This window comes from Mirounga leonina, unplaced genomic scaffold (genome assembly GCF_011800145.1).
Source record: "Mirounga leonina isolate KUSES-001 unplaced genomic scaffold, KU_Mleo_1.0 Mir_53, whole genome shotgun sequence".
Classification (NCBI taxonomy): domain Eukaryota; kingdom Metazoa; phylum Chordata; class Mammalia; order Carnivora; family Phocidae; genus Mirounga; species Mirounga leonina.
In genome coordinates, this window is record NW_023270807.1 from 9,330,986 (window position 1) to 9,464,448 (window position 133,463).

Here is a 133,463-nt window from a genome sequence, read left to right on the forward strand (position 1 = left end):
AAATTTTACAAACAGGGACACTGCCACACAATTGAATTTATATTATTAGGGAACCCCAAGCCAAGAAACTGACATAAAAATTGGTCCTACGTATATGATACTCCCAGAGCGCCTGGTCCTGAGTTTATGATGCTGCTAGAATGCCTGGCTTTGCAGAGGCAAATGGAAAACCACTTTGAAGGTACATGCTCTCAACAGAGGCCTCTCAAGTTTCTCACAGCTAATGTTAAATGAATATGATCTCAAAATTCATAATTACAAAGTGGACAGGAAACAATCATTTAAATGATTAACATGCACACACACAAAGTAAGATTAGATTCCCAAGATCTTCATAAGTATACCAATCTAATGAACACTACTGAATATGCATATTTAAAAGTATTAAAGATATAAAAAATTTAGAACCATACATAAGTAACAAGACATTATGAAAGAAGAACAGGGGGTGCCTGGGTGGCTCAGTCATTAAGCATATGCCTGCAGCTCAGGTCATGATCCCAGGGTCCTGGGATCGAGCCGCACATTGGGCTCCCTGCTCTGCAGGAAGCCTGCTTCTCTCTCTCCCATTCCCCCTTCTTGTGTCCCCTCTCTCGCTGTGTCTCTCTCTGTCAAATACATAAATAAAATCTTTTTTAAAAATGAAAGAACAGGAATAAATGAATTAAATATAATTTCTAGGAATGACAAAGGAAATCACTGAAAATAAAAACTTAGTAGATTGTTCAATATCAAATTAGACACAGCTGAAGAGAGAGTTTGCACACTAGAAGATATATCCAGAATGCAGCACAGACAGTTAAAGTATGGAGGAATGAAAAAGATTAATAGAGAAAAGAAAAGGAAGTCAAACAGAAATTCCAGAAGGAGAGAATAGAATGGTAATATTTGAAGAAATATTTGAAGGTAATACTTGAAGAAATATGGTTTTAAAGAATTTGTTGACCATATACTCCAATCTGCAAAGGGAATGTCATTTTATACTGAAGAATGTATATTGTATAGACCATGTTCTCTGCCTACAATATGATACAATGAGAAAGCAGTAACAAACGATAAAAATATCACACACATTTGAAAAACTTAAGCTATACTATATGGGTCAAAGAAGAAATCATAATAAAATTAGAAAATATTTAGCAATGAATGATAATGAAATCACTACATACCAAAATTTGTGGAATGCAGTCAAAGCAGTAGATAATGGAAATGTATTGCCTTAACAAATCTATGATTCTAAAGTTGGTCCCCAGGCCAGCAGGATGACACAGGAACTTGATAGAAATGCCATTTTCTATCTCCACCTAAAACCTATTGAATTAGAAATTTTGAAGGTGGGATCTAGAAATCTGTATTTTATCAAGAGCTCCAAGGTGATTTTATTTATTTATTTGACAGAGAGGGAACACAAGCAGAGGGAGCCAGCGAGGGAGAAGCAGGCTCCCCACTGAGCGGGGAGCCCGCTGTGGGGCTTGATCCCAGGATGCTGGGATTATGACTACAGCTGAAGGCAGACGCTTAACGACTGAGCCACCCAGGTGCCCCAAGACCTCCAGGTGATTCTGATGCATGCTTCAGTTTGAGACCACTGCCTTAAATGTATATATTGAAAAAAAGAGAAATATTAATAGCAAACATCCAATTCAAGAATTTAGAAAAAACACTAAACTCAATCTAAAAGTAGTAGAAAAAGGGAAATAATGTTAACAGCAGAAATTTTCTTTATAATGTATTTTAATGGCTTTAATTCTATGTTAGGACTCTTAAAGAGGCATTATCTGTGCTTCCAGGTTGTAACAATCCCAGTTTTCCTCCAGCTTGACTCTGACTAGGTAGAGTAACAGTGCAAGGAAATTGGACAAAAAAGAAAGTAACACATAGGAAAACATTTCAAGATATCGCATTCTAGATACCTATGCAGATATATGCATGCTCTTTTTTCTAGGCAGAATCATAAGAAAGTATTAAAAATTATTTTCTCTGGGGAGGAGGAACTGGGGGTAAGTGGAGTACTTTTCATTTTTCCTTTTAAATATTCCTACATGGGCACCTGGCTGGCCCAGTCGGTGGAGCATGTGATTCTTAATCTCTGGGTTGTGAGTTCAAGCCCCATGTTGGGCATAGAGCTTACTTTAAAAATAAATAGAGAAATAAAATATTCCCAACGGGGTACCTAGGTGGCTCAATCAGTTAAGCATCGCCTTGTCTCAGGTCATGATCTCTGGGTCCTGGGATGGAGCCCCAAGTCCAGCTCCCTGCTTAGCACAGAGCCTGCTTCTCCTTCTGCACACCCCCTGCTCATGTGCTCTCTCTCAAATAAATAAATAAAATCTTTAAAAAATATATTCCTATTAAGTTTGAATTTCTTTTTTTTTTTTTAAGATTTTATTTATTTATTTGACAGAGACACAGCGAGAGAGGGAACACAAGCTGAGGGAGTGGGAGAGGGAGAAGCAGGCTTCCCGCGGAGGAGGGAGCCTGATGTGGGGCTTGATCCCAGGACTCTGGGATCATGACCTGAGCCGGGGGCAGACGCATAACCGACTGAGCCACTCAGGCGCCCCTTAAGTTTGAATTTCTAATCTTACTTTTATTTTCAAAAGTGATAGCAAGACTTATTTGAACTGTGAGATTATGGGTAATTTTTATTTCCTAATAAAAAAAGCAAAAACAAACAAAACACTTGGTTAATATTATTGTTAAAACAATAACAACAAAAATATTTCCCTGGATTGGGTCAGTTTTGTTTGTTTGTTTGTTTGTTTGTTTGTTTTGCCTAATTCACAATTTTCTCAGAATAAATTAGCATGTTTGATAAAATGTGTAAGCAATTTTCTGATAAACTCTAAAGGAACTGAAGATTTGTTCTAAGAAACCCACTCACCCAGCTGTCAGTCAAGACCCTAATTAACTCTAACCAAACGTAATTTTCTTTTGTACCTAATCTATTTTTATAAAATGTCCCTATCAAGAGTAAATCTTTTTAGACTTGGCTTGGTAGGCTACTTTTCCTTTGCAGCAACATTTATAATAAATTTTGATAAGTGGCCATAACTAAATTACCTGGAAATGTTTTCTTTAACAGAATTTAAGTATGTTTTAAACCCTTAAAAAAATCTGGGTAATGTCCACCTCAGTTACGGTCTAAAAGACGAAGGCATGATGAACGACAGGGCCATAGAACTATAGGAATAGAATGTAATTCTTCCATTCTTTCCACGAGTATCTTACTGTCTACCTATGCCAGGCTTTGAAAAGTACTTTAGTGTCTACCACGCGCCGGGCACCATTCTAGGATCTATGGCTACAAACAGGAACAAATGGAGTTGAGGGGAATAAAACTACAGTTCCCACAATGTCTTGCTCTTCTGCTTCTTCCCAGGTGAGCGCTTCTTTTCGCTAGTTTCTTCCCAGGATTCTAGTTGTACAGGAAAGCCCCGCCCGCTTATCTGCCATTTGCCCATGCTGTGGTTAGAAGGTGGACTACAACTCCCATAATGCCTTCGCCCCCCCGCCCCCATAAGGGCTCCACCTGCTTTCCGGCCGTGTGGCGGAGGACTACAGTTCCCAGGCTACTCTGCTTCCTCTTTTGGGTGTTATTGCCCGTTTCCCGGTGCCGGACGCGGTAGAAGCTAGCGAGAGTGCCAGGTCCTGGGTTCTCTGTGTCCTTCTCCGGGGCAGGGACGAGGCAGTGACCTGACTCTTGGGCGCCGAGCCCGGGAGGGAGCGCAGGAGGCCGCTTTCCCTCCTGTCCGGCTTACCTCACCCTACTCTCCTTCTTCCCCACCCGCGGCCGCCTGGACGACTCCGGACTGACTGCCTGGGACACGGGTGGCAGTCTCGGCAGTTGGGGCTGTGGCGAGGCCGCGGCCCTCGGGGCGGCGGTAGCGGCGTCAGCGCTGGGGAGAAGGAGAGAAGATGGCGTCGGAGCTGGAGCCCGAGGTGCAGGCCATCGACCGGAGTTTGCTGGAATGTTCGGCTGAGGAGACCGCGGGGGTGAGTGCCGGGACCCGGGCGGGGACGTTCGGCCCTCGCAGGCCGCTCCCCGGGGGAGGAACTGACTCCTGGAAATCTTGGAGCAGCCCGGCCCAGACTTGGGGCAGCGACCTCGCCGGGCTCTCAGGCCTCGCCTTGTATGTGGGTAACGGGCCGGAGGCCACCGAGCCTGCTCCTCTCCTTCCTGTCTTCTAATAGCCGGCCGAGCCGTTCTGTGCGCCAGCCACCTTTGCCTTCCCTTTCTGCCTAGGAGAACCGACAGCTCTTCCATTATTCCTCTTTTCCCCCCACACTCACATTAGGTCCCCAGCCCTTTTTGCCAGCCCCTTGAAGAGGGGAAAGGAAGACACTTCCTGGTTTGGGGGTATAATCGCCCTACATTTTTTGCCTAATTCCTTTTCCGCAGATTAGGGGAACATTCCCTCCTCCACCGAAACATGCTACCCGAACCGGGTTCCTACTTTGTTCTGGGACTGCCCTAGGCACCAGAGGATGCAAACGACACTGTTTTCCCTTTATCCCCCGTTCAGTTCATTTTTGCACCGGTTTGGTCAGTCGACAGCGTTGATGAATGTGCGGAAAGTGGTGTCTGGGCATGTTTACTGAATGTGAGAAAGCAGTAGTGGAGGCTGGGAGATTAAAAAAATAATTTATCTAGGAGTTGGGGATAATTGGGTGGAAAAGAATTGTTACATAACTTTGAGAGAGCAGCTTTCAACAAATAGAAACCAATAAAGTGAGGTTTGGTCACAGCATAGTGGAAGCAGTTAAACCCCAAACTTAAACCATTCAAACCCAGTATTGTAATGAAAGTATATTATGAATATGCTCGTGTAAGTAGCAGAGTTATAAAATGATTTCTTTAATAAACTTGATGGCATCTTTGCTCAAGAAGGACCGGGAACACCAACAGAGCAAATTGTCCAGAATGATTATGAATGGACCAAAACAACCTAGGCCTCACCTCTAAGGTCTCCAATTTAAAAAGCTTAGTTTATGGGGAGGGAGTGGTCTTTGAACACTTGTCAACAATCTTAATGTTATGAACAAAATTTTAGTGGGGCCCTTTGGGTTTGTTGGTCAGTGAGGAGTTCTTTGTGTGAATTGATGAGGACCCTAAAGTCAGAGTGGAAGCAATGGACAGGAGTAGAGATGAAAAGTTTCCTACGTTGTTGAATGATGACTCTTGGATTTTTTTTTTTTAAACCAACTTGTTTAGTGTAGATCTGTTTTCATTTACTTTCTACTTAATATCGCAACAACCTGGGGATTTTCATCCCGCATCTGCCTTTCATTTATCAAAGAGATTTGAAAAAAGAAAAAGTGTTACAAGTAAACAGTAAAATGGTCAGAATGACAGCTATTCCCAATCTGTCACTCTGTCGATATCCATATTGATATTTTAATCTGTTGTCTGCCTCAAAGTGTTGTTGTTTTTACTCCCACCAAATTCTGTGCATGTTGGCCCAGGCTGTGTGCTTTATTTTTCCAATGCTGAAAGTGCAAGCTATTAAGTGATTGGAGTTTCTCCAACTTGTTGAAGTTCCTGTGGAAACCAGTTATAAACGGTGTTAGAGACCAGTGCAATACTTGTGCAGTGAAATTCTCAGGCAGATGCAGTGGGAGAAGTTAAGGGAAAAGCAAAAAAAATTTATTAATTTGGACTTAATTTGAGTTGGTGAAGATCACAACCTGAGCTACATTTTACTTTTGTTCTGTTTACTTTTAAATGGCTTTCTGAACAATAAGATGAAAAAATATTTAGTCTAAAGACCAACAAAAGTCCTTAAAGAAGATGCAGACTAATATTAAAATACAAGGTTCTGGGACACCTGGGTAGCTGGGTCGTTAAGCATCAGCCTTTGGCTCAGGTCATGATCCCAGGGTCCTGGGATCAAGCCCTACACTGGGCTCCCTGCTCCGCGGGAAGCGTGCTTCTCCCTCCCCACTCCCCCTGCTTGTGTTCCCTATCTCGCTGTGTCTCTGTCAAACAAATAAATAAATAAAATCTTTAAAAAAATAAATAAAATACAAGGTTCTTCCAGCTATATAACCTGGCCTTACTTTGTGAGGGGTTTATTGTTTGTATTTAGTTAAAACCACGTAACACTTAAAACTGTTCTTTCAGCTTAGGCTACAGCACATCTCTTTATCACAAATTAAAATGAATTAATAAAGTTTTGTTAGGTTAAAAGTAAATTTTAGAGTAAACAAAGCAGTTATTGCAGCCTTTAGACGTTTGTTACTGGTAATTTGTGGGATCACATCCATTTAAAATTACTTAGTAAGGTTAATGTCACTTTTCTCACACTTGGTTTACACACTGCTTTTTAAATTTCTATTATGAAGAGGAAGGACTTTTTGTGATCTTATGTATCCTAACAAGCATGCCTCACAAATAAAGCATTTGAGCACTCTCTTTGATAATTGTAAGCTTATCAGTTATCTTAAAGAGGCCCTCTCTTCTCAGTTTTCTCCTTTTCTTGGTGGAATTGATTGCACAGCAGTATGACTTTCCCAGCACTTTTCTAGTCTATCTACATTTTTTGCTCCACAGATTTTATTATAATGTGTTCCAGTGAATGATTGTGATTTAAGAAGTACATATATTGTTTTTATTTATCACAAATTAAAAAATTTGTGAGGACATGCATTTTAATTTCTCTTGGGCGTTCATTATAGAAGTTTTATGTCTGTATTGGATATTTTTTGCTTTTAAGTTTTGACAGTTTTATACATAATTCACATATATAAATTCAATTCAGTGGGTTTTTAGTATATTCACAGTTGTGCAACTGTCAACACAACTTTAGAACATTTTCATCACCCCAAAAAAGAAATCCTATACCTATCAGTAGTCACTCCCTGTTTTCCTCTAAACTCCCAAACTGAACTACTTACCTATTTTCTGCCTCCATCGATTTGCTTATTCTGGAAATTTCATATAGCTGGAATCATAACAATATGTTGTCTTTTTTACATGTTTCTTTCACTTAGCAAATGTTTTCAAGGTTCAACCTTGTAGTATATATCAATACCTCATTCCTTTTTATTGCCAAATGATATTTCATTATATATAATGTATTTTATTTGTCCATTCATCAGTTGATGGACATTTGGGTTGTTCCACTTTTTGGATATTATGAATCATGCTGCTGTGAACATTTGTGTCCATTTTTGTGAGGACATGCATTTTAATTTCTCTTGGGCATATACCCAGGCATGGAATTGCTGGGTTCTATGGTAATTTTATGCTTAATGTCTTGGGGAACCACTAAACTGCTTTTCAGAGTGACTGCATCATTTTACACTTTCACCAGCAGTATGTGAGGGTTCCAGAAAATTTCTGCACATCCTTGCCAATATTACTATTGTCTTTTTGATTATAGTCATTCTATTGACTGTGAAGTGGTATCGCATTGTAGTTTTGATTTGTATTTCCCTTATGACTGTTGATGCTGAACATCTTTTCATGAGCTTATTGACTGTACATCTTTAGAAGTGTCAATTCAGGTCTTTAGCTTATTTTTAAATTAGATTTTTTTCTTTTATTATTGAGTTTATATATTATTTTGATTTGTGAATGCTTTTACTTCATTTCTGGAACTCTTAATATGATTTGTTTAAAATTTTTCTTAATATAGGCTTAAAAACTTCATTTCAGCACTAGTGATTATTGTTTATTTATTTATTTATTTATTTTTAAAAGATTTTATTTATTTATTTGAGAGAGAGAATGAGAGAGAGCATATGAGAGGGGTTAGGGTCAGAGGGAGAAGCAGACTCTCCGCCAAGCAGGGAGCCCGATGTGGGACTCCATCCAGGGACTCCAGGATCATGACCTGAGCCGAAGGCAGTGGCTTAACCAACTGAGCCACCCAGGCGCCCGTGATTATTGTTTATAATTAACTTACATGTTGGTGATTCTTGTTTGATAACAAAATCAAATGTGGTTAAAGGATACAATTTTAATGGGGTAAAAAATAATAATTAGATACTGTAAGAAAAGGCTAACCTCTAGGGATTCTTTCATTTTTATGTTTATCATACCTGCTCTCTATCCCAAGGCTTAAATTTAGCAATCAAAAAAGGAAAGCTCCTGGAAACATTGTCATAACATGTTTACTTTAGTGGAATGAGTTGACAGTTTTCTTTACTTCCCTTATGGAGGACTTCTGATAAGATAGTGCTTATTACTTTGTTGTGCACATTGGTGTGACAGCCACAAGTGTCTGAAATAAAGACAAATTAACATGCAACCAAATCAGAAATCTCAATAGTTTTTCCTGTTGACAAAACAGTTACAGTTAGCTTATGTTAGTGAGAATAGGAAAAGTTACTGATTTTATTCTTTTAAGAAATATGTGAGTCATTATTGTGAAAGGTGGCCAAAAAAATTTTTCCTCCTGCTCAATTTCTCTTCACAATTTTTTCTAATCTGTACTGTTGCCAGTCACTAATTCAATATTTCTGGTATAGAATTCTCATGTAAAGGTACTTCACTTTATATATTGTTTAAATTTAATGAAGTTTAAAATGCCCATTGTAGATCCCAAATCTGTTAGGTGGTTTTAAATTTGAAGCATATGCTTGCTTTTCTTAAACCAGATATTTATATCTTCTTAATAACTTATAATAATATATTACAAACAGTATTTAGGATGAAATTTTACTAATAATATGTAATATATTACCAGCAAATATTATATACAGTAATATGCTATATTATATATAACAATATATAATAAATGTTACAGTAATATAGTATAAATATATAACATAGTAAATATTATATAAAATATTTCATATAAGGTTGCTGATTTTTTTTTTCTTAACCAGAAGCTGATAACTAGTTTCTGAATTTTTTGTTTAAGGAATCTATGAACAGGGGGGTGCCTTACTGGCTCCTTTGGTAGAGCATGCGACTCTTAATCTCCAGGTCATGAGTTCAAGCACCATGTTGGGCATGAAATCTACTTAAAAACAAAAAAAAATCTATGAACAAATTTGACCTATCAGTGCTGTTGGAGCCACAAAACACATAATTTCTTTTAGAAAGCATCACCTTTTATTCTCCCTGGATTAAAATGCTGCAAAAGTGGTGGAGTGGGAGAGGGAGAAGCAGGCTTCCTGCTGAGCAGGGAGCCCGATGCGGGGCTCGATCCCAGGACCCTGGGATCATGACCTGAGCCGAAGGCAGACGCTTAACGACTGAGCCACCCAGGCGCCCCAACCCATCCTTTTATAATGCTGAACTTAGTGTGTGTGTGTAATTTTGATTGCAAATCACTTCTTTAAAGAGAGATAATCCTTAATCCTGTGGGATTATCTCCCAAGAAGTGCTGTTGTTTTAAGAGTAATTTAGTCTCTTTCTCCTTGCATAAAGCAAACAAATAAATTGGTAACATTTGAAGAAGATAGTTTCTCTTCAGGGGTGAAGTTTTTCAGTGTGTGCCCTTGCAAGGGCAAGACCAGCGGGGATGACATTTTTGCACTAATCTTTGTGAAAGATGGGAGTGGGGGCTTTGGACCAGAGTAGTGGGGATGGTGCCTGTGGAGATGGAGACAAAAAAAATAGAGTCAACAGATTAGTAGGAAGCCTGATAGACAAGACATGATCAATTGGATGTTGGGTTGAAGAAGAAGGAAGATTTTCAGGTTTTTCTGGTGTGGATACTTAGGTAGATGCTTGTATCTAAAATAGGGAAAGGAAGTGGAGAAAATAGGTTTTTGAGGAGGGGTAGTGGAGATCATAAGTTCAGTTTTAGACCTTTTGAGTTGGTGTTTGAATCAGGAGAAACTTTCTTGTTTCTCTCTACACTTACCAATACTTGTGGCCACCGAATGTGTGAGTTTTTTCCCCATACCAAGCAATTCTCTAATTCCCTACAGACACCAAGTGGGTGTCCTACAATTCAGTTCAATTCTGACACCATACACCTGGAGTTAGCATCAGATCCCACAGATTAAGGGCTCAGTCCCACGAGACTGACCCCCTCACTACTTAAGATGCCAATCACAAGCAGTGGGTCCTCAGGTTACCTAGAACTTCTGTCTGACTTGGCTACAAATCAAGGGTTCCCATGACCCCCTCTTTGGGTTCAGTAATTTGCTAGGATGGCTCACAGAACTCAGGGAAATGGTTTATTTACTAGATTACTGGTTTATGGTAAAATGATACAACTCAGGAACAGCAGGTGGAAAAGATGCATAGAGCAAGGTATGTGGGAAGGGGTTCAGAGCTTCCATGCTGTATCTTGGTGCACCAGCACTTCTGTGTTCACCATTCCAGAAGCTCTTTGAACCCCAACATAGAAATTTTTATGGAAGCTTCATTATGTAAGCATAATTGAATAAATCATTGGCTGTTAATGATTAGCTTAACTGCCACCCCCTCTCCCCTCCCTGAGGTTGGGGGTGGAGGTTGTTATTTCCAACCTTCTTATCACATGGTTTGTTCCCTTGGCAACCAGGTCTCCATCCCTCGGGGCTTTCCAAAAGTCATCTCATTAACCTCAGCCCTAATTCAGTTGAAAGGAGATTAATTATCACAGGTAGTTGGACATAAAAGTTTGGGACAGAAAAGTGGCTTTTGTTTTTGAGCAGGGAGAGCAAAGGGGAAAGGATTTATAGAGAGGTTGATCAGGGGAAGAAGGCATAATTGATAATAACAAAGTCTCTTGTGGATTCTATTCATAAGAGACTGGTATATCATTTATTAATCAATGAGAAGTGTAAGTAGGTATAGTGTAAGGCTGTTCATGTTCACTGCATGCTCTTCCTATCAGCAAACTGACATGAGACTCCAAATCACAATCAGTATATCATTTGAGCAAAGCGTTAGAAAGGAAGTCAGATGGGCGTAATGGCTCGTGTCTTATATGATGATTTGTTGTGGTCATTTTCTTATAACTGCCTACAGAAGGTTACTTCAAGAGTAATTTTGAGGAGAGGGATCATTTCACTTTAAGTAAAGTAGAATTCTGAAATACTTGGCATTTTATTTTATTTTATTTAAGATTTTATTTATTTATTTGACAGAGAGAGATAGCGAGAGCAGGAATACAAGCCAGGGGGAGTGGGAGAGGGAGAAGCAGGCTTCCCACGGAGCAGGGAGCCCGATGCAGGGCTCAATCCCAGGACCCTGGGATCGTGACCTGAGCCAAAGGCAGATGCTTAACAACTGAGCCACCCACGCGCCCCAATACTTGGCATTTTAATAAAGTTCTGAATGAATTTTACCCTTTTTGGAAAGAAAACATACAGTTATGAGTGATGTGAACAAAATAATTTATATGACTCTCTTATCATTGAATATATAGTAGGTTTATCCAAATTAGCAGTTTGGCATTATTTAAAACTAATTTTTCTTTTTCTTTTTTTTTTTTTTAAAGAAATGGCTGCAAGCAACTGACCTCACTAGAGAAGTGTACCAGCATTTAGCCCACTATGTACCCCAAATCTACTGCAGGGGTCCTAACCCTTTTCCACAGAAGGAGGACATGCTGGCACAGCATGTTTTGTTGGGACCAATGGAATGGTACCTTTGTGGTGAAGATCCTGCATTTGGATTTCCAAAACTTGAACAAGCAAACAAACCGTCTCATCTTTGTGGTCGTGTTTTTAAAGTAGGAGAGCCTACATACTCTTGCAGGTAAGATATTGTAATTTTCTTTCTAAAAGGCTCATTTTTACTTTTTTTTCTGAAACTTTATGTTTCTGTTTTAAAATTATGAAATACATATATATTAAGAAAGTCTACACAACAAATATATATGGTTTATTAAATAATCATGAAACAAATATTCATGTAACTATTTTCCAGGTCAAGAACTAGAACATCGTCAGCATTCCAGAAAACCACAGAATGCTTTCTTCCTTCCCTGTATTTAACCGCTGCCCTGACTCTTATAATAATTACTTCTTTGCTTTTCTTGATAGTTTTCTAGTTAGTGATTTTTTTTTAATGTTGAGAATTGATTATACAAGGACAGAAGATGGAGAGGAAGGTGCCTTGTCTCCTTTAAAACCATCTATTCCTATTTCACAGAACTAGTCATTGTGAACAGTTTCTTATGTATCCTTCCAGAATTTTTTTATGCATATTCAAGCCCATATATATGGCTATCTTATACGTACATGCAAGCATACATACAAAAGGGAGTATGTGTTACATATTCTGGGCTAAATTTTCCTTTCTCTAACAAAATCTTGACTTCTGTCCATATCAGCTGATATAGCTAGATAATATTCCATTGCGTGGATGTACTATTTATAGAGGCATTATGTAACATTTCCATAACACTTTTTCCTATAAGACTTAAATTTAGTAAGTTCAGTTTTGGTTAAGGCCTATAGGTGTCTATGGTAGTCTTTCTTCATAAGCATGGTTAGAATACCAGTGGAGATCTTCTTATATTTTGAAATACTGTTAGATTTAGTTTTTTGTTTGTCTTTATAAAAACTTCTTTGAGTTCTCTATTGATGTTTGAAGGAATAGATTTAGTTTAATGTCACAGTGTACAGACAAGGAAACTGAGATCCACTTGTTCCAATAATGTCTTTTGTAGCAAAAAGGTCCATTTCCAACACATGTATTTGAATGTCATATCTTTTTTTTTTAATAAAGATTTTATTTATTTATTTGACAGAGAGAGACACAGCGAGAGAGGGAACACAAGCAGGGGGAGTGGGAGAGGGAGAAGCAGGCTTCCCACGGAGCAGGGAGCCCGATGCAGGGCTTGATCCCAGGACCCTGTGATCATGACCCGAGCCAAAGGCAGATGCCCAACAGCCAAGCCACCCAGGCGCCCCTGAATGTCATATCTTTTAATCTTCAGTCTGGAATGTTTCTCAGGGTTTTTTGTTATTGTTTTGGTTTGGTTTGGGTTTTTTTTTTTTTTTACTTTCATGATCTTGATACTTTTGAAGATTATAATAAGCCAGTTATTATTATTATTATTTTTAAAGATTTTATTTATTTATTTGACAGAGACACAGTGAGAGACAGAACACAAGCAGGGGGAGTGGGAGAGGGAGAAGCAGGCTTCCCGCCGAGCAGGGAGCCCGATGCGGGGCTCAATCCCGGGACCCTGGGATCTTGACCTGAGCCAAAGGCAAGTGCTTAAGGACTGAGCCACCCAGGCACCCCTAAGCCAGTTATTTTTTTAAATGTCCATTTGGGTTTGTCTGACCCACTTTATGATTGGAGTCAGGTTGCATCTTTCACAGGAATATCACATAAATCACATGTTCTTATTCTCATTTTACACTATCAAGTAGCATGTGATTTTGATTTGTTTGATAACTGGTGATATTAATTTTGATCACTTGATTAAGGGGATGTCTACAAGACTTCTCTACTGTGAATTTACTCTTTTACCCCTTGTAAACAGTAAGTATTTTGTGGGGAGGTACTCTAAGCTATTAAACATCCTGTTTCTTACCAACATTCATTTTATTCATATTTTTATTTCAGTATGTATTCATGGAAGGCCATTATTCTTGCGTTCAAATAGTTCTAGATTTGACCAGTTGAGGCCCTTCAAGCTGTCTTCTTTGTTCTTTTCATGTCCCCATCATTCTTTGAACACTTTCTTGTTCTAACACAAGATGTTTAGGGCACATCTAGGACTTCCTCCTGCCCCAGACCTGAAATCAGTCATTTCTTTAAGGAGCCTGGTTCCTTTTCAGTAGACATTAGTGTTAAGAAATAAGATACTAGGTGTGCTTGTTGCTATTGGTATGTCACTAATCCCAGGCCCTCTCAGTAGATCTGTAATTTATATATTTCTACAGATACATATTGAAAGAAGTATTGAAAATCATGCATTTACAGTAATCTCTCCGGTTTCAGTCCAATGCCATAGGCTTCTCTCTTGTTTTCTCCCTTTGCATATTTGTAACTTCCTTCTCTGGTGAATCTGATTCTCATTATCCTGGAAAAATTTATTTGATGATTTACTTATATACAACCATTCTTCGCTGCAGCTGCCACTGCCTTATCCCATTTGGGCTGCACACCCTATGCTGGGTCATGGTAGCTTTCCCCCACCTCTCGTTAGGGCAGGTCTAAAAGAAGTCTTTAAGACACATGGTCACAGCCTTTGTGTTGAATCAGCTGGTTGTCTGCCTTGACAAGAAGTCCAGAGTCCTCTAGCGCTGTTTGCTGGACTTGAGGTATCTTTGTGGCACTCTTGATTCCATAGCAGCCATTCTCTGAAGAGTGTCACCCTCTGTGTGTGCAGCCCAACCCTCCACCAAGAACTCATCCGTAGGTGACCTCCACATAGACTTCTGTCCTTTCCTGACCCCTCCCGTCCTCATACATTCCCGCTCTGGTGCCCTGACCCAAGGCTTCTAGCTCTTTTACCTGCCCCCAAATTTGATCTAGTCTCAGCTCAGTGGGACCTTCCTGCACTGCTTAGATTCTAGCTCACTGTGCCACAGGTGGGAATTTACCCCCTTGGTGAGAGAGTCTTAGGTATTCATCTAGTTTTATGGCTGTGTAGAGTAGAAGGCTGGTTGAGTACCAGTTACTCTGCTGTAACCAGAAGTGGAAGTCCCAATATTTGTTTTAACAAAGAAAGTTGCTTATGTTTGTTGAGCACCTTCTAGGTGCCACATTTAAGGCCAAGTGCTTAATATGAAATCATGCTTAATCCATCTACAAAGTTCTGAGATAATACCCCGGAGGAGACTGAGGCTCAGAGTGGTTAAGTGACTTACCTGCATTCATAAAAATTGAAACCAGGGCTCTCAGACTCTAAAGTCCATTATCTTTTCATTTTACCTTTCTTTGATTCTCATATATTGATTGGCCTCTTATGAATTTTTCATTCATATTCAGTAAAAGGAGAGGAAAAAATAGGAAAAATGTTCTGTTTTTTTTACAACTAAATCTGTCTAATTCCTAAATTCTGAGAGATGTTCTTTGTTGTTAAAATATTTGCATATGAAGTGAAGACAATGAACTAGGTAGTTTTGTTTTTTAATGTTTTTAGAAAAAAATCAGCAGTCCTTTTTGTGGTCATTCTACTGGTCCCTGAAACTCAGAAATCTGGGAACTACACACTAACACTTGGTTCCTAAGCAGAAAATCAAGTTGCATTGTAGTACTTCTGTACTACAAAGTACCTGCAAAGAATATTAAATAAAAATATTTGGGCTGGCGAAAAAGCTTTTGGTGACAGTATTGTGAACTTGGCCTGAATCCTTATCTCCCTCATTATCCCCAGTTAGACTGTCTATAAGCTACTCTTTCCTCATTGCAGATGTTTGGCAATTTATAATAGCCTCATACATAATAGGTGCTCAGCAAATATTTGTTGAGGAAATGTCTGTTACGTTGTTCAAAGTACAGAAGACAGTTTTAAAGATATTTTGCTATTCCTACTTTAGTTAAATTGCTTGAGTATTCCTATTTTTTGCCCATTTCCATACCTGTCTGCTGGCAATATCATATTTATTGTAAGCCAGCTACTTTGGAAGATGTTCCACAGTCTTCAAAAGTGACTGTGGAATAGGCTTTTGGGAGTTTGGAGAAGTGGAGTGGGATCACAGGAGGAGGATTATATTCCCTTAATGAAAATGGTGCACTGAGGGCGCCTGGGTGGTTCAGTTGGTTAAGTGTTTGCCTTCGGCTCAGGTCATAATCCCAAGGTCCTGGGATCGAGTCCCATGTCGGGCCCCCGCCTGCTCTGCGGGGAGCCTGCTTCTCCCTCTGCCTCTGCCTGCCACTCCCCCTGCTTGTGCTCGCTCGCTGTCTATCAAATAAATAAATAAAATCTTAAAAAAAGAAAAGAAAATGGTGCACTGAAAAGCTGTATTGGAAGGTTAGTTGTGCATAAAGGATTTGTGGGTGAAACGAGTCAGAGATGACCTTAGTAGATTTTTTTCTGTATTACATGTGGTCAAGTTTGAACTTGGGTATGTCAGCCTGCTAGTTTCTCTGAGATATAAATTCATTTCACTATAGTCCGGGGGTTTAGGTTAATCTAGGATATTCTGTTCTGGATATTCTAACTGTGTATTAAGCGGTTGTGTGTAAATCAATGGGAAGGAAGGCACAGTGGGTAAAGGGAATGCCTCATGAGGAGAAAATTACCTTGTTGACATCATCTAAAGAGAGTCACGAGGGTATATTAAGGACAGAGAACACAAAGAACAGCCTCAGCTACTGCTTTTTAGAAATTAAAAACTTAACAGGCAAAACATGTATTTGGTTATATCTTTCAAAAGGTACAAAAGTGTATGCCATGAAAAATAACCTTCCTTCTCCACCCCTTAATTTCCCTGTTTCCTTATCCAGAAGTGACCGCCATTAGTAGTTTCTTGTGTATTCTTCCAGATATCCTATGCATTTGCAAGCATTTGTATTTTATTCAGTACATCCTAGCGTATCACTTAAGCTGTTTTCACCTTGCTTATATGAAAATTTGTCCTTAAAATTGTTACATAACATTAGAGAGAGAGTACGTGAGCTGACTTTGTCTTATGTTTTTAATGGCTGATTATTCTATTGTAGGATATTCTGTACTTACTAGCCTTCTATTAATAGACATTTAGGTGGTTTCTAGTATTATAAACAATACTGCACTGAATATCTTTGTATGTCTTTGTGCACATGTAGAAGTAGATCCCCAGGATACATGTCTGTAAGTAAAATTTCTGGGTCAAAGGATGCATACATTTATTTCTCTTTTAGTGACCAGTAGTAAAAACCTATAAAATGAAAAAGAGATGGGGGCACCTGGATGGCTCAGTCAGTTAAGTGTCTGCCTTCAGCTTGGGTCATGATCCCAGAGTCCTGGGATCGAGTCCCGCATCGGCCTCCCTGCTTGGCAGGGAACCTGCTTCTCCCTCTGCCTGCATCTCCCCCTGCTTGAGCTCGCTCGCTCTCTCTCGCTCTCTGACAAATAAATAAAATCTTCAAAAAGAGAGAGAGAGAGATGATGTGCTAATTTGAGGAAGAGAGGCAGGGTGGGGGGCAAACAACAGAAACTGCAACAGAGATGTTGGGAAAGTTTGGAAAATCTGTCTTCTAGCCAGCCTTGCAGGGAGAAGAAACCAGGAAGAACAGGACGGTGTGTGGCAGCCAGAAAGAGGAGGCAGATTGGCCAATTACCTGAGCTGTAGAGGAAAGAAAGTGGTGTCTGGTGAGAATCTCACATGAAAGAACAGACTTTCTCTCTCCCTGGGGTGGGAGAGAAAGATTTAATCTGTAAAAGGTCTGGTATGTCCTAGGTTTGGACTGCACTCTTAACAGATATTTCTAAACTTTGCTGTTATCTGAAGTTGGCCACAGTCCAGGTTAAAGATACTGTCCTTCAAGACTGTCCAAGATACAGCTTCAGGTTTAGTGATTCTCAGAGGCACCTTCAATTCTAATCAGCTGGCTGCAAATTTCAACTATATCCGTAGACTTTACGTAATTCATTAGAACAACTCCCAGAACTGAGGAAAATGTTGTACTTATGATTAAAGTTTTATCACAGCAAAAGGATATAAATCAGAATCAGCCAGAGAGATACATACATAGGAAGATTTCCAAATGCAAAGCTCCTGTTGTCCTCAGGGACACATTATCTTCCTGGCACATTAATGCGTGACAATACACACAGAGTATTGGCAACTAGGGACTCTCATCCAGGCTTTGGTGTCCAGAGTTTTTATTGGGGTTTCATTATGTAGGCATGACTAATGGAATCATTGCCCATGGACTTAATAATCTAGCTCCACTTCCTTTCCCAGAGGTAAGGCTAATATGTGGCTGAAAGCCCCAGCCTTCCAATTACATGGTTTGTCTTTCTAGTATGGCCAATCCTCACTCTGCCTCATTCATTAGCATAAACTATCACATGGAGGGAGCAGCGTAAATAACAAAGATACTCCTATCACACAGGAAATTGTAAGGATTTAGAGTTCTCTCGCAGGAACCCTGGGACAAAAGCCAGCCAGATTCTTCAATTACACAGTTCTTGAGAAAGTCAATGAGATCGATTGTGTATTGCTTTCCACGATTCTTAGCACATGGTAAACTCTTAGTAAATGTCCATGCTGGGGTCTTGGGGATGAATGTCTCCTGTTATTCCCAGGTCTCATGTATTCCTGGTAAAATGACATGGAGCCTATCATTTGGAAAGATGAAATATGGTTATTGAAATTCTAGGGGAGTTTCTAAACTAGATCCTTCAAGGATAAAAGTGATTCATGTCTATAGGATAGAGGTTTTCTTGAACTAGAAAAAATGATATTCAAGAGTCTTTTATGTGTGGTACTTAGGAAAGGGACTTGTGAAGGGAATTAGGTTAGTTTTTCTGTAGAGTTATTTGTTCATAGTTTCTAAACTTTATAGGTCACAAATTATCTTGCTAAAGCCTCGGTGATCAGGAAAAGCTATCTGTTTTCAGGCAGTAGGCTAATATTTATGATATTTGTCTATACTTAGTTATCTATTAGGAAAAGTGTAGTCAAATTTAATACCTGTTACTCCTTTCTAAATAGAGATGGTTGTTATTAGGGACAATAATCTTAGTATTGATTTTGATCATAACTATTTACTATTTCATAACCATTAAGAAAAATAAAATATTAGTAGAATATGAAATCATACTTTAGTGTGGTATAAATTTTAGTTTGAGTTTAACACTTCTGTTAGATTTAATTCTGGTTTAGGTTTAATTCCATTGATTTCCTTGTATAGTTAAATTGAGAACTTTTTTTTATTAAAGTTATATTTAAGTAATCTCTATATCCGATGTAGGTGTAGCTCAAACTCATGAACCCAAGATCAAGTCACATGCTCTTCCATCTGAGCCAGCCAGGCACCCTGACAACATTTTTTTTAAACTAATAATTTAAAAACTTACTGCATGAATGTTACAGATAACCAGAAGTTATGGTTGGGGAGTTATGCTGCTATCAGGAATATTCTTAGCATATGTTTCCAGATAATGCTTTATGATGCTTTATTATAAACTATTAAATGGTTTTGCTCAGGTTTAACTTTTTTTCTTAACTTTGATTCTGTTAGTCATGATAGATGAGATTATGCTAAAAATAACAACCCTACAGTCTTGAAGACTTGGAACTACCTAAAATATATTTATTACTCAACTGTGTGACCCATTCGGATGGGTGAGGGCAACGAGTGGAGGGTTCTACCTGGTTAGTTACTTAACACCATATTACATCTTCATAAACTTAACATAATGTTTTTTAGTGTTCAGCACAGCAAGGGAAGAACAGAGCTGGAGAATCTTGCCCAGCAAATATATTGCACTAGCTCAGAATTAGCAACCATGCCCACATCCCTTTAGCCAGAACTAATCTGAAGGCCTCTGTCCAACTACAAAACAGGGTGGGGAGGTATAATTCTCCTGTGTCTAGAAGAGATGCACACTCTGTGGATGAACCTGAGAAGTCTCTTCAATGATTTTTTAGGGTTTTGGGGTGATTTTTCCTTCCTCACAGAGCAGTTAGGAAAAATGAGGTAATGTATAAATACAGCACTTGGGGAATTATATTTATATAGGTAAGAATTTTTAAACCAAACACTGAGTCTTCGGATGAGTTACTGAGCCATGAGTAATATTTCAAGCAGAGGGATAGACATAATTTTATTTCTGTTCTGTGTGGAAATATAAAGCTCTAATGTGGAAGAAAGAACCTCTTATTTCCAGTAAGAAGAGTTTGTTTAGTTTCTTGGCTTTAAAAAAAAAACTTGAAAACTTGATCTCTTTTTAGCTGAATTCTATTTTAAGACTGTTTCTTTTTGCCATGAATAGTCCAGAGATTGAAATCAATGCTGTGTTAGTTTTGAAAATATCGGTTACCTCTAATTATGATGTGCTACATGAGTGAAATTACCCTGTGTATATTGCAGTTGTGACTTTTTCCATTTAACAATTTGTCTTAGAGATCTTTCTCTGTCAGTATATATAAATCATCATTCTTTTAACTGCTGTGTTTCCATAGTAAGTTCAGGCCATAGTTTATTTCATTGCTCTGTTAATGAAATTAGAAATGGGGAACTTCTACGGTTTTTTCCCCATAATAAACTATGCTGCAAAGAACACCCTGTACATATTTGTACACATCTCTTTTTACACACGTCTCAGTATTTTTCAAGGCAAATACCTTGAAGTAGAATTTCAGTGCTGTGTGTTGTCACTGTGAGCTTCAATATATTGGAAATTCCCTTTTCTGCACTGCTCTCTTTGCCCTGGGAGAATGACAGGGAGTGGGCAGTTGATGTCTCCTAGATAGTTTGGGTTCCTGTAGTTGTCTAAAATGAGTCTTGTATTCTTGTTTTAAAGATCTGTGATCATGTTTAATTACTCTTGGCCAGTTTGTTGCAGGATTGAACATAGGCGTGCATGGGGTATAATATCAACTTTATATGTATGCCTTTGTCTAGATGTTAGGAAGTAGTAGAACTATAACTATATTACTATGAGCTGATCCTTACAGGTAAGGAAACTCAGATTTATATCTAAAATTTTCCTTTTGATGCCCAATTGAGGGTTGTTTTTTTTTTAAGGGAAAATTTACATATTTCAGAAGGCACAAATCTTAATTGTACATTTTTGACAACAGTTAACCTCATGTAACTCACATCCCTTTAAGATATGAACATTTCCATCTGACTAGAAATTTCCCTCTGAGTAGCTCCAGCCCCTAGGTAACCACTGTTCTGATAATTTCACCTTAGATTATTTTTATTTTTGCCTGTTCTAGAACTTCATAAAAATGAAATCATTCTTTTGTGCCTGGCTTCTTTTACTCACATAATATCTATCAGATTTATCCATGTTGTTATGATTATTGGAAATTGGTTCCACTTAAATTGCTGAGTAGAAGTCCATTGTATGAATGTACTTATAATTGCCCATAATCCATTGTCCTGTTGATGAACATTTGGGTTGTTTCCGGTTTGACGGTATCAAGAGTAAAGTTTGTATGTCTTTCTGTTTTTTACGCTTTTTTTTTTTTTAAGATTTTTTTTTATTCAGTTTTGCAAGAGAGAAAGAGAGCAAGCCTGAGCGGGGGGAGGGGCAGAGGGAGAAGCAGACTCCCCACTGAGCAGGGAGCTCAATGCAGTACTGGATCCCAGGACCCTGGGATCATGACCTGAGCGGAAGGCAGTTAACCTACTGAGCCACCCAAGCGCCCACCTTTTCTTTTTTTTTTTTTTTAACAATTCTATTTTTTTTTTTTAGTGAAAATTTAAAGGAAAGAAAATGGTAATTTTCTTTCATAAACCATATCAGTTTTTATTTTTATTTTTTATTTCTTTATCCATTTGAGAGAGAGAGAGCAAGCACGAAGAGGGGTGTGCAGAGGGAGAGCAAGAGGGATAAATAGGCTGAGCGTGGAGCCCAACACAGGGCTCCATCCCAGGACATTGAGATCACGACCTGAGCTGAAGCCACTTACCCAGCTGAGCTACCCAGGTGCCCCTAAATCATATCAGTTTATGCCAACATTATTTTAAATGCAGCATACTAAAGTACTAGGTGTTTTTCTGTACTTAAAACATACTTGTATGTGTTTAATATGCCAAATAACATAAATCTTGAACTATTAAAAATCTTCAGGATTTTTAGGAATATTAAGATACCATTAAAATAGGCCTTCCTGGACAATAATCTAATACAGTGAACATTCTTACCTGATACATTAGTTACTATTACCATTTGTAAACAAGTCTTTTTCTGGACTTATGTTTAGTTTTTCATGGATAATCCTTAGGAGTGGAATTGCTGAATCAAAGGGCAGGTGTATGTTGAACTTAAGATTAACTGCCAAAACTTTCTCCAAAATGGTTTTTTGTTCCCACCAGTAATGTATGAAAATTCTGTTTGCTCCATATCTACACCACCATTTGATGTTGTTGGTTTTTTTAATTTTAGCCATTCTTTGTAGTGGTATCTCATATGTTTTTAATTACCCCTAATGACTAATGGTGTTGATGGAATCTTACATGTACTCATTGCTCATTCATCTAACTTCTGAAGTTTTTGTTCCAGTCTTCTGTCTATTTTTTATTGGATTGTTTGTCTTTTATTATTGAGTGTTGGAGTTCTTTAGATATTCTGGGTACAAGTCCTTTGTTAGACATGTTTTGTGAATATTTTCTCACAGTCTGTGGCTTGCCTATATGGTGTCTTAATGACAGAAGATTTTAATTGTGATGTCATTTTACCAGTTTTTTTCTTTTCTGATGATTTAAGAAATGTCTGCCTTCTCCCAGGTAGCAAAGATAGTCTGTATGTTTTCTTCTATAAACTTGGATAAGTTAGATTTTATGTCTGGGTTTATGATCTGTTTTGAAAATTTTTTTATATGGTTTGAGGTAAGGGTTGAGCTTTACTTGTTTATAGGTGAATATCCAGTTGTCCCAGCACCATTTGTTCCTTTCCCTATTGAATTGCTTTGGTACCTTATCAAAAACCATTTGACCATGTAAGTGTGGGTCTATTTCAGAACACCCTAATTTATAGTAGCCCTCTTTTATCCACATGGGATATGTTCCAAGACCCGCAGTGGATGCCTGAAACCATGCATAGTACCAAACCCTATGTATACTGTGTTTTTTGCTATATGTACCTACCTATGATAAAGTGTAATTTATAAATTAGGCACAGTAAGAGATTAACAGCAATAACTAATAACAAAACAACAATGATAACAGTATACTGTAATAAAAGTTATGTGAATATGGTCTCTCTCTCAAAACATTTTATTGTATGTATTCACCCTTTTTGTGATGATGTGAGATGATAAAATGCCTGCATGATGAAATGAAGTGAGGTGAACGACTGAGCCACCCAGGCATCCCTCCTTTTTCTTTCTTCTTTTTCTCTTTGGTATTCCTGTTAAACATACATTATATCTTTTGTAATTGTCTCACATTTTGTGGATATTTTGTTCTGTTTTTCTTTCAGTCTTTTTTCTGTTTGCTTTTCAGATTGTTGAGATATCCTCAAACTCAAGGATTCTTTGATCAGCTATGTCCAGTCTACTAATAAGCCCATCAAAGGCATTCTTAATTCTGTTACTATGTTTTGATCTCTAGCGCTTCTTTTTGGTTCCTTCTTAAGATTTCCATCTCTGCTTCCATTGCCCTTCTGTTCTTGCATGCTGTCTATATCCATCAGAGCCCCTAATATATTAGTTACAGTTGTTTTAAATTTCAAATCTGATAAATCCAACATTTCTGACATAACCTGATTTTGATGCTTGCTCTGTCTCTTCAAACTGAATTTTTTGCCTTTTAGTCTTATGCTTTTTTTTTGATAGCCAGGCATATGATATACCAGGTAAAAGGAATTCCATAGGCCTTTAGTGATGTGGTAGTAAGATGTGGGGGAGGGGAAGCATTCTGTAGTCTTATGATTAGATCTCAGTCTTCTAGTGAGCCTGTACCTCTGGACTCTGAACTTCTCATGTGCTTTTCATTGCCACCACCCGCCTCCCCCACCTGTCTTTATGTGGGACAAGATGGCTAGAGTGAGCTGGAAGTGGATATTTCTCTTTTCCAGGTCAGTTAGACTCTGATAAAACCTTAGCAGGTAGGCTCTGATTATAGTTTCTTCTGAGGGCAGACTTTTTTTTTTAAAGATGTTATTTATTTGACAGAGAGAGACATAGCGAGAGAGGGAATACAAGCAGGGGGAGTGGGAGAGGGAGAAGCAGGCTTCTCGCTGAGCAGGGAGCCCGATACGGGGCTCGATCCTAGGACCCTGAGATCATGACCTGAGCCGAAGGCAGATGCTTAATGACTGAGCCACCCAGGCGTCCCATAAGGGCAGACTTTTTAAGAACAGAATGCCCTTGCATATTTCAGCATGGTTCCTTCTTTTCCTACCTGCTGGTAACACGAGTGGATTTTTCTCTGATGTTCACTGTGAGAACCTAGTAGAATTCCAGGAGATAAAACTCACCAAAATGTTAGGGCCCGATGACTGGGCCCCACCCTGGTTCCCAGTGACTGGAGTTTTAATCTCTCAAATGTTCACACTGAGCCTCCAGCAGTTTGTCAGGTACAGTTCAGGTTTCCCTTCCTCAGGACTGGTTCCTGTAGAGGACTGTGTTTGTGGGTTTCTGCTCTCAGAAGTTGTGTTTCTCTGTATTCCTTTATTGGTCTCTGTAATTTCAAGGGTAGCAGTTTGTCCTGTGACCTTACTTCTTTTGTAAATCTAAGAAGAGTTGTTGGTTTTTCAGTTTGTTTAGCTTTTTACTTGTTAGGACAGTGTGGCAACCTCCAAACTTCTTACATGCTCACTGGAAACTGGAAGTCTGCACTGATTTTTTAGGGGTATTCTCCTGAATATAGAATTCTGGGTTGATACTTTTTTTTTTTTTTTTTTTTTTTTCTTTTCAGCATTTTAAAGATCTTGCTCCATTGTCTTCTGACCTGTGTTGTTTCTGATCATGTCCACTTTTATTAGGATATCTATGTTACTCTGTATCAAGTTTGCTGGTTTTCTCTAGCTGCCTTCAAGATTTTCACTTTATTGTTGGATTTTAGCAGTGTGACTGTTATGATATGCCTAGCTATATGTTCTTTGTTTTTATCCTTATGGGGTTCCTTGAGTTTCTTGGATCATAAGTTGATGTCCTTAACCAAATTTGGGAAGTTTAGGTTATTACTTTTTCAGATATACTTTCTGCCTCTTATTTTCCACTCCTGGGACTCCAGTTACACAGTAGTATAATTGAGGGACTAATTAGTACTACATAGTAGTAGTGCGTAAATATAACTTTAAGATATATATAAAATTACTATGAATATATGTGTGTAATACGAATGTATTTACATAGTGCATGTTGTCATCATTTTAATAAGAATGTATGATTCAAGAGAGTTTGGAGATGACTGCTTTTGCTAAAGCTCTAAAATCTAGGGACCTGTGTGTGCTTTCACCAAACCAACATACCTTTACTATGGCAATTAACAGCTGGTCCTGTAACTGCACACATTTGTCTTTTCTGTTAAATGATGGGCTCTTAGAGAAGAAGGGTCTGGCTTTACTTTTCTTTATAATTATGTAAAGACAGTGGCTCTCAGGTTGATTTTTAGAAATCCAGAAATGCTGTCTATGAGAGGCAAAGTAAAACTGAAAGTCACTAAAAATAGGAATAGAAACAGTGGAGAAAAAAACACCAGCCAAAAGTATGATACAGTAGAAAGCTGGAATGGCAGTTTTCATATCTGACAAAAAGAATTTATCGTTGAAAACTAAGGGACACAGGGCTGCCTGGGTGGCTCAGTTGTTAAGCGTCTGCCTTTGGCTCAGGTCATGATCCCAGGGTCCTGGGATCGAGCCCCGCATTGGGCTCCCTGCTCAGCGGGAAGCCTGCTTCTCCCTCTCCCACTCCCCCTGCTTGTGTTCCCTCTCTCTCTGTGTCTCTCTCTGTTAAATAAATAAATAAAATCTTAAAAAAAAAAAAAAAAGAAAACTAAGGCACACAAAAAGACAACCAAATTTAAAAAATGGGCAAAGGATCTGAACAGACATTTCTCCAAACATTCTGGTTGGTATGTTTCTGCAACTTTGTAATACTACAAACTACCAAGTTGGACACTTTTTTAAAAATTAATAAGCCATTGTATTTGTTTTTGTTTTTAACATAAAGCCTACACTCAACATGGGGCTTGAACTCATGATCCTGAGATCAAATGTCACATGCTCTACTGACTGAGCCAGCCAGGTGCCCCTAAGATGGACATTTTTAAAAAGATGAATTTTATATGTGAATTACATCTCAATTTTTGAAAAGCGATTTGTATATTTGACATTAAAGGAAACTTTAGTTAATTCTCGAGGCTCAGAGCCATACAGATTGTTCTCCCACTCTGTTTAATAAAATTAGAAACAACAAAAGGGTAGGTTAAATAAATTTTATGTTTGGAAACTAACATTGCCAACATTAAGTAAAAGAATATCACTGAAATCACTAAGGAAATTTAGAAATAGAACTGAATGATAAAAACATTATGTGTTGAAATTTTGGGGACATAGCTAAAGGAGTATTTAGTAGGAAATACATACTTTAAAAATATTTGCCAAGAAAAAAAGAAGGTTAAAAATAAGCTATGTGGTGGAAACAAATGAAAACAAAAACACAACAGTCCAAAATCTTTGGGATGTAGCAAAAGTGATTCTAAGAGGGAAGTTTATAGCAATATAGGCCTACCTCAAGAAGCAAGAAAAATCTCAAACAACCTAACCTTATACCTAAAGGAGCTAGAAAAAAAACAAAACCCAAATCCAGCAAAAGGAAGGAAATAATAAAGAGTAGAGCAGAAATAAATGATACAGAAACTTAAAAAAAAAAAAAAAAAAAGATCAATGAAACCAAGACGTGGTTCTTTGAAAAGATCAACAAAATTGATAAACCTGTAGCAAGACTCATTTAAAAAAAGAGAGAGAGGGAAAACCCAAGTGAACAAAATCACTAGTGAAAGAAATAATAACCAACACCACAGAAATACAAACAGTTGTTACAGAATATTATGAAAACCTATATGCCAACAAATTGGACAACTTAGAAGGAATGGATAAATTCCTAGAAACATAACAACCTACCAAAACTAAAACAGGAAGAAATAGAAAATTTGAACAGGCTAATTACCAGCAATGAAATTGAATCAGTAATTTAAAAATTCCCAATAAACAAGAGTCCAGGACCAGACAGCTTCACAGGTGAATTCTGTAACACATTTAGGGAAGAGTTAATGCCCATTCTTCTCAAACTATTCCAAAAAATACAAGAGAGGCCAGTATATCAAAACCAGATAAAGACACCACAAAAAAAGAGAACTTCAGGCCAGTATCTTTCATGAATATAGATGCAAAAATCCACAACAAAATATCAGCAAACCGAATCCAACAATACATTTAAAAAAATTGTACACCACGATCAAGTGGGATTTATTCCTAGGATGCAAGGATGGTTCGATATTCACAAAACAATCTACATGATACGTCACATCAGTAAGAGGAAGGATAAAAACCATATAATCATTTCTGTAGATGCAGAAAAGGCATTTGACAAAGTACAACATCCATTCATGATAAAAACCCTCTGCAAAGTAGGCCTAGAGGGAACATATCTCAGCATAATAAAGGCCTTATACGAAAGACGCACAGCCAACATCATACTTAATGGTGAAAAACTGAGAGCTTTTCCCCTAAGGTCAGGAACAAGACAAGAATGTCCACTCTCGCCACCTTTACGCAACATAGTACTGGAAGTCCTAGCCACAGCAATTAGAGAACATAAATAAAAGGCATCCAAATTGGTAAGGAAGAAGTAAAACTCTCACTGTTTGCAGGTGACATGATACTATATAGAAAACCCTAAAGACTCCACCAAAAAGCTACTAGAACTAATAAAACAAATTCAGTAAAGTCACAGTTTACAAAATCAATGAACAGAAATCTGTTGCACTACTATACACTAATAATGAAGCAGCAGAAAGTGAATTAAGAAAGCAATCCCATTTTTAATTGCACCAAAACCAATAAAATATCTAGGAATAAACCTAACCAAAGAGGTAAAACACCTGTACTCTGAAAACTATAAAACACTGATGAAAGAAATTCAAGACAATGCAAGGAAATGGAAAGACATTCCATGGAATGTTCATGGGTTGGAAGAAGTATTATTAAAATTCCAGATTTCAAGTTATATTATAAAGTGGTAGGGCACCTGGGTGGCTCAGTCTGTTAAGCATCTGCCTTTGGCTCAGGTCATGATCGCAGGGTCCTGGGTTCGAGTCCCGCATCAGGCTCCCTGCTCAGCGGGGAGTCTGCTTCTCCCTCTTCCTCTGCCCTTCCCCCCTTGCTCGTGTGTTCTTTCTCTCTAATAAATAAATAAAATCTTTTTTTAAAAAAACAGTGGTAGATTTATTTATTTATGAGAGAGAGAAGTATGTGTGCGTGCATGAGCAGAGGGAGAGAAATCCTCAAGCAGACTCCCCGCTGAGCATGGAACCCAGTGCAGGGCTCGATCCAGGACCCTGAGTGAGATCATGACCTGAGCCAAAATCAAGAGTTGGACACTTAACTGACTGAGCCACCCAGGCGCCCCAAAGTGGTAGTAATTAAAACAGTATGGTACTAGCATAAAAATAGGCACACAGATCAATGGAACAGAATAGAAAACCGAGAAATAAACCTAAAGTGTATGGTCAATTAATCTTCAACAAAGAAGGAATGGATACACAATGGGAAAAAACAGTCTCTTCAACAAATGGTGTTGGGAAAACTGGATAGCCACGTGTAAAAGAATGAAACTAGACCACATTCTTTCATCATACACAAAAATAAGTTGAAAATGGATTAAACACCTAAATGTGAGACCTGAAACCATAAAAATCCTTGAAAAGAGCATCGACAGTAATCTCTCTGACATTAGCCATAGCAGTATTTTTCTAGTTATGTCTCCTGAGGCAGGAGAAATAAAAGCAAAAATAAACTATTGGGATTTCCTCAAAATAAAACTTACGCACAGTGAAGGAAACAATCAACAAAACTAAAAGGAAACCTACTGAATGGAAGAAGCTATTTGCAAATGACATATCTGATAAAGGGTTAGTATCCAAAATATATAAAGAACTCATACAACTCAATATCCAAAAAACAATCCAGTTTAAAAATGGGCAGAAGACATGAGTAGACATTTCTCCAAAGAAGACATATAGATGGCCAACAGACACGTGAAAAGATGCTCAACATCATTCATCAGGGAATTACAAATCAAAACTGCAGTGTAGTACCACCTCACACCTGTCAGAATGGCTAAAATCAAAATAAGCAACCAAGTATTGACAAGGATGTGGATAAAAAGCAACCCTCATGGATTGTTGGTAGGAATGCAAACTGGTGCAGCCACTATGGAAAACAGTATGGAGCTTCCTCAAAAACTTAAAAAAAAGAACTACCTAATGATCCAGTAATCATACTACTGGGTATTTACCCCCAAAATACAAAACCACTAATTCAGAGGATACATGCACCCCTGTGTTTATTACAGCATTATTCACAATAGCCAAACTATGGAAGCAGCCTAAGTGTCCATTGATAGATGAATGGGTAAAGAAGATGTGGTATATATTATACAATGGAGTATTATTCAGCCATTAGAAAAAAAGAAATCTTGCTATTTGCAACAATGTGGATAAAGCTAGAGAGAATAATGCTAAGCGAAATAAGTGAAAGACAAATACCATATGATCATATTCATATGTGAAATTTAAGAAACAAAGCAAACAAGCAGAGAAAAGAGAGAGACAAGCTAAGAAACAGACTCTTTAACTATAGCGAACGAACTGATGGTTACCAGAAGGCAGGTTGGTGGGAGATGGGGGAAATAGGAGGTGGAGATTGAAGAGTATACTTATCACAATGAAAAAAAATAAAATATGAAAAAATAGCTATACATACATACATTTCTTGGTTTTATCTGCTGAAAGGGCCTAGAAACAATGGAACTCCTGTAGCAGTGAGCACATCTAGTACCCAGATACTGTTTTCTAAATACCAGTGTCCAGTAAAAGGAATCAGAGCTCCATGATGAAATGATTGATTCCAGGGCTGGGACAGAGAAAATACAAATTAAGTTTGAAACATCTTGTGTTGCTCCCTCCCCCCAAGAAAAGGAGGGGACATGTTGAAAGGGCACAGGAGCCAACCAGAAAGAGCTCCTGATGGCCACAGTTGAAACAGTTTGATAAAATAATGATTGGATTAAACTATAACCCATGGAATAAAATATTCACGAGTCTGCACTGATATATAAGTATTTGGATGAATAAATAAATGGGAGAGAAGGGATGTTTTCAGTAGTTTTCGCATGCTGAAAAATTCCAATTAATAAAATAAGACAGGAATGCAGGATAGAAAGTTACCATTAGGCAAAGAACATAGCAGTAACTGTAGACAAGACCCATTGGTAAGGTGCTAAAAGTAGCGGATGAAAGTTTAAGAAAGGATATTTATAGGAGGATATTTGCATAGTCTCAAAGCATCTCCCCAAATACATTAATTATAAAAGGTACAATAGCAACTTCACAGTGAAGGAATCTGGCAGACACCATCTTAACCAAGTAAGCAAAGTTAATGCCACCAGTACTACAGCATATATCAAATCAGCATCATGTGCCCCCTGTTACAGTGTCCTGAGACGAACAGAGCATCACTTCCGGCCACATCACTTCTGTAGTATACTTGCCAAAAATGCGTAACTTAATCTAATCATGAACATGTCAAACCCAAATTGTGGGACCTCTACAAAATAACTAACCAGTACTCTTCAAAAGGGTATGGTCATGGGCGCCTGGGTGGCTCAGTTGGTTAAGCGACTGCCTTCTGCTCAGGTCATGATCCTGGAGTCCCGGGATCGAGTCCCACATCGGGCTCCCTGCTCGGCAGGGGGTCTGCTTCTCCCTCTGCCCTCTTCCCTCTCATGCTGTCTCTCATTCTCTCTCTCTCAAATAAATAAATAAAATCTTTAAAAAAACAAAAAAACAAAAAAACAAAAAAAACCCAAAAGGGTATGGTCACAAAAATTGAGCAAAGACTGAGGAACTGTTAGAATTTGGAGGAGACTAAGGAGCCATGCCATCTAATACAATGTGGGATCTTGTATTGTATCCTGAAAGAGAAAAAGGGACCATAGTGGGGAAACTGATTACTTCTGATTAAGGGCTGTAGTTAATAATATTGTACCAGTATTAATTTCCTTGTATTATTGTTAACATGAGGAAAAATTTGGTTAGGGTATAAAGGAACTCTACTGTTCTTGCACCTTTTCTATGAGTGAAAATATTTCAAAGAAAAAATTAAAATAAGTAGGGTAAACATTCAGCTCAGTAGATTAGAAGAACAATTGAGCACACGCAAAGGAAAAAGAGAAAAGGTCAGAAAATAAAAGTAAAAAGTTGAGATATACTAACTCTTTGGAATTGTTAAGCCATTTTCCTTGCAAGACTGAATAAGAAGAATGCAGATACATAAAATTCAAAATGAAAATTGAGAAACACACTTAACGGCATTCCTTTTGATGATGTCATGTGTTACAAAACTAGGTCCTCAACATTGCTATGATTGAAAAGCAGATACTTTGTGGAATAGGCAATGAAGGTAGCAGTGTCCAATTTGATTCTAAGTGTTAAAAAAGTGTTCAGTAGGGGTGCCTGGGTGGCTCAGTTGGTTAGGCAGCTGAGGTCATCATCCTGGAGTCCCGGTATCAAGTCCTGCATTGGACTCCCTGAGTCGGCTTCTCCCCTGACCCTCCCCCCCCCTCATGTGCTCTCTTTCTCTCTCTCTCTCTAAAATAAATAAAATCTTTTTAAAAAATTGTTCAGTGACCAATAGTTATTAAGTTGTTTGAGCCTTATTTGATAAACAGAACAGTTGTTTCTTTTAGCCTAGTGGTACCCTGAAAAAAAAAAAAAAAGAAAGACTATGGAGACACTAAAGAAAGTTTGGCAGCCTCTGAAATATAACAATTATGAAAAACTAAATGCTAAAAAATTCAAAAACTTAGATGAAATGGATAAATTCATAGAAAAATGATAAGCAGCTTGAATACAGTATGAAAAACATTGGAATGGTAATCAAAGATCTTCCCTTCCACAAATTAGGTATGACTGTATAGGTAAGGCCTACTAAATTTCAAAGGAAAATTCATTTCTCTTTTACAGTTACTACAAAAAATGGAAAAAGTGAAAACTGCCTTAACTCTTTATGAGCCTGATATAATCTTGTTTTCAATCCCTGATAAATTCAAGAGATTCTAAAGCCATTTCTTTTATTAATGTAGCTGAAACGATCCTAAATAAAATATTAGCTGTCTGAATCCAGGAATATACTAAAAGAATAGTGCATCATAATCAAATGGATTTTAGTTCAGGAATCTAAATAGTTCATCTCTGAAACAATTATTAGTGTAATTCACCATTTTAATAGAGAAGAAAACTTTTTCTGGGATGATTCTGGAAAGCATTTTATAAATTTCAGTAATTGTTTATGATATAAATTTTAAGCAAACTACTGAATATTTGGGTGTTGGATTTTTAGAAACTTTTTGTTACGGACATTTTCAAACATATTAAAAATAGAGTGAATGAATGGTATCATAAATCTGACATGTACTCATTGCTCAGCTTCAGCTATTACCAATATATGGCATCCCTTTTTATGCACACACATAGACACACACTTTTTTTTCTTGCCCTGCCAGATTATTTTAAGAGAGGGCAAGGATACCTGGGTGGCTCAGTCAGTTAAGTGTCTGCCTTTGGCTCAGGTCATGATCCCAGGATCCTGGGAGAAAGAGAGCAAAAACGTGGGGTGGGGGGGCAAACAGAGAATTTTAAGCAGGCTCCATGCCCTGTGTAGATCCTGATGCAAGGGACTCAATCTCATGACCCTGAGATGACCTGTGCCAAAATCAAGTCCGATGCTTAACCAAGTGAGCTACCCAGGCGCCCACCTGCCAGATTATTTTAAAGCAAATTCCAGATAGCATGCCCTTTTATTCAGAATATAGCTTTTTTTTCTCTACAACCATTAACATCCTAAAAAACTTAACACAATTCCTTAACATTATCTAGCATCTAGCCTGAGTGGGGTTGTCCTGATTGACTCACATGTGGATTCAAAGTCCACACATTGCATTTGGCTGTTATTCCTTATTTTTTCTTTTAATCTGTAATAGCTCCTCTCCTTTTTTTTTTCTTCTTTTTTCCATTTATGTTACTAAGAAACCAGGTTATTTATCCTGTGGAATTTTCCAGTCTGGATTTGTTTATTGTGTCCCCATGGTGTTGCTTAACATGTTTCTTCATTCCTTGTATGTCATCTAAACAGGTAGTTAGGCATGATTAAATTGTTACATGGTATTGGGGGGGTGAATAATAACTTCATAAATATTGATGTGCTTAATTCTTCATGTCAGGAAGCACGTGATGCTTGTCTGGTTTTTTTGTTTAAGATGATCAGTGGGTTTAGGTACCTGGCAGATGCAACCATTAAAAAGGTCTTCATTAGCCTTTTTATCTAATGTTTTAGCAGTCACTGATGCTTGTTGTCTAGATCATTATTTTATTAGGAGGTAACAAAATATTCTAACTTACCATTTCCTTATTAGCTTGTCTTATAAAAGAAACACAGTCCTTTGATTAGCTTCAAATACATTTTATATAGGAAAGGCAAGATATATGCTTGATTTTTTTTTTTCTAGAAGGTCACTTTCTTAGTAAACCTGTGAGCATAATACTAATGGAGAACCTTTAAATACGTTTTTCTTTAATGTCTAAAGCAAGACAAGGATGCCTACTCTTACTGCTGCTGTTTAATATATCACTGGAGGTCCTTGTCAACAGTATAAAGGAAGAAAAATAAAAAGGTGTAAATATTGTAAGGAAAGAGATAAAATTGTCGTTATATACAAGACTATATATTCATTTACCCTGGGAGAAAAACACAACAGAATTCAACAAGCTGTTAGAACTGCCTTGAGTTCATCAACGGTACTAAAAAGTAATGCTATTTCTTTTCATCATCCTTAAGCAACTAGAAAAAGATTTTTTAAAAATATGTATCATTTAAAATAAAACCTAGAGAGTATCTAGATATAATCTGATCAAAAATATAGAGAATTCATATGAAGAAAACTTTTTAACTTCAGTAGAAAACTTAAGAAATAATCATGGACATGATGATTTTCTTTTTTTTTTTTTTAAGATTTTATTTATTTATTTGACAGAGACACAGTGAGAGAGGGAACACAAGCAGGGGGAGTGGGAGCGGGAGAAGCAGGCTTCCTGATGAGCAGGGAGCCTGATGTGGGGCTCAATCCCAGGACCCTGGGATCATGACCTGAGCCGAAGGCAGATGCCCAACTACTGGGAGCCACCCAGGCGCCCCGTGATGATTTTCTTTTATAACGATGTTCTTACTCCTGAAGTTTATCAATAAATTCTGAGTAACCTCTGTCAAAATTTTAGCTGGGTATTTTTGAGAGACCCTATACACTTACCCTAAGTGATATATGGAAGAATAAAGAAGAGTTTGTGAATAGCTAAGTCAACATTTTAAAAAAAGGAATAAAAGGGAACTTACCCCGCCAGATATTAAGATCTACTACAAAGCCCTAGTAATATAGTGTGGTATGGTGTAGGAACAAATAGACTACTCCCACCTATTAGCTTAGATTTAGACCCAAGGAGATGTGGGAACTTAATATAAAGATGACACTACGACCGATAGATAAAAAGTTGTTTAGTAGATGGTGTTGGAAGAAAAGAGCTCAGTATATATTGAGAAATAAAACTTTATTCTGCATCATATGCAGAGGTATAATGTATTCCACCTAAATGTGGAAGATAAAACCAAAAGGTTAAGAGAAGAAAATAAAGGATATTTTTGTGACCTGGGTTTGGGGAAAGAACTACCCCCTTTTTTTTTAAGGTTTAATTTATTTATTTGAGAGAGAGAGCACAAGCAGGGGGAGCAGCAGAGGGAGAGGGAAAAGCAGGCTCCCCGCTGAGCAGGGAGCCTGATGGAGGGGCTCAATCTCAGGACCCTGGGATCAAGACCTGAGCCAAAGCAGACGTGTAACAACTGAGCCACCCAGGCGCCCCAGGAAAGAACTTCTTAATACCTCAAGATACAAACCAATTGGGCGCCTGGGTGGCTCAGATGGTTAAGCGTCTGCCTTCGGCTCAGGTCATGATCCCAGGGTCCTGGGATCGAGCCCCACATCGGGCTCCTGGCTCAGCCGGGAGTCTGCTTCTCCCTCTCCCTCTGCCTCTCCCACTGCTCATGCTCTCTCTCTCTCTGTATCTCTGTGTCTCAAATGAATAAATAAAATCTTTAAAAAAAAAAAAAAAGATACAAACCAATTACATGTGTATGTGCGAATTTAATTGCATCAAAATAGGTAGTTCTATTTAACAAAGGACCCATAGGCAAAATTAATACACAGGTAACAAATGGGAGACAATATTAGCAGTGTTTAATATTGCCAAGTGATTATATCCTCTAGATTAGATTGTGCAAATAAAATAAAGCAATCCCAGCAGGAAAATGGGCAAAGACAGGTTATAGAAAAGGAAACCCCAAAAGCAATAAGCATATGAAGAGTTGATCAAACATATTAACAATCAGGGACATGCAAATTAAAACAATAAGATACCATTTCAAATATGTTGGCCTTGCACATATTAGAAAACTAGATAAAACCGGGGCGCCTGGGTGGCTTAGTGAGTTAAGCGGCTGCCTTTGGCTCAGGTCATGATCCTGGGGTCCTGGGATTGAGCCCCACGTCCGGCTCCCTGCTCAGCGGAGAGCCTGCTTCTCCCTCTCCTTCTGCCTGCTACTCTGCCTACTTGTGCTCTCTATCTCTCTGTCAAATAAATAAAATCTTTAAAAAAAAGAAAAAGAGCCTGCTTCTCCCTCTCCCTCTGCCTGCCACTCTGCCTACTTGTGCTCTCTCTCTCTCTGTCAAATAAATAAAATATTTTTAAAAAAAGAAAACTAGATAAAACCAAATGCAATGAAGATGCAGGGTTATAAAAACCCTCATACGCTGGTGGGGGATATGTAGCCACTCTGGACAGTAGTATGGCATTCAGATTAAGAACTTGACATGTATATGACCCAGCAATTCTGCTCCTGAGTTTATATGCCAAAGAAAGTCTCAGACACATCTGTAAGAGAACATTTATACTGTTTCTATTACAGCATTTTATATGGTAGAAAGGCATTAGAGGTAATTCAGGTGTCCAGTATAGGGAGAGTAGAGAGAGAAAATACTTTGGAAAAATGCCATGGCATATTATGTAGTGATTAGAAGCAGCAGATCAGATATTCACTTACAAAATGAATGGACTATGTTATGGAAGTGAAAAAGTAACAGAATGAGATATACAACACAATAAGAGTTACATGCATTAAAAATACATGCACTCAAAAACATTTTGCAGGAACATATATAAATAAAAGGTCACACAGTAAGCACAGAAGAATGGTTGTCTATCAGGTTACAGTAACTAGGATACGGGGGAATTTAAAGATTTTCGTAACTCCCCATCTCATTTCATGGAAGTATAGGGATTCTCTTCTTTAAGATACAATCTGTAAATGTATCTAACTGGCAGTATGATGAAAGCAAATGAAACAACTGAAATGAGATAAAAATGTGATTTCCCCAAATCTAGTATGAGATATAATACACATCCAGTAGTGTGAGAAGCAGGTTCTTAAGTTGAATTCCTTGCTCAAAGATCTGACAGATCTTTGGAAATAATATTCCTTTCTTCTAACACCAAGGCAGTTCACTATTCTGGCTCTTCTAGGATGGATTCCAACTGAAATATTATGTTGTGGAATACACAGTTATTTTATGACACTCTGATTTTTTTTTTTTCTTTAACTTTACAGAGACTGTGCAGTTGATCCAACTTGTGTTTTATGCATGGAGTGCTTTTTGGGAAGTATTCACAGAGACCATCGATATAGGGTTAGTAATGTCCAGATAATAACCATACCCACTATTATATTTTATGTTAGATACCTTTTCTGCCTTTTTTAAATTCCAAGATTTAACATTATAATGGAGGAGAGTGGTTTAAGAAATGTATTATTTAAATACTGTTAAACATGCTAAATTTCTATGCTAACAGTATAGAAATGAATTGTGAATCCAGACTGCTTGAACACATGGTTTAGGAAAGACAGCACAGATACCAGTTCCTACATTTTGGTTTTCAGCTAGTTTGTTTTGCTATTTCCTTATGTTTATTACTTTCATAATTCTAGGTTTATGCAGAAGGTTATCAAAAACCAGAGGGTAAAGGTGAGAGGTAAAAGCGGGAGGGAGAGTCTGAAGGGAAGGATGTGTGAGAAAGGAGTAAGGAAAAGTGTCAGGAAATTTAAGAAATATTCTATCTGTTGGTCATCTTCTACAGAAGATTTGTCATTTCTTAATATTAAAGAGGCATCTGCTACATTGTAGAAGAGGGCCCAACCCCACAATATGACACCCACCAATTTTATTATTTTTCTACTGTTATAATGTAGCCAGTACTTTTCCAAAAATCAGGTATGTTTGCTTTTAAATCGGGGATATGAACAAAGGCAGAGTATTGCTAAGCCTATCCTGGTTGGTTCCTCTACTGGATATTGAAGACAAAGCCTTGAACATTCAGAAGTTAGGGAAGTGTTAGTAGCTAGAACTTTGCACCATAATCTCAAATGAAATCGTAGAAAGGGAATATTGCAATCTTGTTATTAATTCAGGAGCCCTGTTGGCTCAGGACTTTTCCTCCTGTTTGTTTTTCTTCACTCTACCCAAGTATTGATAATAATGACTAAATACTAAAATACTAAATTTTAGTATACTAAAATATACTAAATATACAAATATATATACAAATACTAAAACAGATACAAAATTGGACCCTTTGGATCTTTGTATGTTCTCTTCAGTTTCATAAATCAGTAAGAGAATCCCAGTTTCCTTTAAGCTGCTCTACCTATCTTGGGTAACCGTAAGAAGCACAGAAGCTGTAGGGTTATCATTTTCCAAATGGCTGCCTGCCCATGTTTCTTGGCATATATCATTTCAGCCCCTGGGAATAACTGTCATTTGAGGGTTTACGTTAATTATATTGTGATATATAACACAGAGATACTTTTTTTTGGGCAGAATATGATAGGGCTCATTTTAAAATTTGCATCAAATACCCGCTCCTAAACTCTCACAGTATTTTTTTTTTAAAGCGGAATTTCTAATAATTAAATAATAAGTTCTGTCTTGCCAGATTCCTTGAATCATTGCCCTATCTTAGGGAAGTATGAATAATTCTTGAACCCTGCAGGTGGTGAAAACTTCCTCACTAGACAGTCTTACTTTTACATTTCCTGAGCTTCTTTCCTTGTCAAAGAATGCTATTTAGAGGGTATTAGAAAAGAAAACAAACTAATTCTATAGTTTTTGTTGGTCACTTTCTCTAATGCAGATGTAGCACTCTCATTAGACTCTCCTGGGGGAAAGCAACTATAGGTATCTTTATAACTAGAATCTGTTACATTACATTAGAGTACTATAACCTGGTGGCATTGATACCAGCATTATACCAAAACCCAGCAGGAAAACCCTCATGACTTTCCTAATTAAGGAAGTCCTGTAGGTGGACACATTTTACCTCTTTAAAATATCTGTAGTTTATTAGACATTACAGAGTAGCTTATTTTATTTCAAAATCGCTTAAATTAGCTTAGGCTTATTTAAGCTTTAAAACATTGAGAGGTTTGCCTTTTATTTAATTTTCCTCCTCCAAAGAAATTAAACACTTTAGCATTGTTATTTCCTTAGCACTTGATATTCTTATTTATAATCTGATAGCCCTCAGTAAATACTTATTGACAAGATACTTTACAATTTTTTTTCAAGATGACAACATCAGGAGGTGGAGGTTTCTGTGACTGTGGTGATACTGAAGCTTGGAAAGAGGGTCCTTACTGTCAAAAACATGAACTTAACACCTCTGAAATTGAGGAAGAAGAGGTAAAAACATTTTCACAAAGTTGTTTTTAAGGAAATACTGTTTTATCCACGAATTGAAATACTTTCAGACATAGGAATTAGGTTATGAGAAACGGATAAGCAAAATAGTCCCGACACTATTACCAGTGGCCAGATATACTTTGAAAGTTCTTTGCATTTTATGGGTGCCATACATTGCTGGTAGTACTCACTTGAAATTCTGGAAATTTAATTTGGATTTATTATTGGAGTTTTTGCTTTAAGTCCTCATTTATCACTGAAGGATTATTTTTCCTATACGTAGAGACTAGTTAACTTGTTTGGTTTTTATATATTTGTTGTGACTAAGATTTGGTAGGCTAGATACCTTTCTTTTCTGTAAGTGTACTGGTAGCCAGTCCTAATCACTATCTAGCCTATCAGTGTCATTGGATATGTGATGGGACCAAGTATAAAGATAGTATACTGCTCAGTACAGATTATAGTCACTCCAGCTGTAAATATGTGCTTTTTAAAATTGTTGATTCTGCATTATTTTTCTCTAAATGATATTTGTAATGATGTAGTAGACTCTTAATAAATACTTAAATCTCTGCTGCTATTTCTGACAGTTTGATGTTTGATTGAAGATCCTTATTTCAGATTTTATTTTTAAATGGCAGAGAGGTAGGTACATTCGAAGTACTTATGCATTGTTAGTAGGTCTGATATAGATTTGGGACAAAGGAACATTAATTAATAGTACTTCCTGGTGCACATACCTTACAGGTATCAAAATTTGACCGAGACTTTATGGTGTAAGACAGTGTCTTTTAGACTGTGTTCCACTGTGTTTAGGACAGATTAAAATTTGTGTGAAATGATTGAGTGCTATGGAAAACATATATTTTGTGTTTAATTTGCTTTGTATAAGTGTTTTAGGATTTATGACAGATAGATGCCCAGTGATTAGGATTTCAGATTTCTCCACTTCTATTGGAGGAGCTCTGTTGTTATCTCTTTTATATATTGTATTGGACTTCCATTTGTAAAAATACAAATAGACAAAGCTATATTTGACAAAAAGAGCTGTGCTTTTTAAAAAATTGAAAACTGGTATAAAACTATGGGAGAAAACGTCTACAAATCATATCCAGTAGTCTTACGCATGGAGGATATGTTCCAAGACCCCCTGTTAATGCCTGAAATCATGGGTGGTACCAAACCCTACATATACTATGTTTTTTCCTATACATACATATCTATGATAAAATTTAATTTATAAATTAGGCACAGTAAGAGACTGACAGTAACTAATAATAAAATAGAACAATCATAACAGTATATTATAATAAAAGTTATGTGAATGTGCACGCACTCATTTGCTCTTATAATATTGTACTGTGATGATGTGAGGTGATAAAATGCCTTGCCTACTTTGATGAGATGAAGTGAGGTGAATGCCATAAGCATTGTGATGTAATGTTAGGCTACTGTTGACCTTCTGACCATGCATCAGAAGAAGGACTGTCAGCTTCCAGTCTGCAGTTGCCCTGGGAGTGCCTGAAGCCGTGGATAAGGGGGAGCTTAATGTATCTGACAAGTGTCTAGTACCCAGAATATATAACAACTCAAGAACAAAACTGCAAACAACCCCATTAAAAATGGGCAAAGGACTTGAATAGACCTTTCTCCAAAGAAGATATAATACAAATGATCAACAAACACATGAAAACATGTTCAGCATCATTAGTTATTAGGGAAATGCACATTGAAACCACTTCACACCCACTAAGAGGGCTATAATCAAAAAGAAGGAATGTACATGTTGGCAAGGATGTAGAAAAATTAGAGCCCTTGTACATTGCTAAATGGGATGTAAAATGATTCAGTAATGTAATATTACTCCGACATAAAAAGGAATGAAATACTGATACATGGTACAACTTGGATGAACCTGCCAAAACTTGCTAAGTGAAAGAAGCCAGGAGCGAAAGATCACATATTGTATGATTCCATTGATATAAAATACACAGAAGAGGTAAATCTGTAGACAGAACTCATACTGGTGATTGCCAAGGGCCAGGGAAGGAGAGAATGGGGAAAAACTGCTTAATGGGTATGGGGTTTTACTTTGAAGTAATAGAAATGTTTTGAAATTCTATAGAGGTGCTAGTGGTACAGCAGTATGTATGTAACAAATACCACAGAGTAGTTTTTATGTTCTGTGAATTTCATCTCAATAAAATATTTGAAAAAACCTTAGAACTTTTATCTTTTAATGTTTGTTTTAGAGTAGACTTAAATAATTTTCTAAGAAAATTTGCTTGCTTTTACTCTGTTGACTATCCTTGTACATTAGTGGGGTAGCTATCAAATAGTGTCGACTTGAGTTAATTTCCTGAATTTTAGGAAGATGTTAGCAAGATCACCTTCCTGGCTGAAATTATATGATCTTGCCTGAGAATACATACTTCAGCAACTTGACAGAGAATAAAACCTCCGGACTCTGCCATTTAATTCCTATTTAAGAATTCAGTTAAGAAAAATGAAGTCCTCAAGGATAAGACTGTAAGAGAAGCTATTTTTAAAATAGTATTATGTTTAGCATTCCTGGTCCCCACTCACTAAATTTATACATCTATCTAGGTTTTTTTATATTTTATGCTTGAAATGGAAGAAAGCTATATAATATTTGCAGCGTACTTTTTTAAATCTGTCTTAGAATTGTTTTTATTGAATGTAATTTTTGTTATACATTTGGCTTGCATCTTAAGAAAAAGTTGGAAAAAACTTGATAATATACTTCTGAGGGATAATGCTTAGCAGTTCCATAGGTCTTCTCAACTCTTGGCATTTGGGATGGGACATTTTTTATTGTATAGGCGAGGGATCAGCAAACTGTGGCTCCACGGGCCAGATCTTACCTTCAGTCTGTTACTGGCACCACCATAAGAATAGTTTTTATATTTTTAAATACTTGGAAAAAATCAATAGGATGGTATCTGTGGCATGTGAAAATGATAGGAAATTCAAAATGTTGGTGTCTGTAAACAGAATTTTATTGCAACACAGCAATGATTTTGTTATTGTTGATTGTGTTTCCTTTTGTTGAAGCTTTTGGGCAACGGGAGTCAAATGTTTGGAAACAGAGCCTGTCTATAGTAGCTATTTGGAAATTATATGATCTGCCTTTATAATAAACATGTTATCTTGATTTCATTTTATTTTCCTACCTTTATTCTGGTTTTGCCCTCTTTGTACATCTATTTTGTAATACTGTCTTCTTACATTGGATGTATTCTTAAGTTGCTGTAAATCCTTTTTGAAATGAAACTTAATTCAATAACAAATGCACTGAATGAACAACCTCAGTGAAGACTTTTCTTTTACCTGAAATTTTCACTTATCAATGCTGCTCTCATCTCAAATGCAGATTTGTGATTATTAACTAAATATTATGCTAAGTACTATATTGTGTTTATTTCATTTAATTCTCAAAACAGCCCTATAAGATAAATACTGCTGTTATGAATATTTTATAGCTGCAGAAGCTTGAGTTTTAGAGAGATTAAAAAACTTGCCCAAAGTGTCCTCCTTGCCCAGAGTGTCTTAAATGGTAGTATGGACTCCAGTAATGGAATTCTTTAACAGTACCTTGCACTGATTTGATTTTATTCTCCAAATTTTTATTTAACATGCAGTGTAATATTAGTTTCAGGTGTAGATTTTAGTGATTCATCACTTATATACAACACCCAGTGCTCATCACAGCAAGTGCTGCCTTCCTTAATACCCATCACCTACTTAACCCATTCCCTCACCCCCTCCCCTCCAATAACCATCAGTTTGTTCTCTAGTTAAGAGTCTGTTTCTTGGTTTGCCACTCTTTTCCCCCGTGTTCATTTGTTTTGTTTCTTAAATTCTACATATGAGTGAAGTCATATGGTATTTGTCTTTCTTTGACTTATTTCACTTAGCATAATACTCTCTAGCTCCATCCGCATTGTTGCAAATGGCAAGATTTCATTAGTTTTTATGGCTGAGTAATATTCCATTGTGTGTGTGTGTGTGTGTGTGTATCACATCTTCTTTGTCCATTCATCAGTCAGTGGACATTTGGGCTCCTTCCATAATTTGGCTATTGTTGATAATGCTATGTTACACTGATTTTATAAATTTTCAGCAGTGAAATTGTTTTTTTAATAAAATTCTGATTTTCAAATCCCAGTAATAAAACAGATAAAAGTAGAATTTTTTTATTCCAGCATAATTAGCATACAGTGTTACATTAGCTTCAGGTATGCAATATAATGTTTCAATAGTTCTCTACATCACTCACTGCTCATCAAGATAAGTGTACTCTTAATCCCTTTCACCTGTTTGACCCATTCCCCACCCACCTCCCCTCTGGTAAACACCAGTTTGATTCCCTATAGTTAAGAGTCTGTTTTTTGTTTATCTCTTTTTTCTTTTCACATTTGTTTTGTTTCTTAAATTCCACATATGAGTGAAATCATTTGGTATTTGTCTTTCTCTTATTTCACTTAGCATTATACCCTGTAGATCCATACATGCTATTGCAAATGGCAAGATTTATTCTTTTTTATGTCTGAGTAATATTCCATTCTATATATGCCACAGCTTCTTTATCCATCTATCAGTGGACACTAAAAGCAGTATTATTAATGAATTTATTTTTTATCAGTTGACATGTATATTAGTTACTTGCTAGAAAGTCAACTTTGAAATAAGTGAGGTTGTTTCGATGACTATTTAGTTTCTAGTTTATTACTAGTTTTAGTTGGGCAGTATGGAGAAAGTCCTTATTCATAGCTTATTTGCATATGACAGTAGTTAAAACTGTTATTGTAATACAGTATATGCTTACATTTTAAAAATTCAAACATAATAGAAATTATGACAAAAACTAGTTTTCCATTATTCCCACTGCCTTCTAACATAAGCACAGATAACCTTTTTAGTAATATGCCTGGTATTCTTCTAGTTTGAAAGAAGAGTAACTCACAGTTGACTCACTGACCAAGGTTTGCTTTCTATAAAATAAATGTAATCAAAGAACTATAATTATTAGTCATAATTGATAATACATTATAGAATGAGATGATCATTTATTTACAAATTCCAACTGACTTATGCTATCATAAGGGCACTTTGAGCAGAAGTCTTTCTTAGCATTTAATTTACCATTGTACATATGAGTAGACTTACATAGCCTAACATCCTTTCACTGCAGAAATTTTTTTTTTAAAGAGAGAGCACGCATGTGAGCAGGGGAGGGAGGAGGGGCAGAGGGGGAGAGAGAGAATCTTAAGCAGACTCCACGATGTGCATGGTGTGCTTGGAGCCTGACGGGGCGCTCAATCTCACGATCCTGAGATCGTGACCTGAGCTGAAACCAAGTCAGATGCTTAACCGACTGTGCCACCCAGGTGTCCCCAGAAATAATTGTTTTTAATCAGTGACTATTTTTCAAGATGTTAACATGTGTGCACAAAGACGGCAGAAGAATCTTTATTCCTAGCCCTGCCCCAAACTGGGTTAATGTAATAGCAAAATTACTAGTTGGTAATCCCCAATATGTAATATTACACATCTTAGAGTGTATTTTTATATTACCATTTTAAAATATAGATAATTATATATTTTTAAGCTGGTGTGTAAGTCAAACAAGAAACAGCTCTACCAGGCCCAGCTCTACCTGGGATTTTGTAGAACAGTTTGAACACTACTGGCTTGGATTCTCAAGAATTGGCATTTGTTTCTGTTTCATTCTTATAAATTCTGTTTATCGTAATTCTTTCATTCTCTAAATGTCTTGTATTATGGGACATAATTGTGAGAAATGAATGACTATATAACAAGGTAATATCACCAAGGAAACTGAGCTTTGATTCTACTTTCTATTTTGGTATAGCAAGAGGTTCATATTATTATTATTATTTTTTAAGATCTTTTATTTATTTGACAGAGCGAGAGAGCACAAGCAGGGGGAACAGTAGAGGGAGAAGGAGGCTCCCTGTTGAGCAGGCGGCCTGATGCAGGGCTCGATCCCAGGACCCTGGGATCATGACCCGAGCTAAAAGCAGATGCTCAACCTTCTGAGCCACCCAGGCGCGCCACCCCCCTTTTTTCTTAAGATTTTATTTATTTGTCAGAGAGAGCGTGCACAAGCAGGGGGAGTGGCAGGCAGAAGGAGAAGCAGGCTCCCCACTGAGCAAGGAGCCTGATGTGGGACTTGATCCCAGGACCCTGGGATCATAACCTGAGCCAAAGGCAGACATTTACCCCACTGAGCCACCCAGGCATCCCAAGGTTCATATTATTATTAATACCCATTCTTTTATCAATCCCCAGGAGGTACCAGTTCTAGTTCCTTCTTTGTATGGATGGTTTCACTATGTTAATGACTTCTAGTCTCTATAAGAAATAGTAAAATAAACTTTGCTAGTAGGATAAAAAAATTTTTTTTCATGTGACATATAAAGCCGACCATTGAGAAGAGTTGTAGGTAAAAAGTGCTGTAAGACTTAGAAAAATCTTCTTACTCTTCTTACCTTTCTTATGTTCTTCAAGCTCCATACCCCTTTCTTTTAGGAGTCTTTGTCTTTTTTCCTCCATTCTTTTTATTCCTCATCTCAATGTATTTTGTATCCGTTCCACTAGGCTTATCTTTGGTGAGGATGTACAAAAATACTGTATCCTTTATGTATATTTGCAATAATTTGTTGATTCCCATTCCACGATGTTGGAACATACTGATTTGCCTTTTTTTTAAAGAGATGTTTATTTATTTTAGAGAGAGAGCATGTGCACAGGCAGGGGGAGGGGCAGAGGGAGAGAGAATCTCTCAAGCCAGCTCCCCACTCAGCACGGAGCCCGATGCTGGGCTTGATCTCACAACCCTGAGATCAGGACCTGGGCCAAAATCAAAGAGTTGGGTGCTGAACTGACTGAGCCACACAGGCGCCCCAGAACATAACATACTGATTTTCTTATTTGAGAAATGAATATAATACTGCCTAGCCATTAAGCTAAATAACAAAGCATTAAGATTAAAATTGTGTAAGACATTTTGCCTAAAAGGTATGATGAACTTAGTGTATATTTATAGTAATACTTTTTCACATTAACCTAGAATTTTTGTGACTTACTCCCTATTAAGTAAAGGTGCAAAGTTCTCCATTCCATACATATACGATGTGCATTGCTGAAAGAAAGTAGACAAGGGAGTGATTTCTTATGGCATCAAGGGGTGGTTTTCTGACCTTGTTGGCTTATCCTCTTTAAAATCAGGCTCTCCTGGGGCACCTGGGTGGCTCAGTTGGTTAAGCGACTGCCTTCAGCTCAGGTCATGATCCCAGGGTCCTGGGATCGAGCCCCGCGTCAGGCTCCCTGCTCGGTGGAGAGCCTGCTTCTCCCTCTCCCACTCTCCCTGCTTATGTTCCCTCTCTAGCTGTCTCTCTCTCTCTCTCTCTCTCTCAATTAAATAAATAAATAAAATCTTTAAAAAAAAATAAAATAAAATCAGGCTCTCCTTTATACCTATAAAACTAAATTTTGCTGGTCTGTCCTTAGATAACATTCCTTTGTTTATTCTGGAAATTGGGGATTAGTAGGATATGAAGCTATAAAGATGGCTTGATGTTAGGTTTTGAAGATCCTGAATGCCATTCTAAAATTTTTAGATTTATTCATTAGGCATTGGGGTGCCATTGATTATGTTCAGTTTATTCAGTAATTGGAATCATTATGAACAAAATGTTTCAGGAAGCTTGATTTGGTAGGCTGTAATGTACAGGATCAAACTGAAGAGAAGCTGAAGCTGGAAGATCAGTCAGCTGTTTACAGTAGTATTTTCTGCGGTGGAGGCAGAACAGGAAAGAGGAGAATTAATGTGCATTTAAGATGGTTGCAATTTTTTTTCTGTTCTTTCAGGATCCTCTTGTGCATTTATCAGAAGATGTGATAGCAAGAACCTACAACATTTTTGCTATTATGTTTCGATATGCAGTAGAGATACTAACCTGGGAAAAAGAAAGTGAATTGCCAGCAGATTTAGAGATAATGTAAGTACAACCCATTTATTCTTTGTATTCATATTTGCTCAAACTCTCTTTTAGCCATTTTGATTCTCATTCCTCAAATTAAGTTTAATACAGCTAGGATAGAACATACTTTTCTTTTTTAATAATAATAGTTTTCAATAATACTTTATTTCATAGTTTTTTAATATGTGTGATCCACTTAGTTGGTAGAAGTTTCTCCCTGTTAATTGGTTAGTTTACTTAAGCCCCGTGTTTCAGGCACAGGCAGTTTTCTGTTCTTTGTGTGATAAACCTGGTAACTCTCACATTTTTACTGTTTGCATTTCGATTATTGAGGGGTCACAAACTTGTGACCAGAGAGCTGGATTCTGCCATAGCTGTATTAAGGTTAAGGGCTTACTTTTCCATGTGATGTGCTTGCTTCAAGCAACCTTCCCTTTAACTTTTAATTCTAACCAAGTTTGTTGGAGTCCTATTCATATTTAAGGTTGATTACAAGTTGAAGTGAGGGTCTGATGAACATCAATGGTTTCTTTTTTGCTTTTTCAGTAGTGTCCTAGATACTTAGGTGTGGGTTAAGTGTTTTTTAATAAAGTGAGGTGTTAACTATACTTTTTTGGAAATGTTAAAAATAGTGCCTTATGAATTTATCTTTACGTATATCCATATGTGCCATATGAATCTTCACATATACCCATATATATCCACCTGTATCCATATATGCCATATGAATATATCTTCACAATTTCTTGCAGGTATTGCAGGTTGGTTTCCAGACCACTGCAATAAAGCAAGTCAAATGAATTTTTTGGTTTCCCAGTACACACGAAAGTTATGTTTACACCATGCTGTAGTCTGATAACATAATGTATAAAAAACAAAGTACATAACCTTAACTTAAAAATACTTTATTGCTAAAAGATGCTAACCATCATCTGAGATTTCAGTGAGTCATAATCTTTTTCCTGGAGGAGGGTCCTGCCTCGATGTTGTTGGCTGCTGACTGATCAGGGTGGTGGTGGCTGTGGGTTGGGGTGGCTGTGGCAGTTTCTTAAAATAAGACAACAGTGAAGTTTGCCACATTGATTGGCTCTTCCTTTCACTTGAACACTTAGAGGCCATTATAGAGTTTCAGTATTGTGTCTCAGAATACGGAGGCCCAGGGAGAGGGAGAGTGACGAGGAAACAGCTGGTCAGTGGAGCATTCAGAACACATACAACATTTATACTTAAGTTTGCAATCTTTTTTTTTTTTTAAAGATTTTATTTATTTATTTGACAGAGAGAGACAGAGTGAGAGAAGGAACACAAGCAGGGGGAGTGGGAGAGGGAGAAGCAGGCCTCCCGCAGAGCAGGGAGCCCGATGCAGGGCTCGATCCCAGGACACTGGGATCATGACCTGAGCCAAAGGCAGACGCTTAACGACTGAGCCACCCAGGCACCCCTTAAGTTTGCAATCTTAAATGGATGTGGTTCCTGGTGCTCCAGAACAATTATGACAGTAACATCAAAGATCACTGATCTCAGATCACCATAACAAATATAATAATGATGAAGTTTGAAGTATTGTAGGAATTACTAAAATGTGATACAGAGACACGACATGAGCAAATGCTGTTGGAAAGATGGCATTGAAGAGGCTTGCTCAACACAGGGTTGCCACAAACCTTCAATTTGTAAAAAAAAAAAAACAAACCCCAAACCCACAATATCTTCAAAGCACAGTAAAACAAGATGTGTCTGTACTTCAAGTTGGGAACCATTGATCAAAGATCCAAATTTAGACCCTAGAGAATAGAAGAGTTTTATTTTTATTTTTTTGTTTCATTGTAGGTTCAAGACCACCAGTATAGAAGGGAAAAGAATGTAACTTGCTTCTCTTGTACTGTTTTCCTATCTTAGTAAATGGCATTCCATCTACCCAGAAACCTGAATCACCTATACCCATTTAGATTTCAAGTCCAGCTGGTTCTCCCTACATCAAATCATTCAACTTCTGTTCCTCTCCATTATTACTCTCCTACTCCAAATTAATTAATTTCATCATTGACAACATTGCCTCCCTAACTGAACTGCCATACCTATTTTTGTCCCTCACGATTTATTCTCCACATGGTAGCAAAATGAACTTTAAGGCAAATTTGACTGTTATTTTTTTAGTATCTCTAATGTAAATCCCAATGTGGGGTTCGAACTCCTGACCCCGAGATCAAGAGTCACATGCTCTTCTAACTGAGCCAGTCCAGTGCCCCAGTGGATTGTAGAATATTGAGCAGGATCCCTGGTGCTTACCCACTAGATGCCAGTGGCACTCCTGCCCCAATCATGACAACAGAAAATGTCTCTAGACATTGCCAAGTGATCATCTATGGGAGATAGAGGAAAATTGCCTCCACTTGAGAACCACTGATGGCCAATTTTGACTTTAGGTCTCAGATTACTTCTCTGGCAGTTTTCTGAAGTCCCAGAACTGTTTTACCCTGTTGCAGCATTTTGTTTTTCTTGATAAAAGCCAGTTCACTTAGAATTGCATGTCTAATATGTATCTTCCCCAACAGATGGCAGTGTCATAGAGCATGGGGATGGGACTGCCGATGACTTTGTTACAGATACGTGCCCAGTACCTAGCACATTCCCTAGAACTAGAACCAAGTATGCTCTTACTTAATCAGCCTGGAGCTAGAGAATATGCAATTAGATAATATATAATTAATGTTTTATGCCACAGAGAGAAGAGGGATACCTACTATTGCATGCTGTTCAATGATGAGGTGCATACCTATGAACAAGTTATTTATACCCTTCAGAAAGCTGTTAACTGTACACAAAAAGAAGCCATTGGCTTTGCAACTACAGTAGATCGAGATGTAAGTAATTTCATTATATTGATGTGACATAATAAATTTGAACTTTTATTACAGATAAGCTATTCTGGGAAAATTGAATAGTCTAGGCTATTTTTGTTTTAAAGATTTTATTAATTTGAGAGAGTGAGTGAGAGAGAGAAAGAGCACAAGTAGAGGGGAGGAGCAGAGGAAGAGGGAGAAGCAGACTCCCCACCAAGCAGAGAGCCCAATGTAGGGCTGGATCCCAGGACTCTGGGATCATGACCTGAGCCAAAGGCAGATGTTTAAACGACTGAGCCACCCAGGTGCTCCTAGGCTATTTTTTTGTTAAATTTCATTTGAATATTGGTGCAGATATATATTGGGTGTAAATGTAAGCTGTTGTCAGATAGAAAGTTTAGGAGGAAATGTAGATACAGTTGCTCTCATTCTACCCAGTGATTAGAAATCCTCAGTTACGGGGCGCCTGGGTCGCTCAGTTGGTTAAGAATCTGCCTTCAGCTCAGGTCATGATCCCAGGATCCTGGGATCGAGTTTCGTGTTGGGCTCCCTGCTCAGTGGGGAGTCTTCTCCCTCGCCCTCTGCTCCTCCCCCCAACTTGTGCTCTTTCTCTCTCTCACTAATAAATAAATAAAATCTTAAAAAAAAAGAAGTATTTGGTTATGAAAATAGAAATTATAGCAACCTAGAAGAATAAATGTTATGTCATTTAAGGAAATATACTTATTAATGTTTTGGAAATATTAGGATGGCTTTGAAGGAAAATAATTTACTTTTCATCATTGAATAGAATGAATGTTATAAATATTAAAATTGACCAGAGTTGTTATATGCTCAAATATGTTTGTTTGTTTACTGGATGAAAAGTTATTAATACTGAATATAATATTTTTACATGTTAATTTAAAATATCTTCATTTACCAGGGACGTAGGTCTGTTCGATATGGAGATTTCCAGTATTGTGAACAAGCAAAATCAGTAATTGTGGTAAGTAATTTAAAAACATGCCTACACTGTTATTTTTTTTATTAGTTTAAAGCTCGTTCCATGTTTTGGCATTTATGAAAACATTTTTCTGCCTTCATGAATGTAAAGCCAACATCAACCAAAAATCATGTGTAATAATACGTTTCTTGAACATTGTATTATTGCTCTATCTAGTTTTTTTAAGGTATATAAGATTAATATTGAAAATGAATGTTTACATGAGATGTAGATGTTCTGCCTTCCAATTTCTGTATCAGAAACATCTTAATGTTTCATTTTTGTTTTGTTTTTGATAGGGTGTCACGTTACTTTTTAGAACTTAAACTGACCTTTAGCACCAAGATTAGAATTCAAGGGAAGTTGTTTCTTGGTAACTTATAACAAGATATGCTGCATATACTAATAGTACTTAGTGTATTATTTCTCTAAAGAAAACTATTCCCCACATTTATATTTATTTTAAAAAGTAAGAATTATTTTAAGCTATTCCATGTGAATGAATTTTATATAAATGTCTTTTTTTGGTAAATATTTTAAATTGCAGATAAAAATGCCTGTATGCCCACATTATACAGCATTTTCTTCATACTTATTTTACGTAAATAGTATAGAGGACCCTGTATTATCCCTTCTTTATCCTATTCCCTTTTCTCCTACCCTAGAGATAACTACTTTTATTAATTCATTTGTTCTTTCTTCTGCGTGCCTTTATACTTCCTTTTATTAAATCTGTCAACATTGTATGTATTGATTTGGAGGCCTTTAAACATTAATTCATAATGTTTCATAACAAGATTCATGCTGGATGTATTATACTGCAACTTTTCATTTCAGTGTTGATACTAGGTTTATGTGTGTTGATGCATGTACCTGTGAAGTATTCCATTGATAACTTTACCATAATTTCTCCATTCTCTTGCTGATGGACAATTAGGATAATTCCTTTTTTTTTTCTTTTTTGCTGTGACTAACAGTCCTGCTGTGGACATTGTTTTGTTTCTTTGCTGCATAGATGCAAAAGTTTCTCTAGGGTATATACCAAGAAATGGGATTTCTGAGTTGTTAGGGTATGAGCATTTTCATCTTTACTAGATTTTGCTAAGTTAGTCTCCAAAATGGTGGCACTAATATGCATGCCCACCAGAGGTGTATAGAGAGTTCCCATTTCTCCACAACTTTGTCAAAACTATATGTTGTCAGATTTTTTAATTTTTGCCAATTTCATTTGTATGAATGGCATCTTGTCAATTAAATTTGCATTGCCTTACTCATGAGTATCTTATTTCATATATTTTTTTAAGATTTTATTTATTTGACAGAGAGAGAGAGCACAAGTAGGCAGAGCGGTACACAGAGGGAGAGGGAGAAGCAGGTTCCCCATTGAGCAGAGAGCCTGATGCAGGGCTCGATCCCAGGACCCTAGGATCATGACCTGAGCTGAAAGCCGATGCTTAACCAACTGAGCCACCCAGGCACCCCATCTTATTTCATATTTATTTATGTTTTCTGTGAATTTCCTATTCATACCCTTAACCATTTGGGGGGCTTGTCTTTTTCTTACTCTTTTCTTAGGGGTTCTTTGTGTAACCTGAATTGTAGTCTTTTGTTGCAAATATCTTTTCAGATGTGGCCTAATTCAAGTTCGTCTCTGGTGCTTTTCACTGAGCAAAAGCTTTAAATTTTAATGTAGCAAAATACATCTTTTTCTTTATGATTTGTACATTTTATGTCTATTTAAAAAATTCTTTCTTGATGTCTGGACATACTCAATTTAATAATGCACAAGAAACTATACTGTGGTTGAGTAAAAGAATATTTCCATTTTTAGGAAATGCAGACTGAGTATTAAGGGATAAGGAGGCATGATGCAGGGTGCATATAACACACCCTCAATCGTTCTTCAGGTTTTTTTCTTTTGTTTTTTTTTAAGTGCATATATGTGTATCTGTGGAGAGAGAAAAATAAGGTGGAAATGAGAAAGCAATTGAAGTAAAAGGTTTATAATAGATGAATCTGAGTAAAGCTCAGATTTTTCCTTATATTGGTTGCTTTATAACTTCTTATATTTAGTAGTATCATTTCAGTTTTTCCTTTTAAAAAAAATTAGTATTTATAATCTCTAGTGGCATTTATGTAGATATATTCGTAATATAGAAAAGAAAGACCAGAAATAGATACTAGCTAGAAGGAAAATCTAGGAAACTATAGGTACATTCTAAGGGAGGAGGAGAGCTTCTTAACCAATACTAGAACCCCAGGAGTTAAAAAAGAAATGTATTTTTTGGCTACATAAAAAATTAGCATAGCAAGATATTCCATAAACAAAGTCAAGAGACAAACAGTAGATTTAGCAAAATTATTTCTAACATAGAGGATGGACATTTAATGTTTATGATAAACAGAATACTCATAGATTGTCAAGTAGGGAACAAACAACAAAAGAGAAAAATGGACATAGGATATGGAAAGGCAATTACAGCAGAGAAAAATCGAGGCAGTCAGTATACATGAAGAGACTCACTCATTAGTAATCAGTAAAATGACAGGGAGATTTCATATTCATTAGGTTGGAGAGGTTAGAGTGATAAAATACCTTACTGGCAGAGATGCGGAGAATAGGAATGCTTGTGTAGAATAAATTGCTACAGGATTTGGGGAAATAATTTAGTAGCATCTATTATTAAAGCTTTACCTTTCCTAAGAATTTATCCCATAGAAATGTAAGCACTAGCAAGTGTGTATACAAAGATGTTCAGTGCTGCTTTTTTTGTAGTCAAAGAAGACTGAAAACAAAGGGAATATGAATGCCCTTCTCTAGAGGATGTTTGAATAAATCCACAACACAGAATATTATGAGTCATTAACCCAAAAAAATCGGTTAACGCAGAGATGCACAAGAGTATGTATAGTATCCCATTTTTGTAAATCAAATAAAAATCTTTATAAATGTATACATATATAATATATAGATAGAGAAAATATGCAAAGACATACTGTGTTAATGTGGGTTATGGGGATGGTATGAAGTTGGGGGTAGAAAGATGATCCAAACAAAAAATGAGAAGGGGGAAATAAAAATAAAAAATTGTGATACACTTAAGTAGACATTTCTTTAAAGAAGGTATATAAATTAACCAATAAGCTCATGAAAACATGCTCACCATCACTAATTGTTAGGGAAATGCAGATAAAAACCATGATGAGATACCACCTGATACCCATTTGGATAGCTGTTATAAACAAAGAAAAACCATAACATCATCACAAGTGTTGGCAAGGATATGGAGAAATTGCAACCCTTGTGCACACTGCTGGTGGGAATGTAAAATGGTACAGCTACTATGGAAAACTGCAACGTGGTTCCTCTCAAAATTAAAAAGAGAATTACCATATGATTCAGCAGTTTTGCTTTTGGGTATATGCACAAAAGAATTGAAAGGAGGGTCTAGGAGATATTTGTACACCTATGTTCATAGCAGCATTGTTATTCACAATAGACAAAAGACAGGAACAACTCAAGTGTCTATTGATGGATGAATGGATAAATAAAATCTATATACATACAATAGAATATCATTCAGCCTTAAAAAGGAAGAAAATTCTGATGCATGCTACAATATAGATGAACCTTGAAGACATTATACTAAGAGAAATAAGCCAGTCACAAAAAGATAAATACTGTATGATTCTGTTTATACGATACCTATAGTGTTTGGTGGGTATAGAGTTTGGGTTTTTCAAGATAAAAAGAGTTCTGGAGATTGGTTACACCACAGTGTGAATGTACTTAACAATTCTGAACTGTACACTTAAAAATGGTTACATTGGAAATTGTAGTTTATTATACAACAGGTTTTTTTTTTTAAGTATTGATGACATCACTTCTGTACAGTGAAGCAAATTACTTAAATAAATATGTAATTGCATTTAAGAAATTAAAGACCTAGAACAAATGTAAGCATTTAAATAATTTCTAATTGGTGGGGCAGATTTTCAAGTATAGGACCAAAGATTAAGGTTACTCATAAGCTATAACTTCTTACTTTTTTGTAAGAATCTTAAGATTCTTTCTAGATCCTAAATTAGGATCTGAGTAAAGCAAGCCAAGTGGTATTTTTCTTACACTCATACATGAAAAAAAAATTCTCATGTAATGATGAGAGTATAGTTATATTAAATAAAAATACTAGCTTTTTTCTATAAGATAGCCTTTTTGTTTTTTTCATTCTGCCATTTCTTTTTAAGAGAAATACCAGTAGACAGACAAAACCACTCAAAGTTCAAGTTATGCATTCGTCTATTGTCGCACATCAGAATTTTGGTTTGAAACTTTTGTCGTGGCTGGGAAGTATTATTGGATATTCAGGTAGGTTCAAAAAACTATTTTGGAAAAAATATCAAGTGAAATAATTTCTTGCTTTAATTTCACATTTTAAAATACTGTCTCAGAATATCTTTATGCACAGAAAAACCCATGTTTCTCAAATTTTGATCCAGAGGATTTTTTTATATGCATACAAAGGATTCTGTGTTCAAATAAATGCAGGAAATATTGGGTTAAACAATAGTAAATGACTTTAATATGCTAATGAAATCTAAATCTCACAGACTTAATAAAAGAACCTTTTTTTTTTTTTTAACCCCATTCTGTGGAACTCTGTTCTACTGAGCAAGCTGGAAAATACTACTGTAAATAAAACCTCAATGATTAGCAGTTTAAAGGATGCAACACTAATGCTGATATCTTTTGTTTTGACTCCTCCAACTTTTGATTACTAATAATTTTCAACTCCAAACACTTGCAGATTTGAAGTTACTGATTTATATTTGATATTTTTTGTCTTTCCACATTCCACAAATTAGATAATCTTTTTAATGTGGTAACAGAATGAAGAACCCACATGGCTAATGCCAAAAATACAAGTTTGGTATATAAAATATAACACTAAAGAGAAAGATAGGAATAGATCTAAGCTATCTGTCATACTGTTCTTTAGAAAGCAAGAGAAGTGGTTTGGATAAATGACATTCTGATGTTTATTATAAAGAGAATTCTAAAATAATTGTATTGAAAGAGCATTGCCACATTGTGAACGGACAGTTGAAAAAACATGTAGGTATTGAAATTTAGGAGACCATGTTTGCTTGCCTTTTTAAATGTCTCTCCAATTATTTTTCTTATCCTCAATCTTTTTAGAGTTGGTGTTTTCCATTGGATACCTATGCACCAAGTTCTGTGCTAGAGTAGTAATGAATAGTATCACGGAAGCAATTTCCTGCCAAAATTTTTTTTGAGATATTTACCCTTAATTATTTAAAGACTTTGTCTCTTATTTAATATTTATATACGTATTTCTCTTTAGCTTTATAAACAATTTCTGTTTGATCGCTTTTATAATTTTAAAATTACTCCCTTTTTTTTCCTGATTATTTTGCATGCTTATAGAAGACTAAAAACTGATTTTAATTATAAAGTATGAAACATAAAGGTATTAAAGTTTTGGTTATGTTAATGCTTATGTTAATATTTGAAGAACTTTTTTTTTTTTAAGTTCAGCATTTAGAAGATGTAGGACTTTGTCTTCCAGGACCTTTCACATAGTAGGTACACATAGGCTCACAGGGAACATTTATTTAATGAGTAGATACATTTTGCATAGCACTGATAAATGGACTGGTATTTATTATAGTACAGAGGCCATGCATTCTTTTTTTTAAATGGCAGCACAATTATATATTATACCTACCTTCAATTATCATGAGATGTAACAATTTTATTATAATCTGGTTTAATTAACATAGGTGCCTAAAGAACTGTATTTAAATTCTTTACAACATAAGAGGTCGTTGCCCTTCTGATAGGCTTATATTTTGGTATTTTGGAGTAAGTGTTGGTGTATAATGCGAGATTTGGAATTTTTCTCCTTTTTGTGAAAATGTTAATATGTTTACTTTTCCTGAATAAATTTGACCGATTAGTAAACATGTAAAACTCTATAGGTTCACTGGAACATTTCTATTAAAATGTCATTTTATTTTAATACTTGAAGTTCCTATTTCATTGACTACTTTTCTTCCTGTTTTAAGATGGGCTTCGCCGAATTTTATGTCAAGTTGGTTTACAAGAAGGGCCAGATGGTGAAAACTCTTCTTTAGTGGACAGATTGATGCTTAATGATTCCAAATTGTGGAAAGGTAATCTTTTAACTACTCTCAAGGTATAGGAGAACCTTAAATAAGTAATTGGGAAAAGGTTTTTTTGGGTTTGTTTGGTTTTTTTTTTCATTTGGGAAGGCATTTAATAAATATATTTATAGTTTTTAGAATTAGCACATGCAGTCTTATTCTTTGGAAAAAACATAAACAGATTTTGGAGTCCATGACCCAAATTAAATAACCTTTATATTTTGTTAGAAAACTATTTTTAGAAGAACTAATTTTTTAAGAAACAGTCTCCTTCTCTCTCTGCCTCGCCTCCCTGCTTATGCTCACTCTCTCAAATAAATAAAAATAAAATATTTTTTTAAAACAGATTGCAGGGACGCCTGGGTAGCTCAGTCGTTAAGCGTCTGCCTTTGGCTCAGGTCATGATCCCAGGGTCCTGGGATCGAGCCCCACATCGGGCTCCCTGCTCAGCGGGAGGCCTGCTTCTCCCTCTCCCACTCCCCCTGCTTGTGTTCCCTCTCTCTGTCAAATAAATAAATAAAATCTTTTAAAAAAAAAAAAAAGCAGATTGCAAACATTTTATACTGAAGAACACATTTAGAGTTTTACTCTTGAGACTTAAAATACAATTGAACATATAAAAACTTCGGAAATGTAATTTTTGGCTTGTTTGATACATTCTTAGTTTACATCTACTCTTTTTGTAAAAGGTGCTAGGAGTGTGTATCATCAGTTGTTTATGAGCAGTCTACTTATGGATTTGAAATACAAGAAATTGTTTGCTGTTCGATTTGCAAAGGTAAGTAGTCTCTCAGTTTGAAATTTAACAAAATAGGTTATATACAGAGTAAATATAACCCATGATTATATCCAGGCTTTATAGTATTAGCAACCAATAGTAATATGTCACTGTGTTGATTTTAAGTTCTAAGAAACTTCAGTAGATGATCTTATCTTTTATAAATAGAATAAAATTCCAGCAGTAAGGCTTTTCCTTTTCATCACCTGGATACAAATATCCAGCTGTGAAATGTATATGATATCAAATGATAAATGAAGAATTTAAACCTATACCGTTGTGAATTATGTATGATATTATTCCCATTAAAATTTGTATAAGGGAAAGATAATCTTAGCTGAAATGACATGTAGATACGGATGTTGATTTAAGAATCATGAACTCTTGGTTGTCGATATTGTTGAATTATGTTCTCCCTTTTCATAGTATGTGCTTATTTTTTAATTCACCTGAATTAGGAGTTCTTAATCAAGGAAGCATGTAAGGATAATATGGGGAGCTCTTTCAAAATATATGTCTTTGTGTCCCATTCTCAAACTTAATGAAACAAATTCACCAAGAATGGGGTCCAAGCATGTGTACTCGGGAAGAGCCATCAGGTGATTCTGATATACATCCATAAGAAACAAAAATCTGGTTTCATCAGAGACCATGTAGAGCTGCTGTGGTTTAGCCCTACTGGTGTACAATAACATCCCAGGATTTTAGAAGCTGTTACTCCTATTTGAGCTCATAAATTGCCATTGTGCTGAAGATTATATAGTGAATCAGTATTTATACAAAACTTACTGGTAGAAGTCATTTCGTTATCATTCTCATAGCAGTGTTATCTTATTGACTCCTCCAGCACTGACTTTTCATTATAATCCTTAAACATTTGGTCAATGTGGATTAGAGGTGAATCTCCCCCTTGTTGTTTAGAATTACCAGCAGTTGCAGAGAGATTTTATGGAGGATGATCACGAGCGAGCAGTGTCCGTGACTGCTCTGTCTGTCCAGTTCTTCACCGCACCTACTCTGGTGAGTAGTGCTTGCCTTTTCTTTGTAACTGATAGCTGGCACTCCTTGCCTTTTTTTGCCTTCTTAATAGAACTATGAGCGTTTGCAGAGTGATTATGTGACAGATGACCACGACAGAGAGTTTTCAATCGCAGACCTCTCGGTTCAGATATTCACGGTTCCTTCACTTGTAAGTACTAAAAGACTAAGAAGAACTTTCTTGTTTGCCATTGACAGAAGTAAAGCCTTAAAATACTAGAGAATGAAGACCTGTATATTCCTGAATAGAATAATATTTTATTAATGGGTGATTGGACTTCAGACACCTTCAGCCATACTAGAACATAGCCTTCAGTATGTAATCTAGAAAGAAAAAATCATTTAAACTTAATCTGTACATTTTCATACTACTTCCCCGAGGTTTTGAACTGGTAAGTTAAAAATTAAGCAGATTGGTTTAACAAATGTATACATTAGAAACAGCATATTATATACAATCTCACATTTTGAGAAGCTCCCTTCCCCCCAGTAAAGGAAGGGGTAGCTAAGGCAATTGAATCACAGTGATTGTGGGTGGTCTTACACTAGTTGCCTGGGAAAGCATCACTATGTTTTAGTGCTATTCAGTAATTGAAATTCATATTTAAGTTATTTAACATGTTTTGAGATCTATTATTGATTGGGCACAGTTCTAAGCTTTGGGAATACAGCGGTGAACAAAAACAGATGTGGTCCTTGCCCTCAGGGAACTTAAAATAATGGGAAAGACTCACAGAATTGGTTAATTAAGATTATAATGAAAACTCTAGAATTTGGTTGTTTTGCAAGAGAATAATAGAGAGATCTGACCTTTTCCCAAAGTTCAGAGAGGGATTCTATAGGGAAGGCACCTTTATGTGGGGTCATGAAGGAAAGTTCATTTAAAGGGACCAACACTTAAGCAGGTCCTGAAGTAGGAAAGTTCCTATCCAGGAAACAGACAGAAAGCCAGCACAATTGAAGATCCTTGAATATGGAATAAAATGAGACCAGAAACGAAGGCAGGTGCTTAATTGTATAGTATTCTATTTTCCTACAGGGTGCATTTTCCAGTTTTTTTGTTTATTTATTTGTTTTTAACGAGTGTTTTTCCCAGGATTACCTTTATGTTGAAGGATGTATTCTAGTACAGTTGAAGCTGTCTGTATCCACTAACGAGATATTATAGGCCAAGTGAAGGATTTTGGTTTTATGGGAAAGCAGTGAAGAGTTTTAAGTGGCATTTACATCATCATGTTTGTGATTTTTAAAAGATCGTGCTGTTTGTAATTTGGAGAACAAATTGGCAGGGGGGCAAAAGTGAGTGTGGGGAACCTAATTAGAAGCTGATGCAATGATCCAGACAAGAATTGGTGGTAACTTGAGCTGGGATTTTGGCAGTGGATATGAGTTGTGAGAGAGATTTAAGTAGTAAAAGCTACAGAATTGGCCAGACTTGGGTTTGAGGGATCAGTTGGTGATTGGTTATTCAATTGGAGGGAAAGGGTAAAGATGACTCCTAGGTTTGTGACTTGCAGCCCAGTGGATGTCGTGCCACTTGGACAGGGGGTTTTGGAAAACGAGTAGGATTTGTGAAGAGAGAAAGCAATGCTTTCATTTTAGTCAGGGATGTTTGAGAAGTCTCTGAGATAATCCCATGTGTGTTCATATCTGTGCTTCCTCCATTGATCTGTTTGTCCATTTCCATGTCAGTACCCAGTTTTAATAATTTTAGCTTAATACTCTGTTTTGATATCTTGTAGGGCTAAATCTTCCATTATTCTTTTCAAATAATTTCTTTAATGTTCTCAGGCTTTTTTTTTTTTTTTTTAAAGATGAACTAAAATCACAAAAAAACACATTAGGATTTTGATTGAAAATATATTTAAAGATACTTTGGGAAGAACTCATATCTTTGCAATATCGAATATCCCCATCCAGGAACATAATTTGTCCTCATTTATCAAGTTTTATATTATGCTCTTATTACAGACTTCATAGCTGTCTTGTTATGGGTCTTACACATTTTTAATCTGGCTATGTCTGGTATGTAGGAAAAGCACTGATATATTTATGTATCCATCTTGTATCTGTCTGGTCCTCTTAATTAGCATTTCTTCTAATATTTTGTGTTGATTTCTTGGGATTTTGAGTAATCTACAAGTAATTTTTTTCTTCTAATATTTCAACTTTTATTTTTTGTTTCTTGTCTGATTCCTTTAGTTAAAACAGTACACAAATAGCATATGTACTCATTTATTCAGAACTTACTTATTTAGCACCTTTACTGAGTAGGTACTGTTTTGGGCTCTGGAGATAAATACTGCAGTAAACGAAGCAGACAAAAGTCCCCGTTCCCATGGAATTTATAGTCTAATTGGGAAGACAGATATACAAACAGTTGCATACCATTTGTAAATCAAGTGTTGGTAAGTGCTATGAAGTAGAAAAGCAGGTTAAGGGGATAGAGAGTGACAGTGAAAGGGTCATATTTTATACAAGGTTATCAGAAGGCCTCTCAGAGAAGTAGTGTTTGAACAGGAACCTGAAGAAAGTGAGAGATGAGAAATGTGACTAACTGGTGGAAGAGCTTCCTGGGCAAGTACAAAAGTTCTGAGATGAATGTGCACTTGGCATTTTGGAAGAAAGAATCCCAAACAGGCCAGTGTTGCTAGATAAATGAAGAAAATGGTTAATGACATCACTGAGTTTGGGGATAGGGTTGAAGGTGGAATGGGCAAGGCCATTGTGAGAGCTTAGGTCTTTTGTCTAAAGAAAGTAGAAAAAGGGAAATAATAAAGAGCAGAAATTAATAAAACAAAGCAAATATACATAAGAAAAAAATCAGTACAATCAAAAGTTGGTTCTTTTAAAACAAGGAAAAGGAATAGATACCTAGAAAGACTAATATAAAAAATAGAAAAACTTTAATTTTAAAAAGGGCTACAAAAAAGTACAGGCCTTACAGATATTAAGTAGAAAATAAGACAGTATTGGGACCAACTTAAATCAGTATAATTGGAAATTTGGGTGAAATGAACAGATTCCTAAGAAAACCCACAGGTTATTGAAAGAGAAACAAGAAATAGAAATTTTTAATTATTATAAAAATCTTCTCACAAGTCCCCAGGCCCAAGTGCCTACACTGGAGAATCCTTCCAAATATTTAAGAAATAATACCTGTCTTACATAAATTTTTCCACAAAACAGAGAAAGAGAATATACTGGCCAATTTAATTGAATTCTCTGTTATCTTGATACCAAAACCCAACAAGGCAATTTATAAGAAAATTACCATCTAATCTCTCTCACAGATGAGGTTGCACAAATCAAATCAGGCAATATAGAAAAAGGATAATACGTCACAACCAAGTTTGGTTTTTTCCCTTAATGAAAGAGTAGTGTAACATTTGGGGGAAAAATCAGCTGGCATAACTCACCTTATTAACGGACAGAAAAAAATTGTATCAAGTACTTTTTCCAAATTAATGAAAATTCAGCACTCATAATTTAAAACAAAAAATACCTCATACCTACGAATGAAAGAGAACTTTAATCTAATAGAGTACCTAAGAACAAAACAAAAAATAAAAACCTAAAGCAAACATTCTACATAATGCTGAGTATTAAAATCTTTTCCCCTGAGATCAGGAATAAGAAAGATTCCTGCTTTTATTCAGCACATGATGACTCCCATTCTTTCTGTAATTTCTTGAGATAGATGTTTAAATCGTTGGCTTTCAGCCTTTCTTTCCTGATAAGGGCATTTAATGCTTAAGTTTCCATCTAATCGTAACGTTAGCTGCATCCCACAATTTTGTAATGTCTTATTTTTATTATACAGTTCCAAAAATTCACTGAGTTCCTTTGTGATCTCTTCCTTGACCCATTTGTTCTTCTTTGTGATTATACTTCTTAGAGATATATTGCTAAATTTCAAAACAGCTGGGCATTTTCTAATTATTTTGTTAACAAGTTCTAGCTTAATTTCACTGTGGTCAGAGAACATACTGATTTCAGTCCTCTGTTGAGTCTAGCTTTATGGCCCAGAATGTTTTCAGTTTTGATAAATATCCTATGTGAACTTGAAAATAATGTATATTCTCTTATCATTGGGTGCAGTGTTTCTGTATGTCGCTTAGGTCAGGTTTGTTCATTTTCATTGTGTAAGTCTTATATACTTAATAATTTTCTGCCTACTTGTTCTGCCAACTATTGAAGTATCTTAAGAGTTTCCCACAATGATCGTTGGATTTGCCTTTCTCCTTTTAGTTCTGTTATTATATGCCTGCTTTATATATCTTTATGTTATGGAATACATACAAATTTAGAATTGTACCTCCTAGATTAACCCTTTTATCATCATGAATTATCTTTTTCATCTCAGATAATACTCCTCACTTAAAGTAATTTATCTGATACTACAGCAACAACTCCTTTCTTTTGGTTAGTGTTTGCATAGTATGTCTTTTCCATTGTTACATTTTTAACTTTTTTTTTTTTTTAAGAGAGAGAGAGTGTGGGGAGTGGAGGGAGGGGCAGACGGAGAAGGAGAGAGAGAATCTCAAGCAAGCTCCACGCCCAGCGGTGACTCAGTCATTTGAGCTTCCGATTCTTGATTTCAACTCAGGTCATGATCTCAGGGTCATGGCATCGAGCCCCATGTCAGGCTCTGTGCTCAGTATGGAGTCTGCTTGGGATTCTCTTCCTCTGCCCCTCCCCCCTGCTCACACGCACATGCTCTCTCTCTCTAAAATGGATAAATAAATAATATCTTAAATAAAGTCATAGTCTGATAATGTCATTATCTAGATCATTTGTAGTTCTATTCCTATTTAATTTCTTTTATATTTTTGCCCCTTTTGATTTTTAGTCACTTGAAATGCTTAATAAGCAGTCTTGCTATGATTTATGTAGGTTTGGTTTTCTTTATAGATATTGGAGTTTGTAGATACTGTATCCCTATGCTGGTGGCTTTCTCAGTTTTGGAAATTTTGGAGTCATTCTCTCCTCAAATACGGTTTCTGGGGCACCTGGGTGGCTCAGTCGTTAAGCGTCCGCCTTCGGCTCAGGTCATGATCCCAGGGTCCTGAGATCGAGCCCTGCATTGGGCTCCCTGCTCGGCAGGAAGCCTGCTTCTCCCTCTCCCTCTCCCCCTGCTTGTGTTCCCTCTCTCGCTGTATCTCTCTCTGTCAAATAAATAAATAAAATCTTTAAAAAAATATATATGGTTTCTGCCCCATTCACTTTCTCATTGCCTTCTGGGAGGATGTGTTTTATTACAAAATCTTAGACACTGCATGGTATCTTTATCCTAAGAAGATTCCCCTTAATGTTAGGCAGCTGGAATGAGGCCCATCACCTTAGTCTAGTTAGGAATTAACATGACTCCAGGTTGTTTTGGCTAGACTCTGTCTTCTGAGTCATCCTCACCCCTGCAACATTACCCTCTAAGGGTTCCCAGTCAAGAGCCTAAAGGGTTCACTTGAGTTCCTCCCCTCTCTAGGGTCCCGAACTCGTTTTGTGTCCTCCGCTTGCTAAAACTGCCACATTGCTCCTTTGCTCTTCTAGTCTTTCTGCTCTTAGACTTCTAAGGCCTGCACAGCTTCAGAATTTTGTAGATGTCTTACGGGGAAAGCTGAAAGAACGTTGGACTCCATTCCTACCCTTCTGTTCTTACTAGAGTCCTGGCCACCCCACTCCCCACACCAGCTAAACTTAGGTTTTTCTCCCTGTTAGCAGTTTTGTCAGACTCTTTCCTGGGATCTTCTATCTCATTTTGCCCTGCTCCCAGAAGAGTCAGATGCTGAAGGAAAAGCAGCTGCAGGATGTTGGCTCATCTCCCTCTGCTGTGGCCCTTCTCTATGGTTTTATCCCCTCGAATTCTTATTGCCTCAGCAGCTCTCTAATGATTTCAGACTTTTTCCTAATTGATCTTTTCTGGTTGTTCTTGGGGAAAAATGTTGGTCAGCCTCAAGTTTCTTCCCTCATGACTGGAAGCAGAAGAGTACATGGATAGTTTCTTGGAAAAGCACCATTAGTAATTCATCTGCCTATCCCTGCTTAAAAATCAATTGCCTAGATATTAGTGAAATGTAATATATCAGTAATACAATCCCATATATTGGTCTTTTGGGTTAACTGAAAATTCAGTCTTCCATTTTTAAATAGCCTGGTCAAGAACCAATACTAATAATTCAAGTGATTAACAATATCTTACTTGTTCTAATTTGTTTTTATTAAATGTGCCCTAATTTATAGTCATCATTACCCCTGTATGCTCTATCATGTTTAGTTTAACTAAAAGTATGTTCACAGGCCATTATTATTCAGTAATGTTTTTCACAGGGGCACCTGGGTGGTTCAGTCAGTTTGGTCATCCGACTCTTGATTTCAGCTCAAGTCCTGATCTCAGGGTGGTGAGACTGAGCCCCATGTCGGGCCCTGTCCTCATTGTGGAGTCTGCTTGGGATTCTATCTCTCCGTCTGCCCCTGCCCCTCCTGCTGCACACGCTCTCTCTCTCAAAATAAATAAATAAATAAAATCTTCATAAAAAATAAAGATTTTTCAGAGTTTTAGCGGGGACTGTGGCCCATTTTGAATATGTAATGAGCCTTGCAACACAAGATTGAATACAAATTACATAAAATAAATAAAATTGTAATTAAGGTGAGTAGCAGAAAAATGTTTTTTTATAATTTTTTTTTAAAGATTTTATTTATTTGACACAGATAGCAAGAGCAGGGACATAAGCAGGGGTAATGGGAGAGGGAGAAGCGGGCTTCCTAAGCCTGATGTGGGACTCAATCCCAGGACCCTGGGATCATGATCTGAGCCAAAGGCAGACGCTTAATGACTGAGCCACCCAAGCACCCTCAGTAATTTATTTTAAAGCAAAGAGAATTGTAGGCATTTAAAAATTAAGCAGTTTGGGGGCGCCTGGGTGGCTCAGTCGTTGGGCGTCTGCCTTCGGCTCAGGTCATGATCCCAGGGTCCTGGGATCGAGCCCCGCATCGGGCTCCTTGCTCCGCAGGAAGCCTGCTTCTCCCTCTCCCACTCCCCCTGCTTGTGTTCCTGCTCTTGCTGTCTCTCTCTCTGTCAAATAAATAAAATCTTTAAAAAAAAAAAAAATTAAGCAGTTTTTTAGGGTGATGAGAAGTACTAGACCTATATAATTATGTTAGATATTTAATGTCAAAGATTACCTTGAAAGTTTAGCAACAATCTAGGCATGAGGTGATAAAGCCAAGCACTTAAAGTTTTTTATTCTTCTTTTCTGTTGTAACCTTGGAAAATATGCTTTCTCTAGTTTTCTTTTCAGAAGTAGAAATGGCTGAATAACTCCCCTCTTTCAGTGGGACAGTACTAATGGGCGTCTTACTGATTTTTTTTTTTTTTTAAGTTGGCATCCATGACAATCATAATCCAAAACAAAATTATGCAGTGGATAAACCATCTCTTTTAAGAATTTATCTGAAACTGAAAATGCTAAATAAATGCTTTGGTTGGTGAGATTTACATTCTACCAATATTAAATTGTCTCTCCCAGGGGCGCCTGGGTGGCTCAGTCGTTAAGCGTCTGCCTTTGGCTCAGGTCCTGATCCCAGGGTCCTGGGATCGAGCCCCACATCGGGCTCCCTGCTCAGCGAGGAGCCTGCTTCTCCCTCTCCCACTCCCCCTGCTTATGTTCCCCCTCTGTCAAAAAAATAAATAAATAAATCTTTAAAAAAATAAATTGTCTCTCCCAAACTTCCTTCAACTATTGGTTGTAAGTCTTGTAAGCATGTTCTACAGAGTTTTTTCTTAGGTCAGTCAAATTGTATTATACTCATTTAAGTTTCTCCAAGTCAACTAATACAGCAAACAAAAAACCAAAAAGGAATATCCTTTTATCTTAACCTATCAACACCTCTTCTTCTTCAAACTTGACCTTAGTCTTCACTATGTAGGAAAATGAACAGTAGTTAATGCTGTTGATTTTTGAGGTTCTTAGGGCCTGTGTCAATGTGATGATGACTTTTGAGTTTTTCAAAGGAATATTTAACTATATAGATTTTCTCTTTAGCTGATGACCTCAGAACTTTTACATTAGAACACAACTTTACTATAGTCTTAGACTTCTATCTTCTGCACTTTTTTGTCCTACTTTTTTTTTTTTTAAGATTTATTTATTTGAGAGAAAGCGTGCGCGGGCAGGGGGAGGGTCAGAGAGAGGGAGAGAAGTATGGAGCCTGACAGGTGGCTTGATCCCATGACCCTGAGATCATGACCTGAGCCAAAATCAAGAAGTCAGATGCTCAACTGACTGAGCCACCCCGGCACTCCTGTCCTACTTTTTGATGCAACTTTCTATATTGCTGATTGATTAATGAGAGACCTAGTTAAATAGTTCCCCCAATACCACTAATAATACCCTTGAACCTAGTTAGGCTAGAAAAGTAGGGGAAAATCCATGATCTTTTATAGCAGAGTAATAATGTATTCAAATAATATTAGACATTCTGACTTTATTATGGAGCAGAAAAGGAAATGCAAATTTTTATAAAATAACATCCAACTTCATTCATAGTAAGATGCAAGTTAAAATCATCAGAATGGCAAAGATCAAAATGTTTAAAGTTGCATTGTGTTACTGAAAGCATGAGGGGAAAGGCAAACACTGTAGATGGACATATAAATTGGTACACTTCTTTGTGGAGACAATTTGATGATATCACTAAAATTTATAATGTACATGCACTTTAACCCAGTAATTCCACTTCTAGAAAATTATTCTATAATTATCCTTGCAGTTGTACACAGCTAATATTCATTGCAACATCTTTTGGAATAAATAGCATTAAGACTGGAAAAAACCCAAATGTCTCATGTCTCACCATTAAGGGCCTGCCTGGCTAAATAAAGTATGATAGAAAAAAATACCTGGTGATGGTTATGACAAATGAGGGAATTTACATGAACTGATATGGGACAATCTCTAAAATACATGAAGTTAAAAAACAAGTGAAGAACAGTGTTTATAATACGCTATCCTTTAAGGGTGAGAAATAGATATAATTAAATATATGCATACTTCTATCTACTTAGTAACACTTAACCCATATATTATAAATGTATATATGTATTCTTCCATCTCTGGAAGAATATGCAAGAAAACTGCTAACAGAGATTGCCTTTGCAAGGGGGACCTTAGGAGCTAGGAGACTTTTTACCTGTTTTTGTTGTTGTTGGTTTTTGGTTTTTGTTGGTTTTTTTTGCATCATTTAAATGTATTTGCTTATTCAAAAATACATAGATATGTATATCTATACATAGAAACAAAACCAAAAAAATTTTAAAAGATTAAGAGGAAATAGAGTTTCATACTGAGTTCTACAGAATCTGTGATATGAACCTCTGGATCCTAGAGTAATTATACCATACCATTATAGGTGTCTAAATGTCTCAGTTAAGAAAAATTTGCAGCCTGGTTCAGAGCCCCCACCCTGAATTGTCTTTGAATAATGAGGCTTGGATCTGTCTCCTAACATTCTGGCATCTTTCTCCGTGATATAATTGTTGCTTCATACACGTGGCAATTGGAGTAAGTAATTGTTATTTAGAAATACACAGTAATGCATTTATAATACTATATAGTTGCATTGGAAAAGGTTTAAACTTCAAAGAGCTAACCAATGTTGATGACTTTTTTTTAGCTTTCTAGTTAATACATTTTGATTACCAGTGTACTCTGATATACTCTGTTCTAGGCTCGGATGCTTATCACAGAAGAAAACCTGATGACCATCATCATTAAGACTTTTATGGATCATTTGAGACATCGAGATGCCCAGGGGAGATTTCAGTTTGAACGATATACTGCTTTACAAGCCTTCAAGTTTAGGAGAGTTCAGAGCCTTATTTTAGATCTCAAGTAAGTTTTTGTTTAATTATCCAACCACTTGCAACTTGTAATATGTCAGTGTTTACCCATATGTTCATTGCTATTTTTATCTTGTTCAGGTATGTGTTAATTAGCAAACCAACTGAGTGGTCAGATGATCTGAGGCAGAAGTTCCTAGAAGGATTTGATGCCTTTTTGGAATTACTCAAATGTATGCAGGTATGTATAAATGGAACATTTTAAAGAGGAGCACCTTTTTTTTTTTTTTTTTTGGTTCATTGACTTGAACATCTTTTCTGTCTATGTATTCTTTTCATTTGGGGCACATTTCCAAAAGAATAATTTAGATGACTACAATTTGGACCAAGAAGCTCCTTTTTAATTGGAAACCCTTAGAATGGTGTAGAATAAATGACATCCAAGCAGAAGTTCTGGCATCTACTATTCTTTTGTATTTGGTTGTTCTTTTGGTTACCATTAACATTCTTTCTTTGAGGATTGCAAGTTTACTATTTTTAATATGCTTACGTGGAAGTATTGTAAAGTTAATAATTAAGAAACTATAATGTTTAATTTTTATTTTTAATGTTTCCATAATTCTTTTTCTCTCCTTGATATGATATTTATATAATACAGTATAGAACTTGCTTCCCTCTGTTTAATTCTCTTTTTTGGAAACACCCCCATATACAGAACAGAATCTAGCAGAAACCAACTGGTATATGGTTTTAACTGTAAGAAGGTAGATGTCATCCCAAAATATCTGAGCCATACCATTATAATTCTTTTAGTAGCTGTCTGGCTTTCTTAAGCAAGAAATAAACAAAATCAACTTATCATTTTTGGAAAGTATTCTGGTTTCTGTGTTGGGTTGGGATGTTTAATTTATGGTAATACTTCTGTGTTTTTCTATCTGTAGAAACTTTGGTCATTTTAAATACTTGAGGTATCCTCTATTTTCTATAATCAGTTCTGACACACCAAGAGAGTAGTTAGGCTAGTTTCTTTTTTTTTTTTTTAAGATTTTATTTATTTATTTGACAGAGAGAGCATGCAAGCAGGCAGAGGGAGAGGGAGAAGCAGGCTCCCCGCTGAGCAGGGAGCCCAATGCAGGGCTCAGTCCCAGCACTCTGGGATCATGACCTGAGCCAAAGGCAGACGCTTAACCGACTTATACACTCAGGCACCCTGTTAGGCTAGTTTCTGAAACATATATTCTTATTTAAAATTCTTTCAAAACTGTATATTCTTGGGGCACCTGGGTGGCTCACTCGTCATGATCCCAGGGTTCTGGGATTAAGCCCCGAGTTGGGCTTCCTGCTCAGCGGGGAGCCTGCTTCTCCATCTCCCTCTGTCCCTCTCCCCTGCTCATGCTCTCTCTCTCTCCCTCAAATAAACAAATTAAATCTTTTTTGAAAAATGTATATTCTTGGGGCGCCTGGGTGGCTCAGTCGTTAAGCGTCTGCCTTCGGCTCAGGTCATGATCCCAGGGTCCTGGGATCGAGCCCCGCATCGGGCTCCCTGCTCCGCGGGAAGCCTGCTTCTCCCTCTCCCTCTCCCACTCCGCCTGCTTGTGTTCCCTCTCTCGCTGTGTCTCTCTCTGTCAAAATAAATAAATAAAATCTTTAAAAAAAAAAAATGTCTATTCTTATAAAACTATTTTATCTTTTTGTTTTACATTTCTGGGTTTTTTTGTTTTGTTTTGCTTTCTTTTAGTCTGTGAGAACTTTTAGTTGCAGATTAGGAATAAATATGAAACCTTTATTCTAGTATATCATAAAATATACTTATAAATTCAGTAACATTTTAAAAGCCTGTCTAATTTCTTCTAACAGTTTGGCCTATAGATGATAGAGCTAAAAAATAATTTGAAGGCTCGTTGCAGTGAAGCATACATTTTATGGTTTAAAACATATGCAGGATTGCCTCAAAAATATTTGTTCTATACTGGGGTTTTTAATTTATATTTTAGGGAATGTTAATATATAAACATGTAATTTAGGGAGTTGAACTTCTTATACTACTTGAAGCTTCTTGTTAAAACTTTTATATGTTTTTATAATCAATATATATTTTTTCTATATTACTAAGTTTCCATGTAAGAGGACAAACATAATTTTAATCCATTTAAAATCTTTTTGCTTCTTTTGGGGCACCTGGGTGGCTCAGTCTGTTAAGCATATGCCTTCGGCTCAGGTCATGATCCCAGGACCCTGGGATAGAGCCCCGTGTCGAGCTCTCTCCCTCTTCTTCTGCCTGCCATTCTGCCTGCTTGTGCTATCTCTCTCTGTCATATAAATGAATAAAATTTTTTAAAAATTAAAATAAAATAAAATCTTTTTGCTTCTTTTAAGGGAATGGATCCAATTACACGTCAAGTAGGACAGCATATTGAAATGGAACCAGAATGGGAGGCAGCCTTCACGCTACAAATGAAATTAACACATGTCATTTCAATGATGCAGGACTGGTGTGCTTTAGACGTGAGTTTCTTCCAGGGGTAGGCAGTAGGAGATAAATGGAAGATGGGGAATAAACAGATTCCTAAGGATTCTGAGGAGATTTGGAGAGGATAGTGGTGATACTTACCTCATGAAATAACATCTTTTCCTCTCTTACCCATAAATTCCATAAAAGTTAAAATTCTGAAGCCTTAGAAAAAACTTGGAAAATAGAGGAAGAAATGATCCACTCTCTCTTCTCTTATGTTATGATCTACATTTTTTTCCCATAATCTCGTCTAGATTTTGAGCATATAAAAAGAAGAGTTTAGAAATGTATCCAAAAATAAGGCTTTATAACTGTTTCATTTGTTCTCCGTCTTAAAATTACTTTGCTTTCCTTTGGCTATAAAGTCTAGATAAGAGCCTGTGTAAGTTAAGAGGTAAGAGAAGACTTCTGTGAGATCTGAACTATGTGTAAGAGTTAACTGGTCAAAGAGCAAAGAATATTCCTGACTGTGAGACAGCTTCATCATGCTCTGCGATGAGAAAGAGTATGGTTGGTCCAGGAGCTGTGAGAAGGCTCAGGTTGGAGCACAGAGGTTGAAGGTAGAGAACTGGACAGGGGCCTGACTTTGCAGGCCTTGGAGGCCCTGGAACGAAGTTTGGGCTTTATTCTAATAGAGTTGGGATGCCACTAGTGGCTACCAAGCTAGAAAAGGTGACATGATCCAGTTTACATGTTTTTTTAAAAATTACTCTGGGAGAATAGATGGAGGAGGGCAGAAGTAGAAGCAGGGGATTTAATAGATGGTTGGCTTTCCTTTGAATTACTGGAGATGATCAGTGGCCAGGTTTGAGAGAAATTTAGAAGATGAAATTGCCAGCTTAGTGTAATAGATTGGGCAGTGGGAAATGAGGGAAAGGAGGGTATTGGAATGACTTGTAGATTTCCAGCTTTATGGAGATGTCATTCCCTGAGACAGGGCCCTGGAAGAGGGACCATATTGGGGGAGGGAAGATTGAGTTTGGTGTTGCCTATATTGATATCTGAGGTACTTACTCACTGTTGAATTTGAGGTGCTTATTCAATGTTGTAGAAACCCAGCCTTTGAAGTAACTTACAGAAAACCCTCTTTTTTAGGAAAAAGTGTTAATTGAAGCTTACAAGAAATGCCTTGCTGTATTGATGCAGTGTCATGGTGGTTTCACTGATGGTGAACAACCAATCACGTTAAGCATTTGTGGACATTCAGTGGAAACTATCAGATACTGTGTTTCTCAAGAAAAAGTTAGCATTCACCTCCCAGTTTCTCGCTTACTTGCAGGTAAAGCATTTCTCCCCAAAAAAGAACCCTGAAATTATCTTCTAAATTGTTGTTTGTGGTTAATATTTATGGAATACTTACTATACATTATACCGAGAGTTTTATAAGCATTAACTTATTTAATCACCACATCAGCCTACAAGGTAGGTATTGTTACATTTGCTTCACAGAGGGGAAGATGAGACATAGAAGTGACCTCCTTAGTGTCATGCAGCAGGAAAGAGTCAGAGTAGGAATTGTGAGGTGCTTTGGCCCCAGAAGTCATGTTTATAACGACTGTACCATGGTGCTGCATCAGACTTCTAAACTGCACATACCACATGCTTACCACATATATACCGTATGCCTGACTCAACTCACATTCAGAGTCTGTCGTCCCCATTCAGATCACCCTATCGCTTAAGGGATTGCTGATAAATTGAAACCACCCTAAATTTTTTTTTTCTTTCCCTCTAAGCTGTTTTTTACTCATTTATTGATAACCTTTTTAGGCAGCAGGTCAAGAGTGAGTCCCACGTTGGAATGACAGTTTTTTAATCATAAGTAGTTGATTTACAAGCCCTTTATACTTGGTAGAGTATTTCAAGCCACCACCTTGCAGTGGTCAAAAGCTTAGAATGTGCACCTGTCCATCTCTATCTACAGACTCTTTTCTTTTTTTTCTTTTTTTTTTTAATTTTATTTATTTGACAAGAGAGAGACACAGCGAGAGAGGGAACATAAGCAGGGGGAGTGGGAGAGGGAGAGCAGGCTTCCCGCTGAGCAGGGAGCCCGATGCGGGGCTCCATCCCAGGACCCTGGGATCACGACCTGAGCCGAAGGCAGACGCTGAACGACTGAGCCACCCAGGCGCCCCCAGTCTCTTTTCAATCTAGCTTCCTTCTATATTTCTTGATTGCAGGAATTCTTATCCTGCTCACATGCTGCTGTTCCCTTTAGTTCCACTTTTAACTGTGAGAGTAGAAAAGGTAGCTATTTTTAGTCATTGTAGAATTTGTAGTTTATCTTAAGTATGTGGCTGAATAATTTAATATGATGTGAAAATGGTTGTGTGTGTGTGTGTGTAAGAGATTGTGGAGAATTGATACCATTTCTTCCTTAAATGTTTAGTAGAGTTCCTCAGTGAAACCATATGGATTTGATACTTTCTTTTTTGGAAGGTCATTAATTACTGATTCAATTTCTTTAATAGATACAGGTTAGTTCTAGTTATATGTTTCTCCTTCTAGGAGTTTTGCTAGTTCGTATTTTTCAAGAAATTGTTACATTTCATCTAAGTTATCAAATTTGTGGGCATAGAGCTAGTCCTACTATTCCTTTATCATCCTTTTAAAGTCCATGGGATCAGGAGTAATAATCCTCTTTCTTTGCTGAATGCATTTTTTTTTTCATTGTTCTGAGCATTGTCACATTTTCTTGCTGCTAGAGCCTAGCATTCCAACAGTCTTATGGAAGTTGTGGAGATTTAAGATAACTTAGACATCTAAATGTCAGTAATGCAACAAATAGAACAGCAAAGAAGTACTTAGTATGAAACTTGTTCAGGCCCTGTTTTGTTTCCATAAGTGCTTTGAGCATACTGAACCTGTTGATAATTGATGGGAGCAGGTGACAGCATGGTGTTGTGGGAAAGTATTCAGCTGGGATGCAGGAATGTTGGTCCTGTTTACAACTCAGCTGCTGGTCTTTGCTGCCTTTAAAAATCTGGTCGTATGGGGGCGCCTGGGTGGCTCAGTTGGTTAAGCGACTGCCTTCAGCTCAGGTCATGATCCCGGGGTCCTGGGATCGAGTCCCGCATCGGGCTCCCGGCTCAGCGGGGAGCCTGCTTCTCCCTCTGACCCTCTCCCCTCTCATGCTGTTTCTCTCCTGCTCACTCTCTAATAAATAAATAAATAAATAATCTTAAAAAAAAAAAAATCTGGTCGTATGTTGGAGGCCAATGTTGATAGTTACATAGAAATGAGAGTTATACTCGTTTCTGCCTAGGTCTTTACTGCTCTCAGACCTCAGTGAACATCTTTGAGCATTCTGCTGTGTTTGATAAAGCTTGGCCTAAATTCTTATAATCTAACTGAAGAGCTTACTAAGTAAACACACACAAAACAGTTCAAGAACAACTTGGAGTGTGTACTAATGGAGTTCGAGTGGCAGATGTCAAGTGCAGGCCGTCAGAATGAGACTCATGATGCAGGTCTTCTTGGATACGAAAGCCTCAAGCCAGGCTTGACCAAGTGGCCGCACCTATTGATAAGATTGTTAAAAGCATTCTCGGGGCGCCTGGGTGGCTCAGTTGGTTAAGCGACTGCCTTCAGCTCAGGTCATGATCTCAGGGTCCTGGGATCGAGCCCCGCATCGGGCTCCCTGCTCGGCGGGAAGCCTGCTTCTCTCTTTCCCACTCCCTCTGCTTGTGTTCCTTCTCTCGCTGTGTCTCTCTCTGTCAAATAAATAAATAAAATCTTAAAAAAAAAAAAAAAAAAGCATTCTCTGTGTAGACAACAACATAAACAGTACACTTAATTCTTAGTTAACAGAATTAAGCAAGTTTGAGCTATGTAAGAGCCCTTTGCAATTAGGAACTAACTAGAGAGGCTTTCATCTTACACTGGAAGTTCTAGGGAACTTAAATCTGAGGTCAGGATCAGCATGGACCACGAATCCCAGGACTAGTCTCTCTGTTCACTTGCCAGAAGGATCTCTCCTGCTATACTTTAAATGGGAACAAACTCCACAGCCCAGTGAAATATGACCCTTAAAGTGGGCATAACATACATAAATTGTTTGATAATTATAGAACTGCTTTTGCCGGGCGCCTGGGTGGCTCAGTTGGTTAAGCGACTGCCTTCGGCTCAGGTCATGATCCTGGAGTCCCGGGATCGAGTCCCGCATCGGGCTCTCTGCTCGGCAGGGAGTCTGCTTCTCCCTCTGACCCTCCCCCTCTCATGCTCTCTCTCTCTCATTCTCTCTAATAAATAAATAAAATCTTAAAAAAAAAAAAAAAGAACTGCTTTTGCCGTGTTTGTATATCTGACATTTACTTATATAAAATGTCATCTGTGTGTATTAGTAAATGTAATTAGGAATTTAGCTCTAAGTGTACCTTTGACACAGAGCTTCATGAAAATATCTATTCAAAAAGCTTCATTTATAGATGCAATTCATTTTTTATCTTAATTTGTAATGGGATAGGTTCTCAAAGAGAAAGAGTAGTTAGATACAAAGTTGAGTGAATATTTAGGACTTTTTTCCTAAATGATCTGCAGTTGTTGAAATGCCTTTTTGTTTGTTCTCCTATGCAGGTTTACATGTATTATTAAGCAAAAGTGAAGTCGCATATAAATTTCCAGAGCTCCTTCCTCTAGTAAGTAATCCTAACATTTAAAAGTAAATGCCTAGGGGCACCTGGGTGGCTCAGTCGTTAAGCACCTGCCTTGATCAGGTCATGATCCCAGGGTCCTGGGATCGAGCCCCACATCGGGCTCCCTGCTCAGTGGGAAGCCTGCTTCTCCCTCTCCCACTCCCCCTGCTTGTGTTCCCTCTCTCACTGTGTCTCTCTCTGTCAAATAAATAAATAAAATCTTTTTAAAAAAATAAATTAAAAGTAAATGCCTAAAAAAATAATAATAAGTTAAAAGTAAATGCCTAGGGGCACCTGGGTGGCTCAGTCAGTTGAGCGTCTGCCTTTAGCTCGGGTCATGATCTCTGAGTCCTGGGATCGAGCCCCGCATCGGGCTCCCCACTCAGCTGGAAGCCTGCTTCTCCCACTTCTCTCTGCTTCTGCTCTCTCTCGCTATCTCTGTCACTATCTCTGTCTCTCTCTCAAATAAATAAAATATTTTTTAAAAAAAGTAAATGCATATTTATTATGTTCCATGTACTTGAGATCACTTTGAAACAAACTTTATTAATCAGGGTTCTGCAGAAAAACAGAACCAATAGAAGATTGTGTGCACATGCATGTGCACATGGGTATGTAAAGTATGGAGAGAGAAAAAGAGAAAAAATTGATTTATTGTAAGAAATTGGCTTATGCAGTTATGGGGCCTGGCAAGTCTGCAATATGCCTGCATGGTAGTCCAGCAGGCTGGAGACCCAAGGAAGAGTTGATATTGTAGTCTGAGGTCCAGAGGCATTCTGGAAACAGAATTTCTTCGTCCCTGGTTGGGGGGACCTCAGTGTTTCTTTTAAGGCCTTGAACTAATAGGATGAAGTCCACCTACCTACATTACAGAGAGTAATGTGCTTAACTCAGAGTGTACTGATTTAAATGCTGATCACATCTACAAAATACTTTTCACAGCAACATGTGGACTGGCGTTAATCAAAAACTGGGTACCATGGCCTAGCCAAGTTAACACAAAATTGACCATCACATAAACATACTTTAATTTTAACTACTGTTTGATACAGTTTCCATCCCTATGACCCTTCTTTATAGAGTTGAGATTTTTATGGATTTTTTTTTTTTTTATACAGAGTGAACTTAGCCCACCCATGTTGATAGAACACCCTCTTAGATGCCTTGTTTTATGTGCCCAAGTACATGCAGGCATGTGGAGAAGAAATGGGTTCTCTCTAGTAAACCAGGTAAGTGTTTTTTAGTTTATGAAGACTTTTCATTCCATCTCTTCCTTTGGCTTCTCTGAAGGTTGTAATTTTCAATATACTTAAGTCATTGAAAGTTGAGTTATCTATATTAAAATTGTTCAAGAAGATTAATGTTAAACCAAGAAGTTTCTTAGAACTTTTATTCATACTTTGTCAAGAAACAATATCAAAAGTAGAAATGAACTTAATTTTCTTGATTTTTAACTTGAGATCATTTTTAGAACAGTTTTACAAAACATAATAAAAATCCAGATTTCATCTATTTAAATAAAATTGTGGAAAAGTTGAAAGTTCTCTTAGAAACTGATGGTTGCCGGAGGGTAAGGGGTAGGGGGATGGGTAAAATGGGTGAAGCATAGTGGGAGGTACAAGTTTCTGATTATGGAATGAGTAAGTCACGAAGATGAAAGGCACAGCATAGGGAATATAGTCAGTGTTAAACAGTGTTAAATGTTAAACAGTGTTAAATGGTGACAGATGGGAGTTACACTTGTGGTGAGCAGAACATAACATATAGACTTGTCCAATCACTATGTTGTACATCTGAAACTAATGGAACATTGTGTGTCAACTATACTTCAATCAAAAAAAAGTTCTATTACTGTAGCTCTGAAATTGAGGTTTTATTTTTAGACCTTATCAAGGCTTGGTATAGGTTTTGGTTTTGTTTTGTTTTCATTTTTCATAGCCATAAACCTTACAGCAAAGTAGCTTTGTTGGGGAAACCCAGAAGGTTGGCTGCAAAATGTGTACTATAGCATAAACACTGAAATCTGGAAATTTCTAATTAATTAATCTCTGCTAATATAGTATTAACTGTTGAGAGAACTACATTGTGTGTGTGTGTACACGTGTGTGCACGTGTATTCGTGCATGTGCACCCACGTTCACACTTGCATCAAACCCATGTGCTCTTGGGGATTGGGGAGAGGAGGGAGCTGCACAAATAAAAACCTATTTACCAATATAATTAATTTTTTTTTAGATTTATTACTACCATAATGTGAAATGCAGACGTGAAATGTTTGACAAGGATATAGTAATGCTTCAGGTAATGAATTAAAAGCATTAAACTTACAGGTTGTAGGGAACGTTTTTCTTCTTGTCATTTCCACAGAACCCAGTCACTTACGATTACTCTCAAATCTCTAACTCTAGCCTAGCCCTGTCTGCTGAGCTCCAAACTCATATGGCTAGCAGCCTATAGAACATTTCCGTCTAGATTTCCTGGACACATCTCAGATTTAACATATTCAAACTAATTCCTCTTATTCCCTCCATACCTTCCTCCTGTCTTGGGTTTCCTACCTTGGTGTATTGTTTAACTAACAGTCTATACAGTTGTGTAGTTGGGTCAGAAACCTGAAAGCCATCCTTTTTTCGTTGTCCTCTGGTTAAAGACCCAAACCCCTTAAACTGATTTCCAAGGCTTATGAAACTTAACTATGTTAAAATTCCCTGAATTGCCATGCTCTCTCTTAAGTCTTAAATTCTGCACATTTATTTCTTTTGCTCCCTAGTTTGCCTACCCTACTCCCTTCCTTTTCTGTTCACCTTGTAACTTGTTTTCCTGTATGTCTTAGTGTTTAGTGTCCCTTTCTCCGGAAAGCCTTCCCTGACACACAAAAATGTAGCTAAGTATCCCATTTGGGAAGGCCCAGAGCGCGGTACTCATCCCCACCATAGCATTCATAGCTCTGGATCGTGGTTGCCTATTTACTTTTTGTCCCTCCACTAAACCATGGCAATTATATCTTAGTCCCTTTTTGTCCATTGTGCATAGCACAATGTTTATCACATAGTGGTTTTTCCATATTATTGCTGAATGGATTTAAAAATTATAGAAAAGGTTATGAAATGTATATTTCAAAAATGATTGGCTCAAAATAAAATCCAAGTTGATTTAGAATTTATACAAATGGAATTAGAGGAGAATTAAAACTAATATTTAAAAGCTGTTGTTTCAGTTAGTTTGGTTTTTATCACCAAAAATTAATTTGAGAGTTCTTGATAAGAGCTTAATATTAGGTAAATAAAAAGTACTAGAAGCTTAATTGCCATAGCACATTTCTCTCAGAGTCCATACACTACTAGACAGTGATAAGAGAGCCCTGAGATAAAATTTCAGAGCTGAATTCATAGGGTTGCAGTCAATTCAGAGAATTAAAAGGCAAGAGAACGTGTTACTCTTGATACGTAGGGTTAGGGGGTTTTTTTTGTTTTGTCTATGCTTTGTTTTTTTTACCAGCTTAGATTCTTGTCCACACTTGTAGCTTCCACAGGTAGGGAATTGACTAAGTGGGTGTTCATCTTTTATAGGGATTGGTGAATAAGTAAGCTATTTTCACTTAATTCAACCCAAAATATCTTTCACTAATTGTTTAGTAGCCCTTTTGACCTCTCTCTTTTCCTTTATCTCAAACATTAAAAAAAAAAAAAAAGACAGGTGTCTCCATGATGGATCCAAATCATTTCCTGATGATAATGCTCAGCCGCTTTGAACTTTATCAGATTTTCAGTACTCCAGACTATGGAAAAAGATTTAGCTCTGAGATTACCCATAAGGTAAGAGCATGTTTAAAAGACCATAATACATCATTAAAGAAGTATCTTTCTTTTTTGGGGGGATATGTTAATCATCTGAGATAATACAGTGTTTGTATTTGTATCCCTCAACTTTCTCTCTGCTCCACTTGTTACAGGATGTAGTTCAGCAAAACAACACTCTAATAGAAGAAATGCTCTACCTCATTATAATGCTTGTTGGTAGGTATGGATTGTTTGTGACATTTATCAATTACATTGGCTTTCGTGATAACAAATAGTTGTGAATTTCTAAGCTATGTTTCCTTTGTTTAAGCAGTTCTTCAGCTTCAGGGGAAGATTAGAGCATCCGTCTCTTTCTCCCTTCTGGTTACTGTAGCACTGAGAGTGATAGTGCCAAGGTGCTTTAGAACAAGAGAATACAAGTTCTGAAGCAGAATAATCTGAAAGGCTCTTTGGGGAGAAAAAAATAGGACAGAAGAGTTTAGCAAGTAAGAATAGGATATTTAGGAGCTATTTACTGTTACTTTATATCTTAGGTATGTTTCTTTCTGTGCTTTTGTGTTGCAGAACTGTCATCTTGGCTTTATATATGATTAAAAAAAATAAGTTAATAGAGACCTGTGGCTAGTAGATGCAGATTTCTTCTCTTATTTCCTGTATTTTCAGTCCTGTCACCTCCATCTTTCCTATTCTTTTATTCTTTACCTTCTCTACCTCCTCTGCTATTTTTGACTCTGTAGTCCACAGAGCAGAGATTCCTGGCTACTGTCAGGAGGTGATACTAACGAAGGTCTCAGAAGGTGAGATTTTATTTGCCACTAGATAGAAGGTGAAAGGAAGCCTCTCCCTCCCTGCTACCATGTGGCAGATAGCATGAAAGCAGTTTCCTAGTCCTCTGGTTACAACTACTGCTCTACCAGTTTTTGACTACATCCAGTCCCTTCCTGCCTTCTGATCCCACTCTTTCAAAATAGTATCCAGAGTTTTCTCTCTCTGCTACCCAAAGCCTGCACTCACCTGTTGTGTCTGAGCCTCAGAAGTGTGGTTAGGAGCTGCTCTCACCCTAGTTTGCTGCCAAACCAATTATTTACTTTCCCACTGCACAGAAAGAAAAATATATTGTGTTGCTTAAGTATTGTGATTATCTTAAATGTGTGTATATGTACTTTTGCATTGACAGGAGAGAGATTTAGTCCTGGAGTTGGACAGGTAAATGCTACAGATGAAATTAAGCGAGAGATTATCCATCAATTAAGCATCAAACCTATGGCTCATAGTGAATTGGTGAAGTCTTTACCTGAAGATGTAAGTACCTACATCTTACAAAAAAAAATTATGGAAATTCTCCCCTTCCTGTCAGGCTAGTATGTTTAGATTTACTTCTGTATACCTTTTTCACGGTGGTAAAGACCACAATTCTAGGACACCTATAATTCCTAGTCACTCTTATTAGACGTAATTAGAGGGGCACGTGGCTGGCTCAGTCAGTAGAGCATGAGACTCTTTGATCTTACGTGGGTTCAAGCCCCACACTGGACATAGAGGTTACTTTAAATTTTTTTTTTTTTTTAATGCTGGGGGGAAAAAAAAGAATACTAGTGATTGGGAATAGAAAGCAGCATAGAAGTAGAATCTTTCACAGTGAATTCTTAGAAGAGATAAGGATACTGAATAAAAGTAAACCTGGGCAACTGGATGGCTCAATTGGTTAAGCGACTGCCTTCGGCTCAGGTCATGATCCTGGAGTCCCTGGATCGAGTCCCACATCGGGCTCCCTGCTCAGCAGGGAGTCCGCTTCTCCCTCTGACCCTCCCCCCTCTCATGCTCTCTCTCTCTCTCTCATTCTGTCTCTCAAATAAATAATCTTTAAAAAATAAATAAATAAAAGTAAACCTGATCTTGGGGCACCTGGGTGGCTCAGTCATTATGTGTCTGCCTTCGGCTCAGGTCATGATCCCAGGATTCTGGGATCGAGCCCCGCATCGGGCTCCCTGCTCAGCGGGAAGCCTGCTTCTCCCTCTCCCATTCCCCCTCCTTACGTTCCCTCTCTCACTGTGTCTCTCTCTGTCAAATAAATAAATAAAATCTTTAAAAAAAGAAGTAAACCTGATCTTGAAAACTGAATTTGTGTATTCAGTAGACAAGGCTTATTGAGTCCTTACTACAAAGTTGCCATGGGTGGAGATAGTGCTTTAAAACTTAATATATTGGAGAAGGAAGTGAGAAACATCTGCTCATCTGTGTTGAGGGTACTAAAGCTTTTCAGAGCTTTTTCCTTCTGAAGCATCCAAAAACTCTCCCTTAGGGAGCCATCTCTTTCATTTTAGTGAATGTAAAGTAATGTTCACATTGGCATTCATAGGCTGATTGTTAACTGTTTCTCGTCTCAGGATCTCAAGTTCCCTGGCCACCTGTTTTTCAGCCACAGGGCTTTTCAGATAAATACCAAATACTTGTAGTTAGGAGAGATCCTTATTTCCTTGATGCTTTTCAAAATGTTTCCCCAGATTTGAAACATAGATCAAAACTTTCAACCTTAATGTTCATTCTTCTGGGATTTTTTTTTTTTTTTTTTTTCAAGAGAGAGAATGAGAGACAGAGAGCATGAGAGGGAGGAGGGTCAGAGGGAGAAGCAGACTCCCTGCCGAGCAGGGAGCCCGATGCAGGACTCGATCCCGGGACTCCGGGATCATGACCTGAGCCGAAGGCAGTCGCTTAACCAACTGAGCCACCCAGGCGCCCATTCTTCTGGGATTTAAACCTGTATTTGTTGCAGAGTAATACTTCCTTTAAACTTTATATTATGAAAAGTTTCAAATATCTGTGGAAATAGAAAACATAGTGTAACAGAACCCATCACCGGTTTCAACCAGTCTTGTTTTATCTATACCCCAACCACAAATCTCTGCCCCTCCCCCCCACTGGATTATTTTGTTAAGAATACCAGGTTTACCCACAGATGACACATGATCTCTACCACCCAACCAAAAACCACAAAATGAGTTTGCCACAGGGGAGGAAAAAAGAACCAAAACTTCCAAGGCCCTGCTTTTTTTCTTAGAAGTACCTTAAAAAGGAAATTTTTGTTTCTCTTTTTTATTTACATTTTATATTTTTTTTGTACACATTGGTAGTGGTCAGTCATTTTAATGATCTCGGATGACCAAACCGGCCTTCAGAGCATTCTCTGTCCTACTTCTGACTTTACTTGTGATGTGACTATGTTCATTATCATTTCAAAGGAGGAAAAAAAAATCTTGTTTAAAAAAAAAGTCTTATTCCAAGCATTCTGGTAACTTTTTTTGTGTATGTGCTTAGCTATAATATAAGTAGTTGGTTTATATGAGATGGTTAAGGCCAGAGATGAAAGATTTCTTTTTTTTTTCCTTTTTTATATGAAATTGCTGGGGAGTTTTTTGACCTGTTTGATAGATATGTGAAGCAATGTTGTGCAACAGTAAGCCAGAATTTTATTTTGCTGGGTTGTTGTAACCAAAAAACGAGAATACGAGGCTTACCATTTCATCTATAAATAGAACTGTATATATGTTAAAACAGTGGTTCTCAGCCAGGGACAATTTGGCAGTGTCACTGCTCGGGGCAGGGTTGTGTAGTGCTCCTGGCATCCCGTGAGCAGAGGCCAGAGATACAGCTGACCATCCCACAATGCGTAGGACAGACCCCCCACAACAAAGATTTATCTGATCCAGCAGACAAGTGCCAAGGTTGAGAAACTGGTCTACAAGGACTTTTCGAAAAACCTATCTATCCGTATGCCATAATAAAAGAACAATAATTAGTAATTTCTTAATATCACTAAATATCTAGTCAGGCTAAAAATTACTTGTACTTTTTAATACAGGAAATGAATCCTGAGTTGTTAGATGAGGAAGCAATTACAGTTTCACTTAGACTTTAGAATAAAGAAGAGTCTAATTTGGGGGTGGGAGGAGAGGCAGAGGGAAAGAGAGAATCTCAAGCAAGCTCCATGTCCAGCACAGAGCCCAACACGGGGCTCGATCCCAGGACCCTGATATCATACCCTGAGCCGAAATCAAGAGTCAGACACTTAACTGAGCCACCCTGGCGCCCCAAGAAGATTATAATCTGAAACAGCATTTTAAAGTACACCTTGTACAAAGTGATGGCAACTATATTTACCAAACATCTTTGACCAGAGAATTCTTTAATCAGAATACCTGTTAACATCTTTTTATGAATGGGATATGATTTAGGAAATGCTGTTTTACTAAAAATATATAAGGAATCAGTGTAACTTTCATAAAAATAGTATAAATATCCTACATAAATTTTGTTTAAATGTTACGTTGTTATGTGTACTTTGTGTTTTTAACTTAATTCCTTTGAAAGCTGTCACCTTGAATCCATATGGTAGTGACTTGTTCTTAATCATATGAGTCTGAATGCATGTTAGCTTACAAAATAAGTTTCCCTGGTTGTATATTAATAATTATGTTTACTGTGGAATCCTCATCTGTAAAAATTGGGATAATAGTATATCTGCTTCATAGGGTTGCCGTGTAAGGCCTAAGGAGAGAAAAGCACAATGTTCAAGGTGCTAGCAGATACTGTTAACATGAAACACACTTACTTGTTTCTCGTACTGTTAGGAGAACAAGGAGACTGGCATGGAAAGTGTAATTGAAGCAGTTGCCCATTTCAGGTGAGTTTACTTCCTGTTCAATTTTTTTACATATTAATTTTTCTTAGTGTTTCCTTTGATGGAACTGAGAATGAAATCGTTGCTTTCAGAGAGTGACAGACATTTTCAGATACATAGTTCTGTACTAGATTTCTGTCATTTCACTCTTCTGATACAGCTCTGCACTCAGCAACCTAAATTGGTTTATGAGAATTTTCACTGTGCTCAGAACTGGTGTTCCTGATAGTTTCATATAATTGACATTAACCTGAGCGGGTGACGTAAGTCGATGCATTGAGTTTTCCCCAAACTGCTTTCTTTGTTTCCATCTGAATGTGCCTCCTAAGTTGTGAGATGGCCTCTCAGTACTGCCTTCACTCTCTAGTGGCCAGTGTGTTGCCCAGTAGGTAAACTAGTTGATCCCCCTGAGCCTGTTGAGGCAGTTCCTCAATCCTGCTTTTTCCTTGCTCCCACCCCAACAGTAATGTCTTTGTTTTTGTTGATTATAAAGATACAGTACATGCTTTTAGAGAAAATACAGGAAAATATATATATATATATATAATTCCCTAAACCTTAAAATTGTACCTGCTTTTTCCACTTGGTAGAACTTATCAGACATCTTTATATGTCAAAATTTAGAAATTATTACCGCTTTTCATGATGTTCAACTGTGTGGAGGTGTCGTAATGTGTGTAACCTATTCCCTGTTGTTAGACTTTGAATCATCACAATGACCATCACATTCACCTGTCCTGTTAGGATAAATTCAAAGTGGATGCGTCAGATAAGATGATACATGTAGAGCGTTGAATGTAGATTACCAAATTAACCCAGAGAAAATAGTACCAGTTTACGTTCATCAGCAGTAAATGAGAACTCGGCTTTTTTATTCTGTTATCTAAGACTGTCTCATAAATTAGGGTATGACTTTAATAATAATATTTTAAGGACTCTTTTTTCCATAGAAAACCTGGATTAACAGGACGAGGCATGTACGAACTGAAACCAGAGTGTGCCAAAGATTTCAATTTGTATTTCTATCACTTTTCAAGGGCAGAGCAGTCCAAGGTAAATGGGAAAATAAAAAGTATACTGGGGAAGAGCTGTGTTTGTTTGTTGATTTGGTTTGTTTTTCCTAAACAACTTTTACTGCTTTTCAGAGATTGAAAAAGGATACTTTTTATTGTAGGAAATTTGAAAAAATAGAAAAAGGTATAATGAAGAAAGTATAGATTACCTAAAATATCACCACCTAACATTTTTGGGTTCCCCCCCGCCATGTATGCTACATACATACATAAGATCTATATAATTATATACATAAACCTTACATATATAATTGTATTTTATTGGCTTTTGAAGACAAATTGTCAACCTGTATAATCAGTTAAACTATTTTATACTCATTTCAGAGTTGCTACTACTTAACATTATGCTTTTCCATACTAATTTATGGAATTTTCCGCATGATTCTTGGCTAAGTTTTGTCTTATAGCAGTCTACTTTTTTTTTTTTTTAAGATTTATTTATTATTTGAGAGAGAGGTAGACTGCACATACATGTGGGGGGGAGGGGAAAAGGGAGAGGGAGAGAATCTCAAGCAGACTCCCCACTGAGCACAGAGCCTGACATGGGGCTCAATCTCATGATCCTGAGATCATGACCTGAGCTGAAATCAAGAGCCTGACACTTAACCGACTGAGCCACCCAGGTGCTCCAGCAGTCTACCCTTCAAATACTTTTTTGTAAATGGCATTAATTAAACTTAAACATGAAGCTTTGTTTAGATGCATGTCATAGAGCTTAAGCCTAAATAACCTTTTGGTTTGGTTTGTACATGTTTCCCCTGCATTTTAAAATAAGAAAGAACTCCTTGGGGCTTGGTGGGGGTGAGTAGTGGGGAAAAAAAATAACCTTGATGTATCATTTGGAGGCTGGGGGGAGGCACTATAAAACTAAGGGTAAATATCTTCTAAAATCAGAAGATAATATGACAAAGATTAACTTAGTGTTTTGGATATTAGGTTGTTGTATATTACTAATTCCCTGTCCCAAATTTCTTTTTTATTAGGCAGAGGAAGCTCAACGGAAATTGAAAAGACACAACAGGGAAGATACAGGTATTTTTAATCTTTCTAAAAATCTCTTGTCTCTTCTACTTGTTAAATGCTGTTTTCTATTGACTATGATGATTATCCTTGGCGAAGTGGAAGATTTAAATGTATGCTTTCCCAGTGAACATTCAAAAGACTAATAAATATGCAAATATAGAAATAGGCTGTCCTGAGTCACCTCTGGGTTAATGGATTTATCTCAGATCCTAGGACATTTCTAGGGAAAAGAAAGACTTTCCTTTGTACTGCTGCTATTAGTGTAGCTGTTTTTATGCATTTGACTTTGAGAAGGTAAAATATAGCTTCAAGATATGTGTTAATGAATATTCTTTGAGTGAAGACTATCAAAAGATAGGGTTGTTGTTGTTTTTTTTTTAAGCATGTTCTACAAGAGAAACCAGTAATAACCTTATTTTCAGCACTTCCACCTCCAGTTTTGCCTCCATTCTGCCCTCTATTTGCAAGTCTGGTAAACATTTTGCAGTCAGATGTGATGTTGTGCATCATGAGGACAGTCCTGCAGTGGGCTGTAGAACATAACGGATATGCCTGGTCTGAGTCCATGCTGCAAAGGGTAGGTTTGAAAACATTTATTATTTATATTTTAGTGCCTTTTTAGTAAAAGCCAAAATATTCTTGTCAATATCTATACATAAACAACTTAGCACAAAATGTAGTGTTAGCTTAATTTGAAATGTAATATTGTTACTGCTTTTGTGACTGACAATGAAAATGATAGCCAGGCAGATGTTTTTTAATACCACTTGGTTGTGATTACCTTGGTTTTGTTGGCCAGTCTTCCTCTCATTGATTGTTCATAATATGTCTCTGTTTATGTAGTACTCTGATATTTGTATAATGTGTTATCTTTAACATTTTTTTTATTTAATCCCCTCAAAAAACCTGTGGGTTCATCAGTATCTATATTTTATAATTGAAGAAATTGAAACTCAGAGACTGTAGCTAATTAAGTGGCATGTCTAGAACCTTGTTTGTATTTTAGTTTATAGCTTTGATGTGAGTTATTCTTGAACTGTTTATTTCATTGAATTCACACAACACCCGTTTGGGTAGATACAACTTTTTCCATTATGTAGATGAGGAAGTCAGGTTTCAGTGAGATTCAATTAACTTGCCCATGTTACTCAACTAGTAAGTAACATAATAGTATTTATTCAGTTAATGGAATTAGCCTACTCCCTGCCTTAATCTGTGGTAAGTACTTTTACATACATATAATATTTGCAATTCTCAAAACTCTAAAGGGAAGCTATTTTTTTCCATTTTAAAGATGAAATTGGGCTCAGACAGATTCCCTGAAGGCATGTTAGCTTGAAAGCTGTGAAGCCAGGATGCAAATGAAAGCAAGCATTCCCTGAAACAAATAATACATTATATGTTAATAAAAAAAAAAAAGAAGGCATTCTTCCAGAGCCTTCTTCCAAAGCTATTTTTCTTTCCATTGTCTTAGCAGGCTCAGGTGTCTCATTGGCTAAGATATGTGTACACTTACACTCCCCTCCCATTTATAAACAGACACTTAAAATGTAAAAGCATGGAGCTGTGGTTTACTAGAGACTATCAGTATTATGTGAGCAAAAGATCTGTGGGAAATGATGGAGAAAAAAAGGAGTGAACAGCATTTACCTTTTGTGTGTACATTTGTTTCGTGTCCTTCAAGCTAACTTAGTTCATCCAAGTCTCTGACAGCCACAGTAGCTCTTTGTGTGGGGAAACATACAACACACAGGTATCTCCTTCCAGAATTTGGGGAGCAGGATAAGGGCAATAAAAATGCAAATAAAAATCATTTTATATTTCCTTAGAAGTAAGGAATTTTTTGTGAGATATAAGGAATAACTGTAAACATCTTCATAAATTATGTGGCATTAGATACATACTGAGATGATTAAGATTTTTAATCCTTAGAGAAATTTAACTAGAGATCATTACATGGTAGATGCTTTCAGCTCTAATTATTTGGCCACCGATTCTTAGAAGATTTTTTTTAAAGACTGTAGTGTAGGGATGTATATGAACTTATCCTAAGAATATGCAGTTGAATTTTCTTTGTAGCTGACATGGAAATTTTTGTTTCCTTACTGAGAATTTTTTATTAGAAAATGAAATTTAGAGTTTGAACTTAATAAAAATTAGTACTTCAGATTGTTTTTTCTTGCACTTTTTAGTGGTTTGCTTTATCTTTTTTCAATGGTGAATTCTTTTTTGTGTTTGCTTATAAAAATATGTACTTGGTTTTTGATTTACTAAAAGTTATAAAACATCTTATCCAAGGTGTTACATTTAATTGGAATGGCACTACAAGAAGAAAAACAGCATTTAGACAGTGTCACGGAAGAGCATGTAGTAACATTTACCTTCACTCAGAAGATATCAAGTATGTATACACTTTTTACTAAATTAATTCAAGATACTCGTGATTTTAAATATGTAATATAACCTCTTATTTGCTCATATAGATTCTAAATAAATTTTAATAAATCCAGATTTCTGAAGTTATATGTATTCATCTGTCTTAAAGGTACTATATGAGATCCTGATGTATTTTCATAAAAATACTTAGGGACTACACATACTTAAAATTCATAAACTGAGAACATTAATGAGGTGCCCTTAGCTTGAAATCAGTATAGCACATACATTTAAATTCTCAGATACGCTCTAAAAACACAAAGTATGCTATCAGAATTTCACTTTTAAATTATTGCTGTTATCTTATAAAAACATATTGAAAATAGGAGAATTAGCTATAGGGGTACCTGGGTGGCTCAGTTGGTTAAGCATCTGCCTTCGGCTCAGGTCATGATCCTGGAGTCCCTGGATCGAGTCCCGCATCGGGCTCCCTCCCTGTTTGGCGGGGAGTCTGCTTCTCCTTCTGACCCTTCCCCCTCTCATGTGCTCTCTCTCTCTCTCATTCTCTCTTTCTCAAAATAAATAAATAAATAAAAATCTTTAAAAAAAAAAGAAAATTAGCTATAGAGGATTAAATTATCATTTTTCATATAAAGTAATGTGACTTTTTTTAGACGGCCAGGAGACTTTTCCCAGCTTTTTTTATTAAAAATTTTAAACATACAGGCAAGAGTTGATACAGTAAACATCCATATACCTACCACCTAGATTCAGTAGTTAGTATTTTGCTGTATTTGCTTTAATATTTGCATACTTTTTTAAACCATTTGTTTTAGCCATATTTCATCTATAAAGAAAAGCTTTTTCTGTACTGATTTTCACAACAAGCAGTTGGTCTAATAGTTGCTTTCAGTGGTGACAACTGTGAATCTTTTTTGTTTGCTTAGGATTGTTGTGCTTTGTTTTTAATATTACTCTTGGGTTTTTATTCTGTGTTTTATAGTCACATATGATCAAGTTTCCTTAAAAAAAAAAAAGATTCTTTTTGATGCTCAAACTGCCAATTTTGGTCAGTGGGAGTCTGTTCAATTTGCTTCACTGCCCTTTTGACCCAAGCCCATTAGTATTTGAGCACCACCTTGCTTTCTTTTTTTTAAAAGATTTTTATTTATTTATTTGACAGAGAGAGCAGGGACACAAGCAGGGGGAGTGGGAGAGGGAGAAGCAGGCTTCCTGCCGTGCAGGGAGCCCGATGTGGGACTCGATCCCAGGACCCTGGGATCATGACCTCAGCCGAAGGCAGATGCTTAACAACTGAGCCACCCAGGCTCAGTCTTACACTTGCCCTGCCCCAGACCTGCAATCAACCATTTGCTGAGATATTTAAATGAGTTGATGGTGGTGTACTAGGAGTTACAACAGTCGGTATAATGTGTAGTATGATCCATTATAGGTGGTATAATGGATAATATGGTCGTGTTTGCTGCTAGATCTCTATTCTTCCCCTTTTTATCCTCACCCAGGAAAGTGGGAGGAAGAGGGGAACTGCCTTTCCCCACTGAAAACCGTGTTCTTAGGTGCCAGCCTTTCCCTATTCTTTTCTCCGGCAGTAGTTCTTCCTGTGGGTTAGCGTTGTCTCTTTTGCCGCCTTCATCTCCAGCGCTTTTACTTCAGGATAACCAACCCGAAAACTCCCTGATTTCATCCACTCATCACTACACAATCCCAGATTCGTTGTCTCTCTCTCTTTCTTTCAACAATCATCATTTTCTCTAGACATTCTTCATATTTCTCTTTAAACATTTTATATAATTAAAACACACTGTTTAGGGTCAGATCCCTAAACTATAGCCACAGAACTTGAGATCTGAAAGAATATTAACGATCACATAGTTCAGTCTCTTCCCCCTTAGGAATATTTTGCCCAAATGACAGCACTTAAACCAAGAAAATCAATAACTGGACATTTCCGACTATAAAACTAAATTAGCTAACATTAGATTAAGTGTACTCTCGAGACTCTGGACTTGTATGTATTTTCCTCCAAGAAATAACTTACAGAGGAAGAAATGCATTTTTTTTTAATTTTTATAAAGATTTTATTTATTTAAGAGAGACAGAGATAGTGACAGAGAGTGAGAGAGAGCACAAGCGGGGAGGAGAGGGAGAAGCAGGCTCCCTGCCAAGCAGGGAGCCCGACGTGGGGCTCGATCCCAGGACCCTAGGATCATGACTTGAGCTGAAGGCAGACTCTCAACTGACTGAGCCACCCAGGCACCCCAAAATGGAATCTAGGTTTTGTTAAAAGGAAAACAAGTTGATATATTTTTACACATACGTCCCCTGTAAATCCAGTTCGTTTCTTAGACTTTGTAAAATCTCAGGTAGACATTTTAGCTGGGTTTTTATTTAATAGCTAAAGGCTATGTTAAATTAATCATTTGGTGTAAGATGTTCGTTTTGAATGATTAAAGCATTCTAGTTAACAACTTGTTTGTAAAGTACAGATACATCACATTCTCAAGAAGTATTGAAAAACCTCTAATAAGTAGAACTATAATTAAATCATGGGCAGATGATGTTATAAGCAACCTTATCTTCTTGTGCATAGTAATAAGCACTATGAAATGTTAGCTGTTGTTATTGTGCCTTTTATTTTTTTCTGCCTTAGAACCTGGTGAAGCACCAAACAACTCCCCTAGCATACTAGCTATGCTGGAAACACTACAGAACGCTCCCTACCTAGATGTCCACAAAGATATGATTAGGTGGATATTAAAGGTACAGTTTCCAGCATCACTCTGCTTTTTGTGAGAAACACTCAATGTTTGTTATCTTTAAATTTTGATAATATTTCATAGCTTCCAAATAACTGATATTTTTTGTAGACTTTTAACACTATTAAGAAGATAAGAGAGAGTTCATCCGCCAGTCCCGTGGCAGAGACTGAAGGAACCATAATGGAAGAGGTACAAGAAGCAAAGTGTGGTCCTACTGAAGGATTGTAGCAAGTTCACTACAAACATTTGAATTTATCTGTAATAAGTCAGTAGTCTATATTATTCACAAAAAATGTGAATTCCAAAAAATGTGCCACTATTTATCTTTATTTGTTGTAGCAGATTTTTTTTGCTCTGCCTGTTCTTTTTAAAAAAAAAAAAAAACAGATTTAAAAAACCTTTTGTTTAGATAAGTGAGATTATAAAATAGTTTTTAATTAGTATTTACATTAAAGGTAGTTCTGCTTTGGGGGAAGAAATGTGCATTTGGCATCTAATGGTCTAATTAAATGAAGCATACTTTTAGAGTTCAAGAGACAAAGACAAAGCTGAGAGGAAGAGAAAAGCTGAGATTGCCAGACTGCGCAGAGAAAAGATCATGGCCCAGATGTCTGAGATGCAGCGGCACTTTATTGATGAGAACAAAGAACTCTTTCAGCAGACGTTAGAACTGGATGCCTCTACCTCTGCTGTTCTTGATAATAGGTAAAAAAAATAATCAACATTTTTTTAATCTCTTACGCATTGGTTCTCAACTGGAAAGATGTTGCTTTTTTTCCTTATAAGTACACTTTTAATCTTAAAGTGATTTAGAAGGGTTGGTAGGTAAATTTTACAACCTCCAATTAGAGGAATTATTCTTAGAATTTGAGTTTATTAGTATATGTTTATGAGTATATCTCTGACTGTAAATGAGATACCATGTGTACACTCAAAATGAGATAGTATGTGTACGCTCACACAGAACACCCTTGACATTCATAAAAGAATGAGTGCACAAGGGCACCTGGGTAGCTCAGTTCATTGAGCATCCAACTCTTGATTTTGGCTCAGATCATGATCTCAGGGTCGTGAGATCCAGCCTTGTGTCAGGCTCCGTGCTCAGCGGGTAGTCTGCTTGAGATTCTCTCCCACTCACTCACTTGCTCTCTCTTTTTCTTTTTTTTTTTTTAAAGATTTTATTTATTTGACAGAGAGAGGGAACACAAGCAGGGAGAGTGGGAGAGGGAGAAGCAGGCTTCCCGCCAAGCAGGGAGCCCGGTGTGGGGCTCGATCCCAGGACCCTGGGATCATGACCTGAGCCAAAGGCAGACACTTAACGACTGAGCCACCCAGGCGCCCCTGCTCTCTCTTTTTCAAATAAATAAATCTTAAAAAAGAAAAATAAAGAATGAGTGCACTAGGCTCAGTTACCTGAGTGTCTGGCTTCTGTGTTGCATATTGGATTGCTGTGAGGATTACAGGAGATGGTTTGATATATATGAATGCCAGTTCAAATCATCAAAACCACATGTGTTGAATATGTACATACCTAAAGTCTGCTGTTTTATGATTTAAATGGAAACTTCTTAGGCTCATTAATAAAACTTGTACCCTTTTATTGCAGTCCAGTGGTTTCGGATATGGCACTTACAGCATTGGGCCCAGCACAAACTCAGGTCCCTGAACAGAGACAGTTTGTTACCTGTATATTGTGTCAAGAGGAGCAAGAGGTGAAGGTGGAGAGCAAGGCAATGGTTCTGGCAGCATTTGTTCAAAGATCAACTGTATTATCAAAAAACAGGAGTAAATTCATTCAGGATCCAGGTAAGTCATAGCTAGATCCTCTCCTCCCTCTTAATGACTGCCACTCAGTGTGGCACAGAAGTTTTATTAAGCTAATAATAACTCCGGAGGGTTATTAGGCAGCTGTCTTAGACAGAATTTTCCAGTTGACAGATGTGGAAACACTCCAGAAAGTTAAGTATCAGTCATGAATTCAATAGCTGGTAAATAACAGGGATTCAAAAGAAAGCTTTTCTGTGTGATACAGCATTAATGTACTTGATGCTTAACAATCTTTCCCATTCTTCAATACACTTGTGAAGTCCTAATAATTAGTTGGCACACTGAAATAATAATAATTTTGTCTCCTGGATAGATCCAAAGTGGGATCTCTTGGGAACAGTTGTGTGAGTTACCTATGTGAGAAGTAGTCCTTGAGCCAGATTCTGATACAAAGTAGTGATAATATCACTGATATGGTTCCCCAGAAAGCAGACTCTTAAAATAGAGATTACCATGCAGGACATTTATTTGGGAGAGCCTTGGAATCAACATCTGTGGAATGGAGAGGAAGGGAGCAGGTGTGGGCAAAGGGAGAAGTTGAGCTTTAATGCAATCCCCCAAAGGCTTCATTGCACCCCATCGGAACTCTGGAGCTAGATGGCCCTTCGGAGGTATCCTGAGTTAGAGCACGGGGAATTGGGTCTTTACACCCCAACACTGATCCGTGACTGGCTGTGGGCCACCCCTGCAAAGAGGTGTGACTTTGAGCGAAGCAGTTGCCACTTCAAGAAGAATAACGGTGAAGCGTGCCCTCTTCCAGCTGCTAAGGAGGGGGAGTGAATCATTATTCCTCCAGGGGCATCTAAGCTACACATTATTGTTTCCACCACAGACACTTTTATATCTCTACTCTTAGACTTGTTTATGTGTGCATATGCCTCAACAATTCCAGTAAACTTCTTGAGAGTGGGAACTGTGTCTTAATTTCCAAAGCACTTATTTAGCAAGTACCTTTTACATCGTAGAATTGAAAACCCACAGGTAGGATAGCCTTTTCTCCATAAGGAAAGTCTTCACAGTGTGGCTCTCAAGCACCTAGTTGAGAAAGATTGGTCTGCTTCATCTTAAAAAATGATCATTTGAACTCAGCAATTTATAAATTTCATTCCAGGCCAAAGATTAAAGTTATCAATTTTATTTAGTTATTTTGGCCATAAGAAGGTTTTCCAAATGCTCTCACAGCTTATATCTGGAAAGATTTTCTTTATGCTATGACATTTGCACTGTTGTAGTATATAAAGCAAATTGAAACGAGTAATTCTTTATAAAATGTTATGAATTTCTAAGATCATACTAATTTATGTAGAGAATTCAAAAAATTCTAAAAAGCCAGGCACCCATCTTAATTTGTCTTCATGTTTTCATCTCCTTTGAATATAAAAAATTAGCACCAGAACAGAAGAGTGTCCAAATTAATTATTTTTTCCCATCTGGGCTGCTGTCCTGGACATTTTGCTCCCACTTTGGTTCTGGTACAGTGATTGTGACTGTTCTTTGCATGAGTGTCTTTAGGCAGAATCTTCTTTAGGGGGCACCCCGTTATTGCCAAAACACCTTTTTTATTGCAGATATTATGACCCAGCTGCCCTAAAGTATTAAAGGCAGCCCCATGAAGAATATCCCTCTTAACAAGCTTGGGGCTTTTGGAGGGAATGGGAGTCTCTCAGTGCCCTGAAAGCGTGGAATGTTCAAAAGAGTAGATATACATAATACAGAATTCCAGTTTCAGTTAACAATTCAGGGATGTTTCATTTGCTCAGGATAGTAAAAATTAGAGAGTCTTGCTTTCTAAATAATCCAGGGTCTTGCATAAATTACTGGTATCTTGAAGGAATAAACTAGCCTTTCATTTCAAGTTTACAACTCCTTATCAAGGATTTCACAATTTAAAGTTGTGCATTTATTATAGGAAGATTAAATGCTTGGTTTTTTGTTTTGTTTTGTTTTTTGTTTGTTTTGTAATGCAGAAAAATATGATCCATTATTCATGCACCCTGATCTGTCTTGCGGAACACACACTGGTAGCTGTGGGCACATTATGCATGCCCATTGTTGGCAAAGGTAATTTATATTCTTAATATTAGTCAAGAGAAGCTTATCCAAAGGTTCAAAATTAACTTTTTAAATAAAGGACATTTCAGTCTAGAAAAAGAGAGAAAGAACTAGAGATGCTGAAGAAAAACCTGCATATCACTTGCTAATAACAATTAAAATTGAGCTGCTTTGTCATACATGTTAATGGAGTAATTTAGAAACTTCATAGTATATCAGATATATCTTTTAATGTGGGGATCTGTATTAGCTAACAAATTGAACGAAGAAAAAGATTTTTACGGTGGCATAAACCCTAGATGAGTGATGTCTTTCCAGGGTGTTCACTCTTGACTCTAAAGGTATTAGCACTTGCCTTGTTACTTCCTGAGATTGTCCTGGCTCCCCGACCTAAGATGGGATAACCTCAAATTTGTTCTACTTTGGTGCTTTCTATTCTCCTGCAAAACCAACAAATCAATGCTATTATCTTAGCACTATGCTCATTCAGTGATCACGCACTTCTGCTAGCAAATAGCCACTGACCTTGGGAAAGTGACAAGACAGCACTGGGACCAAGAAATGTGAAGATTTTATTTCTTGTATTGTGGAAACAAATTAGTTAAAACGTTGAAGCTTGTGGCTCTCATTGAGAAAAATTACCGTTGTTTTTGATACCTCATGTTCTCTAATTGTAAAGGTATTTTGATTCCGTTCAAGCTAAAGAACAGCGAAGGCAACAGAGATTGCGCTTACATACCAGCTACGATGTGGAAAATGGAGAATTCCTTTGTCCCCTCTGTGAGTGCTTGAGTAATACTGTAATTCCTCTACTGCTTCCTCCACGAAATATTTTTAACAGGTAAGTTTGGGCCCATAAAACCTTTGTATTTAAGCAGTAGTTTTCCTTTGAAGATAATGAGATGATAAACCAGAGAGGGGAGAAATCACTCTAGATAATCACATTTATGTTTTCCAGTTACTTTTTTTCATGTAATCATTTCTTCTGGTAGACCTGTGAAATACAATTTTGGTTCTTAGAAAGGAACAGGCCAAAATTTAATAGTTTCTTGGTCATCTGTATACATTATAGAAGGTGTAAAATTCCTGTGTGTTTATGAAAACGATCTCCTTTAGTCCTAGGACTCTACTTTAAATATCTTCCTCATACTTTACAAGGTATGTTCAGTAAATTGATAGGGGATGGAGGAGCTACTTCAGCTGAATTTATTGAATATTCTAACAAATATAATTTTTTACAATTTACTGGCTGGTAATACCTTCAGGAGTTGGGCCAAAAAAATGAAAATCTGTTGTTTTTAAAATGGAAGATTTTTGTTATTTTTATGTTATTTCAAATTTCTAGAATGCTTCTAGTTAATAGAACTGTTGGACATTCTCATTTCAAATATGAATTTGATACTGTTGCTATTCAAAGCTGGTTTTTATATCTCAGTTTAGAATTACGCTATCTACCTTACATGCACAAATACTAATTTAAGTTTTGTGAATATAAATCATCTATTAATTTCTGTGCTATTTGGATTCAACTCAAAGCAAAGTTCTTTTCAGTTTTAGGAATTCAAACTATGGTGTCTTAGTTTATGCTACCACAAAATCTTCTTAAAACACTAGGAGATTTGAGTGTAAGCTCATGCTTTTTAATCATGGTGACTTACATCTGCATTTGAACTGATAAATTAATCATTGTTAGATTAAGGATTCACTGCGTATAAGAAGAAAAAAAATTACCTTTGTTGTGTTTCATACATCACTTTTGTTTTTGTTTTTGTTTTTCCCATGAAGGTCAATTACATCGTAGTCATGAAGAAACAGGTTTTTTTGGAGTCTGATATAACTGGGTTTGAATGCCAGATCTGTCCTTTTATGTAGTCTTAGTCAAGTTACATAGCTCTAAACCTCAGTCTCCTCATCTGTAAAATGGGGAAAATAATGTAACCTATTACATAAGAGTATTTTGAGGATTAAGTCTAGTACTGTAAAATGCTTTTACTAAGTGTTTGTCACATAATAATAAATATTAGTGGTGGTGCTGTGATTGTCTAAGAAATATTATTTCTTAGAATTTTAATATTATTAAAATTCCAGTACTGTGAAAAAAGTGAAATTTTTGACAAATAATACTAGCATCATAGTAACAAATATCTTTTCATTTCCATTGGCAAATATCTATTATTTTTATAAGGTGCCAGATTTTCCCCTAGCTTTTTTTTTTTTAATATTTGAAGTATGTTTAAATTATTATGCCCATGAGCATTTAAAGAGTCTTTTTGTATCTTAAACTAAGCAGCCGCAACAGAATACTAAACAGTCTCTATAATCTTCTCTAGCAGGTTAAATATTTCAGACCAACCAAAACTGACTCAGTGGATTAGAACAATCTCTCAGCAAATAAAAGCATTACAGGTTCTTAGGAAAGAAGAAAGTACTCCTAGTAAGTTCTCATAAGTTCATTTTTCCCCTAAAGTCTGAGATCATTGGAAAATGTAGCTCCAGAAGAAGTTATTTAAGACTATTTTAAAAGTGAAACCTCTCATTTTAAAATTTGACTTACTCTAATTTTCTTTGTCTTAATGAACTAATTTTGACTTTACTACAGTATTCCTTATTCCTTGAAAAACATACAAGCTCATGTGAAGTTTATAATAAATACTTCTCACTTAATTCCCCCATTTTATTGAAGAGCTTCTGGGGGTGGGGGAATGTAACTGAATGTTGCAGAGCCAGCTTTAGTTTGTGGTGGGCTGACTCACTTTATTGTTGGCATTACCATAGACTTCTCAAGTTTCATAAATATGTACTGCACTTAACGACCTCGCAGGAAAGCAGTCTGAGCAGAATTTATATCATTGGTTTTTATTAAAACAAAATAGCATACTCTCCTTACCTTCCCTAGCTGTGTTCTAGTGGCTATACTATTAGGAAAAGCGTAGTCGACTGCAAAAGGTGCCTTGGTCAATCAGCAGTAGTATTTCTCATGCTTCGAATGTACCTTAGGACAGTTGTTATTAATGGGAATCTTTCCTGTCATTTTTTAATTTCTTTGACCTACCTATATTTAGAATGAAATTTATGACTGAAATGTACAGAACTACTGTAGACTGATGAATAATAATATAAAATGCTTATTTCTTTAGATACTGCTTCTTCAAAGAATTCAGAAAATATGGATGAATTGCAGCTCCCTGAAGGGTTTAGGCCTGATTTTCATCCTAAGTGAGTATATTATTTGATTTCTTTCAAACTTGTTCTACTTGAAATGAAAAATGAGGTGGTTAGAATATGATTTGTCAAACTAGGGAGCAAAATATTATAAGACATTGATCTTGAAATCTGAGGTTTAAGGATTACATGATGGTATTTATTGCGGGTATATTGATAAAAACCAAAGAACCATGTGACATGCTTTACTGTCACCAACCTCTCCTAGTCTGCATTGCTGACTCCCTGCTCTACCCTTCACCTGGCTCTCCCCGGCAACAACTAATCAGTACATCTAATTCTAAACTGTTCAGCTTCCCCACCAAGTCCTGTGCTTTCCTTCCGACTTTCATATTTCTGGCGATGGCTCTACCAGTGTCTTAGTAACCCAGGATCAAAACCAGAATATTTTCAGCACTGTTTTAAGTAAATTAATTATAACGTGTAGTATAGATTCTAGAGCCAAACTGCAACTGCTTGATTCAATCCCCAGCACCACTACTTACTAGCTGTGCGACTCTTTTCAAATTGCTTGACCTCTCTGTACCTCAGTTTCCTCATGTGTAAAGTGAGAGTACTGATACTTACCTTGTCAGTGTTGTGAAGATAAAGTAACATGACGTATGTAAAGCCACTTGGATGCCATGCCTGGCATATACTAAGTAACTCAAGAAAACCCTCGGTCCTTTGCCTCCCACATCCCCTACCTCCCTCCCCATGGAGGAGTCCTATGATACTGTTTATTTCTTCTGCCTTCCATATTTCTAATTAAAATGCTTAGTTGATGGTCTCTTGATTTATCATTTTTAAACCATTCTCTTTCTGTTGACTGGCAATTTAAAATTCAACCCTTAACCTCTGCGCTATCCACTGCTCCTCACCAGTGTCCAAGTAATTTCAGTTTTTAGTTAAATTGGTTGGCAATTTTTACATTATGATTGTCTCTACTGATAGAAGTTATGTGTTATGATATTATTTCCTTATATTATTTTGTCTTTTTGGTGGTTAATAATCACCTTATATCTTTCATGTACTTGGTTTTCTATGTGTGTATTACTTCCCCCCACAGACACCCATGGTGTAATAGATCTGTCAGATGTCTAGCAGTAGCTTTTCTAAAGTGCTCAGATACATCAGATGATCTGTTCTGGATCCTCCAGCAACCTGTGTCCTCCTGTACTGATCAGGACAAGGCACAGTTGTCACCCCGAGACTTCTCCTGGCCATACCCCTCATATTGCCGTGCATCTCATATCGTGCTCTTTCTTGATTTACTCCCTTGTTTTGCACAGGTGCACCCTTCAGCAGATTCCTAAGGAAGGGTGCCTGGGTGTTAAATTTTCATGTCTGAAAATACATTTGTTCATTTGTTTGGTTGATGGCCTGGGTATAGAATTGTAGGTTAGAAGTAGTTTTTCATCTAGATTTTGAAAGTAGCATCTGTTGAGAAATTAACTCTATTCTGATTCCTATTCCTTTGTAGCTATTACTTCTGGAAACTGTTGGGATCTTCCCTTTAATTCCCAGTGTACTAAAAATTTCTCTATGATGTTCCTTGGTATATGGATCTTTTCCTCATCCATTTTGCTACATTTTCAGTAGACTCTTTGAAGATTCATGTCCTTCAGTTGTGAAAATCGTTTTCTGTTTCTTAGACAATCTTCTTTGAGATAGTCTTACTGTTAGCTCAGTGTTGGCCCTCTTGGACTGATCCTCTAAATTTCTCACAAGTTTGCTGGTTTCTGTACTGTCTCTGTTTTCCCTGTATTCTTTTTTTCTGCCAGTTTGTTTGGGTTTATCTCTTTGATGTTTGATTCTTTCCTTAAATGTTTACCGTTCCTCGGGTGGCTATTCAAGAATAAGTCACTCAGAAGCTCCTTGGATACCTGGTGGGCAAGCTGGAGCTTGCTGACCTGTGAACTTCATGGGGAAATGATCAGGCCCCCACTGGTCTTTTACTTGGGATCCCCAAATGCCAGTGTGTAAAATGGCTTACCCCTGAGGATTCTTCCCTGGAGAAACTAAAATGTATGACAGTGGGTATACATTGCCAGTATTCTTAAGATGGAGAAAGAGGTCAAGGGTCCTTTGTTATGTAGGCTTCCACCAGATAGCTTGTTTTCAGCCTTGGGCCTCACCCCCGCCCACCAAAATAAAGTATAACTCCTCTCAGGCAGAGACAGTTTGCATGTCTTTAATTCCCGCTTTGCACACTCTATTTTTAAATAGTTTCAGTGGTTCAATTCCAACATAGCAAATGGCTGTTAAGAAACTGAACCATTTGATTAACATGAGCGTATTGTTTTGAGCTAATTCTATACATGTTCACTTCAGGAACCCTTATTCTGAGAGCATAAAAGAAATGCTAACAACATTTGGAACTGCTACTTATAAGGTGGGACTAAAGGTTCATCCCAATGAGGAGGATCCCCGTGTGCCTATAATGTGTTGGGGTAGTTGTGCATACACCATCCAAAGCGTAGGTAAGAGATTTACAATTGTGTCTCTCTTTAAGTCACAAGCATGTGCTAACATGAATTTTGTGTGGAAGCCTGTATTTTCAAATGAGATGTTTAAAGTGGCAATAATCTGAAGAAATAAAGACTTTGAAGCAGGAAGTATATACTGACAAAATATTAGATTGACAGTTTATAAATTAAGCACAGCAACAGAGAACTCATTTTGGTAGTGCTTATAGCTTCTTGTCAGTTGAGAGGATGTGTTTTCAATTTTACTTTTCATTCAGAGTTAATTCTTGTGAAATGACTTAAAGATTTCAAAACCTGACAATATTGTGCTTTCAGATATACATAATATCCAGTGTATTTATCATCTTAACCATTTTTAATCTGCAGAAAGAATTTTAAGTGATGAAGATAAACCATTATTTGGTCCTTTGCCTTGCAGACTGGTAAGTTGTCCGTTTACTCAGTTCACGGAATGGTGGAATAGAAATCCAGTGGTTTTTTTTTTAATCTTAAAAACCTGAAATGGTTATGTAAGCAGATGTTCATCACTCCTTTCATAGTAAAACCCATTTTCTGTAATAATAGTGAAGAAGTAATGTTTGTTGTTTAATTTTTCATGATTTTCTTTTAAATAGGTTTGAGTTCTTCTCATCCAGAGATCTTGATTAAACACATGAAAAGTGGAAAAAAACTAAAAACAGTTCTTGTTCTTGAATTTTTAATGCTAGAATTAGAAGTATAAAACAGAACATACCCTCTACCACATTTGACTACCTTTTATGAGCAATATGTAAATAAGTACAGATTAATGTCAAAATAGTACATTTACTACTGAGAAGAATGAAGAAAGAATATACAAAGCTTGCTAATTTTTACTGTAGTTAGTGTCAGTGTGATACACTGCCTGCTCTGCAAGTTGAAAATCATAAAAGTGCACTTAAGAGCAAAATCATGTAATTTCATTCATGTAGAATCACATGGGGAGTTTAAAAAATGCCTGGGCTCTCCATGGGTCAATTAAATTAGTCTCTGGAGCTAGGCCCCGGGCATTAATATTTTGTAAAACACTTCTTAGGTGGGGATGCCTGGGTGGCTCAGTTGGTTAAGCAGCTGCCTTCAGCTCAGGTCATGATCTCAGGATCCTGGGATCGAGTCCGGCATCGGGCTCCCCGCTCAGCAGGGAGCCTGCTTCTCCCTCTGCCTGCTGCTCCTCCTGCTTGTGCTCTCTAATAAAATCTTAAAAAAACAAAAAAACAAAAAAAAACAACTTCTTAGGCGCCAAGATTGACAACACAGATGTAAGAGCCTAACCAAGAAACAACCAGTATAGAAAATACAGTTCAGTATGATCACTCAACAACTAGTTAATTTGTTGACTTTTGTTTTCATTGCAAACACTAGAGTCTCAGGACCCTTTTTTATGGTTTAAAGAATATAGTTTGTGTATCAGAGGTACTCAACTAGGGGTTGTGCATTAAAATCCTCTTTGGAACTTTTTAAAAATAGAAATAACCTAAACCACTTTGGACTTGGAATATCTGGAAGTAAACCTGGTATTAAAACTGTCCTGAATTGTATCTTTATAGTAAATCAGCAGAATGGTAATTCTTAACTATAAGATATATGATATAATGTTATAATATATCAGAGTTGACTGTGATACTTTTTGCTACAGTAAATAAGAGTTGGTAATTTGTTGATTATTAAAAAGGCAATCTACATATCCATCCAGTTGGTCAGCAGAATTTGTTGAATTCCTCTCCTATATATTTGTCCTGTCCCTTTCATTTGTACTTCTACTTGTTTGGTTCATATCGTTTCTTGCCTAGATTATTATAGCAGTCTCTACCCTGAATCTTTTTCCTTATTAATACAGTATCAGAGGGTTCCTCCAAAAAGTAACAGTGACTATATCTCTTAAACCTTTTTTTTTTAAGTTTATTTATTTGTTTAAGTAATTTCTGTACCCAGTGTGGGGCTCAAACTGAAAACTCCAGGATCAAGAGTTACATACTGTACCGACTGAGCCAGCCAGGCGCCCCTATCTCTTAAACTTCTTAACTTGTTTCTCCATCATCACCTCCTACCAATCCCCACATCCATGGTCCAAGCTGGCAGAATCATTGCCAGTCCCCAAATGCTAATTCCCAGGCCTTCCTCTCTGTTAGAGTGCCCCGAACAGACTCCTCTTTATGATGGTTCTTCAATCTTTGCTTTCCCTGGGAAACCTCTGAGCCATGCCCTATGAGTGGGCTATCCCTTGTCTGTATTACTGTCTCCTTCAGTTGTCTCCTCCCCCTTTTCTTCCCTTCCCTCTCTGCTCACCCCAATCCGCCCCCCGCCAGCCAGGACTGTGAGCTTCTTGAGTGCAGGAGAAGTGGGGTGAGTTTTCATTTTAAGATCTTTAAAACCATATATTAGTAGTCCTCAATATCTGGTGAACCAAACAGTGTTACAGAAGATTTGGAAAATAGAGAATTACGCAAGAAGAAAAAAACTCACCAGTTCACCACCTGTCTTTTTTCATTAACATGTTAAAACTTGATGACAGTTGATATTTAGATGTAGTTTTGTTCCTGCTGTATTCTTCACTTTACATCAAGATTTTTCTCATTGTTGCTTACATAGTCCCCATAATAATTTTGATGGCTGCAGACACCCTGATTCGTTACATCCATCTTCTTGCCCATAGTTTCCCCAGTATTTGGAGGATTTCCCACATTTTAGAGCATCTCTTTAGAATAAATATAAAGAAATACTGCATCACCTTCTTGGGAGTCTTGGTTGTTTACAATTTGTCTTGATGCATGTATCCTTTTCCATAGCGAACCAGCAGCTTGGTTGCAAGGAGATAGCTTTGGTTTATTCTGCATACAATTAGATATTCTTCATTCCATTCATTCCATGTTAGAGACATGTCATTACAGATATGACGGATTCAGTTCCATACCACCTAGAAAGATCCAAGAGAGATATCATATGCATCCAGCTTTGCTTTGACTAGCTGTGCTTTGAACTAGGATTCCTGAAAGGACAGAACTACAGTTGACCCTTGAACAACATGGGTTTGAACTGAACGGGTTCACTTACACATGGGTGTGTGTGTGTGTGTGTGTGTACAGTGCCATAAATGTATTTTCTCTTCCCCATGATTTTCTTACTATTTTCTTTTTTCTAGCTTCTTTTATTGTAAGAATACAGTGTATAATACATATACAAAAATGTGTTAATCAACTGTTTATGTTATCAGTAAGGCTTCTAGTCAGCAATAGACTATTAAGTTTTGGAGGAGTGAAAAGTTATATGCAGATTTTCAACTGTGGGTGGGGAGGGCCTCCACTCCCCCAACCCCCATGTTGTTCAAGGATCAAATGTACCTTTTATACATAAGCTGGCTTCTTTGTTCATTGCATCAGTCTCTTTATTTCAGGATGACTGTCTGAGGTCACTAACGAGATTTGCTGCAGCACATTGGACGGTGGCATCGCTTTCAGTGGTGCAAGGACACTTCCGTAAACTTTTTGCATGTGAGTGTGAACACGTTAGTACCATATATGGTAATTTCTCATCTTCTGTGATTTTGTTCTTAGTGGTGCAACTTCTCTCCATTAGGAAAAATATTTTGGTAGTACTGTTGATGTGCAGCTTCTAGCTTAAAAATTAATATGTATCTTACAAAAAATACATTTAAACTAGGGTGTATGCATTTTTAAAGTAATTTAATACTTAGGTTGGCATATGAGATGTGCTAATGCATTTTTCTTTAACTATTTAGCATTAGTACCAGATGACAACCATGGAGACCTTCCATGCATATTAGATATTGACATGTTTCATTTGTTGGTGAGTATCTTGTGATTTGTGTTTGAAATTCTCTTTATCTTACTATATCTATATCTAATAACTATCTTAGAGTTGGTGAGTGTAAAGGCAAACAGGAGTTGTCATCTGTTCTTAATACTTCTGAGTATAATTCTTTTCCCAAGAGCCTCAGAGAAGAAAATGTTAAGGAATATAGTTGAGAGGCTTGACCTCTCTTATTTTGCTTTGTGACTGAGGTCAGTAATTTAGCCTCTTTGCATTTTTTACCCATAAAGAAGTAGAAATAACATTAGTAATATAAGGGCTGCTGCTGACCCATACAGTGCTTTGGGACAGATAGACCCTGTGGTCACCTTACTTAGCAACAGACAGCCCTTTTCTATGATTTAAGGAAAGGTTTGTCTTCTGAGCAGGTGCATTCTAGTGCCAGGACACAGCACTGGCCAGGCAGTGGGTGGCTAACCTTCAGCCACACATCAGCTGAGTCCCCTTACACGGGACACTGAGTGCACCACCACACATAGCAATCCCACGTGCTGTCCCCTTAACCTCTTTGGGCATCGGATTCTGAACCTTTAAGTTGGTTAGTCCCTATCCCATATGATTGTGTCAGAATTCAGTGGAACAAGCAGTGTAAAGAGCTTAGAGCACCATATCCCTAGTAAATGTTAGCCATTGTTACTGATTCTGGGACTCCTATAAAGACCACCACCACTAGTCCCACTGGACAGGCAGCAGGAGGCTCACAAGCAAGCTTGCATTTATTGTGCACCTCACTGCTTTCACATCCATTCTCAGTTAGCCCTTATATCCTTACTACACTGAGGTATGAAAAACATACATATATATTAGGTCTAGTTTACCAGCAGGAAAACTGAGGCTCAAAGGTGTTAACTTATCTAAAAAGCCCATAAAAGGAACTGGGATTCATACCTAGATTTTTGTGTGTCCAAAATCCATGGGTTTTTTTTTCCACTGCTCACTCCCTAGGAAGATTTCAAGTGTTATCTTTTATTACTAACAATAAGGTGTATTAGGGAGTCACTGGACATATGAAATGATAGTACTTATGCAGACTCCATTAGGCCGTAAGTCATTTCATTTAGCCAATCCCGGTGGAATTTCTAGCATGTGCCCTTTAAGAACAAAGATTTCTGAAGGGGAGGGGCTGAGCTCAGAAGGGGATCGTGTTAAGAAACTGGAAATGTCTTCAGCTGTGGAAGGAAAGGTGACCTGTCTGACCCTTGGCATTTGGTATCTAGGTGGGCTTGGTGCTCGCTTCCCCTGCGTTGCAGTGTCAGGATTTTTCTGGGATCAGCCTTGGCACTGGAGACCTTCACATTTTCCATCTGGTTACTATGGCACATGTCGTACAGATCTTACTTACCTCATGTACAGGTAACTCCTTTTTTTTCAGCTTTTTGAAGGGCGAAGTACTTGAGTTTTCTCTGTTTTAAAAAAAAAAAGTAAGAGATGGGATGCTGGGTGGCTCAGTCGGTTAAGCGTCTGCCTTCGGCTCAGGTCATGATCCCAGGGTCCTGGGATCCAGCCCTACATCGGGCTTCTTGCTCAGCAGGGAGTCTGTTTCTCCCTCTGCCTACCGCTCCCCCTTGTGCTCTGTCTCTCTCTCTCTAATAAATAAAATCTTTAAAAAAAAAAGAGGAAGAGGTGCCTAGACAAGAATAATGCATAAATTATAATTAGGCCACTTCTTTTTTCTGTTCATCCTCATGTGGAAAGTTTTGAAACCAATTTCTTCTAGTAAAATCCCCTAGCAATGTGAATGTTTTTACTTATTTTATATTTCATAAGTTCAATAATAGTTGAGTACCATAGAATATAAGTATATTTAGCTGATTTTCTTAAAGCCTGCTGGCTTCTTGTTATGATGGAGATTGGCACTGTGCTCACAGCTGGGGGTTAAAGTTCTTTGTATTTCGTGGGGATATTTTCAGATATGTGCAAATATAGGAATCTATTTGAGCACTTAAATGATGTGGTCATTAATCCAAAAGCAAATATGGGATACTAATATTTCCACATCTTTCAGAAGAGAATGGCATGGATCAAGAAAATCCTGCTGGTGAAGAAGAATTAGCAGTTCTTGCTTTGTATAAAACACTTCAGCAGTACACAGGAAGGTGAGATCATAATCTTTACATCATCACAGTTCCCCAAATATTAGTGGGTGATAGCATGAGAAAGGAATTCTTTTGTTGAAAAAGGGAAATTGCTGCCTGTTGACATGTTTAAAAGAGAAGATGAAGTAGTGATCCACAGGACTCCTTTAATTTTAATATACTAACATGATTGGAAATCTGAGAAAGGAGTAATATATGGAGCTTCCCATGTGTATTTGGCCATGGAACCTTTATTTTGCTCAGAGGATTTGTCACGGACTAGTGAAAATATGGAACTTACTTTGAAAAGTACTGTTCTAGTGCTCGCTTTGGCAGCACATAGACTAAAATTGAAAAGTACTATTCTAAAATATATGTTGTCTCGGGGCGCCTGAGTGGCTCAGTCGTTAAGCGTCTGCCTTCGGCTCAGGTCATGATCCCGGTGTCCTGGGATCAAGCCCCGCATCGGGCTCCCTGCTCAGCGGGAAGCCTGCTTCTCTCTCTGCCTCTCCCACTCACCCTGCTTGTGTTCCCTCTCTCGCTGTGTCTCTGTCAAAAAAAATAAATAAAATCTTTAAAAAATAAATAAATTAATTAAATATATGTTGTCTCACTAGGAATTTTAAAATGCAAATTAAGTCAGCATAATATATTTTTAAGGTAATATCCAGGACTGGATGGAGTGCAAGGAAGTTATTAGAATTCCACATATTGTTGGAGTCATTTCGATTTGGTACAGCAGTTTCACTTAGTTTTTTAACAGTGTACGTCAAGAACCATAATGTTTATTCTTTGAGTTATCCCATTTCTGAGAATGCACGCTAATAAAGTAATTCAACATATAGAAAAACCTACTGGCATAAAGATGTACACTGTGATATTGTTTATATTAGCAAAGAATTTAAACCAATCACAGTGTTTGCTTATAGGGGAATAATTTGCTGAATTATGATTGATGTATTCCAGAATATTACAGTTCTGATAAAACTTATGTTTTATGATGTTCTGAAAAACAAGTTTATATTTCATATGTTAGAACTATAACTATGTAAGACATAGAGGAGTGTGAAATAGAAATAGCTAGAATAGTAGTGCTGATAAAAATTTCTAGAATAGTGGGAGTTTTTTATTTTCCGAATTTTTTCTTTATATAGCTATATTACTTTTATATATTTTAGTAACAGCATTGATGGCTATAGCACCATTTATGCCTGACATCCCATAATGGGGCTGCCCACTCCTTTTAAGCCTCGTGCGACTGATTCCAAATAGCAGTTGTCCCTGTTTTCACGCTGTGCTATAATTACAATGACCTTTCCTCATTAGATTTCCCAGTTATCATTTTTCTCTTTTTAGTTCCTTGAAAGAAACACCATCTGGCTGGCATCTGTGGAGGAATGTCAGAAATGGAATCATGCCTTTCCTGAAGTGTTCTGCTTTGTTTTTTCACTACTTAAATGGAGTTCCCTCCCCACCTGAAATTCAAGGTAATTTCTGATTTCTTTCAAAATGTAGGAAATGTATGTAGTCTTTCACTCCAGCAGTGTATAATTAAAGTGACTTGTAAAAATGAAAGCTTAGGGGGCACCTGGTTGGCTCAGTCGGTTAAGCATCCAACTTTGCATTTCGACTCAGGTCATGATCTCAGTGTCAGGAGATCAAACCCTGTGTCGAGCTTTGTGCTGGGTGTGGAGCCTGCTTAAGATTCTCTCTCCCTCTCTCTCTGCCCCTCCGCCCCCCCCCCCAACATGGGCACACCCCCACCAAAAAAAAACTTAGAACATAGCTAATTGACTGTGGTGATGTACACAATTACAGAATAAAAATACATATTTATGTATATATGTCTGATTTTATTTGGCTCTCAGTAAATGTACTGCTTTTATGTACAAAAACATACTAGGTTTACTTTCAGAGTTAGAATGTTCAATTATATGTTATTCATAAACTGGGTTCTTCAGATAATAAAAGGTGAAAACTCACAAGGTCAGTTAACTTGAAATGTGTGGTATTAATGTTCAGAATACCAATAATTGCATATATATGATTTTAATGTAGGAATTCATTTGCTACTTAACAGTTATTTTCTATGTTCTGTTTCAACTCATTTCATAAAAGTGTAGTATCAAGGCAGACTTAAAGTTTACTGTCTCTGTACCTCATAGTGACTGGCACAGGGCAAGGGGTGCCCACAGGTGAGATTGCCCTCTCAAAGTCTTTTGACTGGCACCTTCATTCAGCTAATAGTCTAGACTTCCTAATCATTTGCAGTGATGAGTAAAGGTAGTGCTTAAATCCATCTCTCATGATAAAATCATCTTCTATTTCTGTACTGCTTTATACTTTTCCAGAGTACCCATGTTATTTTTGTCATGTATTTGTTCACACATAACCCCAGTGAAGGAGATTGGGCTGCTACACCATTTTTCAAATGGTAAAACTGAGACACAAAGAAATCGTGACCAGTTTGGTGTGGGAGCTGCCTGGTTCTGCTCTCAGTTGTGCCATTTTCTGTGGACCCCTTCCACATGCCCTTTTGTGAACTTCCTACGAGTTACATATCGGGGCGCCTGGGTGGCTCAGTCGTTAAGCATCTGCCTTCGGCTCAGGTCATGATCCCAGGATCCTGGGATAGATCCCCACGTCGGGCTCCTTGCTCTGCGGGGAGCCTGCTTCTCCCTCTCCCACTCCCACTGCTTGTGTTCCCTCTCTCACTGTCAAATAAATAAATAAAATCTTAAAAGAAAAAAAAAGTTACATATCTAGTAAATCCAGATTTTTTTCATCATGCTTTTAAGTTCTGCTATTGCTTACTGTCCTACAGGATGTACTCTTAGTTGTTACATGCATCACTCTTCTCTTCTCCGTTTGCAGTTTCTGGAACAAGCCATTTTGAACATTTGTGTAACTACCTTTCCCTGCCAAACAACCTCATTTGCCTTTTTCAAGAAAATAATGAGATAACAAAATTACTGATTGAAAGGTAATGATTATACACTTTTCTTCCATTATATTGTATATATTCCATTGTATTGAATAGTTCTGTAGAAGCAAACTTAGGTTTATCACATATTACGTAATTCTCAGATAGTGAGCCTGGCAGAATTCAATCTGTGTAATTCATCCTATAAGGATTAGACCTTCTTAGTTAAGAATTTACCTTTGTGGCAAAGTTTTTGCTAAGCTAGTGAATAGCATAAGCAGATTTGCTTGGAAGGAGCGTAGTGGTAGGAATGTTTATTTCCTCGTATTAACTTACTTGTTAAGGACTCTGTTCCATAAATTTTGGGGACTGAAAAACCTTGAGGGTTTTCTAGTCCAATACCATCACTTTATATTTGAGAAAATTGAAGTCTAGAGAAAGTTATTTGTCAGTCATATCAAGCTAGTTAAGATTAAAACTTGGCTCTTTTGCCCACAGAATGGGGGAAATAATTGCAAATCATGTATCTGATAAGGGATTAATATTCAGAATGTATAAATATATGGCCAGAATTCTTATATCTCAACAAAAAAGCAACCATCCATTTAAAAAGGAACAAAGGACTGGGCGCCTGGGTGGCTCAGATGGTTAAGCGTCTGTCTTCGGCTCAGGTCATGATCCCAGGGTCCTGGGATCGAGTCCCACATCGGGCTCCCGGCTCAGCGGGGAGCCTCCTTCTCCCTCTGACCCTCTCCCTTCTCATGCTGTTTCTCTCTCGCTCGCTCTCTAGAAAATAAATAAAATCTAAAAAAAATAAATAAAAAAAAGGAACAAAGGACTTCTCCAAAGAAGATACACAGTGGCCAATAAGCACGTGAAAACATGCTCACATCACTAGTCGTTAAGAAAACACAAATAAGGGCGCCTGGGTGGCTCAGTTGGTTAAGCGACTGCCTTCGGTTCAGGTCATGATCCTGGAGTCCCGGGATCGAGTCCCGCATCGGGCTCCCTGCTCAGCGGGGGGTCTGCTTCTCTCCCTCTGCCCTCTTCCCTCTCGTGCTCTCTGTCTCTCATTCTCTCTCTCTCAAATAAATAAAATCTTTAAAAAAAAAAAAACAAGAACCACGGTGAGATACTACTTCACACCTATTAGGATGGCTGTAATCAAAAGACAGACAATAATAACATATGTTGGTGAGGATGTCAAGAAATTGAAATCTGTGTGCATTCTGGTAGGAACAGAAAATAGGGTAGTTGGTCTGGAAAATAGTATGGCAGTTCCTCAAAACCTTAAACAGAATTATCATAAGGTCCAGCAATTCAACTTCTAGGTATATATTGCAGAAGAGTTGAAATCAGGGACTCAAATAGATACTTGTACAACCATGTTCATAGCAGCATTAGTCATAATAGCCAAAAGGTGGAGCAACTTAACTGTCCAGCAACAGATGAGTAGATAAACAATATGTAGTATATACATACAGTGAAATACTATTCAGCCTTAAAAAGGAAGGAAGTTCTGACCCCTGCTACAACATGGATGAAGCTTGAAAACATGCTAAGTGAAAGAAGCCAGTCACAAAAGAATAAATATTACATGTTTCCATTTACATGAGGTATCTGGAGTAGTCAAATTCATAGAGACAGAAAATAGAATGATTGTCAGAGGCTGGGGGAAGTGAGGAATGGGTTAGTGTTTAATGAGTACAGAATTTCATTTGGATAAGTTGAAAAAGTTCTGGAGATGGATAGTAGGGAGGGTTGCCCAACAGTGTGAATGTACTTAAAGCCACAGAACTATACACTTAAAAATGGTTAAATGGGGGACTCCTGGGTTGCTCAGGTGGTTAAGTGCCAGCCTTCAGCTCAGGTCATGATCCCAGGGTCCTGGGGTTGAGGTCCGCATCGGGCTCCCTGCTCCGAGGAAGCCTGCTTCTCCCTCTCTCACTCCCCCTGCTTGTGTTCCCTCTCTCTCTGTCTCTCTCTGTCAAATAAAAAAAAATATTTTAAAAAACAAAAAAGTTTTTTTATAATGAGTATTCTAGCTCTAAATAGTAAGATCTTGTCATTAATTCATACTGGTTTTTCCAGAGTGTCCAAATTAGTGGGGTAATAGTGTATGCTTTTAGGATTATTCTTCTGATTTAAAATTCTGATTTAAAAATTGTAGCAAAATATGTCTTGGTCCTCCTTTTGATGTGGTAAATATATTAAGCCAAGAAGATTTGTTTTTCTCTTACTAGGTAGAGAAATAGAGAGGAAAAAATTCTATTCTAACCCTTCAAAAGTTAAGTTTTGTTGGTTTTTTTTTCCTCCATTTACATTGAAGTTGGTGTCATAACATTGAAGTTAAAAGATATCTAGAAGGTGAAAGAGATGCTATAAGGTAAGTTAAAGATTATCAAAAATTTGGTTGGGCGGAGGGTAGGGAGGAAGTAGGATGTAAGTGTGCCATTCCTTTAAAATTGACTTCCCAGGCATTCAGTGATTCCAAGAGGAAGAACATCTTGCCTTCATACTTTTTTCTTAGTCTAACGATGAGAGTTTCTAAAGAATAAGCATTATGAATATAAGTATATACGTACATTATTCTTGGCAGAGGAGACAAATAACAAAATTATTGTGTTTTGGAAAGTTTGCTTTTTAAAAATGTAGGTTCTTTACCAGATTTTTCTTAGCTCTGTTTTTTTTCCTTCTATTATGGAAAATTTTAAACTATCCAAAAGTATGAAGAATCATATAATAAGGCTCCACGTTCCTGTTACTCAGTTTCAGTGATTATCAGATCATGGCCTTTTTTTTTTTTCTTCTTCTTTTTGACATTAGCTCTATTCTGATTCCATAGGAAAGTATGCTATCCTGGTGATAACAGATGTATTTCATTTGTTAAATCTCTCCTTGGTTCTGCTAAATACATCATCCATAAAACTCAGAAGGCTAGAGGAGATTATCTGTTCTATTTATTTGATTTTATACACATCCTGTCCCAAATCTAGAAATGATAGCACCCTAATTTTATTAAGTTGAACCATATGAAATTCCAGTTAATTTAAGTCAGAAGTGGTTGAATATCACCAGTTCCATATGGTTCAACTCTGCAGTCGGAAAACTCATGTGGAACAGTAGTTCTATACTTGAGGTCTACATCAGAATAATTTTGGAAACTTTTAAAAAATACTCAGGCCTAGGGGTGCCTGACTGGCTCAGTCAGTAGAACATGTGACTCTTAATCTTGATGTTGTGAGTTTGGGCCCCTCATTAGGTATAGAGATTACTTAAAAATAAAAAAATCTTAGGGACGCCTGGGTGGCTCAGTCAGTTAAGCATCTGCCTTCGGCTCAGGTCATGATCCCAGGGTCCTGGGACCAAGCCCCGTATCAGGCTCCTTGCTCAATGGGAAGCCTGCTTCTCCCTCTGCCTTCTCTGCCTACTTGTGTTCTCTCTCTGTCAAATAAATAAATAAAATCTCTAAAAAAAAAAATCTTAAAAAACAATACCAGGACTTACCTACCAAATCCTGTTTCTCACCTGGATGGCTCAGTCAGTTAAGTGTCTTACTCTTGATTTCAGCTCAGGTCATGATCTCAGGGTTGTGAGATCGAGCCCCCGGGTGGACTCACACACTGGGCGTTGTAGCCTACTTAGGATTCCCTTTCCCACTCCCTCTCTATCTTTAAAAAAAAAAAAAAAAAAGATCTGCTGTCTTAGTCACTCCCCCTTGGCTGTGTGTCCCTGCCTCAGGGAAAGTAGGGACAGGCCACATCACACAGCCCATGGTGGGCATGTGTGAGCACTGAAAACAGATCCTCACATACCAGTTGAATTTGGATCTGCATTTTATATGAATTAACTTGTCACAGAATCAGCATGGCCTGGTGTCTCTAATTAAAGAAAATCTGTCTGTTCTTCTACTGCCTTCTCTCCTCCCAACTCATTTCACCCTTAATAAGTGTATCTTTTCTGTCTTATCCTGAGTTGTGTGGTTGGACTCTCCATTACTGTACTGTTTTCCATAGAAGCCCAGGGAGGAATCTCCCCTTCTTCCCAGAGCTACCAGATTTTGACTTAAATGGGACAGATACTAAGTACTGTCTACTGTCTTGATAATGTATTCTGAGCTTTTCAAGTGAAAATGTAAGCCCTAGGGCCCTGTGTTATTTAAGAGTGCCTTTTTAGGGACGCCTGGCTGGCTCAGTGGGAGAACATGGGACTCTTGATCTTGGGGTTGTGAGTTTAAGCCCCATGTTGGGCGTAGAGCTTACCTAAAAAATTTTAAAATAATAAAGATAATGCATCTTAAAAAAAAAAAAAGTGCCTTTTTAATCTCTTACTGTGGCTTCTTTTACCACTGTGATAATACCCAGTCACTCAGATTCAGTCTTCCTTTATTTGTTTTAACTAAGAGTTACCTGTCATTTTTATAATATGACTTCTAACTAACTGGTTTTCTATGTGGTTTTTTGTTTGTTGGTTTGTTTTGTTTTGTTTTAGCTATCCAAGAGAATCCAACAAATTAATAGACCTTCCAGAGGATTACAGCAGCCTCATTAATCAAGCATCTAATTTCTCGTAAGTTCTGATATTCAAGTGTTGAGCATTTCTTACCCCTGGAAGCATTCACTGCTCTATACAGAATTGAAGGGACGTTGTTTTTGTTCCATTTTGTTTGGGTGGGGCAGTTAGAACTTCGATAGTGTTTTTCACTGCCCATCTTGTAACAGCACCATTCCAGCATGCTTCAGAATAAGGTATGGGAAACAGGCTGACGGGTGACAAATTTGACTCATTACAGGTTATCTAAATAACCATTTGCAGTTTAAAGTAATAAGAGCCCTTAGTAGTATTTGTAAATGTTTGACATAGAAACTGCGTAAGAATAATCGGTAGTGTAAAACCTGGAACCTTACCGAGGCAGTTGAGCTGCCCTGTGTACCTCTTCTCTGATGCGCCCTCCTCCTCCCCCTGCAGAGACCCTCTGCTCTACACAAACTATCAAACTTCCTCTGCATTTACACGTTAGCAACAAATGTTTTATTCCCAAGCAGCATATTTTGCCTGTTTTAAGCTTTAAAATGGCACTCTACTGCACATATTCTACAGTTTCTTGCACTCAGCACTGTTTGTCAGGGTTTTTTTTATACATTCATCATACGTAACTGTTAATTCATCAGTCTTCACCTTGTGTAGTATTTCACCACGTGAGAGCAGAATTTACTTTTTTTCTCCTATTGATTTTAATTTACCTCTTCTCCTGTTGTTGATTGAATATTTCCAGTATGGTGTTTGTGTGAGATGTTCCCAATTCTAGAAGTAAATTTGTCTGGGCCATAGGATGTAAGCATCTTCAACTCTACGTGATGTTGCAGAATTTTTTCCAGGGTGGCTCACCACCGTCAGCTCTTTTTAGAGCAATGACTTGACCTTTTTTTGTCCCGTGGAGGTGCCCCAAATCAGGTGGTGATAAGAGCAGAGCCCCCACTCTGTGCCTTGTGTGTGGAACTCTGCTGTGCTCGCAGAGCTACTGCTGTCAGACTGAACTGGAAGGGGAAGACGTGGGAGCCTGCACAGCTCACACCTACTCCTGTGGTTCTGGGGTGGGCATCTTCCTCAGGTAAGGCCCTGAACAGAGCTTTTTACTTTGCATCTGCCATGGTATATGCATGTTGAGGGATAGCACGAGAAACTACTATGTTGCAAAGAAATTTGAGACTGCTGTTCTCCTTTTATTCATTCAAGGAGCAGGGGACCCTTGTCTCCTCACATCTCACGTCTGGCTCATGCTGTCTCTTTTCTGCTTCTTCCATTGTCATCCTTCCCACCTCCGTGACAGTTCAGTTCTACTTTCTTTGTGCCTCATTCTAATGTGAAACTTCCAGTTGTCCTTGATTTTCTGCCCAGATCCAGTCAAAATTACTTCTTTTGTTGTATCCTTATGGTTTGGGATCCGTACATATCACTGGCTGATATGTATGCCGTTGACCCTTGAATAACACGGTTTGGAACCATATGCAAGTCCACTCATACGTAGATTTTTTTCAATAAATACAGTACTGCAAATGTATTTTCTCTTCCTTTTGAGTTTCTTAATAACACTTTTCTCTAGCTTGCTTTATTATAAGAATACAGTACATAATACATAAAACATGCGAAATGTGTGGTAATCAATTGTCTGTTATCGGTAAAACTTCCAGTCAACAGTGAGCTATTAGTAGTTAAATTTGGGGGAAGTCAGAAGTTATATGCAGATATTCAACAGCACAGGGGTGGTGGGGGAGATGGGCCAGCACCTCTAATTGCTGTGTTCTAGGGTCAACTATGGTTGTATATATATTGGACAGCATACCACAAATACTTAATAGTGACTGCTTTGAGAATACAGTAGTCAACAAAGTAGACAAAAATCTCTACCTTTGTGGAGCTCATTTTCTAGTGTGGGAGATTAAAAAACAAACAAGGCTGATAAGAATTTAGAAAGTGATACACCCAAAGGAGAAAAAATAAAGCAGGGAGAGGAGTATGAGATGGCAGATGGGGAGTTGGATTTTAGTTAGGGAACCAAGAAGGTGACTTTTGAATAAACACTGAAAGAAGTGGGGAGAACACTCTGGGCAGGGAACAGCAATTGTAAAATGTTCGAGAAACAGCAGTGAGGCTCATGTCACTGGAGTGGCGTGCACGAGGGGTTGTCCTGGGGCCTGCTATGTCCTGGTCACATCTCTGAGTGAGATAGAACTCAGTTCAGGGTTTGAAGGAGAGAAGTGATAGGAGTTTGAGCTCCCCTGAGGCATAAATTAGGTCTATATCTTAGGTACCTTAGTCCCCTGCACCTGACAATTTTCTTGTATATGACATGTTCTCAATAAATGTTGAAATGAACCAAATTATTAATACCCAAAAAAGGTCAGGCAAACCTCTCAAAGGGATCAGGAGACACATTTTTAAATAGCCCTTAGGAGAAATAAAGCAGTTTCTCTTGTCTCACATATTTCAAAATCCTTTCAGTCATATACAGTGTTGCTTTGTGTTTCAAATCAACCTAATTCAGGATGTTTTTGTACATTTTTTTAAAATGAACAATTTCCTCATAATAATGGATAAAATATCAGTAACTATTTTATGTTTAGAAGTTAACTATTGGGGTGCCTGGATAGCTCAGATGGTTAAGTCTCTGCCTTCGGTTCAGGTCATGATCTCCAGTTCTGGGATCAAACCCCCCGTCGGTCTCCCAGCTCAGCAGGGAATCTGCTTTTCTCTCTCCCTCTGCCTCTCCCCCAGCTTCTCTGTCTCTGTCTCTCTCAAATGAATAAATCTTAAAAAAGTTAACTATCTCACACTTCATAATTTTTTAAATGCTAGTATTACATGAGCCATTGATTCCTAATCCAGAATGTTCCTCTTCCTCGCTATATTGATTTACAATGCAATCATTATTGGTTACAATTCAATCATTTTAGTTATTTTTAAAACTTGGGCAGATGTATTGATACTTGAAGTGTCTCTGCTATAAATGCTGTTTCTTCTAACACTGGTGTTTATTTTTTTATAAGACTTCAGTCCATTAGGAACTGAACCCAAACATCAGTTACTAATCTATAATGTATAAATGGTCTCTCTACAGAGTGCGGGAATGTCAGGTGCTATTTTTAGCTGGCAAAACCAAAGGCTGTTTTTATTCTCCTCCTTACCTTGATGACTATGGGGAGACTGACCAAGGACTCAGGTAAGGGCCCATCCTGGGGGTGCTGGGTTGGCTGACCCTGGGCCTTCAGAGCTTTCAATACACAGTGAATATGATCAGCCTGAGTGAGGCCTACCTGCTAACAGCCTGGAGGCTGTAGAGCTTCTGTTGTGGCAGAGATGGACTCTTCCAAGAAGGGCACCCTGACTGCCTCGTTGGGCATTCTCTTTCCCAGCCCTCAGAATGTCATGAGTGGGGGCGCCTGGGTTGCTTAGTTGGTTAAGCATCTGACCTCTGCTCAGGTCATGATCTCAGGGTCCTGGGATCGAGCCCCGCTCAGCGGGGAGTCTGCTTGTCCTTCTGCCCCTCCGCCTGTTTGTAGTCTCTGTCTCTCTCTCCTCTCTCAAATAAATAAAATATTTTTTTAAAATGTCATGATGGGGGCGCCTGGGTGGCTCAGTTGTTAAGCATCTGCCTTCGGTTCAGGTCATGATCCCAGGGTCCTGGGATCGAGCCCCGCATTGGGCCCCCTGCTCAGCGGGAAGCCTGCTTCTCCCTCTCCCACTCCCCCTGCTTGTGTTCCCTCTCTTGCTGTCTTCGCTGTCCGTCAAATAAATAAAATTAAAAAAAAAAAAATCTTTAAAAAAAAAGTCATGAGGGCCATCAGGACAGATAAGGGAAAGGAATTGGAGAGAGTGCAATTTTTTTTCCATTTATCACTCCAGAGAACCATTGAAATTGCCACGTGGCATCCACAGCATCAGAACACCGCAGGGATAGCCTGTTGTGATTTGTGTTGCTTTGTATGAGGAGACCCAGTGCTGTTCAGATGATGTAAAAGAGCAAATCTTAATTGATAAGAGATGTGCTTGGGGCGCCTGGCTGGCTCAGTCACTGGAGTATGCAGCTCTTGATCTACAGGATCGTGAGTTCAAGCCCCACATTGGGCATGGAGCCTACTTTAAAAAAAAGAGAGAGATGTGCTTACTTATTAAGAGTCTGGGAACAGAGATTTAGAACGTATAGAGCAATACAACAGTATTTGAGGCTTAATCACTTCTACTCTGCTTGCTTCTGTTATATCATGAGAAAATGCTAACAGCAGTTCCCTCAAGCACTGTTACTTCTTTTAGACCATCTCTTTGCCCAGAGGAGGTGAAAGTTTTAACCTAGATAGAAGCCTTGGGGAACAGAAAAAGAAGACCTGGAAACCAAGGCAGGATAAGTAGGGGGCTGCCCCAGGAGCTGGGCTGCAAGGTTACCCGCATATACCACCTGGTAATGGTTCTCCCATTGCCCTGAGGAGTTGTGGGCTCTTAGGAGGAAGAGCCCTGGTTAGAGACTAAGAGGATTGATGTGCTCTGAATCAAGAGCAAAGTCCACCAGCGTGAACTTACCAAAACCCCCTTTTTTTTCTTTTTTTATTAAATTAGACCCGGAAGTTGTTCACATTTGGCTGCTTTGCTTCTACTTTGTGGCTGAAAGACAGCACTCTGGGGAACATTTTTACCCCTGCAATTTTCCTTGCATCCTCTCCTCTGCCTCCTCCCTTCTTTCTTATATTTTACCAACGAAGTGAACAATGAATGGGTAGTTTTAACCTCTCCACCCAGGCCCTCCTCCTCAACCTTACCCTCTCTTCCCTCACCGCAGTCTGAGTAAGTGTAGCTCGTATACATTTTCCTCTTCTTTTCAGCACTTACTCCCTTCAGCTGCTCCTAGCCAGCCTTCAGAGCTAATGTGTTAATAGCTACGGTCTCGTGCCGAACAGGAATTTTGCAGAGGATCTTAAACCAGTCACTTGTAACTGTTCCTAAATCAGGAAAGGTTGGGGCATAATAGATGAATAAACAGAATGCATCCTGAGTGACATGCGTCTTCCTTCTAGACGGGGAAATCCTTTACATTTGTGCAAAGAGCGATTTAAGAAGATTCAGAAGCTTTGGCACCAGCACAGTATCACGGAGGAAATTGGACATGCACAGGAAGCAAATCAGACACTGGTTGGCATTGACTGGCAACATTTATAATTACTTCACTACCAAAAACATAAACTTGGATTTTTGTAACCCAGTTGGCTTTTCAAGAAAGAATAGGAAATAAATTCTCTATTTAAGCTTTTCTTCCCAGTTTTGTTTTCATAGTTTCTGGGGGACTCGTGAAAATCATCTCCCATCAGTGGATTTTCTTGCACCATTTGCTGTGCCCCTCAAACGTAACTGCTTGAGTTTTAGGATCCAGCGAGGAGCTTCTCTTCCCAGGCTGAGCACAGCCCCTTTGTGGGCATCTGACTATGTTTGACCGTTCCCAGTAGTCTGAGCCATGTTACGTACGTTACTGATCACAAGGAACTCCAGGCCTGAAGCCGATTCGACAGCAGCAGGAAACAGTGTCTGTGGTCTGCTGGAGTCACACTTCCTGGTCCCTTTCAATGACTCTCAACCCTGGGACTGGGTTGCTGTCCCCTCTGCTGGCAGGACCCTACCTCTAAGAGCAAAGCAGTGGATTGTGAAAGCGGCTATCCCTAGTCTCCATTGGCTATGAGCGGGTTGGGGCACATGTGCAGGAGGAGCCTGCGGGATGAGGGGGAGAGCCTGGTTGCTTCATATGCTGGTGGTTTTCAGGGCTATAGAAGTTGGATTTTTATTTTTTTATTTTTTATTTTTTTTGCAAGACTTTTGGCTTTGAGGGAAAAACTCATTTTAAAGGGCTTTTTGAAAACTTTGAGTATCCTAGTTTTTCAAACAGTATATTCCCGTTTCTAAGACTAAACTGAGGAATGGTATGCATCTAATATCAAACACTAGCAGAAAAAATGAGAACTCGGTGTTTTGAGGTTCTCCTACCCCTTCCAGCATTTCCTGGACTAGATGAATGGCTGTTTACCTGCTGACTCACTTAGTACATTCCTGGGACAGCCTGTGTGCCCAGGCTTTTTATTATTTTTAAACATTATTGTTCTTACTAAGAGGTGCCTTCCTAGAATGATAGCCGCTTAGTAAAATAGCTTTTAACTGTTACATACCACACAGTGATTGCAGATTTAGTGGAGGAATAAATTCTGAGCCTCTCTAAGGTGGGGCTAAGGGACAAATGAATAATAAGCTCTTGGATTTTTTTTAGCCAATGCGAGTAACCCTTTCACTCTGTTTTTTTGAACTGCATCTAAAAGTTCTCTTCCACTCAGCTTTGCATACCCTGCAATAAACCCAGGAGGAAGGTCGGAAATCCAGACTTTTGGCTAAAATAAGTGGAAATGCAAAAGCCACATTCACTGCTGCTTCTCAAAGGTAGTGTGTGACAGGACCCCCCTCCTCTGAAAGGATGACCTTAGCCCTTCTTGCTCAGGACTGGCTCACCAGCTGAGAGGAGGACCAACAGGAAGAAAATTCAAATTAGAACCCAGCACTCTACCCCTTTTTCTGGCCTTTCTTCTATTCATAAGACCTGGGGCTGTTAATGGCATTATGATTTTAATGTTTATTTTGACCTTTGTCACATCCCCATTTCTTTAGCTTTTAAGCCAGCTTCTTTTGGCTTTTCTCCATATGTTCACCAAGCTTAAATTTAAAATAGGACCAGGTTTCTCCCTCTGTAAATGGATTATAAACATTTCCCCAAATCATAGCAATACTCTGGCTTTCAGGAATGACTTCATAGAAATCCATTGTTAGCAGAGGGTGTCCCTGGATTTCATTCTCTGAAAATGTCGGGGAATCTGAGAGAAGATGAACTTCTATGAAATAGCAACACACGTACCCCCTTTATCTTCTAGTGTGTGCATCATTAAGCTAATTGTCTTCCCTACCTAATGAATCATCTTAGTTTTTATGATTTGTTCCGCATGTATTTTTATTGTAGAAATGTTTATATAACATGCTTTCCATATCAGGGAAAATCATATCTGTTTAATAAATTGGCTATAACTTTAATATCTGTGGACAACTTGTATAATTTGGAATGTATCATATGTAAAAAGTTTAAAGATATCCAAATAAATGCTTTAGGTGTTGACATTACTTTGGGTCTGCCTACATTTTCTTTCCATTTTGTTTCACACATTTAAGTGCCATGGAAATGTTCCCCGTGTCACCTTGCTACAAGTAAAGTGGGACATCTGTATTAGCTTGAAAATTAAGATGCTTATATTATTAGTGTCAATTATGGCCATTAGCCAAACCATCTTGACCTTCCCAGAAATAGCTGGGTCATCATTTCAGCTGATTAATCTTCATATTCATTGGCTATGACAGCTCGTGACCTTCTGAACCATTTTGGACCTCAAATCACTGGGGTAACAGAGCACTCAAAGTCCCTCCCAGCAACAAGACCTGTCTCCAGGTTTATACTCTTCTTGCTCTTTCTTCCCTGGTAATCTCCAGGTCCTTGTTCTTACACACTCCTCAGATACTCTGTGCTTATGAGAGACACATGTAAGAAGGAAACTATATCCTTTATTTACAGGAGAGTTATTGCTTATAAGAGCTCTGCTGTGCTTTTCAAAATCATCTTAAAATAGAAGGTATAAACTAAGAAAGCAAGGTTTCCATGTGCTTTCCCTATCTCCCGGCCTTTCATGCTACTCCCGGCTTACTCCCTTCCCTGGTCCTGATGTTAGCATTACACCTCTGACTCATTAAGCCCTCTGACACTTTCCTTGCTCTGTCCTTACTCTTGTTTTTTTAAGTCAAGTTTACTAAGGTTTATTTTACACATAGTAAAATTCACCCTAATTTTTACTGGACAGTTAACGCATTTTAACAAATGCATACAGTTGTTTAACAAACACTGCAATCAAATAGAACAGTCCTATCTCCCCACGAAGCTCCCTCAGTTCCCTTTGTGGTCCCCTTCTTCCCCCACCCTCACCCTGGGCAACCACTAATCTGTCCCTTTGTTTTGCCTCTTCCAGAATGTTGTATAAATATATATCACATGTAGCCTTTTGAGACTGGCTTCTCTCACTAAGAAGACTAATGCATTGGAGAATCATCCGTGTTCCTTTTGGTTGCTGAGCCGCGTTCCGTTGTGCAGATGTTTATGCAGTTACCAGGTGTGAAGGACATTTGGGTGGTTTTTGGTGATATGAAAAAAGTGCAAACATTAATGCACAGGTTTTTGTGTGGACCTACGTTTCCATTCCCCTTGGGTAAATAGCTGGGAGTTGCTCCTTTAATCTTAACCTACTGTATACCATCTTTGCACAACATTCTCTGACTTTGCTGTTTATACTCATCCATTGTTTGGGAGGACAAAGCATACCATCAGGAGTTAAGGACTGATGTTTCCTCCCTTCAAGCCAGCCTCTTGTCCACTGAGGACCTGGAAGGCATCCCCTCTCTCCCTGACTTATATACTGTCCCCACCCCCCACCGCCACATTCCTGTTCCTAACATACAGTGCTGCTGGCTGCACTGTCCTCAGGAGCCATGTTCTTATCCAGTAGTAGGTCAGAGGCCCTAATTGTCTTGGCCCCCCCGCCTCACCCCCAGCTCCTGGCTAAGCTGCAAACCTGCTGGCCTAGCATTAAAGATACCGGACAAGGAGGGGCAGGGGAGCCTGCAGAGCAAGCACTTAATCTTATTAACCGGTATTGAGGTTACTTGGGGTTTATTTGCTGGTGGCTCAGTCCTGGGCTTGAAAGTGTTGCAAAAAAAAAAAAAAAAAAAGAGGCTATGGGATCTTAAACTAAAGCCACAGATTCTAGGATACTTGTCTTCCTAAATGTTCAAAAATAAGCAGCTAGTACTTACCTTGTACCTGTTTTAAAAGGGTAAGAGGCCTAAGGTGCTGCCTTTACCTCTCATCCTACCCCAGGGCTGGGCCTGCCAGGCTTGAAAACCTGGCTGAGTCCCTTGGGAGAAGTGAATTTACACTGGTCCCAGGAAAGACTAAGTTTAGACACAAGGAAGTCCTGGTACAGAGTCTTGCCAGCAGCTACCTGAGAAGACCTGATAAATGCAACTCGCCCTAAGTCTGCTCTGAACCAACTGGGGATATTCACTGTAGGGTCAGTTCACCCTTGGTCCTCCCAGCAGCTCTCAGATTTACGTCTGCCCTATAACCTGGCCCCATAGAGACTCATATTTTCTTGTTTGGGAAGATAAGTTTTGACCAGAGCAGGGAAAAAGATGGTTTGGAATTTTTGCTTAAATCACTAAACTAAGATTCCACATATTAAAATATTAAATGAATTCAGCTCTGGTCTAAACTAGCAAATGTTAAGATTATTATCATCACTGTTCTTACAGACAGGAGATGGTAAGAGGGAGAGAAGTAACACCCATCTTGTTGAAACATAGCTACCCTGACTGATAGCCATGCTTCGTTTTAGGGTCAAGTGCAATTTGGTTTTGTTAACAAATACTAGCTAGAGTTGGGGATGCTGTGATAACGTACTGTCAAGTCGGCTAAGATAGGCATTTAACACAAGTGATTTTCACACAATGTAATTTTTAATGTCTATCGTACAGCTGTTAACAGCACAGTTACACATGGGCCTAGAGCAGCACTTTCACGATGCTTCTCAGTACTCCTCAGGGGAGAGAGTTCCAGGACCCTCATCAGAGGTGGCTGACTCCCTCAGCATTTTCACTGTGGACCATTCTTTGGTCTCAAGGAGACTCAGAAGTCTAATTAAATTAAACCTGGGACCAAAGTCTGACAGTGTCCCAATATCTTTGATCTGATCTTACGCCCGGGAGAATTAGAGCCCCAGAATATGCCCCAGGCAGCACCAGAAGTCTTTATTTTCTCCCCACTGAACACTTGTAGAACAGTAATGAAATCATTCTCTCCTTCCCCTAAAGGCTTCCTTTTTTTCTCTTTTGGGAGAGAAGTTAAAATTTCTCTTGCCATCACTAGCTCGGGAAGATGCACTGTCTCAAGGAATCTTCTTTAGTACAGAGGCATTCCAGAAATATTGCTTTGCAGGATGGGTGTCTGGGGAAAGAAACAGGAAGAAGTTCCCAGAGGACGCTTTGCCTTCCACTGTAGACCATTGGTGGTGTCCATGGAGGCTGTCATGGCCACCTGTGTGGGTGTTCCTGGGCCCTCCAAGAGGTGAGGTCTGGTCTCCAAAGGTTGGCCTCTTAGCTGATTGTTGCTCCTCTTCCAGTAAAGGGCAGCCACCTAACCTAGTGCTTCCACAGACAGGCCAAAGGGGGTCAGCTGGCACTTGGGTGGGATGTTGCCGGAACGTGCCAACAACCTGACTTCCTCAGCCCGTGGCTCACTCCAGGCTAAGTGAGGGCATGGGAATGTGATACGAAAGTAGCCTTTAACTACATTTTTGGTGAGGAAAATAATCCCCTGTCTTTAAGTTATTTTGCCCCATGATTGAAGAATTCCTCTTGTGAAGCCCTCAGTGCTTTGGAGAGGGCATTACTCTTAGAAAAGTACAATGTCCCCCTCCTTCCACAATTATACAAGTAAGATGGCTGACCTGTTGATATTGGCATTTAAAAAAAAAATGACAGCATGGCCAGTACATTTTTAGACTCCTATGCTTATGCACCAAGTGACGCTTTAGATATAGAATAAAGCAGCTTGGAACTTGTAATGGCAGACTCTTAAAAGGGGACCTGCCCTCAGGTGTGGCCAGTAGCTTTGGGATGGAACCTAATTCATGTGTTACGAAGAGTGATTCACTGAGAGGCCCCCTGAGTCCCCCATGAGGGTATATCCAAAAGTAGTGGGCCTTAGCAGGGGCTCATTCACTGTGTAGGGGCTCATTCGTTTTTAAGTCTGTCATTTAACAAATGTTTGCCAGATGCTTTTAGGGTTCCTAAACTTTAAATCCCACCATCAAGAAGAGTCTCTCTAAGATGGCCGCCCTCCTTGGGAGATTCAGATTGGATGAGGGGGGTATCCGCTTTCTTGGAGTCCACTACTTCTCAGTGTTCAGGAGGGGAGGGGGCCCCAGGGCCATCAGCCAGCCTCTGGGGCCTGGCCTGCGTCTGCACCCTCGGCTTCCACCTGGTTACTCTTGCCCAACTTCTTCAGGCTCTCCAAAAAGGCCTTCCAAGTCTCCAACACGCTCTTTTCCAGAAGCCAGCCCTCACTCTCACACTCAGGGTCTTCAGGGTTAGACACACCTTCCAGTGCTGTGTGTAGGTAGCGCAGGCCAATTGTGATGGTCACCTGGCGGGGAGAAGAGACTTAGAGGAGGTCTGGGAGAAGGAGCTGGGGGCTGGAGCTATTAGGAAACCGTGCAAGCCACCAGCCTCCTCATCCCCGGGGCCTTTAAGTGTGGCAGGATCTGTTGAGTCTGGCTTGGTGAGAACCTTCCCCCCCAGCCTGGCCTGGTACTCAAGATAGCTGCCTCATCTCCAGCCCCATTCTCCTCTCTGGCCACCTGGGCTTCTTAGGGTCCCATCCACGCTTTCTCTCCTCTGGTCTTTACCATTTGCTGGTTGCCTAGAACATTGTTCCTCTGCACATTCACTTGTTAATTCAGCTTCAGCCCTTGGTGAGGGCCCCTGCTACTCATTCTCCCTCTTCCTCTCAGGTCTCACCCGTTTTGGGGGCATTAGTCCTAGGCGGCTCCTCCTCATGCCCCTAGCCCCTTCCTAGCACAGTGTTTGGCACATATTGGGTGTTGGGCAACTATTTGCTAGACAAAATTAAAGTCACCCCCTTCTCAGCAAACAGTATCATTGTATGTGGTTTCCTCTACTTCTGTTGTTTTGATTAGTGTGGGGATGAGTGGGTGATTTGTTTAAACGGATTTGTTCACTAGCAGTCATTGCAGCAAGCTATGGTGCCAAAATGCCTGGGTTCAAACCCCAGCCCTGGCACTTAGCAAGCCATGTGACTAAGAAACCTCAGTTTACTCATATGGTTTACAAATTTTCAGATGGAGTGTCTCCTGCCTCATGTGCATGCTGTGACATGTCAGTAGGTATAGAGCACGGTACGTGGTGCAGAGAAAGGATGAATAGATGTGTCAGCCATAATTGGTTATTAATGTGGTAAGTACTGTTCTCACTGTTCTAATGTATTGTGTTACCCAATTGTTTCTACACAGATTCCTGGTTTACTCTCTCTTACACTTCTCCTTTTATGGTGTAGCAAACTCTGTGAGGTGGTGAGGCCTGCTAATAGAGAATGTCCACTCCCCTGATCCATCTTTTTTCATTCAGTCTCCCAGCCCCTAGAACAGCACCCCGTGGTGGTAGGGCCTCATTAAACATCTACTGAATCAGTGCTTGAGCAGCATTTTATAATTGCAGTAGTAGATGACATTAGTAACTAATAGTTTTAGGTTTTTGTTATTGTCATTGTCTATTGAAAGTTTAATAAAATATTTTTATGGTGGAAAAACTCCCCTCCAGGAAGTCCTCCTGGTGTGCATGCTCCTCTGATCCCCTCCTGCTTTCCTGAAGGAGGCTTACTGCTGCATTATGAATTTTGCACTTGGTAAGGTTCTCCCTTTGGTTCATGAGTTAGATGTCACCTCCTAACTGGATTGTGAGGCCCAGGAGAGCAAGGCTCAGGCCAGAGTCCTAGCATTAGTTCAGCCACCCTTGTGCCCATTACAGGCTCTGCTAACCGAAGGCCTCAACTAAAAGTCAAGGGCATTTACTCCCTGTTCCCCGTGAGCTGGTCCTCATCTCATGCAGTCACTAGCTTCCTAGAAACGTGAGCAAACTGAGAGGCAACCAGTGGAATCCCATTTTCCCACTGACTTCTGTTATCCTTTCAGTCTTCTTTTCATGGGTTTTTGGGGAACATGACCTTCTGCCCTTCTAGCAGTAAGCTTCTCACCTGTCTCTACCCACTCATTCCCAAGACTGTGCCTCAAGGAGTCAATGACCAATAAAACGTCATTCATTTGCCTCGACATTAAAAGAGGCCCTCCCTTCCCTCCCAGCCCACCCCCGCCCCAGATTGTATAGTACCTCTACTGTGAGATGGTGAGTTAGAAGTCGTCATCTCAGCCAAGGGCACGTCTGAACTTCCATAGCACTAAGAGAGCAACTTACTTAAAGGAAACTTTCAGTGAATCTTCTCTAATGGACGAACTTTCCCCACCTAAGGTTTCTGGCTTTGTACTTCTGAATTTTGGGGTCTGGATTTTCTGCTGTCAGCTCAAAGCAGGAGCCCCTGAGTCACCCTCTGTATCCCCTTGGTTTACCACTCACTAACACTTGCTCTCGTTCAGCACCCAGGACAGCTCCTAGTACTGGTTAGGTGTTTAAGAACTAACTCTTCAATAAATGAACGAATGGCTACATCCCAAGCTCTGTACAGAGAGGAATTTAGCCTTACAGGTGAGATCAGATGAACCCACTAATAATTAGAATAACAGGTAAATTGCTACCAGAGTCTCCAGAGAAGCACAAATCCAAATAGTTCCCATTTCCTGAACACGATGTACGTATTATCTCCTTTTGCCCCCCAGGAGTCCCAAAGCTAAGTGCTGTCGGCCCCCTATAACAGAGAGATTAAATAACTTTCCAAGACCTCAGACTGAAAAAAATGAAGGCACAGGATGAACCTCTAAAACATGCAAAGTGAAGGAAGCCAAACAGAAAAAGTCACATATTATGGCATTTATATAAAATGTCCAGAATAGGCAAATCCACAAGGACAGAGCACAGATTAATGGTTGCCAGGGGCTGGGGGGAAAGAGGTGGGAAGTATGCTGCTTAATGGGTATGAGCTTCTCTTTGGGAGTGATGGAAATCTTTTAGAACTAGATAGAGGTGGTGGTTACACAACATTGTGAATGTACTAACTGCCACTGAATTGCTCACTTTAAAATGGTTAATTTGGGGCGCCTGGGTGGCTCAGTCGGTTAAGCGTCTGCCTTTGGCTCAGGTCATGGTCCCAGGGTCCTGGGGTCGAGCCCCGCATCGGGCTCCCTGCTCGGCGGGAAGCCTGCTTCTCCCTCTCCCACTCCCCCTGCTTGTGTTCCCTCTCTCGCTGTGTCTCTCTCTGTCAGATAAATAAATAAAATCTTTAAAAAATAAAAAAAATAAAATGGTTAATTTTAAGTTCTATGAATTTCACCTCAATAAACTATTTTTTGAGTGATAGGAAAGAAACAAAAAATAGTGGAGGTGCTCATATTCAAACTTAGGCCTGCCTAACACACAGCTAAGCTGAGGGCTGGTTCCGAGTAGAGAGACAAGCACTCCAGGCCAGGTCCCACCCATCAAATCCAAAAGGAGCAGGTGACTCCCACTTCCCTCGCCCCCACCTGGCCCAAAGCCTACCTCAAACAGCCAGACAAGGAGCGTGACAGCACCCATGGAGTTCATGAGGCTGCTGTAGTAGCTGAGCAGGGCGGCCCTGCAGCCGTTCACCCACAGGTTGAGCTCCTCTGTCTGGTGGTCATAGCTGTAGTGAGCCGAATTGTTGGTGAGCTGATACTGAATGCAGGGCCGTGGTGAGCTGGGGTTGCAGCAGCTAAAGGGAACACCATCCACCAGGTATCGCCCATCCACATTGCTCTTGATGCGACTGGAGGAGAAAGATGGCTTGAGAGGGACTTCTTGGATTTCTCACCAGGGCCCAGTTCCCCCCATCCCCCGCCTCTGAAAAGCTATAATATTCATTCATCCATTTGTTCATTCATTCATTCGTTCATTCTCGAGAAATATTTGTTGTGTGCCTACTATGTGCCAGCCACTGTTCTAGGAGCTGAAGATGGAGAAATGACCCTAGAGCACCAATGTCCCTGCCTTCCTAGAGCTTAGGTCCTAGAGGGTTGAGACAGATGATGAACCAAGAAGAAAGTCAATAAGGAATGTAGAAATGCATCCAACCACCCTGTGTACTGCCAGGCCCTGGCCTGCAGTGATTGTTTGGAGCCATGTCAGGCAGGTAGGAAGACGAGCAGGACAGGTGGTGACTGGGACAAGAGTGCCAGGCATTTGTGGCCAGCAGCCTTTGGCCCCCAGCCCCCTCTCCAACTTTCTGTCTCCCAATAACAAGTCACTAGGGACCAAGGCCCCTCTGGCCAGATCAGTTCTGTTCACGGATGTTTCCAGAAGTCCTGCCCTGACCCAGGGCCTGTGTGGGGGCAGAGAACTCTGCCACTAGCCAGGTGGGATCTCCTCACTCACCTGAAGGGTACAGCCCACATTACTTTTGCACTTCCATATTTACTATGTATTTGGTTAGGACACACCATACATTCATGTGGGTTGAGAATTCAAAAGGGAGAGACATCTTTACAGTGAAGGCTCTCCCCATCCTCATCAGGCATCCGGGTATGTCCTGTCTGACCTGAGTGCGGTTACCCAGGTGTCTATGTGCCAGAGTTCATCAAGCTTTCACCCTTAAGATTTATGCATCTGAGTATATGCATGTTATCTTGAGTAAAAAGTTTTGTTGTTTTTTTTTTAAAGATTTTATTTATTTATTTGAGAGAGAGAATTAGAGCACATGAGAGGGGGGAGGGTCAGAGGGAGAAGCAGACTCCCCGCCGAGCAGGGAGCCCGATGCGGGACTCGATCCCGGGACTCCAGGGTCATGACCTGAGCCGAAGGCAGTCGCCCAACCAACTGAGCCACCCAGGCGCCCGAGTAAAAAGTTTTTTTTAAGTTGAACATGAACAATGCATTACATAATAGATGCTTTTACAACATAAGAATAGAAAGCATGTAATTATTTAAAACAGAAATTATAATTCCACTTCGGGGTATTCAAAGAAAATGAGAACATTAACTTGAGGGGCACCTGGCTGGCTCAGTCGGAGGAGCATGTGACTCTTGATCTCAGGGTTGTGAGTTCAAGCCCCACACTGAGTGTAGAGATTACTTAAAAATAAAGTCTTGAAAGAAGAAAACATTAAGTCAAAAAGATATATGTATCCCTGTGTTCATTACAGCATTATTTATAAAAGCCAAGACCTGGGAACAACATAAGTGTCCATCAATGGGTGAATGGATAGAGAAACTTTGATACATACATACAATGGCATATTCTTCAGCTATTAAAAAAAAAAAGAAACCTTGCCATTTGCAACAACATGGATGGACCTTGAGGACATTATGCCAAGTGAAATAATAAAGACAAATACCATTTGATCTCACATATATGTGGAATCTAAAAACAAAACAAGTCAAAAAACCAAGTTTATAGATACAGAGAAAATTTGTGGTTGCCAGAGACAGGTGAAGTGGGTGGGTAAAATGGGTGAAGGTGACCAAAGTACCAGCTTCCAGTTATAAATAAATAAGTCCTGGGGATGTAGTATACAGCATGGCAATTATAGTTAATAATGCTGTATTGCCTATTTGAAAGCTGCCAAGAGAGTAAATCTCAAAGTTTCTTATCACAAGAAAAAAATTCTGTAACTATGTATGGTGATGGATGCTAACTAGATGTATTGTGGTGATCACTTTCCATTTTATGCAAACAGCAAATCATATATTGTTATCCTGAAACTAATACAATGTTGATGTCAACTATACCTCAATAATTAATTAATTAATTAATTAATTAATTTAATTGTTTTCAAGGGGCACCTGGGTGGCTCAGTCAGTCAAGCGTTTGCCTTCAGCTCAGGTCATGATCTCAGGGTCCTGGGATTGAGTCCTGCATGGGCTCCTGCTCAGCGGGGAGTCTGCTTCTCCCTCTCCCTTTCCCCCTCCCCCCACTTGTGCTCTCTCTTTCTCACACTCTCTCTCAAATAAATAAAATCTTTCAGAAAAAAAAATTTTAAAGAAATTGTTTCAACAATGTTCATTGAAATGATAATTTCAATGGTTAGCTTCTAAATGTCCATGTTTAGTCTCCCACTCATTCTTGTCCCTTGACCTCCAGGTCCCCCCAACTGTAGCCAACTGTCTGTCCTTCTAAAAAGGCTGCATACATGATAAGCAAACACAGATTCTGCAAATATTCTTATTCTTCCTGTTTTTTACCCAAATGATAATGTACTGTCTTGAACCTTTATTTTTTTCCCTTAGCAATATCTTAGAGATCTTTTTATGTCTACCAGTGGAGAGTGTTCTTCAGGTTTTTAATGAGCTTCATGGTATCACCATTGTACAGATGGTCCATGGGGTACTAGTCAGTTCCCTACTGCTGGATATTTAGGGTTTTCCTGGTCTCCTGTCAATACAAACATTTTGGATATTGTGAATATATCTAGGAATTGTGTCAATTCCTAGAGGAGGTATCCCTGCATCAAAGGGTGGGTCCATCTGTGATTGCCCTAGATCCCTACCATATTTCTCCCTGGAGTTTGTACGATCACACCCCTAACAGACATGTATGAGACAACCTACCCTTCATGCCGTACCCACACAGGTTTGATTTTTGACCTTTGCCAACATGATGTATGGAAAATAGTATCTCAAGGTTGTTTTAATTTCCATTTTTCTCATTATGAATGAAATTGAGTATCTTCTGATATGTTGAAGTGTCATTTGTGGTTCCTTTTCTGTGAACTGTCTGTTGATCAGTTTGATTAAGACTTTAGGAAGGTTCTGCACAATGTGGCCTCCTTGGTTCCAGAACAGTCCTCACCTGGGTTATGGTGACCATATTTCCACATGCTCTGCAGTCCCTGACCTCTACTTCCTGGGCAGGACCCTTGCCCAGAGAATGGGTGGCCCTGGGTACACAGGGGATCCAGGACAGTGATAAGAGCAGAACCACCTAAACTTACTCCCAGTTCATTCCGCTGGACAGGTTCCTTCACCTCTCCAGGCCTCAGCTTCCTCATCTGTAAAATGGAGTTGACATGAGGATCATATGAAGGGATGCATGTAAAAAGTCTTAGAAGAGTGGCCGGTACACAGTAAGTGCACAATAAGCGTGGATTCATGGCCACGCCTGGGCGGGGTGATGGAGCCTTCACATGTGCTCTGTGTGCTCTCGGAAACAACTGTGACAGTGGAACAGACCACTCAACACCGCTGGGCAATAGTCACTTGTGAGCAGGCGGCAGGGTTTCTGCCAACTGTGAAGAAGAGAGTATGAGAGTCTTCTGTGAGGACAGCAGCCATGTCTGCGAGAGCAGAGCTCACCGCTGGCCTGAGGCAAGCCCTGCTAGACACTTTTCACTGACTGAAGTGGTTGCTACTGAAGTTCTTGCTTGAGCTCAACTGAGTGCGCCAAGAGCGCAGTGGGAGCAGAAACCACTCTGCTCTCCCCCTGCAGCCCCCGCTCAGCACCTGGTGGTGGCACTGGCTGGTCCAAGGTGGGAGGACTGAAGCAGAAAGGCCATCAGTTTGGGATTCCTGTCCCCCTCTTGAACCTGCACGACTGAGCAGACAGTAGTCTCCCACCCCCAGTCTCCTTGAGGCTGAGCTCAAATGCTGTTTGTCCCTCTTCCTGACCTGCAGGCTGTCCCTTGAGCCTGCTCCCACCAGCACAACATCCCACCTGGACCATTCCCAGTGTCCCCATGAGAAGAGGGGGGATTGTACAGGGAGCCAGCCTTTGAGTCCCAAATCTGCATTTCTGATCTGTGGAATTTTATCTTCTGGACCTGTGTGAGGTGGGGATTACCCTCTTGGGAGCTGTGGGGAGCTCTAAATGAGGCAGGGTGTGGAGTGCACTTGACACAGGCCCTCAGAGAATGCCCACCTATGGCCACCTGGGAAGGACCTTGCAATCTAGCAGATTGTTCTACAGAGGAAGAAGTGGTGCCCAAGCAGGGCAAGGCCTCACCCAAAGCCAAACAACAAGTGGAAGACTAGCCCACAGCAGTTGCCCACTCCTCCCGTCAGAGATGCTTCAGAGTCTCTCAGGTCCTTCCTGTCCTTTGGCTCTTCTGCTTAAGTTTCCTGGGATAGCATGATCTCCTCCTTTGTTCCCTGTCCCAGAAGCCCTTTCTTGTCCATGATTCTCTCTCATTATGCACTCTCCAGGTGTATTAAGCTGGGGTAAAGCCTATGGACCTGCCTCATACATACTACAGTGTATCTGAAGTGAAGGCCAGGCCTGCAGTTTTGTGAGCTGAGGCCAGTAGAGGCTCTGAGCTACCCTCACTCTGCAGGCTGGCCTTCTGGAGAGCCCCTGTCTTCCCACGTCACCTAGCTCACTCCCCCAAGTGGAGAAGTCACCTTGCTAGCCTCATTAAGGCAAAGCTATGTCTTCCCTCAGACTGGGATTCCCTAGGTTAGGACTGTCTCTCCCCCTCAGCTGGGGCTCCCTGAGGGCAGGGCTGTGTCTCCCCTCAGACTGGGGGCCCTGAGGGCAGGGCTGTGTCTCCCCTCAGACTGGGGCTCCCTGAGG

General features: G+C 38.3%; 2 protein-coding genes across 7 annotated transcripts in view; one reads left to right on the top strand and one right to left on the bottom strand.

The window, feature by feature from the left end:
* The first annotated feature begins 3,572 nt into the window (after nucleotides 1–3,572).
* On the top strand, nucleotides 3,573–121,279 carry UBR2 (ubiquitin protein ligase E3 component n-recognin 2). 6 transcript variants are annotated; one of them, XM_034991123.1, is made up of 47 exons: nucleotides 3,573–3,996; nucleotides 11,391–11,650; nucleotides 36,462–36,540; nucleotides 38,476–38,589; nucleotides 46,507–46,637; nucleotides 49,345–49,483; nucleotides 50,388–50,450; nucleotides 54,696–54,816; nucleotides 56,538–56,645; nucleotides 57,326–57,414; nucleotides 58,336–58,434; nucleotides 68,182–68,345; nucleotides 68,435–68,534; nucleotides 70,670–70,798; nucleotides 71,901–72,084; nucleotides 75,381–75,442; nucleotides 76,558–76,668; nucleotides 77,675–77,740; nucleotides 79,132–79,254; nucleotides 79,392–79,455; nucleotides 80,417–80,541; nucleotides 83,868–83,920; nucleotides 84,868–84,970; nucleotides 85,974–86,022; nucleotides 86,436–86,590; nucleotides 88,312–88,414; nucleotides 91,061–91,170; nucleotides 91,278–91,358; nucleotides 91,696–91,874; nucleotides 92,776–92,975; nucleotides 94,964–95,057; nucleotides 95,728–95,889; nucleotides 97,379–97,482; nucleotides 98,186–98,264; nucleotides 100,584–100,732; nucleotides 101,105–101,160; nucleotides 104,148–104,244; nucleotides 104,493–104,560; nucleotides 105,802–105,937; nucleotides 106,590–106,680; nucleotides 108,016–108,146; nucleotides 109,534–109,642; nucleotides 111,912–111,968; nucleotides 114,074–114,151; nucleotides 115,023–115,193; nucleotides 117,201–117,302; nucleotides 119,149–121,279. In XM_034991123.1, exons 1-47 carry the CDS (start codon nucleotides 3,919–3,921, stop codon nucleotides 119,288–119,290), a joined length of 5,268 nt encoding a protein of 1,755 aa, XP_034847014.1. In that variant the 5' UTR covers nucleotides 3,573–3,918; the 3' UTR covers nucleotides 119,291–121,279. The 6 variants fall into 6 exon arrangements, with proteins under 6 accessions (XP_034847014.1, XP_034847013.1, XP_034847016.1 ...); XM_034991122.1 differs by lacking the exon at nucleotides 58,336–58,434 and adding an exon at nucleotides 58,505–58,603; XM_034991125.1 differs by lacking the exon at nucleotides 58,336–58,434 and adding an exon at nucleotides 58,505–58,603 and having other exon boundaries at nucleotides 97,382–97,482.
* A 2,416-nt stretch (nucleotides 121,280–123,695) lies between these two features.
* PRPH2 (peripherin 2) overlaps nucleotides 123,696–133,463 on the bottom strand; it is a 29,902-nt gene continuing 20,134 nt past the window's right edge. The window contains exons 3-4 of the mRNA XM_034991129.1: nucleotides 128,483–128,729; nucleotides 123,696–125,402 (exon numbers count right to left, since the gene is read on the bottom strand). Coding sequence (XP_034847020.1) covers nucleotides 125,190–125,402; nucleotides 128,483–128,729 — 460 coding nt within the window. The 3' untranslated portion in view covers nucleotides 123,696–125,189. The remainder of the gene's footprint in view (nucleotides 125,403–128,482; nucleotides 128,730–133,463) is intronic.

Coding starts and splice junctions, on each gene's coding strand:
- UBR2 (XM_034991123.1), top strand. CDS start 3,919: ATGGCGTCGGAGCTGGAGCCCGAGGTGCAGGCCATCGACCGGAGTTTG. Junction 72,085..75,380: donor AGTTTCTCGCTTACTTGCAG/GTAAAGCATTTC, acceptor TCTCCTATGCAG/GTTTACATGTATTATTAAGC. Junction 111,969..114,073: donor GGTGAAAGAGATGCTATAAG/GTAAGTTAAAGA, acceptor GTTTTGTTTTAG/CTATCCAAGAGAATCCAACA.